Genomic DNA, 144,179 nt, shown 5'->3' on the forward strand with positions numbered 1-144,179 from the left:
GGATGGTATTTATGCCCCCTGGGGAGGCAGCCAGGGTCTCTGAGGCAAGGTTTGTGTGGCCATATACCATTGGCTAGGGCAGAGGTGTTGGAAAATGCTTTATGAACACACTCAGGGGCAGAGCATGTGTGTGTGTTTGTGTGTGTGTGTGTGTGTGTGTGTGTGTGTGTGTGTGTGTAAGAGCTTATGAGGTCAAACAGGCATGAAGCCTGATAGCTGTTATGGTAATAAATTCTTACTAGGGATGATGGGTTGGGAGGGGAGAGATAGCCAACTCCTGTGTCCTCATGTTTGAGGTATCTGGGGTTGAAGCTCCTATGACTCTTCCTCCTTAACCCTGGGCCATTATGGTCCCACACACGATGTGATGAGAGTTTTTGTAAGATTTTTAGATTAAAGGTTCACAGAGAAAGTAATGCTTGAGCACTACTTGCAAATATAACAACCTGTTTTAAAGGCAGAAAGATTTAAAAAAAAAAAAAAAAAGAACACCAAAGAGAAAGGAAATTACTGGGGGAAAAGATAGATGGCAATATAGAAGACAAATCTAAGAAGCCTTCTAGCTTCTGGTTTAGTTTTTGAATTAATTAATCTTAGACAGGGTATAACTATGTAGCCCCAACTGGCCTTGAACTCACAGAGATCCGTCTGTCGCTGAGTGCTGTGATTAAAGGATACATCATGGTGCCCAGCTACCTAGTTTAGATCTTATGTGCTTGCTTAAGGAATAGGTATTATACCCTTGTGCTATAGGTAGCTTCTGAAGCTATGAAAATCCTATAAGGATCTGAAGGGTCCAATAATCTATTTTATTGACCGGATAGCATGTCAGCCACCTCCCAGACTGATGAATCAAGGCATGAGATATCTATTTTTGTAGTATTGATGGTCCAGCTAGGAGATTTGTGGAATATAAGGAGGCACTAGGAAGAATGGTAATGACATTGATGGGGTCGAGGTGCAGAATCTAAATACAAAGTAATTGAGGGCTTTCAGTAGTTCATAAAGAAAATGGATACGGACAATGAAGAACTCTCCTTACCATTTTATGATGGGTGACAGACATATCATACGATACAATGATAACAAGTAAAACATAATCATCTACTATGGGTTGTGGTTTGAATGTGAAATGTCCCTTAGGCTCACGGGTGTGACCATTTAGTGCCCTACTGGTGGTGCCATTTGAGAAGGTCATGGGACCTTTAGGAGGTGGAGCTTTGCTGGAGGAAGTGGATCACTGTGGGAAGCTCGGGCCTACTTCCTTCACTGTGTGCTTCCTGGCCATGGATGCAGTGCGACTGGCTGCTTCCTGCTCCTGCTGCCGTGATGGAGTGCATCCCCTTCAACTGGAAGCTGCAATACACTCCTCCTCCCTTAACTGCTGCTTGTCAGACATTTTGTCATAGCAACCAGAAAAGTAACTAATGCACCAAGACAGTTGTTTAACCCTTGGTGAAATCCACAGCCAATCTGTAGACAGGAACAGGGGAAGAGCAATGGGAAGAGAAGATAGGCCAGAAAAAGAAGCATTAAGTCACCAATCTTGGATGTACTATGTACCAATGGCAGTTGGCATCTTCAAGAAAAATAAGCAGCAGCTCAGCGTATGGCGCATGGTTGTAGTCTGAACCCTTGGGAGGATGAGGCAGGAGAATTGCTACAAGTTCCACGTTAGCCTGAGCTGCACAGAAGGCCACCATGCACCATAGTGTGAGACCACGGCTCACAAACAAGTCAACGGCAAACCCCAGAGCCTTGGAGAATAGCTCTGATGGCAGGGCAGGCACCAGGTCCTTGCTTGGTTTGATTATGTGGTTAGCACCACATGAAAACAGGCCTGGGATCCCAGTCCTATAATCAAGGCACTGGGAAGTAGGATGTTCAGGAGTTCAAGGTCATTCTTACTGCAAAGTAAGTTCAAGCCAAGCCTGGGGAGCACTAGATTCCACTTCAAAACAACCAGCCGGAACCCATATTAAAAATGTCAGGTTCTCGCATGTAGGACCAACTTTTCCCCTGCAGGAAACCTGCCTGGAGAACTCAGGACACACAGAGGCAAAATTCCTCTAGGACCGGGCACTTCCTGTGTTTACCGGAAGTCCCACACCCTCGGATCCCGGCCCGCAGCAGCTCTCTGCTCCCAAACCCCGTGGGAGAGAGACCTCACCGCCTGATCAGGTGGGCACTCCTGAGGCTGCAGAGCAGAGGAGACCACCAACACTGCCCACCCCTGCCCACATCCCTGGCCCAAGAGGCAACTGTATAAGGCCTCTGGGTTCCCGTAGGGGAGGGCCCAGGAGCGGCAGGATCCCTGTGCCTGAGACACCGCCGGAACCTGAAGGAAACAGACCGGATAAACAGTTCTCTGCACCCAAATCCCGTGGGAGGGAGAGCTAAACCTTCAGAGAGGCAGACACGCCTGGGAAACCAGAAGAGACTGCACTCTGTGCAAATCCAGACGCCAGAGGAAAACACCAAACGTCATCTGGAACCCTGGTGCACGGAGGCTCCCGGAAAGAGCGGCGCAGATCTTCCCAGTTGCTGCTGCCGCGGAGAGGACTTAGGCAGTACCCCACGAGCAAACTTGAGCCTTGGAACCACAGGTAGGACCAACTTTTCCCCTGCAAGAAACCTGCCTGGTGAACTCAAGACACAGGCCCACAGGAACAGCTGAAGACCTGTAGAGAGGAAAAACTACACGCCCGAAAGCAGAACACTCTGTCCCCATAACTGGCTGAAAGAAAACAGGAAAACAGGTCTACAGCACTCCTGACACACAGGCTTATAGGACAGTCTAGCCACGGTCAGAAATAGCAGAACAAAGTAACACTAGAGATAATCTGATGGCGAGAGGCAAGCGCAGGAACCCAAGCAACAGAAACCAAGACTACATGGCATCATCGGAGCCCAATTCTCCCACCAAAGCAAACACGGAATATCCAAACACACCAGAAAAGCAAGATCTAGTTTCAAAATCATATTTGATCATGATGCTGGAGGACTTCAAGAAATACATAAAGAACTCCCTTAGAGAACAAGTAGAAGCCTACAGAGAGGAATCGCAAAAATCCCTGAAAGAATTCCAGGAAAACACAATCAAACAGTTGAAGGAATTAAAAATGGAAATAGAAGCAATCAAGAAAGAACACATGGAAACAACCCTGGACATAGAAAATCAAAAGAAAAGACAAGGAGCTGTAGATACAAGCTTCACCAACAGAATACAAGAGATGGAAGAGAGAATCTCGGGAGCAGAAGATTCCATAGAAATCATTGACTCAACTGTCAAAGATAATGTAAAGCAGAAAAAGCTACTGGTCCAAAACATACAGGAAATCCAGGACTCAATGAGAAGATCAAACCTAAGGATAATAGGTATAGAAGAGAGTGAAGACTCCCAGCTCAAAGGCCCAGTAAATATCTTCAACAAAATCATAGAAGAAAACTTCCCTAACCTAAAAAAAGAGATACCCATAGGCATACAAGAAGCCTACAGAACTCCAAATAGATTGGACCAGAAAAGAAACACCTCCCGTCACATAATAGTCAAAACACCAAACGCACAAAATAAAGAAAGAATATTAAAAGCAGTAAGGGAAAAAGGTCAAGTAACATATAAAGGCAGACCTATCAGAATCACACCAGACTTTTCGCCAGAAACTATGAAGGCCAGAAGATCCTGGACAGATGTCATACAGACCCTAAGAGAACACAAATGCCAGCCCAGGTTACTGTATCCTGCAAAACTCTCAATTAACATAGATGGAGAAACCAAGATATTCCATGACAAAACCAAATTTACACAATATCTTTCTACAAATCCAGCACTACAAAGGATAATAAAGGGTAAAGCCCAACATAAGGAGGCAAGCTATACCCTAGAAGAAGCAAGAAACTAATCGTCTTGGCAACAAAACAAAGAGAATGAAAGCACACAAACATAACCTCACATCCAAATATGAATATAACAGGAAGCAATAATCACTATTCCTTAATATCTCTCAACATCAATGGCCTCAACTCCCCAATAAAAAGACATAGATTAACAAACTGGATACGCAATGAGGACCCTGCATTCTGCTGCCTACAGGAAACACACCTCAGAGACAAAGACAGACACTACCTCAGAGTGAAAGACTGGAAAACAACTTTCCAAGCAAATGGTCAGAAGAAGCAAGCTGGAGTAGCCATTCTAATATCAAATAAAATCAATTTTCAATTAAAAGTCATCAAAAAAGATAAGGAAGGACACTTCATATTCATCAAAGGAAAAATCCACCAAGATGAACTCTCAATCCTCATCTTCCATTGGTTTATATACAAGTGTGCAATTTCTAGGCTTGAAAGTAAAATGATGCTATCTGGTGCTGGATAGAGGAGCCTTATTTTTTATTATGGCAGCTTGCTATTTTTGTAACATGGTGATTTGGTTGAACACAATAAAGTACAGTAGTAACTGATCTCCCCCTCTTCCTGGATGAGTGAGGAGATGATTAAATGTTGATGTCAGCATCCATGAGCATATTCAGATGAGTTTCTGCTTCTGTTGAAAAGGATGCTGTGTTTGATTGTGGTCCGAAGCTTTGAAGCACTACTTGGCATCTCCTTCCTTGGAGGTCTCACTGTTTAAACATAACAGATTTGATAGCTTGTTGGTAAGGTGAGGTCCAGCTTGTCTCCACTAGGTCATCTTCATGTGAATCCGGTGGTTATACGGTTTTGTTCTAGGGATATTTCATTTTTTTAATAACGGTTTTAGCTGACATTCATGGAGAGAATGAATCCTTAGAAGTGTGCCACTAGTGAAAGGAAATCCTGTCTAGAGTATGTTTCTTTACAAAGCTGTGTCACACCATCCTTTGGGCCCTCTGCTGGAAAAGTAGAATCAAGTCTCAAATAATGCCTTTTAAATTGTATCCTCTAGTATTATAGATGTAGGACAGTACTGTATCATACCTCTGTGGATGTAAAATAGCTTGTACCTGCTTTATGATACGTAGTAGTGACCGTGCTTTATCAGAGCTGTTTTTAATGATGTTGCTCAGAATGTTTTCTTTCCAGATGATGATTGAGAAGCTAATTTAAAAAAAAAAATGGTGCCAGGTACCACAAGAGTAACAGAACTGTGCTGTTTTCTCGGGTTTTGTTTTTTTACCTTTTTTTTTTAATGGAGTGTGCTAGATGTCTCTACAGTTTTGTTCAGATGACTGCAGAACCTGGAAAAGCTGTTGCTGCTGTTGATGCATAACACACTGCTATTATTGGTCTTTTTATATAAATATAAATATATATATACAGATATATAATTTGAATTTTTTGAAACTTTACCTGTGCTGTCAACTTTCGAAAAAAGTATCCCTGTTTACTGTGTTGAGTTGGCACTGTACAGAAATTAACAGCCATATTGGTCTAGAAATGTTGAACTTAAGTTTTTTCCATTTGTACAGGGGTAACACACTGTATTAAATATGTAAGGTCTTATATACGTGGGTTTGATTACAAAAACTAATAAAGTATTCTCTAAATTAAAAAAAAAAAGTCAGGTTCTGGGAACGGACTGGAAGGAGTTAGAGAAAGAGGAAACCATAATCGGGATATATTGTATGGGGAAGAAACGTTTATTTTTAATAAAAGAAAAAATATGTCAGCTGTTGTAGTGTGTTTTTGTTATCCTAGCACTTGGGAGGGGTAGATGGGTGTTATCTCTAGGGATTGCTTGTCTGTTAGTTTAGCCTACTTAGTAAGGTACAGTTCACAAAAACGCCACTCAACCCACCAACCCACCAACCAACCCACCACTAACAAAAAAACTCCTAGAAACCAAACTTTCCAAAATGATCAAACAAATTAGGAGAACAGCTATTGAGGAATGACATCTGCGTTGAGGGTGTACTTTAGCTTCCAAATACACATATACATACGCACCACAGACACGTGCAAGTTGGTTCTTGCAGGAAATGCACACACTTGAACAGACATAAAACCCACAATAAAAACAAAATAAATGTGTGTGTGTGTGTGAGAGAGAGAGAGAGAGAGAGAGAGAGAGGAACGACAAGAGCATAGAGAATGTACTTCAGTGAGATGTAGACTATGACACTTCACAGAAATGTAGTTTAGAGGTTCTATAAGGAGACCTGGATAATAAAACCAATGAAGATGATCTCAACGTGCATGTGTACATTTATGTGCCATGTTTGTACATGAGTGGGCGTAGCACATGTGTGACGCGCGTGTGGAGGCAAGAAGACACTTCAGCTGTCGTTTCTGAGGTTCTGGCTGCTTTGGTTTATTTGTTTTTGCTTGTTTTGTGTTTATTTTTGAGATAGGGTCTCTTACTGGCTCAGAACTCACCAAGGAGGCTAAGTTGGCTGGCCAAGGATTTTCAGGGATCTGCCTACCTTCCAGTCACCCCTGGCTCTATAAGGATATGTCCTGGGTTCTGCAGGATCAAACTTGAGCCTTCTTCTTTGCAAGGCGAGCACTTTACTGGCTGAGCTCTCATCAAGGACACTATTTCAGAGCTAAAGTTTTTTTTTTTTTGGTTCTTTTTTTCGGAGCTGGGGACCGAACCCAGGGCCTTGCGCTTCCTAGGTAAGCGCTCTACCACTGAGCAAAACCCCCAGCCCAGAGCTAAAGTTTTTTGTTCATTTATTTATGATGCTGGGGAACCAAAACTAGGGCCTCGTGTGTGCTACAGAATGATATGCCAATGAACTACATTTCCAGATCGTCATAGTTATTAATATTCATAAAATGGAGTAAAATGTATTGAACGGTATTACTAACTTTTTTCTAAGATTTATTTATTATGTGTTTGGTTCTGTATGTGTTTGCCATGTGTGTGCAGGTTCTTTTGGAGGCCAGAGAGAGTGTTGGATCTCTTGGAGCCTGAGTGTCAGGCATTTGTGAGATGCCTGATGTGGGTGCTGGGAACAAGGGTAGGCAGGGCTCTTAATGACTGAGCCATGGCTACAGCTCCAAGATACCTTATTTATTTATTTTTTTAAAAAAGATTTGTACATTTTAGTTATACCAGTACACTGTTGCTATCTTTACACACACCAGAAGAGGGCGTCAGATCTCATTACAGATGGTTATGAGCCACCATGTGGTTGCTGGGAATTGAACTCAGGACCTCTGGAAGAGCAATCAGTGCTCTTAACTGCTGAGCCATCTCTCCAGCCCCAAGTTACCTCTTTAAATGGATAACTTTTCTTTTCATTCATTGACATATAGCTATACTTCTTTACAGAATACATTTGTTTAAATGTGTACATTGTTATAATTATCAATTCTAGAAAGTTAGTGTATCCATCAAGATAGAAACACTAGATAGAGAAGCCATCAGGGAAATACAAACTAAACACAGGACCAACCAACTCAGTGTGTCACAGAAAGATCTGTTCTGCCATGGTCATTACAGTGCCGTTCCCAACCGTCAAGGTGGAGAGTTTCTACTTTATTCTAATTTATACTTTAAAAAGGGTGAAATCTGACAAATGAGAAAAATAGCCAGAAACAAGATATTAAAAATGCGTTTGGGCTCACTTGTTTTCCTTTCTTGAGACTGTCGTCACGGCAGGCCTAGAGCGTTAGCCAGGTTGGCCTTTGCCTTGCCCGCCTCTGCCTCCTGGGATCTGGGATGCTAAGCATGCAACGCCGTATCTCGTATCTCGTTCTATAATACTGATTTGTAGAAGTGTTCAGAGAGACGGATGGTGGTAAAAGCCTGTAATCCTAGCACTCGGTGGCAAGAGGGGAGTGTAAAGACAGCCTGGACTGTAGAGCGAGACACTCTCTCAAAAACAGCAACTCCCCAAACCAAACAGACAAAAACCTGTCTAGGGCTGGAGAGGTAGCTCAGTTGTATTAAGTAGTACTCAGGAGCACAGCACTTGTTAAAGACACTGGATGCCTTTGTAAATTGAACCCCCGGGTATAGTCCCCGATGTGCCGAGGGGGAAATTAGTGCAAATGAGTCCTTCACTTTTGTTTGGTAGCCAGTCAATATACTTGATATCCTACGGAAAATTTCTCTGTGAGTAGAGATTGTTTGAACGCTACTTGGATTCAACTGAGCCTTTAGGAATGATTGACTTTCATGTATGTGTTTTGCCTGCCTGTATGTCTGTGCACTACACATGTGCCTGGTGCCCAAGAAAGTCAGAAGAGGATATTAGATCCCCTAGTACTGGAGTTATGGAGGGTAGTGAGCCCCCATGTAGGTGCTGGGTATCAAACAGAGCCTCCATGAGAGCAGTTAGTACTCTTACCAGACCTATCTCTACAGCTTCGCCTTTTTTTTTTTAAAGTAAGCATCCACATTCTTAATTCTAAGTGCTATAATTACCTCCCCCCCCCATCTTCAATGACTGAAACATTTACTACTTAAAATTTAGACACCATCAGTGAACAAATCCAGGCCTCCAGACCAGTAATCCTCACCATTTATTAGTACTCTTCCTATTGCTCTCTCTTCCTGTTATTAGGCAGTGAATATTGGGGAGTATCAGACGGCTGAGGTAAAGACGCCAGCGATTTCAATCTGTCCTTCTAGGCATTGTTCATCTAATTTGTGTCACCTTTCACTTTTGGCTCCTTCTCTGAGAACTTCCTGTTTATGTGGCAGCTTCCTCTGCAGGGACTGTGCAGTACCTGGGCATAATAAGGACTGTACAGGTTTGACTGTCTTTCCAGTGCTGTGAGAGAGCAAAACACATCTGGCGGGTGTGTGTGCTTACTGTGTAAGAGCTAGAAATTTATCTGCAGGTATTTGAAGACATGTGAGACATGTATCACATTTATCTGACTTAAATTTTGAAGTGCTTATTTCCCCCTTTTCAACGTTTGCTAGTATTTCTTTCTATTTCAGGAGTGTGTGTCAAGAAATTCCCTAAATAAGGTGCCATGCAGGCAGGTTCACTCTCCTGGCCTCCTGAGGTGACTTGTTTGGCTTTGTTGTTTAGAAAGCCAACGATGACTAATTATTAGTATCTTGTCAGCCTAGACTAAAACAGTTGAGATTGAATAGAATTCTTCCACGATTAAGGCCATCTTAACAGCTTTTACAAAAAGTGGTGTGTGTGTGTGTGTGTGTGTGTGTGTGTGTGTGGAGTGGGTTGGGGGAAAGGTTTCTAGCAGGAAATAGAAACTGAACCTGGATGGAAAAACAGATAGCTGAAAGATTTTTTTTTTTTTTTTTTGACCCAGAGGGGCTTTTTCACTCATTCGCACTTCCTGGCAACAAGATGAAAGTGCAGTTCTGTTCTCCATAAATAATTTGCATCTTTAATTGCGCCCCCTCCCTCCCCTCTCAAGAGATAAGGGCTAGAAACACTCAGCAACAGGGCCTGATATAAAGGCAACCAACACGGTGCGGAAAACAACATATATTTGAGGATAAAACATATTGAACGGTGTAATCGACTCTGGACCAACGTCGGTAAATACCCGACACAGAGCCATGCACCGAGAGAGACCGAAAGTGCAAATCCAAGGCAGCGTTCTGCCTCTCAGAGCACATGCAATTTGCTTCCAGCTCTGTTGGTGGAAAAAGCTTCAGGTGGCAAAAATAAATCCTCCGGACTTAAAATAGCAAGCTCCATTCACACGGTAACCAATAATATTTCTAGTTTACACTTAAATGTTTTCATTCCGTAACCGCCGCAAACTGCCAAACACAATTTTATCGCGAGAAAGGAGAATTAAAAATAGGACGGGGTTATCGCAGAACGTCACAGGTTTTTTTAAACCCACCTCCCGCCACGCAACTTACACATGCTACCTGTTAAAAAAAAAAAAACCCACTGAGGATGTCCGAAAACATTTCCTTGGGTCATTTCACCTCACCTGAGGTCTCCTGAACCACCCAGAATGCCCTGAGCTCTGCTGTGGGCCTGCGTGGGCCAGCGGCAGGGGAACAGTGCAAGCACCCGCGTGTCCCTTCCCCATCCCCATAAGCGCGTGGGCTTTGCTAATCGTACAAGTCCTCTCGGCTCTACTCTCCGCTCAATCTAATAAAGCAGATTTTTTTTTTTTTCAAAACACCAGCGAGGGCGAGGAAGGAAGCCAGCCGGGAGCTTGGCCGCCCCACACGCACGCGCACCTCCCGAACCGCGGCGCCGGAGCCCCGCCCCTTCCCTCACCCCACCCCTCGGCGCGGGGGAGTGACTGACTCCCGCCAGCCCCTCCACGTCAATCAACTCTCCTCCTCCTCCTCCTCCTCCTCGCACTCTCTGCACCTTGTTATTAATCTCTAAAGCGATAGCGCCCGGACTCCTCTCCCCGGCCCTCGGGGTTGTGAGCGTGTGTGAATTAGAGCGAAGGCACCGAAAGCTCGCGTCTCTCTTCTCTCCCTGTCTTTCTCTCTCTGCTCGGCCCCGGCCTCGGCAACCACCCGGCTCGGCAGCAACCCCCGCAGCGGCGGCAGCCTCAGCGCCAGAAGGCCAAGGCCAAGGGCGGGCTCCGCGAGGCTCTCGCAGCAGCGGCAGCCGCGTCTCCGGCGACCGCGGGCCCTCTCCTGCGCGCCCGGGTCGCCCAGGTCCGGCGCGGCGCGGCCCGCGTTCCCCTTCCCCGCCCCCTGATCCGTCTGCTCTGCGCTCCCTTCGGCAGCCCTCCGCCGCCTCGGTGGTTCCTCAGGCGGCCCGGCCCGGCCCACCCGCCCCGCGTCCCCTCCGGCCGGTGCCTCTCCCCCCGGCGGGCTGCCTGCATGTCTTTACTGCCCTCAGCCCCGCCGCCACCGCCGCCGCCGCCTCCCCCGCCGCCGCAGCCCCAGCAGCAGCCGCCCCGCCGCCGCCGTCGTCGCCGCCGCCCGGACCCTGGCGCGCTGAATGCAGGTGAGGAGGGGGCGCGGGCCTCGGCTCCCGGCCCAGCGCGCTCGCCTTCGGAGGCCGGGCCTCCCGCCGCCACGGCCCCTCGGGGTGAGCAAGCGGGCGAGCGGGCGTGCGGGCGTGGGTGTTGGTGTTTGCGTCTGAGGTCTGGAGGGGAGCATCTCTGGGGGCCTGGTGCGCGCGCGCGTGTTTGTGTGTGTGTTTGTGTGTTTCCCCTGCCGCGGGGAAATGGCTGCTGGTGCTCGTTCTTGGCCCGCGGAGGAGAATGAGGTAGAGTGTTTCCGTGCTCCGGAGTCGGACCTGGAGTGGAGCGAGGGGGAGCGCGTCCCCCCGGGGAAGTGAGGTGGGCGAGGGACGAACGTGTGTGTGTGGGTGTGTGAGTTGGGACTTTGGCGGGCGGGAGGCGGCCCCGCGGCGAGTGGGTGTGCGTGTGTCGCCTAGGAGTGTGTGTTTGTGTGTGTGTGTCGGGCGGCGGGAGCCGGCCCGCGTCGCCTCAGGGGGCGCGGGTTCCCGGCCGTGTGTGTGTGTGTGTGTGTGTGTGTGTGTGTGGTGAGGGGGCCCGTGTCGGGGACCCCAGAGCGGCGTGGTCTTCCCGCTTCGAGGCCCGGGCTCGGGAGCCTCGCAGGTGAGAACTGCTCGGCGGGATCCACGCCGGGGACGAGGGAGGCGGTGCGGCCCCCACGGCGGCGGGCGGCGGGCGGCGGGGGCTCGGGCGGCGGGGGCTCGGGCCGCGGTTTCCGAGGCCCGGGCCGCGGCAGGAAGCGCGCCGGCCTGCAGCGCGGCCTAACCGTCTTCGCGCCCGCTCGCCCGCCTGCCCGCTGGCTCGCACACCCGCCCGCCCGCCTGCCCGCCCGCCTGCCTCCCCAGACGCTCCCGGGACTCCGTGCTCGCGCGGGCCCTGGGCGCTACCCCGGGCCTGGCCAGGTGAGGGTCGTGGGCGGGACACGCGGATCGCAGTCGCCTGTGCCGCCTCCGCGTCTCCCAAGGGGAGAGGAAGGCATATTTTGGCGTTCTAACTGCAGGCCTTCCCAGGCTGGCGTGGGGAATCCGAGGGAAAGTGAATCAAAACAGTAAATCTCGGAGTACGTGGTGTTCGGATCTCCTCTTTACGTCCTTTCTTTAAGGCTGTGCGAGGAAAGACTTGAGTAAATACGTTCTTTGTTGTTGTTGCTGCTGCTGCAGATACTTTATCGTTGGTAAGATATTCCCCACCCTGGAAATCACCGTGGAAAGGCAGAGGAGGAAAGGGAAAACTGGCCTTGTTGGCCTGTGGTGTCGGTGGGATTGGATCAATTTTGTGGATTTGAAATTGCTTATATCCTGCCTCCTAGAGGGAAAGGCGTGGACACGCAGAACTGAGGAGGTCAGTGGGGAAGAGGAAGTTACCGGAGCTGTCATCTTAACCCAACCGGCTTATTTAGCTTAGACTGTTTAGGAGGATTGTGTTCAGGAGTTTAGCTGAGCTGTTTGTACACAGTGAAAGCACACTACAGCAGTTTTAGATGCTACCTTACTGATTCTCCATGAAGATAGTCATGTACAGACAGCCAAACGTGTTTTCCTCAAGTCTCCCAAACCTAGATCATCAGCTTCTGTGGTCAGTGCATTGTGTGCTCCTGGAAAGCTATTTTAGAAGAGTCAAAACAGAAAGCGGAAATAAAGGTAAATCTGCCACTCAGTGTGTAGTGCATTTCGGAACTGTACGTAAATGGTATTTTAGTTGTTGACGCACCTCGCTTTTTACGTTTGGGTTTAGTTAGCCCGCACAGCTAGACCTTGACTGTGGGTGGAGTCACAATACAGTATCAGTTGGAGCTTTTAGGCCGTGTTCACTGTAATGGCCAGAGATTGCTCTCTTCTGAACCTGGTCTCACAGAGAAACAGTATGTTCTTCAACGGGAAGGTGGGGGCGGGGAGAGGAGAGGTAAAAAGCTGTTTTCTATTAACACTACTCCAGGAAAGAGTCCAGACGTGCAGTTGAATAGGAAAAGGGTCTTAACTTTTACAGACCCGTTAGAACCATGGCTATGCCATTTATATTCATTCTGATGTTTGTTCCAGGTCTAGAATTTGTGTATCTGTTTTCTTGTATCAAGAAGATGATACTCTTTCAGTAAGATTGTGAGAAGAGGATGGGAAACACATATGGCATATAGTAGATGCGATCGTTTACTACTGCCTGCTGCTGCTCTGATTATAAGTATCGAAAAGCGTTTTTAAGTACAAATACTCATTAATTACTTGTAGCAATATTGCCTAATTGTGAGTTAGGGATCGGGAAAATAGAACTGGGAATGTAGCTTTGTGTACAACTTTTATGGGCCCTGGGTTTGGTTTCCAACACTGAGGGGAAAAAGTATTTCAGAGGCCTTTGCTATACATAAAGTCTATGTAAGTATATGAGATGTTGTTTTTTTTTTTTTTAGAAATAAAATTATCAATGTAGCCTTGCATGTTTATAGAAAAGAGCCAAACTTGATACATTTATTATTTTTGGATAGTTTTAGTTTCATTACTTTTTAATGAATTTTATAATATAAGTCCCTGGGGGAGGATTCTAAGTTCTTCTGTACATTTGAATACAATCAAACATCAAAATGGATGAAAGAAGTAGATTTTATATACAGTCACAAACAGTAAGTGTTACAAAACTGTTACATAATTGATTTAGTTCAGGTTGACTGATTCTTGTAAATAAAACCTTTGGGAGCATCTTTATGAGATTTTTCTACCATCTTATAATAATTTGCTGTTTTTGTTTTGTGTAGAGTGAGTAATAAATTTGCTATTTATTGAATTTTAACTTTTTTTTAAAAATTGTTTTTGGAAAACCATAATGGTGAGGGGAGTAAAGTAAATGGAAAGGTTAAAAGAATTACAATTTTTAAAATTAGGTGTTTGTTTTTGAGAGTCTTGCCCTGTAGGGCAGGTTTACCACAGGTTTATAATCCTCTTGCTTCAGCCTCCTTACAGCAATTATAGGGAGTTGCTATTTCACTTGGTTCTAATTTAACAGGTTTGCTTGCTTGCTTGTTTTACGTTTTAGGGGGTGGGGATAAAGATAGCAGTGAGAATGTGGAAATAATTTCATTAAGTTTCTGTCCCTTTAAAAATACCAATTTTGGGGGTTGGAAAGGTAGCTGAGAGAACGTAGTAGTCTTTCAGAGGACCAGAGTTGGGTTCCCAGCACCGATGTTACGCAACTCACAACTGATAGTTCTAGGGGATCTGACACCCTCTTCTGGCTTCAGAGGGTACCTAAATTAAGTGCACATTAACCACATATAGATACATGAACAGATAACAAAAAAATTAAAAAAAATGAATCTTCACTCAGTTTCCCTGTTTAGTCTTATCTTTGTTTTAACAATGATTTTAGTATTTTCTAAATTTTATAAATTATACAATGAGATTTTCTAAAGTTTCAAAATATATGGTGAAAGTTATAAACATCTAGTGAAAAATTTTACACACGAGTGTAAAATTTACACACACACACACACACACACACACTCTTGTAGGGCAGCTTTCTTAGAAGGCAAATGTACTTTCATTTATCTAAGAAATTAACATACAAAGTTTTAGGTATCACTGTGGCATTTTCAAACAAGTTTTGTTGTGATTTTCCCCCATCTCTCCTACCCTTTAACCCCCTTTGTTTTTATCTTATCCCACTTTCTGGTTTCATATCACATGTGTTCTTTGTTGTCCTGTCCCTTTTCTCTCCTCATGGTTTCTTTACTTGTTCTTGGTGTCCATTATTATTCGTTATTAGTAGTATTTTAGACTTGACCCACGTTTATTCCCATTTACATACATACATCTCTACAAGCTAGGATCTGCATATAGAGAGAACATTGGTCTGTTGGTCTGCTTTTGGGTGACCTGGCTTAATACAATGCTTTCCTGCAGATTTCACTTTTCTTTACAGCTGAGTAAAATTCCACTCTGTGTGTGTGTGTGTGTGTGTGTGTGTGTGTGTGTGTGTATAAAATTTCACCGTGTATATATAGTAACTATGTTTTCATTGTAGGTATCTATGCTGATTCCATTTCCTTGCTATCAGGAATATAGCATCAGTAATCATGTTTATCACTGTTGTAGGATAGAGATTGAGTTATATATCCAAGGATGATATAGCTGGGTTGTATGATACTCCTGTTTTTATTTTTATGTTTTTGAGGTGGTTTCTATAATGGCTATACTGGTTTACAATCCTACCAGCAGTAAGTAGGGATTCTCCTTTCCCTACATCCTCAGTAGCCTGCTGGCACATGCCTATAATTCTTTTTGTTAAGAAATTATAACCAAGTCAAGATGGATTATTGTTTAGGACTTGAGATTTAATGTTACCTAAGGGAGCTTTAAGTAACCTTTCCAGAATATTCGTTATAAATACCTTTAAAAGGGATTGGAATATTAGGAAATTCTGTATTTATTGTTAATGATATGATAATAAATTTACTACAAAATTTTAGTGCCTTATTGGATAGAAACTTGCGTGTCCTTTTGGTTAGCATGGCTGTGTTTTATGTGGCAATCTACTTTAGAGCTCCTTAAATTTTGTGACTCCTCTGTTCCTAGGATCTTGGTGTTCTGCTTTTGCTCACAGACCATTTCTTTAGATCCAAAAGGGGCATCTTTCCAGAGTTCATGGCAAGAATTTTTCATAGAGCATTATTTAAATATGATGAGTGTGAGAAGGAGCCCTGGCTAGACAGTTTGTTCGAAGGGCTTCAGGGTATTAGTTTAGATGATAGTACATACTTATAAAATTATATCTGAAAGTTGAATTATGATACTTAAGAATTGCTTTCCATCTTTAATGTAAAGGTTTGAGGGAAAAGTTGGAGGAAAGGAGAGGGGAGGGGAGAGGAGAAATACAATAAATAGGGAACACAGCTCTAATATGTAAAAGTCTTGAATGGCAAATGAATGCTAGCAACTATTTAAATGTTTGCAATTTTATGAGAACTTAAAATTTTGTGAATTTGGTAGGCATGTCCTTTACTGTGCAATACCTGATAGTCATTGTGTTTTACTGGGTTCTGGCTGTTTGATTTATTTTCTGTATTTTGAAATTGATTGGGATCTGTGAGCCAGAATTCTGAATTTTAGTTTCTGGAGTTTAATTTCACAGAGAATATTTTTTAAAAGTTTCTTTTACTGTTACTATTTTACACTCTAAAGATTATTTAGGTGAACCTTGGCACGTTCTATTGTGTGCTTTTGCTATTTTGTAATTTTAAAGTCATTGAAATAATAAATGTGAATCTTAATATAGAAACAACAGTAAAATCATCAAATACCCCCCTAATTACTAGTTATGTGTTTCATGATAAAAATACTACACATCTTTTCTTGCACTAACATCTTCTACCTAGTACCTGAGATGGTTTTTATATCTGGACAACTCCAGTTTTAGTTGAATTATTGCTCATTCTTTCATTGTCCAGGAATCTTAATGTGAAGCCCTGACTTGTCTTTACTTTCCCTTTCCCTAAGAACTTGACTGCATCTTTGAGTATTACTTAGCTTGGTTATGGGTCTAATTTCTCCTTTCCCCTATTTTTCCCATTCCATTCCTATCTTTTTTCTGTCTTCATTTCCTCCTTCTCCTGCCCTTCCTTTCCCCTCCTTCTCTGCCTCCCTCTCCTCTGAGGAAGATTTTTGAGTAGTTTGGTTAACTTCTTCATGGTAAATATTTCTAATGTTTTTTGCATTTTGAAAATTAAAAGCCCTACTTAAGGACCCATTGTGTACCCATTAATATACCCAGTTCTAAAGAGAATGATGCAAGATGTAGAAGAGACATTGTAAAGCTTATTGAGATCTGTGCATGCATTTCTGTTATTGTCTAATAATAATAATGTTCATTATACTTAAGGAAAACAAAACCCCTAAAATTTCCTACAGTGTACATTCTGTAGGCACATATTTAATACAACATCTAAATTTATGAAAAATACATTCATGAAAAATAAATTTATGAAAAATAATGAATTCTGTACAGAATGGAAATTGCTAGTCATTTGGTTACTTTGACAAAATAGCAAGAGAAACAAAGGAGGGAAGATTCATTTTAGCGCATGATTTCAAAGGTTTCAGTTCATAGTTGGCTGGCTCCGTATTTTTGGACCATGGCAAGGCAGAGAAAAGCAGTTCACTTTATAGTATCTAGGAAGCTGAGATGAGGTGGTAACAAGACCTATCCTTCCAGGGATGCCCCAATGACCCACTTCCTCCACTTGGACCCATTTCCTAATTTCTACCACTTCCCATCCCAATAATGCCATCAAATTATTAGTAGATTAATCCACTGATGAGTTGAAAGGCCTCATGACACCTAGAGCCCATCAGCTCTAATTAAGCCTTTCATGCAGAGCCTGCAGAAAACATTTCAGATTCAGATCATAATAATAAACCTTGAAACAGGGTAAAATTGTTTCAGAGTTGAAAATTTTGAATCAGGAAAAGTATAGTATAGCTAGGTGTCTTAGTTTACGTTTCAATTGCTGTGAACTTCTCACATGACCAAGACAACTTAAAAAACAAAACAAAACAAAACAAAACAAAACAGGGCATGGTGGTGCATTCAGGTGGTAGAGACAGGTGGATCTCTGCCTTTAAGGTCAGCCTATTCTACAGAGTGAGTTCCAGGATAGCCATGGCTACACAGAGAAACCTGGTCTGGAAAAACCAAACCAAACCAAACCAAACCAACCAACTAACCAACCAAGCAACTAACCAACCAAGCAAACAAACAAAACCCATTGGATCTGGAAGCTGGAGGCAGAGAGAGAAAGCTAACTGGGAATGGTCAGGGTTTTGAAACTTCAAACAGTGACACACCTCCTCTAACAAGGCCACACCTCCTAGTTCTTCCCAAACAGTTCAACTAGGAGCCAAACATTAAAGTGTATTAGCCTCTGGGAGCCATTCTCATTTGAACCAGCACACCGGTATGGTGACATACCTGAAATTTTAGCATTTGAAGGACTTAGGCGTGATCAAACCTAGGGTACCAAGCATGTTCTCTGTCCTATCACCGAGTTACAATATTCAGCCTGCCTTTCCCTCCCTCCCTCCCTCCCTCCCTTCTTCCCTCCCTCCCTCCCTCCCTCTGTATTGGATTAAGTCTTTACTGTGGAATGGAACTAATGCTTTTTAGACTACTAAGTACTAACAAAAGTCAAACTCATAGCCCTTACACGTGTAATCTGAATTAATCTTTCTGAAAATACTGTGAGATAGTAAGGTTCATATTTTCTAACAGGTTAAGAATTTGAACCTTAGATCTTCCATTTTGTAGCTGTCAGGAATTAATTTAATTTCTCTTTCGGTTTCTCATCTGTGATAGGGAGATAGTAATAGCACTTATCTCAGAGTGGAGTAATGATTTAATGATCTGACTCTCAAAGTGTTTAGAATAGTACCTAACAGATCTGCAATAACAGCTTTAACTTCTGTACATGCTTGTTATTAGAGCTCCTTACTATTAGTATACTTATAAGATATTTGACATTTCCTGGTTACAGTGAGGCACGTTTGACTCCAGAGTGCTTACTTTATTAAGAGGGGATTTAAGTTTGGTTCTGTCAAATAAGTGAACATGCTAGCTGACAATAACATTTAGTGCTGCTACAGACAGAGTACAAAATAGGTTTTAACTTACAGGGATGAGAAAACAGAGGTAGATTTCTTTTTTCCTTTATGGTAAGAGAAAAGAAAGGCAAGAAAATAGGTTAAAGCAACATCTTTATCAATTTCCATCATTGTCCCATTTATTCCTTTATATATACTATTATTGGACAAATTTATATAAATTTCATTTCATCTTTTATTTCATATGTAGAAGCTTCAAATATAATAATAGTTACTATTTTCTTCTATATTACATGTAGGTTGACTCAATAAACTTTCAGTGAAGAGATGTGAATATTTTGATTTTGTGGATCATGTAAGATCTTTGTTTTTATTACCTTTTTTGTTCTTGTGATTTAATTCTTTCCTTTGAGGCAGGATTTGATGTTACAGTCTAGGCTAGCCTATAACTCAAGACATTCCTCCTGCCTCAGTCTATCTACTATTGCAAGAATAGATGTGAGCAACAATATCTAGCTTACAGTTTTTATTTTTAATTATTAGTTAAAGATATACATATTAATAACTACTATCAAGTCAAGGTGTAAGCAGTTTGATATCCCTATGCTAGATTTAAATGAAATAACAAATTTATATAGTATTGGAGAAATTGATACTACTAATTCGTATAATATATGTGAAAATACTAAAGTTTAACAGAGTTCATGAAGGCCTCAATTAAGTGGCAGTTTGACAATTATGTTGTTGGAATTCTTATACCTGTGTGATTCCCAGGATCTTTCTGTTGTATAGTCTTCCAGCAAAAGATGCACATTTCATGGCATTACAAGGAAGGCCCATTAAGATCTTGTCTTTCCTTACCTGTCCAGTTTTATTACTTATTGCTCTTTCCTCTCATATTCCCTAGACTAGCCAAAGTGAGTGACTTACAGTCTTGTCAGTGCTTTACATGTGCCTATAGGACCTTATGCTTTATGACCCCACTGACTTTTTAAATAATTCGCCTCAGGTGTTACTCTGGGAAACCTTATCTGACACTTCCAGGCTTTGCTTTATGACTTTTCTTGTATGCGTTTAACATCCTTTGTATTCCTCTTTGATAAAATTTGCCACAGGGTCTTCTAATTACCTGGTTTATGTCTTGGCTTTTCTAATAGAGTATGCCATTTTGAAGAGTGCAGATGATGTATATACTTCATTTTTATGGCTCAAGTGTTTGAAACATAACAGGGAACATGAAATGCTTGGTATATAGAAAGAACTTAAGAAATGTGTGTTAAATTAATAAGTGCCATTGTAAGCAGTGCAAGTTATATCAGCAAATATCTACTGCGGGTGTTAAGTTTTTAGAAAATCAGTTTAACTTCTGGTTAGATTCTAGAGCTTGAATAGGAATATTGAAGTTAATTGGGCAAATTAAAGCATGATTATAAGTGGGATATATGCCTAATAGGGAATTTTTGTCCTTACATCACTGATACAGATTTCAACAAAGCAAGCATATATAAATACATAAATTGAGGTCTCTTACTAATACTTAAACGTTGTAATGTTGCTTTAATTTAGAGGACATTCATTAATTAACCACACACTTACTTTTACTAGTAGATACTATATAGCTTTGAACTCTCATATTTACCTATACTATTAAAGACATTGGGAGTCATTGGATGATTTTGAGCAGGTTAGTAAAACGGTTTAAAGTTTACTCATTCTTTTGCTGGACACCTGAAGAGATCTTTACATGGGTTGTATAGCCTGATCACCAGCCCAGCCTGAGAGGCATAGCTTTCATTCCTCAGCAGAGAAGCTTAATTTTGTAGCACATGGAGGCCACTACAGAGATGCACAGCTGATCAAAATTCAGAAAATTGAGTGACTGAGAAGTGCCTAATCCCAATTGGTCTGTCTACAATACAGCCCCTACATTAAGGCTCAGGGGAAATCATAGATGAGGGGTCAGAAAGAGGATAAGAGCTCAGAGAACCAGATTGCCTGCTGCAAGGACATGACAGAGAAGCTGAACCATGACATCTCAACAATGTGATTACCTAAACAAGACCTGCATGGTGACACCATTCAACATGCCAGTATGGGTGGGTTAATCTTACAAGATCCCACTCCTATATGAGAAGCTTTAGGTAATCTGTGACTGCTGAGAGAGGGAGAGTGAGTTTTATCAAGTGTCAGGTCTCCTGATTGATCAGCCCTAATTACATGTTCATGTGAGTAACACTAAGTAATGGACCTAATTTTGTGTGTGTGTGTGTGTGTGTGTGTGTGTGAGTGTGTGAGTGTGTGTGTTTGAGTGCAGGTGCCTTCAGAGTCTAGATACATACATGCATATGACAGACAGACAGATATAAGTGATCAGTTTTGAATTTGGGAGTTGGAGTGGAGAGAAAGAGTAGAAAATTATGTAAATGCAGTCAGTACTTACGAAATTAAATTTCAGTAAATTAAAATTTTAAGTTAAAATATTAGTCTGATAGACAAATCAGTTTGGAATGAGAATGAGAAGAGAGTTTCTTTTAAAATTTAGAATTAAAATATAAATGGTTATGTCAAGAAATAGGTTTTAAAGGTATGGTGGTAGATATAATCAAAACATATGAAATTCTCAACTAATAAGATTTATGTTAGGATGAAAAAAAGAAACATTCAAAGCCTATTGGCTATTTTGTATGATGGAGGGAACTCAGAGCCAGGTCAGAACATGATGAGAGTCAGTTTTGTTTGTAACTTGAATTTTTTCAAAGCCTATGTTTAATGATAGTTCTTAAATACTTTAACTTCCCTGTTAGCCCACTACTCACCAGAGGTAGTGGGAAGAAAGGATAAGGGGGAAGTGGACCTGGTTAGAAACGTTCTTTGGAGCAACTCTTGTCTGTGCTGTCTGGAAACTGGCAGTTCAGTTCACCGGTCAGCAGTGGCAGCTCTATCCACTGGTAAACACTTCACGGGTAAACCAGCAGTCCAGTTTGGTAGAGTCAGGATAGCAACAGCAGTGATAAGGCCTAGCAGAGACAGCCAGGCCTCAGCCTCAGCACAAGTCAGCAGGAGGGACCAGCAGGAACAGTTCTCTGCTGTGCCTCTCTCAGGGAAGTGAAGATCAGTGAAGATTCGAGAACTAGCTCTGCGCAGCTAGCTATACCAGCAAGCCAAGCTCAGCCTCTGTCATGGTCCGTGAAGTTCTGTTCATACCCTCTAAACATCATGGATCGTTCTTCAGCCCTTGGATCTGTCTCAGCTGACATCACTCTGCCAATCAGCCCTATTCTTGGAAGTAGCAAGAAACTGCAGCATACCATCAGAACATTTTTGGTGCATTTCTCTCTGTGGAGTCTCAACAAATGCAGCTCAACTATACACTAGGGTGGACCAATACATGTGTGTTGTTAGCAAAGAATTCCTTATCACGTGTCTGCTTTAGCAGAACATCCTCTCTCCTGTATCTGCTTCAGTGAAACGTTTCTTCATGGGTTTTTTCATAGCAAAACTGACTTTCCAAAGAACACTTTCCACTTCATTTGTTAGTGGTGGCACATGTTTTTAACCTTAGCATTTGAGAAACAGACCATCCAGACCTGAGTTTGAGCCCAGCCTAGTTGCATTCAGGCCAGCCAGAGCTATATGGTGAGATCCTGCCTCAAAAGACAAAAAAAAAAAACCAAACAAACAAATAAGTAAGTGTCAGAGAAATAGGTTGGTGCATTCTCTTCTGGAATAACTTGTGTTTCCTGAGTTTAGGCCCTACATAATTCTTGACTGAATGCATCTTGACCTGTGGACTTCAGAGATTCTTCACTGTTGTAGGTTCTGAGAACTCCACTGATAGCCTGGAGAAGGCTGTGGTTCATTTATATAATTGAAGGTAAATAAAAGAAAATGGTTTAAAAAGAACCTATTGGGCTGAGTATTTAGCTGAATTTGGTAGAGTACAATTTAGCATTACCAGATCCTGGGTTGTATTGGCATACCCCTATAATCCCAGCACTTGAGAGGATCAGAAGTTCAAGGTTATCCTTGGCTACTTAGTGAGTTGCCCTTTGATGCATGAGACCTGGTTTCAAAACCAAAACCAAAATCAGTTCTTCCCTCTAAAAATCCCTAATGAAACAAAACTGTTAAAAAAATACATGTGGTAAAAAGTATATATAATTCTTGGTGTATTTAAGAAGATGTAGTGAGTCTAATAACAAATATAATTATGAAGTAGTGAAAATATTCTGAGATTTTTGTAACAACTATAATATGATACGGACATTAAATTCCGGTTTTTGACAAAAATCATAGTTATCAATACTACAAAAAAAGTATACTGTATTTTAGTGAAAACCGATACAATTTTTTCCTATAAAAATTCACAGATTCCCCGACATTCATGAGCCCAGATTAACACTCTATGCTTATTGTCTCCTAGGTTCTCTCAACTTTATGTATTTTGTCTTAGTTATGTACTTTTCTTTATAGATGAATCATATTGTATATGCTGTCTTTAATTGGAACACATCACATTAAGTTTTTATCTAGAGGTATGTTTTATGCTTTCAAATTTTATGTGCCACATTAAATGCTAAATTTCTATTTTAAAGTTTATCTTAATGATTTTAGTGCACTCACATTATCCTGAATCCATCACATATGCATAGAACATCCACCAGTCCTAAAGAAACCAGATAAGGAATACCAGCTCTATTTCCCCTTCTGCTGGCTACTATCAACTATGTGCTGATTGTTTTGTTGTTTAAAACTTTTTTTTTTTTTTTTTGAGACAGGGTTTTACCGTGTAGCTCTGGCTGGCATAGAGCTCACAGAGACCTGCCTGCATTTGCCCTCTGAGTGCTGGGATTTTTAATGGATTGCCTGTTCTAGGCATTTAGTGAAAGTAGAATCATATAAGTGTTCTTCGGTGCCCAACTTCTTTTTCATTTAGCATGTTTCAAGAATAAGCCATTTGATAACATATAATAAGTACTTCATTTTTTTGAGACAGTGTCTCCTGTATCATAAGCTAGTTCCCAACATGCCATGGATATATGTCCTATATAGCACAACCTTAAACTATGTATCCTCCTGTCTTCACTTTGTAAATGTTGCCAATACAGACATGTGCATCACCACACCAGTTTATGCAGTGCTAGGGATTAAATCCAGGGCTTTGTAGATAGGCAGTCTTTCTATGACTGAGCTATATTCCTAGTTCCCATGCTTTGTAATGATTAACATGTGGTTAACATGTTTTTTGCATATGTATATTTTTGGGCTAGTCTAAATATTTTTGCTATATATTAGTATGTTGAAATTTGTTGGGACATAAGTTTTAATTTTTCTTGAGTATATACTTAAGAATGGACTTGCTTAAATGGAAACTCTGCTTGAGTTTGGAAGTAATTAACACGTTTCTTTAAGTCATTTTTAATGGCTTCATTTTAATCTTTATTGGTATACCATTTATCTACTCTCCTACTAGTTGATAATTTATAATGATTATCAAAACAAAGTAAAAAATATGATTGTCTTTGAATACTCTTGTATGTGTGTGTATGTTGTTTGCTTGTGTCTGGGAATGCTTACTTGGTGTGTGTGTGTAGACCAGAATATTGGGATTTCTTCCTCAGTCATAACTCCTAGAGCCCACATGTGTTCTGGGGCTCTGAACTCAGACCCTCATGCTTTCCTAGCAAGCACTTTACACTAGTCACATCTGCACCTGCCATATTGAATGCTTTTTTTTTTAAATTACTTACTTATGTATAAATGTAGGAGGCCATCAGATTTCTTTATAGATGGTCATGAATCACCATGTGGTTGCTGTGAATTGAATTCAGTGTTATTAACTAATGAGCCATCTTACCAGTCCTTGAATGCTTTTTTAAAAGGATAAATTCCTACAAGTAGACTTGCAGAATCAAATAAGGATGCAGTTTTGATAAATCTTGTTAGATCACTCTTTAGAAATGCATAAAATTTTACTACTATGAGTGTTGGGGGCTGAAAAATAACAAAACTCAGTGGTAGAATGTTCTGTTCACAATACTCCCGAAAAAGTTTTATCACCAGTTTTTTAAATATGTTCTCTAAGCTGTCATTCACATTATTAATCATTGCCATTCTGAAACTAGGCATATATTTAAAAAAATTAGTTTTGGCTAGTGAGGATTTTTTTTGTCCTGTTTATATGTTCTTTTAATTATTTTACATTGTTTTGTGTCTTGCCTGGTCATAACCTTCACTCTAAATATTCCTATTGGAATGCCTACTTTTTTTTCTGATTTGTGAGCTTAGTAACAAGAAGAAGAACCCATTGTACTGCCACTTATAAATATTTTAGAGAGTTTTTGTTACTGTTTCTGTGATGTCTTTTGACCTTACTTTTTGCTTTATCAATATTAAATTCAACTTTTTGCTTCATTTATTTTTTTAAAGACAAGATCTTACTGTATATAGGCTTGGCTATCCTGAAACCCTGTATGTAGACCAGGCTAGGCTTGAACTAAGAGGTCTGTCTGCTTCTGTCTCCTGAGTACTGGAATTAAAGGTGTCTGTCACTAAGCCTCCTTTGTTTTTAATTCTACTGGTCTTTGCCTTGCTGAAAAGTTCTTTCTACATTAAGCCTGTTAAACTCATTTTTCTACATTTGTTTTCTAGGAATGTACAGAATTAAGCTTGGGATGGCCTAGTAAGAGCTTTTTATAGTTGGACTTATGTTTCAAAGTTTTGAGTTTATTTTTTTTTTCAAGTTAAGGATCAAATGCAAGGCAAGTATTATATTCCTGAGCCATATCTCCAGCACTTAACCTATGTTTAAATTCTAGTAACTGCTTTTTAGGCTTTTGGCCAAAATCAGGTGTAGCATCTGTTCTTAACAGTTTGCTATCTGATGTGCTCTCTCTGTTTTTGGAGTAAGGGGGGATGGATAGGAACATGCTATACACTGATCCCTATATAGACCGGGTATTGCAGGAATAGTGCTGCATCCTGATGGGGACTTAAAAGAAATTCTACTTATGTGGGATATTGGTTGTTTCACAACTTTTCTGTATTTCAGTTTCCTTATCTGTAAATTGTAGTTGGTGAGTTAATATATAATTCATAAGTTTAATGAAATTATGTAGTTCATATTTTCTTTTTCAAATTCACAATCTTTCTTTATCCTACTTAAAATTTGGTCTAGAAGGTAGGAGGAAGTTTCAAGATAATGTGATCCTTAGTTTTCAAAACTAGAAAAGTTGTCTGGGATTAATACTGATTCAAAAGGAGAGCAAATCTTCAATTAGTATTTAAGAAGTCATTTTAAAAGACACTTGTTCAGTAGCCACATTTTAATAGGATAAGGGCTAAACTAAGCGGTGTAATATCCATAAAGAATGTGCACATGTATACACATTTAAGAAATTTTTATTCATAAGTCCCTTTAATCATTAACCTGGTTAAGAATTATTCAGTCCAGGGCTGGAGAGATGGCTCAGCAGTTAAGAGCACTGACTGCTCTTCCAAAGGACCTGAGTTCAATTTCCAGCAACCACATGGTGGCTCACAACCATCTGTAATGGGATCCAATGCAGTCTTCTGGTCTGTCCAAAGACAGTGACAGTGTACTCACATACATACAATAAATAAATAAATCTTCAAAAAGAAAAGAATTATTCAATCCAGATTTAACTCTCTGTGGCTCCTTTTTGATATTTACATACGTTATTCATTATATTTCATTGATATTTGAAATGTTTTATTTTTTGTGGAAAGTAATAAAATATTTTGTAAAGAAATGAGAAATTTTGTCATAGTTCCAAAACAGCAAGAGTTTAAAATTTTATTTATAGTTTTGAGATTATAATTTAGTTGGCAACATCTCTTTCTTTTATCCTTCCAAACTCCCACATACCTTCCCCAGTTCTTCAAATTCATGGCTTTTTTTTCATTGTTACTACATACCTATATGTATTTGTATCTATACATATTCCTAAGCATAGCCTGTTGAGCTTACATAGTGTCACTTGTATGTATGTTTTCAGGACTGACTGACTGGCTCTGGAAAAATCAGTGGGTGTGCTCGTCCCTGGGGAGAGACATCTCTCTTGCTTTCAGCGTTACTCAGTTGCCTGTAGTTCTTTGTGTAGGGTCAAGGACTTGTGTGCTTTTTCTGGTCCAGTTTGAAATATTTGATGTTATCTTTTTGTTCAGCTCATGTTTGGGCAGTCATGTTGGTGAGACTTACCAAGTATAGCTTCTGATGTTACTAGGAGACCCAGTTTTACAGCAAAATGCTTTATCCTCTGGCTCTTAGGATCTTTTTGCCCGCTCTTCTCTTCAGTGTTTCCTGATCTTAGGTGTGGGAGTGTCTTGTAGATGTATCTTTTGGTACTAAGCTGCACAACTCTGCATACTGATTGGTTGTGGTTTTCTGTAGTGGTCTCTGTTGCAAGGAGAAGTTTCCTTGTTGAAGAAGCAAAGACCATACTTATCTGGGAGTGTAAGGACAATGGGTTATAGATTGTTGTTAGGGTTGTGCTGATTTAGTAAATTGATTGTAGATTCTCTTCCAGTAACCATAATTTCACTAGAACTGAGTAGTTAGCTAGGTTTTCAGTATTAGATTGTTGATGTGGTTCATATGCATCATAACTGGGTAGAGGCTTATGAAAGCTAGTTTACAGGGGGTGGAAATTCAAGTCATTTCCAGCTCAGGGTCTCTGGGCCCTGTTTCTGAAGTGTCTTCTGCAGTAGGACTTACCTTCTACCTCTGGGGGTTATCAAGGACAATAGCAGTAAGCTATAAGTTTTGGGAGTCTCTTAGAGACAGCCCTGGCAAACAACTAAGAAGAGGGCTTCTCATGGCTAGTATTGAGTTTTTTGGGTATTTTTAGGACAAGGGAAACAGTTCTGCCTTTGGTTTTATCTAAATGTTTCTACAATGTTACGTTCTTATGCCTTTTGTCAAAAATAACTTCAAAATAACGTTTAAGAAAAAAATGTAGCATTTTCTCAGCTATAGTAGATATGGATATTATGCAGTTAAGTTTCAAAAATTGTTAACCAATACTATTCTTTGACTCTATAGCTAATATTATTCCCAGTATGTTATATGTGTGTACTGTTACTATTTTGCATTGCCTAGTTAATGGAACAAAAAGTTTTTTTTAAGTAACAGAATTAGACATTTGCTCCCCTGTGTCCTTCCATGAGTTTTTTATGGGGGGCATTTCTACCCCAGGACTATAGTTTGGAAGGACATTCTATTTTGTGTGCTTTGTTGGTTCTGTAGAGTGCCAAGGAAACAGAAACTGAAGTCAGGTTCCTCGGCCGTTGTAGGAAAGAACAAATAAATAAATTTTCTTCTGATAATATACAGATTTCTCTTTCAGTGGCTGACTTTTGTTTTTACTTTGGGCTATAGCATGGGAACACTATTGACCTAGAGTCTTTGTGAGTTCTTATGTTGTTATTTTAACCATTTATTTTAGGAGCTATTTTAAAGTTAATACCCCTTCCTTTCAAACCTTGTTGGCGTGAGTTTTTTGTCTCCTATAACCCTTTCTCCCTCTCTTCTGCAGGATCCCAAGTTCTTCCTAATGTGTGGCTATGGGTTTCTGCAACTGTTAACATCAGTTGCTGGGTAAAGTATCTCTGATGACAATTGGGTTAGGCATCAGTCTATGAGTATAGCAGTATCATTAGGAATCATTTCATTGCCTTTTATTTTGAGGGGCAGGAGGCCCTTGTGCTTGGTTCTATCATAGGTCTCTGGGCTATCCAGCCTTGGTTCCTGGTCCTCTAGGTAGTGTCCTGGGTGAGCTCCAACTCATGGCATAAGTCTCAAGCTATACCAGTCGTTGTTTGGTCATTCCTACAATTTCTGTGTACCCTTTACCCTACACATCTTATAATCAGGGCAAACTGTAGGTCAAAGTTTTTGTGGCTGGGCTGGTGTCCCAACTCCACTGGAAGTCTTTCCTAGTTACAGAAGATGGCCAGTTCAAGTTCTGTATTCCCTCATTGCTAAAAGTCTTAGGTAGGGTCATCCTCATCAGTTTCTGGGAGATTTCATTGCCCTAGGTTTCTAAGCTTGTTCCAGAGATTGCCCCCTCCCCCACTTTTTCCAATTTTAGTTGTCTCTTCTAATACTCTCTACATCTTCCCCTCATTGATCCCTCCTGGTCCCATCCCCATCCCAATCCAGGCTCTTTACCCCCATTCACCAGTGATATCTGTTCTATTTTCCCTTTACAGTGAGATTCACGTGTCTACCCTTCAAATATAATTCTTTTAGTGAACTTGTCTATATGTGATCCCATCCATGTATTTTGCCTCATTTTGTCTATAGAAGCAGAGATGCTTTTGTTTCTAGGATTATCTGAAGAAAACCTTAGTGCTGTAGGATTGTTTGCCAATTTTCCTGATTGTACTACTGATGGATTTAGTGGGATTTTCTGTGTTCATAGCTTGTTGATTAGCTCTTTTATGAGAGAGTCTGCAGAGAGAGGGTGTGTGTGTGTGTGTGTGTGTGTGTGTGTGTGTGTGTGTGTGTGTGTGTGTGTAAAATCCATTCGTTCATCTGTCTGTCTATACAGGGTCTCCCTATGTAGCTCTGGCTGTCCCAGAATGTAGATCAGGCTGGCCTTGAACTCATGAATACTAGAATGCTGGGATTCAAAGAGAGCATCACAACACCACATTGTACTCTACTTATAAGTGTTACAGTTGGCCCTTTCTTCTTTTCTATTGTGTTTTATCTAGGTTTGTTTGCTTTTGTTGTCTACTATCTACAATTACTGATTCCTTGTCACTCAGATTTATCCCAGTGTCTTGTCCCTATCATATGTGAGCTTTAAAATTTAGTCATTCTAATACATGTTCAGTCAGTTATTTACATTTCCTTGATGCTTAATGTTTAACATCTTATATGCTGGTTTACTTTATTCTTAATACATGCTTAGTTTACATGTATTGTTTTTTAGTGAAGAATCTTTTAAAGTCTGTATGGGAGATCAAACTCCCATTCAAGGCATATATTCTACCCTGAGATATGCCTATAGTACCTTTAAAAAAATTAGATTGTTGTATTTTGTGAGTTTTTGGAGTGCTTTTTTTCTGATAGGTATTTTGAAAACATTTCTAATCTGATGATTTAATTTTTCAAGTACTAGATGCTTTGTTAATGGAATGTATTTACTTATTAGTAGTTTTCTTGTATAATTTTATTTCTTTAAAATCTTTGTTTAAATTAGGGCTCTTAGTTTCTTTTAGAACTTTTTTTTCCCCTTTTTAAAAAATTTTACATTGGTGTTCTGCCTCCATGTATATCTGTGTGAGGGTGTCAGATCCCCTAGAACTGGAATTATAGACAATCGCGAACTGCCATGTGGGTGCTGATTTGAACCCTGGTCCTTTGGAAGAACAGCCAGTTTTCTTAACCACTGAGTTATCTCTCCAGCCTCTCTTAGAACTTTTATACTGCTTGGTTTTTACATTTAAGTTCATGTCTTTTAAGTTTACTTTGATGAAAAGTGTGGGTCAATGTTTAGTTTTGCATGTGAGTATCTCATTTAGCATTTGTTGAAAATTCTATTTTTATTGAAATTCTCACATTTGTTGAAAATCTGTTGGCAATATATGTGTGAATATGTTTGGAATTTCTAGGTTCTGTTGTATTATTAGTATCAAACTATCTAGGAAACTGTAGCTTGTAGCTTCTGATAGATCTTGGTGGCGGTGTGCTCCTGTAAATTTATCTGATTTTTTTTTTTAAAGAAAAAGTCTTTGAGAAGAAATAGTTTTGACACCATATCCCTTTTCCATATATTTTACAATCACCTTTTTGTTTTTTAAAATATGATGAGGTATTAGTGGCAATTTATAAATATTGCTATTTTCTTTTTACCCAGCTAGCTCCCAAATAATTGAGACTGGACTATTCTATTTAATTAATAAGCTTTAAGGGCACAACAACTGAGCAGTATTACTCTATTTAATCCTTTAAACTAGTCTGACTAACTCCCAGTCAAAATCCCAGTAATACTTGTATTTTAGTACTGATCTGGTTTTCTGGACTACAGGTGTTTTCTCATGGTGTTTCCTGGATTCTCCCTGGGACAAATCTCCACTTTCTCTATTTCCTCTTGCCCTAGTTTCTCCCCTGCTCAGTCATTGGCTGATCAGCTTTTATTGATAAATCAGAGAATAATTGGGAAGCAATGTTTATACAACATTGAGGCAGGAGATTCTCAGAATAAGGGTTATAATCAGATATGCAAGCAGAGAAAACAGCATTTGAATAATATAAGGATAGTCTTTACACAGTGCACAGAAACTAGGAGGAGGTATGCTGTCAAGGTGAATAGATGAATTAAGCCAAGAAGAATGCTTATTTGAAACCCATGGAAAGAAGTAAGAGGTCTTAGGTCTAATGAAATAATAGAAAACATGCATGAAAAGAGAAGGCAGAAAGCCAGTATAGTAGTTGTTTTTCTTGTCATTGTGACCAAACACTTGCCACAAACAACTTAAGGGGGAACTATTTAGTTGATGTTTTCAAAGGATTCAGGCCATGGATTTTAATCCCATGAGTTTAGACAGACCATTATGGTGGAGAAAAAGTGTGATGGGGGAGTCTGTTAAAGGTGACAGGAAGCAGTTAAAGGAAGGCATCATAGGAATATGTAAAACTCCATGGACATGGCCTCTGTGTCCTTCTTCCTCCAAGTACATCCCAGCCCTCACAGTTCCACACACTTTTAGGAATCTGTTTAGATGTTGAATCCACCAGCAGAACAAAATATTTCTTAGGTCAGGTTCCATATGAATTCAGTCCTTTTGAAAAGCATCTTCACAGATACATCATGGGCATGCTTTATTAATGGAGATACTTCTCTGTTCAGCGAAGGTGACAATCAAAGGGAAATGTCAGAAGAAGTCATAATTCTGGAAGAATTGATTTCTGATGATTTTATTAACATTAGCTTTCTGGAGGATAATTGGAAAAAGTGAGAGACAGTGAAGGGTAATGGTTGTTAGGAGACTAAGATATATAAGAATGGTAGAAAAATCATAAGGTTTGGTTTTTCAAATTGATTCTTATCTGATAGGAGTGTTAAATTTTTACTGATGTGTAGAATTAGATAACTTTAGGTCTTGTGTTCATTCTTTTTTTACTATTTGTGTTTTTTTTTTGTTACTGCTATTTTCTATTACCCTAAATATAAGAGAAAGATTATAAACTAGAACCAAAGAAGTTGTGTCCTGAGTTTCTTTTTATAATTTATATTTTAAGTGTTAGTACATGGGCTGGAGAGATGGCTCAGTGGTTAAGAGCACTGACTGCTCTTCCAGAGGTCCTGAGTTAAAGTCCCAGCAACCACATGGTGGCTCACAACCATCTGTAATGGGATTCGATGCCCTCTTCTGGTGTGTCTGAAGACAGCTACAGTGTACTTATAATAAATAAATAAATAAATAAATAAATAAATAAATAAATAAATAAATCTTAAAAAAAAGAATATGTACTAGCATGTTCAGTCCCAAATTAATTATTAGTTAATTACTTAGAGACGGCTTCTATTTAGTCAGGATTGGCTTCAAACTTTTCAGTTTCCTGGGATTACAGATATGTACTTCTGTGTTCAGCAACTAAAAACCTCTTGAATAAATTAAATTGATTAGAAATATGGGACTTCAAATATTGAAAGGTTATTTTCTTCATAATGAGTGAATTATCATCATAAAACACAGGTTTTGCCTTGTTATTTAAAAGAGCTGGAGACATCAAAACTTGAATGCTTGTATCATGTAGACATTGTTAAATTTATCATAGTGACCAGGGCCATCCGTAGACCACAGGTTCAGGAGTGGATCACTGTCTGTCTAATTGATCCTACTATATGCAGTGTCATTTGCTAGGTACCTTTTTAAAAGTATCAGCAGGTCTAGAGATAATAGTTGTTATTGTGCCTTTTTTAGGTAAGGTGTAAATTTATTTTATATATTACATATATATGGTATAAAAATGACTAGTGGTCAAATACAGGTATTGATTAGGAAATAGAAACTTCAAAAATGTACTGCATATATTTTATTTAGATAAATAAGCATATACTTATTTTCTCAGAAAGAAGCCTTGTACTGTTTAAAACCAGATAGAAAGTATCAAAGTGAGAATCAAGCAAATAATAATTCATATGTTCACCCCCTTTCACTCCCCTTTGTTTTGGAGACAAGTCTTGTTATGTAGCAGAGGTTGACCTCGAACTTCTGATCCTCTATCAACCTAAGTACTGGGATTACAGTAATTTTTAGTGTTCTTGGTCTTTTGCCTTTTTTTAACCATTGAGAACAGATGCCATTATATGACAGCTTTAAGAAATGTATGCAATAATATAAGCCATTGAAATTTCTCTAAAATGTAAGCAGACATATCATACAGGCATATAGTTTTTGCTAGCTTTTCTGTCATCATTTAATATCTCTGTAGAAACAGTATAAGTTTAATGATTTATATTTTAGATTTGTATTGTTAGAAGTCTTTTCATTGTGAACTACTGTTTTGGTGATTTGTAGCACTTGCTATTAATCTCCAACAAAATTATGCTGAACTGCAGAGACAAAATAAATTTCAACTAGTGAGAAGGGTCACTGTGGTTTCATATCATAAGACCTAGATGTTTACATATACTTGAGGCTGGTCTCCTCCCACCTTCCCCTCTCCTTCTCTCTTTCCTTCTCCCCATCCCCGTGTGAATAGTGTTGTTTAATTAGCTAACTGTGATAGAGATTCAAACTTGTTTACTTTAGCATAGTTCACAAGAGAACTAAGAAGCAGTAATAAACTTTATTATTCAGCACAAATGACTAATTTCAGAGCTTTTACAGGGGGTGTCCGAAGCGTACACAGGTGGTGGTGTAATAAACAAAATAGGTGAAATTTAAAGCAGCTTATGTAGTTAATATTTAGAGAACCATAGGCAGTGTTTTTCCTAGTGCCTTATAAGGTTTAAATACTTGAGATAAGTTGTTAAGGGGTTTTTAGTTTATTTTGTTATATAATTAGGGCCTCCAGGTTGTCCTAAAGTTATTATCCATTGGAAATTGATGTAAGATATTGTAAAAATTGGAAACTTGGGAAAATCAACTTAACATCTTACCTCAAGAGGTAAAAGCTCTTGCCTAGCATGCATGAGACTGGGGGTTTGCTGTGTACACTGTAAGAACAAAGTATACAAAACAACAACAATAAATACAAACAAAGCAAAACCCTCTGCAGCTAGGTGCGATGGCAAGGTCCATGATCCCTGCATTTGGAAGGCTTAATCAGGTGATTATGAACACAAGGCTTCCAGGACTCTACTGTGAGATTGAGGCCAGCTTGGGAAAGTAAGAGCTTGTGTAAAACAGCTCCCCAGAACAACACTAGAAATAATTCCCCCTCATCTTGAAAAGAAAATATGAAGAAATGACTGTTAATGCTTCCTAATATAAACCTTTAGATGGAAGCTGCTCACCACTCAGTATTTAAACCCTAGACTGGCTCGTACGCCCAGTTACCAAAAAACAAAATCACCATCACATTTAGGGATTTAAATTATGTTTAAATGATTTTTTAATGCTTTTTAGTTATTTGTATTTTTGTTTAATAATATGTTACAAGATGAAATACTGATTTAAAGATCAAAAGCAACTTGGGAGGAAAAGTTTATTTGATTATATACTTCCACCTCACATTATAAAGGGAAGCCAGGGCTGGAGTTCAAAGAGAAACCTGAAGGCAGACCAGGGAGGAGTGTGGTTTACTGGCTGGCCCTCTTTGGCTTACTTAGCCTGCTTTCTCCTACCAGCTGGAGGGTGGCACGCTCCTATGAGTTGGTTCCACATCAATCATTAATCAAGACAATACCCACGATAGACTTACATATAGGCAATCTCATGAAGGGTGTTTTAGGGTTGCTACTGATGTGGTAAATACCACGAATGAAAAGCAGCTTGGAAGGGAAGGGGTTTATTTCATTTACACTTCCACATCACAGTCCATTATTGAAGGAAGTTGGGGCAGGAACTCTAGGAAGGAATCTGGGGGCAGGAACTGAAGTGTAAATCATAAGAGTAATACTGCTTACTGGCTTGTTCCTCCTGGCTTCCTCAGTTTGTTTTTTATATGCCCCAGAACCAGGAGTGATGGCACCATACACAATGGGCTGGACATTCCACATCAATCATTAATTAGGAAAATGCCCTACAAACTTGCCTATAGGGAGCACATTCTCAATTAAGATTTTCTCTTCCCAAATATGTCTAGGTTTGTGGCAAGTTCATAAAAACCAACAAGCACAGAAGCGTTTTCTCAACTGAAGTTTCTTCTTTTCAGATGACTCTAGCTTATGTCCAGTTGGTAAAAATGTAACCGACACAATATATAACTTTGATCCCATCCCCCTCCTGTTAAGTTTTATTACAATGATACAGCTTTAATGAACCATGCTTTTCATTCATCCTCACTGTAGAAAAGAATCCTGTACTGGATCTGGATCTGTTTGCTTTGCTTAAATTTACTTTTGGTTGATCTCAGAATGGAAAAAATGGCCACAGAACTCACTTGTGTTATAGTATATAGAAAATAAAGCTTTTTATTAACTGAGAAGTATTTAAGGCAAATGTGATAGTCAAGTTTTTCTCTTAGTGTAAAATGTTATTTTCTTGTGTTTTATAAATAATAATTTATTGAAAATAGGGTTTATTTTTATTGTTGTTCTTGTTACTACTACTACTACTACTACTACTACTACTACCACCACCACCACCACCACCACCACCACTACTACTACTACTACTACTACTACTACTACTACTACTATTATTACTACTAGAGTTTTGGGTTTGAACTGGGTTGCCAGATAGTACAAAGGAAATCAGGGGCCCCTTTTGAGTTCATGAATAAAAAAATTTAAGGATGAACTTAAATGGAAGCTCAAGGGCATTTTTATTAGAGTTTAAAGGAAAAACATTGAAGGCAGGCAAGTGGTAAATCCTCTGTAGTTGCCCACAGTAAGGAAGGAAAGGAGCCATGTCCTTAAAGCTGCCATACATGTCAAACACATGCCAAGCGGCCACATGGCAGAGAGGAGAGCTTTGGGGAAAAGAGTAAGGAAATTCAAAGTGGCAGAGAGGAGAGCTTTGGGGAAAAGAGTAAGGAAATTCAAAGTATCAGAAAGCATACTTACATTCTGGACAGCATCCTAGAGAAAGAAAATGGCAGTTACTCCTTCCTAAATCAGGCCTCAGAAAATTAGGCAAATTGGTCAAACCTATGATAGCTTATAGCAAGTGGTGGGGAGCAGGAACTGAAAAGAATAGTTTATTTTAATTTATACTTCAATTTATTCCATTCAGTTCTCCATCTCTTTAGAATAGCTTAAGTCAAGCCTGCCTTTGTAGGTGTGGTCCCTTGGCCAGGTGATTGACTTTGCTCAACTGGAAAGTTAGATTTCTACCTAGGCTGGAGATTCTTGACCAGAAAGAGTTTTTCTACTTTAACGTTGTAACATGATGAGATTAGAATTGAAGAGTTAACTTAGGAACTGGGGAAGTTTACTGTTAATAAATAAACAAATGAGGAAAACTTGCCCTCCTTTAAGTAAAGGGAAACTGACCTGAAAGATTTTGATGTTATCTTATAAACTAGCTTTGATTTCTTGGTACACGATGGAATACTACTTCATTTTATTTTTGATATGCAACAAGTTTAAGACCTCCTGAGAGTAGCTCTTATATTTGGAATATTATTTCTTAACTTAGAAATAGATACAGATTTGGAAACTTGGCTTAAGGGCATATGTGGGAAAGAATAAAGAAATATGAGCAGAGAATTAACTACAGGGCTGAGGATGCAGCCTAGTAGTAGAAATCTTACAAGGCATGTGCCAGGTTGCTGGATTGTTACTGACAAAATAAAATATTTAAGTCAACTATAACTATATATGTAATTTGTGAAAAGGATAACATGTAGACACTTAATTTGACACACATGACTTTGTCATTTGCTGTTTTATCTGAGTGATATGAAGTGGATTTTATCTTCTGTTTGCTATCAAAGCAGTAGTTTTAGACCCCTGGAATAAACATATTTAGGGCTTTTTTCATATTTATCACATTTGAGGTGGTTTTATGATTAATTTTATCACCATTGATTGTGGTCTGATTATGAAAACAGTCACATAATTTTTGTCTCATTTGGCATGGCTCTGTAATTTATCTAGTTAAGTACTTTTTTTTTTTTTGGAGCTGGGGACCGAACCCGCTCTACCACTGAGCTAAATCCCGAACCCCAAATTAGTTAAGTACTTTTGAGAGTAAAAAGGAGTGACAATAATTACCTCAGAACAACAGGTTTAAATAAAGACTGAGTATGGCAAATCAAGCTATGCATTTACCTGATTGGGATGTGTTAATGGCAAGTAACAGAAGACAAAATTCAGCTTGCTGTGTTGCATGTACTGCATGTGTGTTTACTGAGAAATAGGCCTTCTCTTTTGTCTTTGTAAACGGCCTTATGAGGCCGGCCTTCCTTGTACTTGGAAGGCTATGGGGGCGATCTGGACATGTTCACTTTGTTTATGAGTAGCAGGGATGAGGATCCTGCTTTGCCCATAGCAAAGAATGAATCTTGAACATTGTCTAAACTAATGTCAGTGTCAAGGGGAGAAATCATGTGTTGTTAGTTGTAGTAGTTTGAGTATTACTCAAATGGGAGGTTAGAATCACATGGTTCTCTTAGACTAGTTGGAGTTCCATTAAGGAAACTAGTTGTAAGATCAGCTTTTCTAGGAAAGTAGTGCTGTTTAGCACAGGGGAAAGAAATGGGGAGCAACACAATGTTCTCTGAAGAGTATGGTTGTTTATTTGCATTTTCCCTTAGGCATCTGTTAATAAAAGTTTCCAAAAACCTAGAATACTGCAGTGTTTTTCTTAAAGTGAGAATATGAAATGACTTAACTAGTCTAGTAGGGGGTTCAAGAGTACACCAAAACAGATACTGGGGAGTAAAGCTTTCTTAGAAGAGTTAGTTATTAATGCCATTGATAAAGGGGTAGCAGCATGGTGGAGGCTTTGAGTGAGTTCAGGTCACAGCAACAGAGACTCTGATGGGCTCTTTAAAGAGAATCAGTCACAGGAGGGAGAGTCGTACACCTTCTGTTCTGAGAATGGGGTTCAGCTGCAGCTAGGGTCTTGGATTCCCTGGCAGGGGGCAGGGAAGGGAGCGTGGAACAGGCTATGGCACCCTTTTGATAGAAGGCCTCTCTCCAGGTGAGAGGGCTTGGAAATGGCAAGTCTGCTTCCCCTGGACTCAGATGAAGTTCTAGTAGGCTACCTGTGAGTATTTGTGACATTGTTTTTACAGCAGAAGGACAGAACAAGAAAACTTAGCATGTTTTCTTTTCTTTTCTTTTTATACTATATTAATTTTAATTTGCTCATATTCTCCACACACACAATTCCCCGTTCCTCCAAAATGACTAGTTTCCTCAAATAACTATAATAGTAATAATTTTTAATAAAAAGCAGTGTGTGTGCGTGTGTGTGCGAGTGCGTGTGCGTGCGTGTGCGTGTGTGTGTTGGGGGGTGGTGTTTTAAGACAACTTTATAGAGTTGCTGATCTTTCACTGTGGTTCCTGGCCTTGAACTCAGATCATTAGAATTATACAACAGGCACTGTAACTGCCTGAGACGTCTTGCTGGCCATGACTGTAATAATAATTAATGATCCTTTTCCCCTACAGACTAATAGGGATGCCAAAGGAAAAATATGACCCTCCAGACCCTCGCAGAATTTACACCATCATGTCAGCAGAGGAGGTAGCCAATGGGAAAAAATCTCACTGGGCAGAATTAGAAATCTCGGGTGAGTGGAATCTGAAGCATCTCATCTGGAATATAGTAGATACAATTGTAAAGAGTATTTCTGTATTTATAGGCTCTTTGTTGTTGTGTTTTAACTGAAAGGACTAATTGGAAATATGTAAGAACCCTGAGGTACTTGTTTTTATATCTTTTAAAATATTTTCCTTTTCTTTTGAGATTGTCTTGAGCAATGGTAGCCATTTACATTTAAAGATATTCAGAGTTTGGTTTCTGAGTAAAATTAGGTTCTATAATACAGCAAGTCTTGTGTTGACTTTTCCAGAGTAATTTTTGCAAATGAAAGTCTTTTCTATCCTCCTTTTATCTCAGTGCTGGCAAAGAAGGAAACCTAGATGACTCTGTATAACAGATACCTGCTAAGCTATGAGTAGAGCATGTTCAGAATAAATATGATTTGAAAAATTTGGAACCCCTGTCTGAAAATGAAAAAAAAAGTCATCAAACTAAAACTGACATTGTATAAAATACCTAACTGATACACTTCAAAGTTATTAAGATTGTAAAAAAAAAAAAAAAAAGACAAGTGCCTTAAGTCAGAGGAATGCTAAGACATGCTAATTAAAAATCCTGATTTGAATTATAGAACAAAAAGATATAAAAACAGGTAAATTCTTAATGAAGCTTGGAATTTTGTTCCTATTACTATACCAATGTTGGCTTCTTACTTTTAACAAATATACCATGGAATATAAGAACACAATGTTAGGGAATTTAAGCAAAGTACATATAAGAACCCCACATTATCTTGGCAACTAGTATTATAAAATTATATTTATTAAAAATAGAAGATAACCATTTTTCTTTTATGAATTGCCACAGTACAGATTATATGTAGAATGTGGTTAGTACCCCGCCCCCCATTGGCATTACAGTATCAGCGGCTAGACTTAACACAACTGAAAGGAAACTGGATAGATGGCTGATTGCTCATCATTCTGATGGGAACAGTTAGCAACATCCTGTTAGTTTAAGATTTCTCAGCCTTGGCTTACTGACAGTTTCGGCCCTATATACAATTCCTTGTGGTGGAGGGTTTTTTGGGTATAGTATAGGATAGTTAATAGCTTAGTAGGCTACTCAGCAGATAATGCCAAAGACCTTCGAGGAAAAGTGTTAAGTCGTCCTAAGTAAATAGAAGTTTCTCTTTTACCCATAGTCTCATCATTGAATACTTTGTTTTCCTACTAAGATGCGAAATCCTAGTTGACACTTTGTATTTGATTACATACAGCAGGAAAGAGTCTGTGGTAGAAAGAACCCTGGATAGAAATAAACATTGAGTTTAGTTATGTAAACAAGATAACCTTGTCCCTTTGAAACTTTGTTTTCTTTAGTTTCCATTGCCATCTCTCATCTACATTTTTTTTTAAATAAAATGATATATACTTAAATAATTACTTTTTGGGTCTGGAGAGATGGCTCGGCTAAGAATACTGCTTCTATGAAGGACACAAGTTTGGTTCTTAGCACCCCCATCATCAGGTGGCTCACAAACACCTCTAACTTCAGCTCCTGAGAATCTTAACAGTTCAGGCCTCAGAAAGCACCTGCATTGGTGGGCACATACCCAACACAAAATTACATATAGACACTTATCTAAAAGTAAAATAAATCTTAAAATTATCACTTTGCTTTTATGCAGTTTTGTACAATGATCTTTATGTAAATTGTACATTATAATAAATAATTATAATCAGGCCTGGGATGTCTCTCAGTTGGTGGAATGCCTGTCTAATTTTCATAAAAACTTGACTTGGGGTTAATTCTCAGCACTAAATAAACTGGGTATAGGGGTGCATGCCTGTAATCCTATCACTTGGTAGGTAGAGGCAAGAAGAATTTCAAGGTTTATCCTCAGCTCTATAGCAAGTTTGGGGCCATTCAGGATTACATGAGATTCCATCACAAAACAAAACAAAAAAATACTAGCAACTTAGAAGATAACATCCCATTTTATAAAACCTGAGGCTAGCTGATTTGTCCAGACCAGTGATAAAAATTAGAACTCTGAAACAGGTTTTCTGATTTTGTACCTGCTGCTCACAGACCTTGGTGTGAAAACTGTTTCCTTGAGTTTGTTGCATTTAGTATAAAATCTTAAACTGCAGTTGTTAGTTTCTAACTCTAACATCAGAAATTTAGGAAAGATGTTTTCATTAGGGACACTTTTCTGGTGCCTAATCCAAGGTTGGTTTTAAATAATAATAATTTATTTTTTTATTTAAAGTTTGTTGGCCAGTCCAGGCTCTGGATATGGATACATCTTATATTTACAATTTTCGTGGAGTGTGAGGAATATTTTGTTATGACTTTAAAAAAGTAAAAGTCCAAGCCTGTTTTCAACCACCAAAGCTCAATTCAGCCTGCTGTTTATCCTTTGGATCAGGAGCTGACAGAGGTCCAGTAAGCCTAGGCAATCAACCAACCTCCCTCCCTCTCTCCCTCTCTCCCTCCCTCCCTCCAAAAGAGAGACTGTTCAAAATGAAGTGAGATTAAAGAAGGCTAGATATTTTAGCAGTCTCATAGCTTGGAATATAAAGTTAAAAATGTCAAAGATAAGATGATATCTTTGTGTATTTGCCACCTTTTCTAGGCACTTAGCAGTTCTTGAGATTCAAATTTTGTCTTGGGTCTAGAGTTTATGCTTTAGTGTTTTGCCTTCTAGGTAGAGTGCGGAGCTTAAGTACATCACTCTGGTCATTGACACACTTGACAGCACTGCACCTAAATGACAATAACCTTGCTCGCATTCCACCTGACATTGCCAAGCTTCATAATCTGGTTTACCTGGATCTGTCGTCCAATAAACTCAGAAGTTTACCAGCAGAACTAGGAAACATGGTGTCTCTCAGGTGAGGAAACATTAAAGGTATGATTCGTTATATAAAATTACAGATTTATCAAATAAGAAAGTATTGGGATGCTATTTTATGGTGAGATTTCTGTATCTGTGAAGATCAAAGATAGAAATGGTATTAAGCACACTGCGTGAGTTGGCCTTCATTTAATATTTCTTTTTCTTTGAGTTGTAGTTTCTTGCTGTGAGTTCTTTTAGTAGACTTGAGATAGGGGAAGTTAAGTCTTACTGTAGAATCAAATCTGATAAAATTAATCAGAAATACTCCAGAAAATATGATTGCTTATAAATGAAACATTTAGGAATAAACTTCTATTACAAAATGTATGTTTATATTTTTTATTACACTCTTTTTTTTTTTTTTTTCCAGAGCTGGGGACCGAACCCAGGGCCTTGCACTTGCTAGGCAAGCGCTCTACCACTGAGCTAAATCCCCAACCCCTATTACACTCTTTATTGAAGCCTAAATACTTGATTAAAATGGATTTATAGTTTAAAAAATTTTTAAGACATTCCTTCTTGAGACAGGATCTTGCCTGTGGCACTCTAGCTGGCCTCATCTTGTAGCAGTCTTGCTCTAGTTTCCCAAGTTTGGGGACAGCAGGCATATGCCACAACACTGGTGATATTCCCTATAGGAGAAAACATTTTATTGTTTCCAAAGCAAGAATTGCTTTTTTTTTTAATCTTACCTATTGAGTAATAGGGTTTTTTAAAAGTTGCTTTTACATGTTTACAATTAATAACGACTGTGTTACTTATTTGTTCTTTTACTAACCCCCCGACTGGTTATATGGATTCTTACCTTTTTGTCCTTTATTAATGAAGATGTTATTTTTTTTTTATAATTTGTTAAAAATTTCAGTTACAAACTTAGATCTTATCTGTTGTTTCTTTTCTGTTTTTGTTTGTCTTTGCTGATTTGTTACTATATTTTCTTTATTTTGTGCTTTAGGACATATATTTTGTGTTAGTGATTGTTCTCCAGAGAATGTTTTTATCTTTTCCTATTTTCCTTCTTTTTTTTTAATAACATTTATGTGTTTATGTGTGTGGGTGCGCGCTATCTGCTGTGGCAGTCAGAGGGCATCTCTGTGGCAGTTAATTCCTTCCACTGTGGGTCTTGATCAGGCTTAGATTGCTAGGCTTGGCATCAGATGTCTTTACTTACTGAACCCACTTTACCTCTTGCCAGCCCACTTCTTATGTTTTCTGTTTATCATTAGCTTCTGTGATATATTGTCTTGTTTTGAATTTCTCGTTGTGTTTTTAATTTTTTCTCATAGTGTTTTGATATGACTTAGTTATAGTAAATGACATATAGGCAATTGGCTGCTAATTGTAATTTAGTCCTCAAGTTTAAGAGTTTACTTTCTTTAGGCCCGGTGGTTATGGCACATGCTTTTAATGTCAGCACTCAAGAGGCAGCAGCAGGAAGATCTCTGTGAGTTCAAGGCCAACCTGATCGACTGAACAAGTTCCAGGATAACCAGGGCTACGCAGAGAAACCCTGTTTTGAAAAAAAAATTTTTTTTCTGCTATAAGTTAAGCTTGGTTGAAGGTCTTACAGGTTTTGAATACTAATAACACCTGCCACTCTGATTTGCATTATGTGCAATTCATATACCTCTGAATTTAATCTGCTATGGAATGAGAGTCATAGAAATATTTAGTAATGATACCACTTTAATAATAGTGTACAGGATTTGGGGATTAGTGTGAAGAAATGCCTTGAATATAAATATCACTAATCATGTGTTAGAAGAAAGACGAAGAATGGCAAATGCAGGTATTGATAAAGCATTCTATATTATACTCAAATCTTTAAAAAAATTTTTTTTAAAACAGGGAATTGCTTTTAAATGACAATTATTTACGGGTTTTGCCTTATGAACTTGGCCGGCTCTTCCAGCTACAAACTCTAGGTTTAACAGGTGAGTGACTTAAAAAAAAAGATAATTTATTACTCTGTATTAAAGTATTTATGCCTTGAAAGATCATTTTTGTTAAAAGTACAGGTTAGTTTTAGTGTGACTAAGAATGTGAGGAGGACTTGTTAAAGGTACTGGAAATGTAATAGTTGAGATAAATGCTGGGATTACAGATGTGAGCCACCCACTTCCAGCTTCGTTTTATTTTGTATATGATATGCTAAATCTTATATCGTTAAAAACATCTAGACAGAGGTAGGATGATATGGCAAATCTGTTCTTATTGAAATGTTATAGAATGTTTATCAGTTTTATAATCTTAGATTTTTAACCTATTTATAATTGTCTTTAATAAGAATAATTATTTATATAATTCATATATATATTTATATAGTAATTCTTTTTAATAAGAATAATTTTAATTGTAGAACAGCCATTTTCTGCATTCTGATTTATTGATAGAAATGATAAATTAGCAATTTAATATTGAACCTAGAAGACTTAATCTTTGAGCCAAGCAATATTCCTGAAATAACAAATGATAATATTATATGACTTTCCATGTTACCTTCACATCTCCAAAGATCTCTGCTATCTTACCAATGGAATGGGGTATTGTGATTATTGGTAAATTTTACTGTCCTTTATTTTATTGCAGTCTATAAAACTAGATATTAAAGTGAGTGGCTTTTGAGCTGAGCATTTAACTCAGTGGTGAAGTGCTTGCCCAGCATGTGCAAGGATCTGGGTTTGCTCTTCACCAACATCAAAAACAAAAAGAAAATCAAAGTAACTACCGTGTGGTTGTGGTTGTGGTTGACTTTGTTGTAGTTGCATTTTTCCTACTAACAAACTCACTCACTTCTCTTCTTTGACCAAGAAGATCAAGATTGTCAGACTAGATTAAAGAAAAACAACAATTAGTTTTGTGCTAATTATACAAAAAACAATTTGAATTAAGAAATTTAAAACATCTTTCTAGGAATCTAATCTGTTGTTGTTAGCTATTCATCACCAGCTGTAACTTAGCTTTGTGCTTGCCTATGGGAACATTCCTTCTACTAAATGTCAATTAGTTCTGTAATAAATTTAAATTAAATAGTGTTTCTTTTCTCTTTTGAGTTTTTAGTATTTATGCATGCATAACAAGTTTTTTTGAGGGTATAATTCATTTATGGTTTTTGCACTATACACATAGCCTGACAGAACAGTATGCATTTATTTCTTTATTCTTGTTTTAATGTAGCTATGGTTAACATTTCAAACTTAAGTACGTGTCACCATGTTTAGCTGCATTTCTGAATTCTCATTTTTAGTAGTAAAGTTCAACCTGTACTAGTAGTTTTCTCTTTTTTGAGGATCTGCATAGTTTTCATTCAGTTCCATTTTCTGTTCAACTGATTATATATAGAAGGGCAAGGAACTTTAGAAAAGAAAGCTAGAGCCTTTCCTGCCTTTAGAAAAAAAATTTTTTAAGCAGTTGTTGAAATGAAATGTCCTTAACAAATGGCAGCTTTATATACACAGGAACATAACATTTGAAATGATTTCTAAGTCAAGTTTTAGATACATTGTGGAATTTTACCCATAATGAAAGAAAGAGAAGTGGCCGTGGTATTTTAGTGGCCCTGTGAGATACAGTAGGAATGAGCAGCCCCTCTGATTGATGGCATTTGCAAACTGAAGAGAGAGCTGGCACAAGCCTTTAATTCCAGCACTCAGGCAGAGGGAGGTGCATTTCTGTGAGTTTCAGTTAAGTTTATGCTACTTAAGAGCTGCTTTTTTGTTTGCCTGTTTTCATGCAGAGTGACTGAAATAGTGCAGTTGAGTAATTGTTAGTCTTGGCTAGGGCTTACCATGTTTCAGGTAAGTCGCAAATACTATAGCAAGCTGCATAAAGCTAGTTATGTTTTCCTTGGTAAACAGTTACATGGTAGTTACACTGTGGTTGCCATGATCTATTTTGTCACCTACATAAACAGTTACAGGAATTTTCTAGTAGAAATAACTAGATAAAGGTCTAAACAAGGGCAGTGCACTAAGAAAGCATAGAACTTGGCTCCCAAAAACATCTTTAAGGATTTCAAACTTGTTCAGTTTGCTATTCTTACTTAAGGTATGGTGTTTTACAAATTTAATCTCCCAGCACTTGGAAAGCAGAAGCAGGCTGATCTAACTCAGTGAGTTCCGAGCCCCCCAGGTACCTCAACATAGCAAGTTGCAGGCCAGCCAGGGTTATATAGTGAGATTGTGTTTCAGAAAAACAGTAACAACAACAATAGCAAATAAACTAAACAACAGCAAAAGAAAACCAAAAACCATTGGGCAAATTCTGTATTTTTCATATAATTGTAATATGATTGAGTAGATTTGTTCCTTGAAAGTTCGGTAGAATAGTTTGGTAAAACTGTCATTATTCGTGTATAATCTTTTGGAAAATACTTTCTCAATATATTTATAGTAATAAAATAATTATTGGGAATTAAAAAATAGCTATATGTATTTGTGTGTGCCTGTGTGTGAGTTTGTGCTTATGGATGCAGTGTACATGGAGGCCAGAGGAGGGACTGAAGCCTCTGCATCTAGAGTCACTGGTGGTTGTCGAGTGGCCCATGTTGAACTGAACTGAACATGGGTCCTCTGCAAGAGTAGTAGATGTTCTCACAGCTTAGCCATCTGTCCAGCATCAAGATTGAGAGCTCTGATAGTAGTTAATGATTCAGTTTTGTTAGACCGTTTCATCACCACAAAGTGGAACCAAGCTGAACATGAGCTTTAAACTCTCCTGCTTTGTCCATTACAGTTGATTATATCAAGGGCACTAGGACATCCAGGTTTTGGTTTTTTTTAATTTTTACTTCTGTATTGAATAAAAAGAAAAAAAAGGTATATTTGTTAAAAGTGACTATAAATCGTGATATATTTTGAGTCTATTTGTACCTATATTACCTGTTGTTTTAAGCAGTTTTTAACTTTTTCTTCTATCTTATGTTGTATTATTCACATATAGACTTTATTATTTTTAAATATAATCATTTAAGGCCATATGTCTTATTTTTTCCTTTTGTTGCATCTTGTATCTACAATTGGAAATATTTTTCTTTCTCCTTTTTTCTTTCGAGATAGTATCTCTTGATGTTCTTAGCAGGCTTGCTTCAAATATTGCTCAAGCGATATTTTTGTTTAGATATTAATTCCTTATTGGATTAATAGTTTGCAGATCTTCCTTTGTAGGCTGCCTCTTTATTGTACTGATTGTTTTCATAAAGATGAATTTCTGTTTTTTTTCTTTTGATTTGTGATTTTGATGTCATATACAAAAGTCTTTGGTTATATTATTATTCCAAAGCAACTACCCTATATTTTCTCATACTATCATAGTTTTATATAGTAATTCTTTGGAATTGTTTTTCTGACTGGTGAAAGATAGCGATCTAGTCTCATTCTGAATCAGTTTTGTTGCTTGCTATCAGCTTATTCTGCCTGGGTTATGTGTGTTCAGGGGTTTTTCGTGCAGATTTGATAGTTTGTTTGCTTTGTGTTGCATATACAGGTTCATAAGATTTCCTAATGGTCTGCTAGGTATTGGTATAATACCACTTTTTTCATATCTTTTCATTTCCTGAGCTATTCTATTTCTTTAGTACACATAAAATTTATTCTATTTATAAAGTGTTTTGTGAATCTTTATTATTTTTAAAATTTTATTTTAAATCTCATCTTTATTCTTTCAATCTACTAAGTTTAAGCTCATTTGTTTTTTCTCGTTCATCAATCGGTTGCTTATGTAAAATGTTTTTACATTTTTGGTATAAGTTCTTAATACTACTTTTGCTGTATCAAGTTTTGGTAATGTTATAGTTTCATTTTATTACGAGAAACGCGTAAGTTTCACATAAGTTCTTAAAACTAGAAGGTTTGGGTGACATGTTATTTAATTCTTATATGTTCATAATTTTTGTAGTTCTTTTAAAAGTTTCATGTGGTCAGAGAATCTTTTTCAACTTTGTTGAGAAGTATTTTGTGATGTAATAAGTTATAGGCTATCCTGGTGAATGTTCTCTGTGCTGTTGAGCAGAATGTATTCTATGGTAGAGTGAAATACTATAAATGTCTATTAGGTGTATTTGGTCTACAGCATACTTCAACTCTGATGTTTCTGTTTTCTCTTTGGCTGTTCTGTTCATTAGTGAACATGGGATAATGAAGTTGGTGTTTGATACATGTGTATTTTATAATTGTTTCATATTCTTCATCTTTTTATCTTTATATGATGATTTCATTTTCTTATAATTTTTTTTAATTTAATGTTTTGATATAACTACAGCCAGGCACTCCTGGGTTCCGTTTCCATGGGACATTAGCTCTTACCCCCAATACTTTCATTTTAAAAAATTCTCTGACAGTTTCATACCTGGATACAATTGATTATATTTGCCTCCTCCCCCACCCCCCTTCCCCCCAGCTCCCTTTACATTTCTCCCTGCACTCCATCCCAGTGTGTTCTCGTCCTACATTCATGTTTGGGAGGGGGATTCACTGGTTTCTAATTAGTGGCCTTTGTTTTTTTTTTGGAATGTTGATTGATGCTGGCTTGATCTGTGTAGGTCTTATGTGGGTAACCATGGTTACATTGAGTTCACAAGTACAACCACGATATCATGTTTAGTTGACAACATTTCACAGTACTCCTTCTGGCTTCTAGCTGAAATTGTTTCTGCTCCCAGTTCTATCTTTCTGAACCTTGGGGGTCAGAGGATTGATAAAAATTTAAGGCCAAACACTCAATAGTCACTTATTCTCAGCCCTTTGACCAGTTATGAGTCTCTGTATAATAAACTGTTGCCCACTGCATGGAGTGTATTTTTTGTCCAAGGCTGCCAGCAGCACTAATATATGGGTACAAACAAAGTTTAGAAGGTAGATTGACAGAATGTCTGGGTAACAAAGCATAAGTCACATTTGACTAAGATTTACCATGCCTGGCACATCCTTCTGTGAGAGCCGACTTTGACCCAATCAGAAAGCAGTTGTTTACTCCCATAATCCTCATGCTTCCGTCGTACCAGTGGGCACGCTTCCTGGCAGGTATTGTAGCACTCTGGGTACTCTGTTGGGTAGTATATTTATGACTTTTTCTCCTCCAGTGGCACCATCCAGTACTCTGGACACCAGCCACCAGGGAGACTATTTTCAGGCCAGTTACAACTTGATTTTTCTTCGTTCTGCAAACAAAATGGTTTGTGTGTTTAGCAGTAGGTTCTTACTATCTAGTTATCTTTGGCAACCAAGAACAATGGCAATAGATTGTGTTGTTTTGGGACCTCTGGGTCCCCTGACCATTAACTTGTAGGGAGTTATTCCATGCCGGCCACTGAGATTTTATTTTAATAATCCATGTCTTCTGAGAAGCATTGTCCATCCAAGCAGGGTACCTGTGTTCAAACTTACTTTTTCTTTTGAATTATATCTTTTAATTAGCTTATAAAGTAGTAGGTTTCTTAAGGACTTTCCATCTTATCTGAGTTTGCTTAACCTACCTCTCAGCACTCCTTCCCTGTCCCCTTTCCCTATCCCCACTTAAACCTTAGCAAGTATATTTCATCCGTGAAGCCCGTAAGGTCTCTTCCCTTTTCACCTCTCACGAGCACTTTCTAGCTTCCTGAGCACTATGGACTCCGCATTCAGATATCAGCTCTAACAGTGCACAGCTGAGACCATGGATGAGAAGGAAGATGGGCTGTGCTTTCTTTCTGGGCACGGGTTGTCCCATTTACTATGTATTTCAGTTCCATCCGCTTCCCTGCAAATTCTATCATCTCCCCATCTCTAAACATATTCCACTGTGTATGTGTTCAACATTTTCATTATTCATTCATTAGTCGAGAGACATTAGTAAGCTTCATGAAGGGCAACAATGACGATGGACGTCGATGTATTTCTGTAGGCGTCTATGGAGTCCTTTGGGTATATATGCCCAGGAGTGCTGTATCTTTTTTCAGGTTTTTGAGAAACCACTTCATTGATTTCTGTAGTGGCTACACGGTTTTATGTTCTCACCACCAAAAAGAATTCCTCTTTCCCCACACTCTTGCCAGCATTTTTTTTTTTTTTTTGTCATTTATTTTGTTAATGAAAGCCATTCTGACTGGGGTGAAATGGAATTTTGAAGTACTGTAAATTTGCATTTTCCTGCTGTCTGATAGTATTGAACACTTAAAAATGTTATTAGCCATTTGTATTTTTTCCTTTAAGAACTTTGCTTAGTTCCATGGCCCATTTTTAAAAGTTTGTTTCCTTGATGTTTGCTACTTGAGTTCTTTGTATATTCTAACTACTAATCCTGTGTTGGATATATAGCTGGCAAAGATTTCCTCATTCTGAGGCTCTTGATTGATGGTTTCATTTGTTGTACAAAATGCTTTTTACATTTAATTTTATGAGCTCAGGTTTGTTGATTATTCTTGAGCGATTGGAGTCCTATTCAGAAAGTTCTTACCGATACCTATATCTTGACATGTGCTCCCTACTTTTTTTTCTAGCAGTTTCAGAGACCATTAATAATCACAGTTAATCTTAAAAGGTATGTATTGATTCCTGTTACTTTGTTGATTTTGTAGCATTTGGTTTTTTTACCCTTCTTCCTGTCTTGATTAACTATTATTCTAGTATTATTTATGTCCTGTGGCCTTACAGATAATTTTGTTTTTCTTTTAAGTCCAAAGGATTCTTTCAAGTTTTTTCTTTATATTTTAGTAGTCATAATTTTTTTTAGCCTTTTAAAAACATTTTATTACATAAAGTTTTACTTTTTTCTTCAATGATGACTGATTGTTTTATTAGTATGCCTGTCTGGATTGGCAGTTGTCTTTCATAACTTGAAATACACCTAAACAGGCTGCTTGGCTTTTAAATTTTAAATTCTAATGGGCCTCTCTATGTCTTGGATTTTTCCTTTGCTATTTTCAAACTTTATTTTGTATGTTTAGTGTTTTATTTATCACATGATCAAGGGAGGTTCTCTTTTCTTTGTCTCTTTGTCTCCCCACAACCCCCCATTGGTATTCTAAATGCCTCCTGTGTTTGAATTAGCACCTCTTCCCCTAATTCTGGGAAATTTTCCATCATGATCCATTTTAACAATGTTTTCTGTGCCTTTCAGACTTTTTTTTTTTTTTAAGATTTATTTATTCATTTATTATATATAAGTACACTGTAGCTGTCTTCAGATACACCAGAAGAGGGCATCGGATCTCTTTACAGATGGTTGTGAGCCACCATGTGGTTGCTGGGAATTGAACTCAGGACCTCTGGAAGAGCAGTCAGGTGCTCTTAACCGCTGAGCCATCTCTCCAGACTTTTCTATGTTCATTATTCATAGGTTTGGTCTGTTTAGTGTGTCAGTATGTAACTTCCCACTGACGTGCTTTCTATTTGTCCTTCCTTGTTCATTCCACAACCTCAACCTTGGCCTCAAGCTCTTCCTACATCTGGAGAAATTCTCTTAGGATTAGCAGTCTCTTAGAATTGCTTCCATATGCCTTTAGAATGAACTGGGTTCTCTTTTTTTATCCCTACCATGATAAGTTTGGTCCTTTCAGAATTTTTTTTATGTCTTATTTCCACTGTAACTTTCTTATTGTTAAAGCTTTGTCTCTGTCTAGTTGTCCTAGTTCTACTTTTTTTCATCCCCAGATATTGTGTCTCTTTGATCTGTGCTATTGGTTGAGACCTTCTAAGAGCTTTTTACTTGTCTTACTATGCTTTTTTAATATCTAGAATTTTGGCTTTTTTTTTTTTAAATCTGTGTTGAATTCTTTTGTATCTGGCTTTGCCCTGCTTATTTCATTCAGCTGTTTGTGTCCTCAGTAACTTTGTTTTTCTTTGATTTATTTTAACATACTTAGTTCTCTGGGATGAATCTCAACTTAGTATTACTAGGTACTATGACTGTAGGCTCAGTGATTTTGAAAAAACGTTATATTTTTTTCTTTTTCTTTTGCATCTGGTATAACTTTGTTTGGTTTTATTTGTCAGTTTTCATTCATTCAGTTGAAATGTTTGCTATATTCATACTCAGTCTAGGAGCTCAGGGTGTAAACTCTGTTATTCCCTGGGTAGGATATTAATTGCCAAAGCAAGCTTCTTGATATTACAGGTGTTACACTAGTCAGTTAAAGCCATAGCTTCATTTGAATTTAGTAACTGGGAGGATAAACAGCCAAGGGTGGTATAGAGAATTCTCATATTTTAGATAATAAAATAAGGAGTTGGAGGGTAAGGATAAAGATTAAATATTAATCTTGAAAAAGAAAACAAAATCTAGGTGGGTAAAGTAGCTGGGGTGTTGGTTTTACTCTTAGGGTTTACAGACTTTAGGGGTTGTTAAATCTATGAAGGTACAAAGAGGCTAAGAAGGAGAGAGAGAAGAAAAACTGTAGGAGTAAGGAGTATTTAAGAGGTGACTAACAGTGTAGTGAACAGTGGTTTATAGTAAACTGGGTAGAGAAACACAAAGGCAGTCCTGAAACCTAACTCAGCAATCAAGCAAAACCATCATTACTGTAAACACAAGAATGGAGATTAAATAATAGAAAGTAAAATAAAAAGGATGCGTGTGGAGTGAGTAAGAGGTGAAGTTCTGAAACGGTTCCAACAATCTCCGTATGGTGCGGTGTGCAGGAGTGAGGAGTTGAAGACCACTTTAATCTGTTTGTGTGGTAGGCCAGTTTCTTACGCAGTTCAGCTAGTAAGTCAATTGAGGATGTGTCCATGCTTTAATTTTCCTGCCTCGCTTGAAAATATCATTATATTGGATTTCTCATAGTTGTTCTAGAATTTATTTGTTTAAATTTTTATTTTGTTCTATTTGGAATTTGGTAAGGTCAATGAATGTGTATGCTAGTGGTTTTCATCATAGTTGAGATGGTTTTGGCCAATAACTCTTTTAACTTTTTTCTTCTGTTCTTCTGGGACTCTATTGTGTTAGTGTCTTTGATGGCATCTCCGTAAGGTGCCTTTCATCATTACCTTTTTTAAAGACTTCTATCGCGTATGTCTGTACCTTTGGTCCTTTGCTCCTAGCTGTCCAAGGTTTGTTGTTGAGCCATTTTGGAGAGTTTTACTGCTCGTTGTTTTCTCTCTCTCATTTTCTTTGGCTTCTTTCTATAGATTGTTTTTTGTTTGTTTGTTTTTGATATATCTGTTTTTCATGTGGTTTAAAAAATCAATTTGAAACTATCCTTTGATCTTTGTTTTTGAGACAGTTTCTCATTGTTTGGCTTATGATGGCCTTGGTTTTGTGATCCTCCTATCTCAACCTTCAGGGATTATATGTCCGAAATTTCAAAACTTCTAAGACAGTTTTTTAAAGCTCATTAATATGCAGCTAGTTCTCTTCTGATGATGGAATCACATCCTAATCAGTGCATTGTAATTGGAAAGTGGACACAGTACACTGAAGATCCCTGTGATCATGTGCCTACCTGGAACCTGGAACTTGTTGCAGCTGCCTGTCATGACAGCATAGTTTACTGCAGTTTCTTTAGCCTGATAAAACACTAGAATTGAAGTATGGTTTCTCCTAAGTACATACTGCTTTTGAACTGTTCTAAAGTTTAAGGACTGTTAAATCGAACCACCCAAGATCAGACTGTTGGTAATATAAGTAACTGATGGGCGAGTCTTTTTTTCTTTTGTAAATTCATTAGTTCCACCCTTAGTTTTGCTCATAGTGTTTTTTTTTTTGTTTTTGTTTTTTTTTTAATCTTTATAGGTTTTTATTTGTGTTTGTCTCTTAGAACTATACTTTTAAGTAAGGGTGATAATTCAGAAATCAGATTTTTACCTTATTCTTTGTTTATATGCATTAGTGTTATTTGCCGTTTTTTCTTCTTGCTTTAGTGAATTTTCAGAAGCAATACTGTATTGTGGCCACTGAAATCTTTACTCAGGGTACTAGTCAGCTAATGATTTGTTTGAGATTGTCTTAAAATGCTTGGAATGATAAATCTTTCCTCTTTGCTTTGTGGTTCTGTTTGGAACATACTTTCACTACTGAGCAGGAAACAACTTCTGTTATCTTTGTTTCCTGCCTGGGCATAGTTTCAAGGTCAGAGGTGAAGCTTGAGCTGTGCTTTATAGTCTTTCCCCTATATAACCCTTTGCATGTGGATAGTCAAGCCCCTGTGGATACAGAATTCCCAAGGTTTTTATTTGTTCAGCCTGTGGTTTGTTCTAACTCTTACTATCTTCCCTACTTCCACATAGTTAAAACTTGACAGTAGTAGGTTTCTGCACTCTATTACCTCTTATCAAGCATGTGGGGAATGTGGGGAATATCCTTCAGCTGTGGGCAACAGTCAGACAACACCATGCAGATCAGACAGTGACTGACTATAGTCTTTATGAGATGAAGCAGAAAGGGCCCAGCTGCACTGCTCTGAGAGTATGGATTACAAGTAAAAACTTAAGAAATCTTTCTTCTTAATCAAATTTGTCTTTGTCCTTAAATGAATCCTCTTTGGGCGTTGCAGTCACTTGGTAAAATTTTCAGGATCTCAAATAGAATAATGTGTTGCTTAAAAACAGGACCATAGTCTTAGAAATATGTTTTTAGGAACTTTATCTTTATGTGAATATTATAGAATATATTTATGTAAGTATAGACAATAAAGCTAGGAACCTTATCTCATCTCTTGATGCAATCCAGTCTATATGGTAAATATGAGATGGTGAAGTAACATGATGTAACAGGGCATGTAATTTACAATAATTTTGTTTAAATGTATGGGAATAACATGTTCTAGTATACTGTAATACATGAACAAGTAACAGTTTTATTGTCATTAAATACTATGTACCCTACATAATGGTATATTTTATAATCTTATACAGTGGGTAGCACTGCTCTGTTTAACACCAACATTACCACAAATACATGAATAATGTATCATGCTTCAGTGTTACAAAGGCCACACTGTTGCATGGGATGAAATGTTTCCAGCTCCATTGTAATCTTAGAGCAGGAACCACCATTACTTATGTCATCACTTACAGATAAAATGTCATTATAGACATTATATTTATATAACTAGTTCTTAGTTTTGTATCTAGATGGAATGAAGTAGTTGATTCTGAGCCAAATATGATTGTTCAGATTGCCACGAGCATGTTTGATGGTGCAGGAGGACAAATGAACGTCTATAGCTATAGAGCAAAAGGATCCATACATCAGTGCATTTACTGAATTGATTGGTAGAGGAATATCAGATAAGTGGAAATTCTCTTTATGGATTTTAGATGCTACCTTATTTTTAGCTTTAGGGCTAGTGGAAGCTGATAGTTTACAAAAAATAGTATATCCTAAAAATTTTGCTTAATAGTTGCAACCATGTTAGGTCTAATACAGGGTTTGGTAATAAATAATTATAAAAGGGCAATAAAGATAGCCTAGGATAATTTTCTCTGTCAATTTGTAACATTCTGTCTCTACAATTATGTTTTAATCAGTCACCCTCCTGAATCTTCAACACAGATGTAGCCATGTTACCGATCTCAGTTGACAGTAGAACCACGTTTGTTTTTATTAGTTGTGGTACTGTGTGTATGGAGTTGCAGGTCTATTTGAAGGCCTTTACTCTGCCACTTTTGACTACTTTTTTTAAAAAAAATTTTTTCTTGAATGAATGCTTAACATGGTTGTCCTCTGCGAGGTTTCATCCAGCAGCTGACTCAGAAGGGTACAGAGACCCACAGCCAAAGAGTGGATGGAGCTTGGGGACTCTTTACACAAGAGTTGGGGGAAGGATTGGGACCCGAATGGGATAAGAACTCCACTGGAAGACCAACAAAGCCAACTAGCCTGGGCCATTGCGGGTCTCAGAGACTGAACTACCAACCAAATAAGAATCTACTGACTGGATCTAGACCTCCCTGCCCATAGGTAGCAGATGTGTAGTTTGGTCATGGCTATTGAACAAGTGGAGCCAGGGCTATCCCAAAAGCTATTGCCTGTTTGTGAGATGCGTTGTTCTAGCTGGGCTCAGTGGGAGAGGACGTCCCTAGCCCTGCAGAGATCTGATGTGCAGGAGTGGGCAGGAGTACTCCTCAGAGGAGAGGGGGTGGAGAAGTATTGTTCGAGGGGTTGACCTGGAGGAAGGGTAGTGAGTAGGATGTAAAGTGAATAAGCAAAATGAGAAACAAAACAAAAAAGAAATCCATTTTTCAAAGTAATTTTCCGTTGAGTTCTACTTTAGCCAGGTTTTTTGTTTTGTTTGCTTTTCTGGTTTTGATTAGTGCTATATCCATAATTTTTTCGCAGGGATAAATTTTCTGTTGATAAATGAGAATAAGATTTGAACTCTCCAATATATTTTATATCACATCTTGGGAATATATTGTTTTTTTTTTGTTTTTTTTTTTTTTTGTTTTTAGCTTTTGAAAGATGTCCCCATTCTTGTTTATCTTCTGATGTGTTTGATCCTTTTATCTAAGGTCTTCTGTTTGTCATTTTCATGGTCTAGTTTATACTACAATGTATTCTGTTAAGTGATATTCTTTTGTAAACTTGGTTGTAAATATTGTGTGTCCTGGATCGGCTTAGTCTTTGTAGTTTTTTTCTTAAGTTAGTATACAAAGTTCCGGGATTGATTACAGCCTTTTCATATAGATGTACATATTTTTACTTGGTTCTTATTTAATCTTCTTCTTCCACAGTCTCTCCCTGATACACCCTAGGCGTGCTCTCACAATATCTGTGCCCTTCCTCCTCCCAGTACTCTCTCATGCAAATCATCCTCCCATTTGAGAAGGGGGAGCCCCACTTCTAGGTATCCATCACATATCACATCACTGCAGGATTATGCGCATCCTCTCCCACTACTGCAACCAAGAGAACAGGATTCACAGTCAGGGAGGCAGGCAGGCAGGCAGGCAGGCAGGCAGGCAGGCAGGCAGGCAGGCAGGCAGGCAGGCAGTGGATTCAGGGACAGCCTGTGTTTCTGTTGTGGGAGGACCCTCATCAAGACCAAGCTGCTCATCTGCTACATAGTGTGCAGGGGCCAAGGTCCAGACCCTGCTTGCTCTTTGGTTGGTGATTCAGTCTCTGGGAGTCCCAAGGGTCCAGGTTAGTTGACTCTGTTGGTCTTCCTGTGGAGTTCCTGCCGTCTTTGGGTTCCTCAAGTTTTCCTCCAACTCTCTTATGAGACTCCCCAAGTTCCGTCTAATGTTTGACTGTGCGTCTCTACATCTCTTTCCATTGACTGCTAAGTGGAGCCTCTCAGAGGACAGTTATGGTAGGCAAACATAACGGAGGATCATTAATAGTGCCAGGGATCCTTTCTTACCCATGGGATGGGTCTCAATTTGGGGCAGTCATTGGTTGTTCATTTCCTCATCTCTTTTCTGTCTTTGTCCCTGCACATCTCATAGGCAGGACACATTTTGGTTTGAAGGTTTTGCTGGTGGGTTGTTGTCCTTGTCCCTCCTCCCAGAGTCCTGCCTGGCTGCAGGAAGTATCTACTTCAGGATTGTATCCCTCATTGTTAGGAGTCTCAGCTAGAGTCGCCCCCAGTGTCCCCCTGGAGCCTCCCCATTCCAGGTCTCTGGCATGTCTTAGAGATTCGCCCCACCCTGCCAAATCCCCTTTTTTCTCTTCTGCTCTCCCTATATATGATCCCCCACACAACACCTTGTTCTCCTCTACATCCCCTTTCCTACCCAGTTTCCTCCCTCCATCCACCTTTGATATAAGTAATACATATTTTATTTTCCCTTCAGAGAAGTTATTTAGCTTCTTTGGGTCTGTAGAGTACAGTGTGGGTATCCTGTATTTTATGGCTAAAATCCACGTACAAGTGAGTACATACCGTCCATGTATGTTCTTTTTTGGGTTTTGGTTACTTCATTCAGGAAGGTATTTTCTAGGCTCATCTGTTTCCTACTGAATCCATGATGCTCTTGTTGTAACAGCTGAGTAGTATTCCATTACGTGATTGAACCGTTTTTTTAACCTATTTTTCAGTTAAGGGACATTTAGGTTGTTTCCAGTTTCTGGTTATGGATAAAGCTGACACTAACATAGTTGAGAAAGGGCCCTGTGGGAATGGTGGAACAGTTTTTGAGTATATGCCCCTTCTGTGCTCTTTTGCTGGTCTCTTACCTCCTGCTCCTCTCAAGTGATCTTTTTTTTAGGCCAATTTTTAAAAAACTGGTTTTCAATACTTTATAATTTTTCCTGTTTATAGATTGGCCAACCTCCTGTCTTTCTGTATAGGGTTGTTTATTACTTTATTTGTTATATCAGAGGCTAGAACTGCTTCCAGTAGCCTTCCCTTGTCTCTTTTGTTTTTGTGTTTGCCTAAAGCCTCATTAAACAATGTCTGCGGCCAAATGCTCTTTGAACAGTAATCTTCTGTTATTCTGAAGGTACACTGATGTAGTTATAAATGTGGAGGGAAAAGAGGTTTATCAGTTGATACCAAGGTTTAAGGGACCCTCAAACTAGAGGTGCCTATGTGGAATATTTTTTTTTCTCCTCTAGATCTGTTAAGACTTGATAAAATTATTATTTGGAGAAAATAGTTTTTCTTTTCTTTTTTTTTTTTTTTCTCAGAGCTGGGGACCGAACCCAGGTCCTTGCGCTTCCTAGGTAAGCGCTCTACCACTGAGCTAAATCCCCAACCCCCGAAAATAGTTTTTCTTAATGGTAGGACTTGTGGAAGGCATACTCAACAGTGTTTGGATTACCTGGTTTTGGTTATAAGGATAAGAGTAGTAACTTCAAGTTCTTTTACATTTTGGAGTAGAAGCAAAACTTAGAACCATTTTTTTTTCTAGAGCTCTAATGTATGAAATTTCTTATTTAAATTTTGTGTCTTTTCCTATTCAATATTAAGCATTTTGAGATCTCTTTGTGCTTTTTGGGTAATTTTCCTGAATCTATTTCCCCTGTTTACCGAGCTTTCTTTTCAGTATGTCTAGTCTACTGATCACCTCATTTGTCGGGAGTTTTCTTTACAACTGGGAAACTCCCACATCTAGACCTTTGATAAGTTTTGCTTTTCTGGATCTGATGCATTTTTACATCAATCATTTTTCTTCATTCATTAAGAAATAAAACAATTTGTTAGAGGTATATTGTTATTTAATATACTTGTTTTCTTAATACTCAAGATGTTTTTGATCACTGTCATAACAGTTTTCCTTTCACATTTTGTTGTTATCTTGACAACAAATTTTCTTCTCACTTGAAATATTTGAATTTTCCTCATGTATAATGTTAATACAAATATTCCTAGGAGACTTACCTCTGTAAAACAATTTGTTTTTATTTTACATTTATGTATTCGTGTGGGAGGTAGGCACATGTTTTAGTCACAGGACTAAAATATAGTAGTTGTTTCTCCTACCATGTGGTTCCTGGCAGTAAGATTCAGTCATCAGGTTTGGTGTCAAGCAACTTCACTCTCACTTGAGACCTGGCTTGAGACCTCTTTTTTATATGAAATTACTCATTCCCTTTTTTTCTATTAATGTTACTGTACTTTTATTAAAAATAAAGTTTTCCATGCAGTATATCAGTTTCTCCTCCCCATCTCCTCCCCACCTCCTCACTCACCCAATTCCATCCTTTTCCCTCTATTTAGCAAACAAATCAACAAACCAGAATATTTTTTAAAAAAGCAGCAACAAAGGAAAAGCATAACAACAGACAGGCAGTCAGGCACTTATAAATCCTATAAAAACACAAGTCAAAAACCATAGTATACAAGCAAAACATCAGTGATATTTAAAAAACAAACAAAAACAACAACAAAAAACAGTATAGGATACCCCCTCGCAAACACTGAATTTTCTTGTGTTGGCCGTCCACTGTGAGCCAGGGCACTTCAGTGTGGCTTGTATACCCGGTGGTACTTGATTAGAGAAAATGAGTTTTTCTTTGGAAGTGGTTGTGAATTGATTCTTGTTAGGAACTGGGACTTCTTCTGGGTTGAAGCTGTGCAGGCCTCTGTGAGTTCATATATAGGTCGTGTTGTGTCTGGAAGACACTGTTTCTTAGTGTCATCCATCCCCACTGGTCCTTATGATATTTCTTCCTCCTCTTCTGCATAGTTAAGATCCGAGGGGAGGAGTTTGATGAGTTCTTTTTTTTTAATTGAATTTGTTATTTACATTTTAAATGTTATCTCATTGCCTGGTTGCCCCTCCAAAAACCTGCTATCCCACCCCACACAGCTTCTATGAGGGTGCTCCCTCACCCACCCACTCCCTTCCACCTCCCCACCCTGACAGTCCCCTACACTGGGGCATCAAGTTTTGACAGGACCAAGGGCCTCTTCTCCCATTGATGCCCAACAAGGCCATCCTCTGCTACATATACAGATGGAGCCATAGGTCCATCCCCGTGTTCTCTTGGGATGGTGGTTTAGTCCCTGGGAGCTCTGGGTAGTCTTGTTGGTGGATATTGTATTCTTACGGGATTGCAAACCCCTACAGCTACTTCAGTCCTTTCTCTCCTCCACTGGGGACTCTATTTCAGTTCAATGGTTGGCTGTGAGCATCCACCTCTGTATTTGTCATGCCCTGACAGAACCTCTCAGGAGACAGCTAAATCAGGCTCCTATCAGCTTGTACTTCTTGGCATCAACAATATTGTCTGAGTTTGGTGTCTGTATATGGGCTGCATCCCCAGGTGGGACAGTCTCTGGATGGTCTTTCAGTGTCTGCTCCACACTTTGTCTCTGTATTCCCTACTGTGAGTATTTTTGTTCCTCCTTCTAAGAAGGTCCTTCTTGAGCTTCATGTGGTTTGTGAATTGTTTCCTGAGTATTCTGAGCTTTTGGGCTAATCTGCTTATTGGTGAGTGCATATCATACGTGTTTTTTTGTGATTGGGTTGCCTCACTCAGGATGATATTTTCTAGTTCCATCCATTTGCCTGAGAATTTCATGAAGTCATTGTTTTTAATAGCTGAGTAGTACAATATTGTGTAGATGTACCACATTTTCTGTATCCATTCCTCTGTCGTAGGACATCTGGGTTCCTTCCAGGTTCTGGCTTTTGTACATAAGGCTGCTATGAACACAGTAGAGCATGTGTCCTTGTTATGTGTTGGAGCCTCTTTTGGGTATATGCTCAGGAGTGATATAGCTGGGTACTTTTTTTCTGAGGAACTTCGAGACTGATTTCCAGAGTGGTTATACCAGCTTGCAATCCTACCAACAAGGAGTGTTCCTCTTTCTCTCCATCCTCACCAGCATCTGCTGTCACCTGAGTTTTTGATATTAGCCATTATGACTTGTGTGAGATGGTATATTATTATGGTTGTTTTGATTTGCATTTCCTTGATGACTAAGGATGTTGAACATTTCTTTATGTGCTTCTTTGCCATTTGATAATCCTTAGTTGAGAATTCTTTGTTTAGCTCTATAGCCCATCTTTTAAATAGAGTTATTTGGCTCTCTGGATTCTAATTTCTTGAGTTCTCTGTATATATTGGATATAAGCCCTCTATGGGATGTGGGATTGGTAAAGACCTTTCCCCAATCTGTTGGTTGCTGTTTTGTTGTCGTGACAGTGTCCTTTGCCTTACAGAAGCTTTGAAGTTTTATGAGGTCCCACTTGTCTATTCTTGATCTTAGAGCATAAGCCACTGATGTTCTATTTAGAAAAATTTCCCCTGTGCCCATGTATTTGAGGCTCTTGCCCACTTTCGCTTCTATTAGTTTCAGTGTATCTGGTTTTATGTGGAGGTCTTTGATCCACTTGGACTTGATCTTTTTACAAGGAGATAATGCTGATTTCCAGTTGAACCAGCACCATTTGTTGAAAACGCTGTCTTTTTTCCATTGGATGGTTTTAGCTTCTTTGTCAAAGATCAAGTGACCATAGGTGTGTGGGTTCATTTCTGGGTCTTCAATTCTATTCCACTGATCTACCTGCCTGTCTCTGTACTAATACTGGGCAATTTTTATCACTATGGCTCTGTAATACAGCTGGAGGTTAGTGATGTTGATTACCCTGGAATTTCTTTTATTGTTCTGGATAATTTTGGCTATCCTGGATTTTTTGTTATTCCAAATGAGTTTGCAAATCATTCTTTCTAACTCTGAAGAATTGAGTTGGGATTTTGATGGTTATTGCACTGAATCTGTAGATTGTTTTTGGCAAGATGACCATTTTTACTATATTGATCCTGTCAATCCATGATCTTTCAATCTTCTGAGATCTTCCCCAAGGTACTTTATATTATTTGTGGCTATTGTGAAGGGTGTCACTTTCCTAATTGCTTTTTTAGCCTGTTTATTCTTTGAGTAGAGGAAGGATATTGATTTGTTTGAGTTAATTTTATATCCAGCCACTTTGTTGATGTTGTTTATCAGTTCAGGAGTTCTCTGGTGAATTTTTAGGGTCAGTTAAGTATATATCATATCATCTGCAAATAGTATTTTGACTCCTTCTGTTCCAGTTTGTATCCCTTTGGCCTCTTTTTGTTGTCTAATTGCTCTGGCTAGGATTTCAAGTACTGTATGGATTAGGTAGGGAGAAAGAATGGACAACCTTGTCTAGTTCCTGATTTTGGTGTTATTCCATCAAGTTTCTCTCCATTTAACTTGATACTGGCTACAGGTTTGTTGTATATTGTTTTTACTATGTTTAGGTAAGGATCTTGAATTCCTGATCTTTCCAAGAATTTTAACATAACATGAAGGGTCATTGAATTTTGTCAAATGCTTTCTCAGCATCTAATGAGGTGACCATGTGGTTTTCATCTTTGAGTTTGTTTACATAGTGGATTTTGTTGATGGATTTCTGTATATTGAACCATCCCTGTGTCCCTGGGATGAAGCCTACTTAATCATGATGGATGATTGTTTTGATGTGTTCTTAGATTCAGTTCGCAAGAATTTTATTGACTATTTTTGCATGAACATTTATAAGAGAAATTGGTCTGAAGTTCTCTTTCTTTGTTGGGTCTTTGTGTCCTTTTTGGTTTAAGTGTAATTGTGGCTTTAAAGAATGAATTGGGTAGTGTTTCTTCTGTTTCTATTTTGTGGAATAGTTTGTAAGTATTGGTATTAGGTCTTCTTTGAAGGTCTGATAGAATTCTGCACTAAACCCATCTAGTCCTGGGCTTTTTTTGGTTGGGGGATTTTTAATGACTGCTTCTTTTTCTTTAGGGATTATGGGACTATTTATTTAGATGGTTTATCTGATCCTGATTTAAATTTGGTACCTGGTATCTGTCTAGAAAATTGTTCATTTCCTCCAGATTTTCCAGTTTTGTTGAGTACAGGCTTTTATTCTATGATCCGATTTTTTTTTTAATTTCATCAGTTTTTGTTGTTATGTCTCCCTTTTCAGTTTTGATTTTGTTAATTTGGATACTGTTTCTATGCCCCCTGCTCTGTCTGGCTAAGGGTTTGTCTATCTTTTTGATTTTCTTAAAGAACCATCTCCAGGTTTTGTTAATTCTTTGTATAATTCTTTTTGTTTCTACTTGGTTGATTTCAACCCAGAGTTTGACTATTTCCTGCCATCTACTCCTCTTGGGTAGATGCTTGTTTCTGTTCTAGAGCTTTTAGGTGTGCTGTCAAGTGTATGCGGTCTCCAGTTTCTTTTGGAGGCTCTCAGAGCTGTGAGTTTTCCGCGTAGCACAGCTCTCTTTGTGTCCCATGAGTTTGGGTATGTTGTGCCTTCATTTTTATTACATTATAAAATGTCTTTAATTTCTTTACTTCTTCCTTGACCAAGTTACCAGTGAGTAGAGTGTTTTCAGCTTCCATTTGTATGTGGGCTTCCTGTTGTTTTGGTTGTTATTGAAGACCAGCCTTAGTCTGTAGTGATCTGATAGGATGCATGGGATTATTTCAATATTCTTGTATTTGTTGAGGCCTCTTTTGTGACCAATAGTATGGCTAATTTTTGAGGAGGTACCATGAGGTGCTGAGAAGGTATATTCTTTTGTTTTAGGATGAAATGTTCTGTGGATACCTGTTAAATCTATTTGGTTCACAACTTCTGTTCATTTCACTGTGTCTCTGTTTAGATTCTGTTAACATGATCTGTTCATTGATGATAGTGTGGGGTATTGAAGTCTCCCAGTATTATTGTGTGAGGTGCAATGTGTGCTTTGAGTTTTAATAAAGTTTCTTTTATGAATGTGGGTGCCCTTGCATTTGGAGCACAGATAGTCAAGATTGAGAGTTCATCTTGGCAGATTTTTCCTTTGACGAGTATGAAGTGTCCTTTCTCATCTTTTTTGATAACTTTTGGTTGATAGTGGATTTTATTTGATATTAGAATGGCTACTCATTCCTTCTTAAATAGAATTGTTATGTTTTGGTTAGCAGTCAATTTTTCAAGGTGATGTAGAATACTATGTATGTTTTTATGAGTATGCATGTATGTATTTCTTTATGTCAGATTTTAGGATCATATGCTGAAATCTGGAAATAACTCTTTTGAAGTTACTATTTTTGGCTGTCTTAAAGTATTTTCTTTATATTCATATAATTTCTTAAGATATGTGTTAAGATAACCAGTAAAATTCAGTTTAGGAAATTAGTATGTTGTTCTATAATGTATGCTCTGAAATTGCAATTGTCGTGTTTTATTTTTGTTTTCTGTTTAAGGCAATCCTTTATCACAGGATATTATGAGCTTATACCAGGACCCAGATGGAACCCGAAAGCTACTGAACTTCATGCTTGACAATCTTGCAGGTAACTTTTAATGACAAAGCATTGAACTCTACAGATGCTGTCAGTAGCTGATGTGCCACACATTACTTTTATAGCTGCCTATAGGACTGGAATTTCTAGCTTACATAGTAGTTAATGAAATAGGTAGAAAGTCTGAAATTTGAGATTCTTTTTTTTTTTTTCATGTATGAGTACTTTGTGTTCATGAAGCAATGTGATGAGAGTTTTAGTTATTCTATCGTGTAGGAATTTTTACTACAACTGTGACTGCTGCTGCTGCTGCTGCTGCTGCTGCTGCCGCCGCCGCCGTCCCCGCCGCCGCTGCTGCTGCTGCTGCTGCTTCTAAGACAGAGTCTTTTTGTGTAGCCCTGGAGTGGTCTGGACGTTATAGTGCAGACCTGGCTGGCTTCAGACTCACCAGATATTTACTTGTCTCTGCCTCTGAGTGTTGGAATTAAAGATACAGGATCATTCATTGCATGCCACATAGGTAGAGGGTCAGGGAGGCCGGAAGACGTCAGTGTCTGGAGCTGGAGCTGTAGGGAGCGTGAGCTGTCTTCAGTGCTAGGAACCAAACTCCGGTCTCTTGAAAGAGCCAGACCAGAAGAGGGCATCAGGTCTCATTACAGAGGGTTGTGAGTCACCATGTGGTTGCTGGGAATTGAACTCAGGACCTCTGGAAGAGCAGTCAGTGCTCTTAACCACTGAGCCATCTCTCCAGTCCTGCTGAGCTGTTTTAATTACTCTCCCCCTTATTGATTACCTGGAGACAGGGTCAATCATTGAACCAGAATTAGCTTTTTACAGCTACGCTGACTGGCCAGCAGTCTCTTGAGATAGGACTGCTTTTGCCCCGTAATACCAGTATATACATATATAACACCAGTATATACATATATAACCTGGTGTTTGTGTGTTCCTAGTATATACATGTATAACCTGGTGTTTGTGTTACTGGGGGTTTGAGTTGAGGTCTTAGTAGTTGTAGAGCATACACTTTTTACCCAGTGAGCCAGCCATCTTCCTCGTCTACACACCCAGCCCCTTAAAAACTTAAAAACCCCATTTATTTAGTTATTTATTTGACAGATTTACTATAGCCTTAGCTGGCCTAGAGCATACTGTGTGCACTAGCTGGCCGCGAACTCACACAGATGTACTCATTTCTGCTGCCTCCCAGGTACTAGGTTACGTGAGTGAAGTTACATGATATTCCCATGTGTGTATTTTTTTTATTTTTACTCTGAACCATTTATTGATAATTTTATTCTTTCATTACTGTTCTTTAATGCTGCATAAGAAATCATGTCTGGAGTAACTGATGTAACTCAGTCAAGAGATTGCCTAGCATTCACAGAGCTCTATGTTGGATCCCTAGTGCCACATAATCTGGGTGTTGTGTCAGCATATACTTGTAATTTCAGCATGTGGGAGGTTGACAAGGGAGGAGCAGAAGCCTAAATTCATCCTCAATTACATTTGAAACTTAGACAGAAATATATAGAAACAAAAAGAAACAATATCTCTTATTTAAATTTTTTCATATAGTATATTTGGATCATGTTCTCCTTACTCAGCTCTTTCCAAACTACATAAATGGTTTTTCTATCTATCAAAAACAGAAACTAAAAAAGCAAACAAACAAATAGATAAAAAATAATCAAAGCTAAAAAAAAAAAAAAGGATATCCTTTTTTGTGTTGGCCAGCAGCTACTTCTGGGCATAAGACCTGCTCAGGGATGTAGTTGATAAACACCCAGTGACACTCCATTGGCAGGCATCAATTGGGAATGGATAGAAATTATGCAGAGTGAGAGAATTGCAGCACTCAGTTCTGTCAGGGGTGTCTTTATCAAATCCCTCCCCTTGAGACTCTTGGATCTATGCAGAAGAGGGAGTGGAAAGAAAGACTTTAAGAACCAGAGATGGTAGATGACTCCAAGGGGAAAAATATGCACGCATATATATGTGAATGACGGTGTGATGATATGTGGTCCTCCATGCTGGAGGTTTTCCAGGGAGATCTCTGGTCCGGCTAGAATGGTATGTCCAGGAGAAAGGACGAGAACCTGGGCAGGTGCTATTTTACCTCCATTTCCAGCTGGGCTTAGCCAGCAGGAGACAGACGAGCTGGCGAGGGGTGCAGGAGGGCTTCTGGCAGCGATTTTGGGAGAGCAGATCTCTTCCCCAAGTGGTGGTGTTCCAGCTCTTAGGACAGAAGCTCTTAGATGACAGAGTGATTCTTGCACACCTTTAATTCTGAACATGACCCTTAAATACAGTTTTTTTGGATGAGTCAGACCTCATCTACGCATTCTGGGACGTAGTCCTGTCTCTATGACTGATCTGTCTTGAGCCTAAGTGACCTACACATCCTCACCTGTAGAGGAGGGGCTTGGGGCATTGCTGTGAGTGACTGGTCTGTCTCCTTTGATCTGATTATATTTGACTGTATGGGTGTTTTTTTTTTTTTTTTTTTTAATCAATTTCAAATATCCTTTCACAATGCTGTGATAGAAACTGCAGAAGTGTCTTAAGCATTAAAAGCACTGGTTGATTTTTCGGAGGACCCAGGTTTAATTTCCTTACCTACATGGAAGCCTACAACCTTCCTCAACTATAGGTCCAGGGGATTCGACACCCTTTTCTGGCTTCCTGGCACCAGGCACACATGTGGTACATAGACGTACATATAGGCAAGAACACACATACATAAAATAATAAATCACTTTTTAAAAAATGTAGTGGGCACCAAATGTAAAAGTAAGGGCTGTTCTATTCCTGCCCTTGCTTGGCATGATGACACAGAGACCTTTCTATATATTAAAGACTGCAGGCACTGTAGCTGGGGAGGTTTTGAACTATTCTGACCTGACAGTTGTGGCTTGGCCTGTATCCCGGCCACATGGCATCTTGGTCTGCCCTGTCACCTCCTTTTCCTTCTTCATTCTGGCCTGATGGCAGCTCCTCTGCTCTCCACCTGATACCCCTTCTCTTTTTGTAGTTCTGGAAGCCCCGCCTTTTTCTCTCCTGCCCAGCTATAGACTGTTCAAGTCTTTATTTAACCAATAAGAAGATGGTAGAGGACAATGTTTTACCAAACACTGAATCAGGAGATGCTTCATAATGTTGACAGTATTGGAGTGCAACCAGATCCTGGGTATAGAAATCAGCATTTGAATACACAGTGCACAGATTGTCCTCCAACAGATACTGTTTGAGATTATATTGAATCCATGCAGTGCTTCAGAAGCATGGATAAGTTGACAACTATAACAACACCACAATACTGTACTTCATTACTTCATTAATTGGGGCCTTCTGGAATTTCAGTTTTGAATTTTAGGTTTCCTATAATCAGTCTTGTAAGCTTTATTTTTTAATCTTTTGGATATTTTTAGTTTCAAGGATAAAGCTTGATATTTTAATGATTATGGCTGATTTGCAGAATTGATTTTTTTTTAAAATACTTTTGATAGTCACTTTTTTTCTTTCTTTCTTTTTTTTTTTTTTTTTTTTTTTTTTTTTGGCTTTTCAAAACGGGGTGTCTGTGTAACAGAGCCCTGGTTGTCCTGGACGTGCTTTGTAGACCATGCTGGTCTCGAGTTATCAGAGAACCACCAACTCTGCCTCTGAGTACTAAGACTAAGACTAAAGGCATGCACACCCATGCCTGGGTATAGTCACACTTCTTAACACGATAACAGTGTTCTGATATATACTATACCACATAGTTTGGGCATTTAAAAATTTTCTAATATATTTTTATTTCAATTTGGACAATGTGTATATGCCAACCATTACAATTTCATTATATTTTCCTACTGTTTATATACTTTCTTTTTCTTTATTTATAGCCCTTACAAGGATTACCCAGTGGGGGGTGGAGGGTGGAGGGTGATACTTACTGTAACTTTTATAAAGATAACTTTTACTGATATTTTCTAGTTTTTCATTGAATAGATGTTAACTTTTGGTAAATACTGATACCTGAGATAGATTTCTTTATCCATTCTCTGAATTTTTTATTTGACTTTAATTGCTTTTTGTATGTCATATTTGTATCCCTTGATTACACTCAAGTATATTGTGTATATTGGAATTCTTTATTTATATCACTAGTTTAATTAATATTTTTCTTAGTTTACTTTTGTTTTTGTTTGAGTCAGAATAACCAGCAGCTTTTTCCTTGGTTGTTGTTGTCAAATTTTCTTTCTGAGAATAGTGATTTCATGAAATCTCTTGTGAATTGTATTCTTTGGTATATCGATCTATTTATCCATCCATCCATCCATCCATCCATCCATCCATCCATCCATCCATCCGTCTATCATCTATTTGATGACAGAATATATTTAGGTGTAACATTTCCTTGCAAGAAGTTTTAAACTACTGCTTTAATTTTTAACAAGCTTTATTTTATGTGCACACATGTTTACTACCTTTATGTATGTATGTGTGCAGTGCCTACAGAGGTCAGAAGAGGCCATTGGATCCCTTGTTGCAGATGTTTATGAGCTGCTGTATAGGTGCTGGGATCAAACGTGGTTTCTTTACCAAGAATAATAAGTGCTTTTAACTACTGAGCATCTCAGTCTAGCGACATGGTACTTATCTAAGATGCATACGCTGGCAGTGGTTATCATTCCATTGCTGCTTTAATTGTTAAAGTAATTATTGTACTATTCTGGCTTTCATTTCTCCTGTTCTGAAAGTCTTCTAAAATTAGCACGTCTTAGATAACTCTTCGATCTTTTTTTCACAAAAGAGTTCAGGGTATTTTTTATGATACATTTAATGTTTAGAAGATATATGATGACGTTTCTACTACTTGGCATTATTACCTCTTGCTGCTTAGTTTATGTTGTAGAAATTCTGAGTCCTGAGAACCTCTCAGTCTTTCCCTTGGGAAGAACTAACTGCTGACTCTGTAGGCCCTCTCTATTGTATGTTCATGTCCAGTATCATCATTTTCTTTATTTCTTCAGCTCTTTTTCTGATGTTTTATTTACTGTTTTTTCTTCTTCTAATAGCATGAAACCTAGGCCAACAATTGTGTCTCTCTTTAAATATGGCTTTTAAATGTATCCTGCAGGCTTTCATTCGTCCCATTTTATTATACATTTTAGCACTTTTTCTTACAGCTGTGTTTACTTTACCCTATGAATCAGTTACAATTTCTTAATTTTCATGAAAGTTCAAGCTAGATTTTTAGCTTATTGTATTGTGGTTAGAGAACATACTCATATTAAAAAAAATTTAACATCTTAAAAGCTAGCACATTCTTAGTTTTTGTGGGTGTTAAGCATGCACTTCAGAAGGATATGCCTCTGCAGTTGCTTGGTGGCTGTGCTCTCTGTGTACCGGTTTACGTTTGCTGCTGCTGTGCTGGTGTGATTAGTGTACATTTAACAATCACTTTGGCTTACTAATTGTTAGACTGCCTACAGTTGCAGATTGCTTGCATCTTACTCTCTGTTTCATCGGATCAGCTGTGTGTGCTAAGGATACATTTTAGGGTATTTCATCCATAATCCTTTTTTGTATCTTTTTAACTTAGTGCTTCTTTCTTCTGCTTGGTTTAAATTTTTTTGTTCCTTTTTGTAGTTAGAGGTAGTAACTTAAATTATTAATGGAAATCTACCCTCTTTTAACATAAATATATGGGTGTTATGTTTCATTTTCATTCAGGTCAGTATGTTTGATTTCCTTTGTGACTTCTTTGATGAGTGATGTATTTAAAAGTGTGTTGCTTAATATACAAATGTAAAGTTTTCCTGTTGATTCCTTGTCTGATTCTATATAGGAACAATTGGAAAGCATAGTTCGGATATTCTTCAGGTGTTTTTTTTTTTAAAAAAACATTTATTTCTCTATGATCTAAGAATTGGTTGTCATAGTGTGTATTCCAGGGGTTTTGAAATTTTTCTATAATCGGCCAACAGTGTAAAAGTGTAAATGAGATTATGTTGGTGGTGGTACTCAATTCCTCTGTTTTTTTTTTTTTTTTTTTTTCCTCTTCTAATTTCCATCTGGTAAATGTATCAAATGGTGACATGAAGGAGTTAAAAATCCTCAGGTGTAATTAATGCATGTTTTTCTCTAGTCTACTGTCAGCTTTTGCTTCTAGTTTTTATTTTTATTTATTTATTTATTTATTTATTTTTTCTTTTCTTTTTTTTGGAGCTGGGGACCGAACCCAGGGCCTTGCACTTGCTAGGCAAGCGCTCTACCACTGAGCTAAATCCCCAACCCTTATTTTTATTTTTAAGATTTATTTTTATTTTATGGATGTGGGAGTTTGCTTGCATGTATATATATGTATCACGGAACATTCCTGATGCCTGAGGAGGCTAGAGGAAGACATCTGATACCCAGAAACTACAGGTACAGAAGGCTGTGAGCCACTGTTTGGGTTTCAGTGCACTAAACGCTTCTGACTGCTGGGCTTTCTCTGCAGCCCCTGCCCTGGTACTGTAAGCTGCTGATTGTTGGAGCATGTTTAGGATTGTTACTGCTCTTTTCTTTTTAATTCTGAAAACTGCTTTATCACATTAACATACCATTCTTGACTGTTGGGAAGTTATCTTCTAATTTTCTATATTGTATTTGAAACTATGTAGCATAGTTGAGTTTTTTGTTAATTCACCTTACTAAGATTTTATTTTGCTTTTTAATTTAACTAAAGTCTAGGTATCCTTCTTGGTACCATAATAGTTTTTTATAATTTTTTCTTTGACCATCATATACTATTTAAGAGCTGATACCGAAGTGGTAATGTTAATGTTCCTAGTTTTTATCCATTTTTTTTGATATTTTTGTTTTTCTTCTCTTATATTTTTCTTTCTGTTTAGAGAACTTCCTTTAGCACTGGCTGTTCTTTAAAGATAGCTCTGTTAGTGTTCAATCTCTTAGTTTTTCACTACCTTCTGACTTTTATTTCCTCTTGATCCTCCTTCCTGCAAATCTCAGCTGCACAGTACTTTAGAGTCTCGAGGATTGCAAGCACCCATGGCCAGCTCCTTGATTTCTAAAGGGCAGTTCTTTTGATGTAGCCATTTAAAAATGTAGTGTCTCCTTAAGCTTCCAGTGTAATTTAAGTTGGTATTTTCCTATAGGTAATTCGTTAGGTTTTTTGATGTTTCTGAAGGTATTTCCCTAGTTCTCAGAAGTTTAGTTAGAATTGCATCAAATTTATTGGACTTAAATTTATTTAATTAACTTCTTTGCTTCCTAGTTGAATGGAAATTTGTATCCGTTATCTTTAGAAAAATTTTCAGTCTTATATTCTTTCTTCTAAACTATTAATGATAGGAATTTAGATAATTTTATCATTCCATAGGTATTTTCACAATTATTTTATTTTTCAGTTTTTCAAACAGGGTTTCTTTGTGTAACCCTTAACTGTCCTCAAATTCACAAAGATCTGCCTGCCTCTGCCTCCTGACTACTGGGATTAAAGGCATGTGTCGCCTCTGTCCAGTGTGTTTTCAAATACTTTTTTTACTGGTTTTTTTTATTATTTATTATTACTTTTAACTTATATTCGTTCATCCTAAAAGTCAATTTTTTTCTTTTTTAATCATTTCAGTGGTTTTAGTTCTGCTTGAACAAGGTGGGTTTGAAAAAGTTCTCACTGCTTTTTGGCATTGGATGCTTCTGAGGGACTGGCCCTGCTACAGATATAGCACAACATCATAGATAATTGCTTCATGGTGGGGGCAGGAGTATTCTGGAAAGCTGTATTTATTTTTCCCGAAATTCAAGGTGATGACAGGTTTGGGATAAATGTATGGAGACCTTTGGGACTCTGGGATAGGATATTACAGCAGGTTGCCAGCAAAGTACCTCAATTTCTGTCTTTGTTTCCTCAACTCTGAAGAGAATGAGCTAACTACTCTTGAGTGGAATTGACATTGTAAAACAGTGAAAGAAGTTGGGCGTTGGTGGTACACACCTCTAGTCTCAGCACTTACAGGAGGCAGAGGCAGGCACATGGGTGAGTTTAAGGCCAGCCTGCTCTGCTTTTAAGTCTTGAGTTCCAGGACAACCAGAGCTACACAGAGAAACTGTCTTAAAAAACAAACAAAAACAATGAAAGCCTCATTAGAGGCTTTTTTTGTTGTTGTTTTTGTAAATTCATTTTCTTTTTCTGTTTTAAGATAATTGATTTGCCAGGATGTTAAATTTTCATGTAGCATTAATTTTGCAGAAGGGAACAAAGATAAATCATGTAATTAAAACAAAAGGTTTTCTTAAGGTTTTAAATTTAAGTCACTTTTCAGAAAATCACACGTGGAAATAACAATGAGTTTCTTAATGTTCTTTTCTAATACTAGTTTTATCCTCTGCATAGCTCTTTTTAGAAATTTAATTAAGTGAATTTACTGATTGTGTTCTGCTTGGCAGTCAGAGGACAGCTTTCAGAAAACTGCTTTTACTTTGTTTTCTGTTGTGGTCATTGCACTGTGCACTCCATGCGAGCTGGCCTGAAACTTCCAGCTAATCCTCTGACCTCCTCTCATCTTAGAAGAGCGCTGGGTTATAGAAAAGAATAAGACTTTTTACATCGGTTACAAGGGTGTAGATTGAATTCATTCAAGGTGGAACAACAGGAATTGTTGTTCCATTGTTCTGCATTTTTTTTTTTTTAATTCTTTTACTTTTGAAGTCTGTGTTCAGTTCTAGGATTGGATTTTTAAGCCCACTTGTGGGCTTAAATAATAAATAGGTCGATTTGGTATTAGAAGCTAAATGATACTGATTTTACACACATATAGGATTATTTTGTTTTTAACTTTTTTCTTTCAGTTCATCCAGAGCAGCTTCCTCCGAGGCCATGGATTACATTAAAAGAACGAGACCAAATTCTGCCATCAGGTAGCTTTTCTCATCTTTGAGTTTTAAAATAAAGTCTTATTTGAGCTTGTGATTACAGGCTTTTATTTTATCTATCATGGGTATAGATGTGCCCTCAAGATAGGCCTATTATACAAGTACACACCTCTTGTCTTTCACATTGGTGCACTGGGCTAGAAAATTATTCCTTGTGGTGCAGTTTTTTAAAGCTCTTAGAAGATTCTTAAGTCATCTAATGAACTAATAAACTTGTTTCTGAAAGGTTGAGTTTCTTAGGTACTTCATCTTCCTTGAGGGAAAAACTGGTGAGGTACTTAGTGTTTAAGATAGCGTGTGGCAGGAAATGCCAGAAGAATTGATGGTAGCAATGGTTCACAGTATTTCACACCTCTAAGGACAGAACTTGGCATATCTAAAACAGTAATATATGAAATTTAAGCCATTATGTCTTTTTTGCAGATGAGTAACAGCTTGATATGTTTGTAGGACTTTTAACGGAATGTTAAGACATTTTAGGTTTGGAAATCCTACTTAAAATAAGTTGTGAAGGGCTGGAGAAATGGCTCAGTGGTTAAGAGCACCTGCTGCTCTGGAGAAGACCTGTGTTCAGTTTCTAGGGCCCACATGGCAGTACACAGTCATCCATAACTCCAGTTCCGGGGGATCTGGTTCTCCCTTCTGGCCTCCTCAGGATATAAAGCTGCTTTTGGGATACATACCTGCAGGAATTCATGCATACACATAAAGTCCTCTTTAACAAAATTGTGAATTATTGTTTAAGTGCCTTTTAAGTGACATCCATAAATATTTTTATGATATTCATTTCATTTTAAAATTGAATACAAATTTTAACGTTCATAGGTTAGACCAATTTCTGAATACTACTTTAATGGGTTTTAAGGGTTAGAAGTTATTATCAACTTTTTGAACAATATAGACCCTTCTGTTTCTGACTTGTTTGTTTTGTTTGGTTGTTTTTTTTTTTTTTTTTTGGTTCTTTTTTTCGGAGCTGGGGACCGAACCCAGGGCCTTGTGCTTCCTAGGTAAGCGCTCTACCACTGAGCTAAATCCCCAGCCCCTTGGTTGTTTTTTTATTGTTGTTGTTTTGTTTTGTTTTTAAAGACAGAGTATCTCTATTTAGGTCTGGCTGTCCTGAAACTTGCTGTGTAAAACAGGCTGGTCTCACAGAAATCTATCTTCTGCCTCCCAAGTGCTGATATTAAAATTGTACGCCACCACACCTAGCCTTTTGCTTTATTTTTACTTTTATTTTTATTGTTTTAGAACATTCAGAACAAAATATTTCAATATTATGTGGAATGTATAACTTCTTCGTGCTTTTTGTATTTTAATGATGCTAAGAAATAACTCTGTATGATACAGTTTTGTGTCTTTCATAGGCTTATGATTTTAAAATCACCATAATTATAGGAAAACATCAGCCTGTTAAATAGACATTGTTTCAAAATTACCACAAATAACACGTTTTAGCATGATACATATTAAATGATCTAAGTAAAGGAAACACTTAAGTTTTTTTAAGAATGCCTTAAATTTGATGGATTGGTTTTCAGTAGTGTGTTTTATATCCTTTCTACTTTATCCTCCTCCCTCTTTTTTAAATGGAAGTCTCTTTCTTTCTTGGTTAGATTTTCATCTTCTGTTAAGTGAAATTAAGCCAGATGCTACAATACAAATATATTGTCTTTTGTATTTGAAATTTATATTTGTGAAAAAAATTCACATAAGACATGAAGGTAGAAGGGGGAGGAACTATTTAGGAAGGGGGAGGGATTATAGAAGGGGGAGGAACTATAGAAGGGGGAGGAACTACAGAAGGGGGAGGGACTATAGAAGGGGGACTCAACAGGGGTTGGGGATAGTCAGGTGGTGGGTTAATAGGAACAAAATATCCGATGTACGAAAATCTCAGAATGAAACTTACTATTTATTTGTACAATGAACATATATTAATTAAAATTAAAGACAATGTAAAAGCGAGTTCTATACATTAAAGATGAACATATATTTGAGCTCTTTAATCCCTTCTTGAACACAAAGAAGCATAATTTGAAAGGCTTCTACTATTACACAGCCACATACCTATTAAGAAAAGCAACAGTACATACAGCTAAATATTAAGTAGTCAGTGACTCCTAAAGCAATCTATTCTTAGGGATAACTCTGATGGACAACCTAGTAAAGATCTTTCTTAGCTTGGTACTAACTGAATAGCCTCTGAGCGTCAACATCGGAAAATGCCTTCTTTTTTGCTTAATAGAGAGACTCATATAGTGAGTGAAGAGTGATGCATACTGAAATTATTACAGTCATTAACTATGCAATAATCAGACCCAGTTAGAGAAAAATCTTCCTGATAGAAATGGAAATTATACTGCAGCTTAATTAATTTCACTGTAAAACTTGTAAACATTGTATTAATGCAGAATTTAATCTTTGTTTGAGAAATTTTCACTCTTAGACTTTTCTAGAAAAATCGTACATCAAAAAGTCTCTGATATTAACAAAGCCAATAAACATAACAATCTGCTTAACTTCTTTGCCTTTTCAGAGTGGCACTCCACATCTGGAGAGGTAAACTCAGAGAGAAACTCACTTTCACAGCATCTGGGCTTAGGAATGGTTCAGGGTATCTTTAAAGTAAACACAAAGGATATAAATAACTCCAACTGAAAGGGAGCCTTCAGTGTACACAATGGCCATGAATCTGACTCTTTTCTGCCTTTCCTATTATTGAAAGTGAACCCAACTTCAACAAAGTTACTTCATCTTAAATTAGAAATGTATGAAATTGATGGTTTTTAACAATGTATGTTTATTATACCTAAGTGGTATCTTCTTGAAAATATGTATGCCAAAAACCTAGTACTCTGACTGTAGAGATACCCTTTGTATCAGGGTTTCGTTGTCATCGTTGTTTGACATCTCTTTGCTTTGTTTTGTTTTTGAAAACTATATAGTGACTAAAATGGGTCCCTACGATGGAGAGTTGTTGAGGAAAGTTAGGCCTTTTTATTGTTTAACATAATTGGTCATTGGAGTCAATTCAGAATTTTGTTAAACTTCAGTTTCTGTTTCATAGATACTTAGGGACCAGATATGGTAGGTTTCCAAGCATCAAGGTGATCATTAATGGTGCTGACTCTTAGAGCATATTTTAGAGTAGTGAGGAAATCTAGATTACTAGTTTGCTATAATGTTGTTTTAAAAAACTCAGAATCTTACAGAACGATAACTTTATTTCAGAAATGAATATTAGATTGGCAAAAAGAATTTTATGATGGTTAAATTTTGTTCATCCTTTTCTGGCTTAGATTAGTAGGAATAATAATAGGTCCCCAAAATGTTAATAATCAATATTTTGATTAAAAAGTAAGGAAATTAACCTAAATGAAATTAAAATTTGCATTGTTTTAATTAAACGACATCCTTTCTCCATAAATCACATGAAAATAATTAATACTCTGATTTTTAAAAATTGAATTTATTAAATTTTCATCAAAAATTTCAATATGGATAGTTAAATCTAGACTGTTAAACATTGGTGCATTGTACTCAATGTAATCATAAGGCATCATTGTAAATTAAATTGTCTTTAATTTGAAATGTGAATGTGAAAGTCATAGAAGATACAATTTTGAGAAATCTTGCATTCCAAGTGAAACAAAGAAAAATACACTTATAATTTGCTTCTCCTGGAATTTTGCCATAATAATATATGTTTTTGTGTGCTTATGCATGCATATTTTTGGAAGTAACAAAAGTTACCTAATTCCTCCTTGTTTTCTTTCTCCCTTTTTAGCATCGTTCACGGTCATGTGTTACAATGTGTTATGTGATAAATATGCTACCCGGCAGCTCTATGGCTATTGTCCGTCCTGGGCATTAAACTGGGAGTACAGGAAGAAGGGAATTATGGAAGAGATTGTTAACTGGGACGCAGATATCATTAGTCTTCAGGTAACACTGTAGACATTAAATTGTTGGACTTAAAGTAGATGAACTAGAATTAGTACAAAATCCTACCTCTGGGGAAAAGCCCTGTTCAAAGCAAAACTGAAAAAAGAGTAGTTTTTCCACATTTAAAAGGGTAATAATTTTAATTAAAATGAAATATTTTTATATGTAACTATATTGCTGACTGAGGACACGTGTGCATTTATTTTCATTGACTGTTTTCTGAAATTAATCTTGCCTCGAATCCATGTTAACAATTCCCCCTGTGAGCAATTTATTGGAATTACTGAAAGAGAAAATTGCAAAAAGAGTACTAGTCTTTCAGGAATATAAATTTAGAGTTGAGATCAGAAGGAAAAAAAATATTTCCTTTAAGATGTTTCTTAAAGGTAAACATTAAAAAGACTGCACAATTAATTCATAAAATTTATCGCACCTGATGAACTATTTCTAAAATTTAAACCTGTCTGAATTTATTTTTCCTTTTAAAACAGATCTATATTGGTAAATATTTTATATCTGTTTGGCTTCTCAAAAATAATTTTAAAATTCCTTTTCAGTTCTTTTAAATACTTGTTAAGGGCTCAGATCTTGCAGGAGGTGGACCACTCACAGAAGAAGGGCCCAGTTGTGGAAGTTACATAGCCTTGATTGGAGAGGGGGACTTTAGAGCCTTCCCTCAAACACTATATATTGGATTTGACTGAGGAACAAATGTGTATTCCTTGGAAATTGAAATTTCTTTACATCATTTAGCAATAATTAGCCGAAATTTTTGAATATATTTTTGTTTTGTTAGTAATTTTATTAATTTCAAAGCATATTAAATGTTTTTATTCAAAACATTTTAAATAGACAATTATATATTTAATTAAATTCAGCATGGTATTTTACACATTTTCAGTATATCTTGGGGAGAAAACTGATGACTTACCTTTTGTTTTTGTTTTTTTTTTTTGTCTTGTTTTGTTTTTTTGATTTTGAATACATAGTGAGACCCCATCCAACCCCCCCCCCCTCCAAAAAAAAAGAAACACAGAAAACTTTTTTTTAAAAGAAATAGCTTGGTAGTTGTTTTGTGTTTGACTGTTCTGAGACACAGTGAGTACAACCAGAACTGGGGAGAGGGGAGGCAAGTGAAGTGGGCCGTGGTTCCCTGTGCAGCTTGCATGCCAGTGTTTGTCGCAGCGACGTGCGCATGCCTTTTAAAGATAGATCCGAATTTAAGAAAGCTCTTCTTCTAAAAGCCAAATAATGTTATAGAGTACTCTGGAAAAGTTGAAAATTCGAAAGTATGATCAAGGAAAACATGAACTCCTCCTATGCATGAAAGACAGCCAGTATGCTAAGACCTGAAATACTTTTGCATACTTTTTTGTTCTTTTCATTTAGTTGGCTTGTAAATTTTTTTAATGAAAAGATATTCTAATATTGGCATATTTTCTTTAACCACTTAATACATTTTTTATGTTACTCAAACTCTTAAAATCAGCAGATGAATACAATTAAATGAATACAATTTTAAAATTGTAGAACAATTACACAGGTTTTCTTTATAAAATCATGATGTTGAGAGCACCTTTATTTGTAAATATCATTACTTCTCTATTTTTTGAAAGGTTTATTTAAAATATTCTATGGTTCAAAGAATAAAATCTCGAACTTATTAAATTAAGAGACCATTTTATGATCATTACTTCTGAAATTTTAGATTTTTTGTTACTGTTTAAAGAGTGTTTCTTGCACTCTTCAGGTATCGTTTCTTTGTACCACAATTTAAAAGAATTTAATAATTTTTCTTTTTACATGAGAGATTCACTGTTTCCTATCACCTAACCTATCATATAGGATTTGTTTAATTACTAGTCTGTAGGAAGTGAGATATATTGGACTGAACCCTAATTTGTAATCAGTACGATGAACACGAGAAAGTCATGCTGCCTCTCTTGTGCCTTCATGTTTAAAATACTGCACATGTCAGACAGAGCTGCTTGAGATAAGATTGCTGGATAATATATTAAGTCCTTTGTTGTAGTCACTCCTTACTCATTACGGAATGTTTTTATGTCAATTATTTTTACTCTGTCATGTAGATAACAATTTTTCTTTCACCTTAGGAAGTGGAAACAGAGCAATACTTTACTCTCTTTCTGCCAGCATTGAAGGATCGTGGATATGATGGATTTTTTTCTCCAAAGTCACGTGCCAAAATCATGTCTGAGCAGGAAAGAAAGCATGTGGATGGTTGTGCAATATTCTTCAAAACAGAAAAGTGAGTCAAGAAATAAAGCACAGCAGTGTACAGTTAATTACCTTTAACTTTCTTCTTTTTTTTAATTTTCCTTTTTATTGGTTATTTTATCTATTTACATTTAAAATGTTATTCCCCTTCTCGGTTTCCCCTCCACAAAACCCCTCCCTATCTCCCATCCCCACCCCCCTGCTTCTATGAGGGTGCTCCCACCACCACCCACCCACACATGCCTCACTGCCCTAGCATTCCTCCACATTGGGGCATAGAGCCTCCACAGGACCAAGGGTCTCCTCTCCCACTGATGCCAAATAAGGCCATCCTCTGCTACATATGCAGGTGGAGCCATGGATCCCTCTTTGGTTGGTGGTTTAGTCCCTGGGAACTCTAGGGGTGTCTGGTTATTTGGTAATGTTGTTCTTCCTAATGTTGTTGCAAACCCCTTTAGCTCCTTCAGTCCTTCCCCTTCTCCATTGAGGTCCAGTGGTTGTCTGTGAGCATCTGCATCTGAATTTATCAGGCTCTGGCTGAGCCTCTCAGGGTACAGCTATATCAAGCTCCTGTCAGCATGCACTTCTTGGCATCAGCAATAGTGTCTGGGTTTAGTGACTGCATGTGGGCTGGATCTCCAGGTGGGGCAGTCTCTGGATGGCCTTTCCTTCAGTCTCCACTCCACCCTTAGTCCCTGTATTTCCTTTAGACAGGAACAATTCTGGGTTAATATCTTTGAGATGGAGGTGGCCCCATATCTCAACCAGCAGCCTCTGGTTATGGTCTCCACAGGTTCTCGCTTCTCTTTGTTAAGTATTTCAACTAATATCATCCCAGTTAGGTCGTGGGAGCCTCTTGCTTTTCCTGTCATCTGGGACTTGCATTGAAAATAGCTTTTAGTTAGACTCTAAAAGTGTAAAGCTAGAAATTGCAATACTGTTTTTCTTAGGGAGTATACTAAAAATGAGGATGTTTATTGTATTATTGTTTTTATTGTTATTGGCAGATTACTCTGATAATTTGAGATGGATTTGAAGATAACAGTTTTTAATGTATGTGTTGTTGATTTCCTTCTGTGATTTTATTCATATGATCGATCTTTTATTGTTTGCAACTAATATTTCATATAACTAATAATTTATTTACTAAACGCCCATTGAACTCTTTTGTGATATGTCTGTGCTAAGCACGAATAAGTCCCAGTCTCATTAGAATTTTAAATATGGCAGGAATGATAGGAAGAACATGGAACAGTCAAACATATTAAGGCCTATACAAGGAAGGTCTAGGTAGAGGATAAGAAGAGGGCAGAAGTGAAGCATGGGGCTTAGGGAAGCAGGGAGTGAAAACATTCACACCACTTATTGAAAAACAAAATGCACAGAACTGTATGAGAAGTTGAATTTCAAGCTTAATACTTTCGACTTGATATACTAAACAGTTATTTACATACAGGATAGCTATATACATGTTTATGCCTTTTTCCTAATATTTCACTATTTAAACCCCATGTAAACAAAATCAGCTAGTTTTTTTCCTTATAGCATATCTTTCCATCATACCATACTACTTTATGTGAACAATAGCAGTGAATTTAAAAAACATTTGGCCTACTTCTCACTTGCATGGATCTAACTTCTTGTCTTTCACACAAATTTGTAATAAACATTTTACTTTAGATAATAGTGTAGAGCTGTATAACATTTAATAGGGAGTATACTCAGTTCCCCTTTTTTGCAAGTTTTATTAGATTAAAAAGCCCTTTCAATTAATTATATGATTTTCAAGTGACTCTTAGAGGTAGGTAGACAACCATTTTTTTCTTTTCTTTTTTTAAAATAAGATAATGAAATCTAGACATGGGCAGACAGGTTCCATGAAGAAGGCTACATGAGATCTCTATGTGGCCTTGAGCTCATTGTTCAGGTGAGGGGGTTGCAGGTGTGTGTACCACAGCATCTGGTCTACTTCCTCCTAATCCTTTCTGGATAATGTGGATGACTTTTTGTTTGGTCACTCTTCTTTAGAGTTTTTGAAAGGAGAAATTTAAATTCCTTGATAATTTACTAGAGGTGGTTAATATTTTGAAGAACAGTTATAACTGCAATATAGGAAACTTTAACCATTGTGTAGTTGCAGATTCATTCTTGGACTATTAAAGTGCTGTAAACTTTTTTTTTAAGATAAGTACATAGGAAATCGTTCGTTTCATTCTTTTTCTTTCCTTCCTTAGCTGTTTCTTTCCTAAATAGTATAGTATCCTGGATTCTATAACTATGGGGAATTTTGAGTGTGACATATTTCATTAAACTATTTGCTAACAATCCAAGGACCCCACTTTTGAAGACTGTTTCTCCTGCTCTTTTTTTTCTTTTTTTTTCTTTTTCTTTTTTCTTTTTTTCGGAGCTGGGGACCGAACCCAGGGCCTTGCACTTGCTAGGCAAGTGCTCTACTGCTGAGCTAAATCCCCAACCCCTCTCCTGCTCTTTAATCCCTTAGTTGACTATGGTTCTTCATATGGGGGTGAGGCTTCAGGGGCCTCACTTTTACTCTTTTCTTTCTTCATGGAAGAGGTAATAGTACAAAAACTAGGCAATCATAGCTTTAGTATTTAATTAGCTGTATGATCTTGAATAAGTTGTTTACACTTTCAGATCAGTTCCTTTACTTGACGTTTACAAAATTAACAAGGTAAAAATGATTGCTGTAGAAGGATATTTTGACTTCATACTCACTTTCAAAGTCTCTTAAGTCAGAATAGACAGTAACTTTTATAAAAAGCTAATCATATGCTGAAAAAATGGAGTATTTTTTGGTCAAAGCCTAGGACACATATTTAAAGACATGTAAAGAATTAGAATACAGTAAAATATTCTAGTGATTTCTTTTTAAGATGGGAGGGGGTGACTAATTGTTGAGGTTAAAGCCTCAAGCACTTCAAGCAGCCACTCTAACACTGTAACCTGCCAAGTTTTAATGTGGTGGGCTCGTTCGGACCTTTTAAGCATCAACATAACCATCATTTGTTCTTACCAGTTAAAGATACTGCAAAATCATATTTTGATCAAATGCCAGAAATGAGTTTTGCTTTGTCTTTTATGTCAAATATGATCTACAGTAGGCTAACATAAACACATACATGAATTTTATATATGTGGTATGTATAGAGAACTGCATTAAAGACAGATTTTTGTCTAGACAGGGTAGGAGAGAAAGAGTACTGAAGAGGAGGGGATGGGGGAGAGGGGAAGGTAAAGCACAGGTGGGACAACAGCACGCTGTCATTAGACACTTCACTGTCATCACATAGCTTTCAAACTTTCTATGAACATTGCTAGTAAATGATAAATTCAAGACATCTTTTTTTGAACATTCAGAAGTTGTAGTTCCATTTAAACTGTTACAGTTTTTTTTAAGTATATTGATACTCCTTTCTCATTGGCCTCTGGGTTATTGATTTATTTGATTGCATTTAGTAATTTGTGATTTTAATTCTTTAAAATGAGGTCTTGATTTCTGGCTTGTAATGGTATGTTACTGTCAGTTAAATGTGGGGCTGAAAGATTGCCTATGTTAAGGTGCCTTCTGCTGTTGCAGAGGCCTGGGTTGGCTTCCCAGCACCGTGTTGGCAGCTCACAACTGTCAGTTCTAGAGGACGATGTTGTCTAGTCTCTGTAGACAGTGTACACAGATGACACACACACTCCACAGGTACACACATGCATGCATATATATATATATATATATATATATATGTGAATCTTTAAAATAGTGTAAGGTTGACATGTAAAATGGCTTTATGCTAAAATTCTGCTTTTCAAATAGAATTAATGAAAATTGTTTACCACTCAAGGTTTATTATGGGGCTACAATGATAAAGAATGTAGAAGTGTTCTCAAGAGTTCTCAGCACTCAGGAGGCAAAGGCTGGCAGATCTCTTAGTTTGAGACCAACCTGCTCTACATAGTTCCTTGCCTTGCCTGGAACTTAGTGTTGGTATAATATAAAAAGATTTTGTTTGTTTGTTTGTTTGTTTGTTTGTTTGTTTGTTTGTTTTAAAGACTGTGTTTCACTATGTAGCATTGGCTGACCTGGAACTGGCTGTGTAGACCAGGCTAGCTTTGAACTTAGAGAAATCTACTTGTCTCTTAAGACTAGATTAAAGACATGTGCCACCAAACCTGTCTCTTCTTTTTACTTAGGTGTATGTGTGTACGTCTTGTATTTGTAGATGTCCATGGGGGCCAGAAGAGAATGTCAGGGCCTGTGGAGTTATAGTTGGTTGTGTCGTTGCCTGATGTGGATGCTGGGAACCAAATCGTCCATTTGAATTTGCAACAAGTACTCTTTACTTATAAGAGTACTTTACTTCACTGTCCCTGTTTATTTTCTCTCCAATAATATTTCATACTCTGCCATTCCCCCCTCCCTCCTCTCCCCCCCCCTTTTTTTTTTTAAAGAAAGCTATTTGCTATCTTGGAATTTTCTCCTAATTTTACCTGTAATGCTCTTAACTTTATTCACACTAACAGCTTTTTCAGCTTAAAGACCACCACTTTACCAGAATAGGGTGAAAACTGCTTTCTTTAAGGACTCTGGGTTTGAAATAGGCAATGTAACCAGACAAATTACAGTTTACATATTCTGATCACATCTGAGGCATTCAGAATTGGAATAAGAAGTTGATGGGAAAGATATTATTCCATCTAGCATGGCACACTACAGCACTCTGAGCTCTATAGTCAGTATTTTTCGGAGGCTTAATTTTCAACTCTAGAAATGATGTAAATTGGTAGATAGATTGTTATGAAAGCAAAATACGTCTTTTAAATTCTAGTGAAAATTAGTATGTTAATCCACGTCTGGCAGTGCATGTTATAATCTCATTTCTAAGGATCAAAGGTGGGAAGAGAGAATTTGCTACAAGTTTAAGTCCAGGGGCTCCCGTTTACCCTAAAGAACTATTTTGGCTCTCTGTAAATATTTCAAAAAGTTAATAAATTGGGTAAATGCAAAGACTATACATGGACTGACCCTGGGCTCCAACCTCATAGGTAGCAACGAATAGCCTAGTAAGGGCACCAGTGGAAGGGGAAGCCCTGGGTCCTGCCAAGACTGAACCCCCAGTGAACGTGATTGTTGGGGGGAGGGTGGTAATGGGGGGAGAATGGGGAGGGGAACACCCATATAGAAGGGGAGGGGGAGAGGTTAGGGGGATGTTGGCCCGGAAACTGGGAAAGGGAATAACATTTGAAATGTAAATAAGAAATACCCAATTTAATAAAGATGGAGAAAAAAATAAGTTGGGTAAATGTTGTAAAATAGTATCTTACTTTGGTCTCTAACACTCTTAAGATCATAATCAAAAGCAACTTGGAGGAAAGATTTAATTCATCTTAGACTTAGAAGTGATAGTTATCATTGAGGGAAGTCAGGGCAGGAACCTGGAGGCCGGAGCTGAAGCAGAGGCCATGGAGGAAGGCTGCTTACTGGTGTTTTCCATCTATACTTACCAAGTCTGCTTGTGTGTACCACTCAGTACCACCTGTCCAGCAGTGAGCTGTGCCTTCTCACATCAGCTGCCTACAGGCAGTCTGATAGAGGTCTGTTTTTAAAATTGAGGTTTCTTCTCTCAGATCATTCTTGCTTGTGTCAAGCTGACAGGTCACCAGACCGGGTGGCCTGACCAAGTTCACAGTTATTAAATGTTCGCATTAGATCAATTTTTATTGTATCCTTCAATCCTATAATTTGCCATCACAGAGATCCATTTTTTTTTGTGTGTAATATAATCTATTTCTCTGAACACTTATACCTAATTACAGTCTTTCTGTAAAAACTAGTCAAGAATGTGATAATTTTTAGCTAGGAAAAAGATTATATTCCTTTATTTTCTTGACTATTACCTTGATATGGTATTTACAAATCAGCAAGTAGACTTCATTCTTTCTCTTTTAAGCTGCTCACTAATTTAAGATTGTGTGTGGAAATCTGAACATAGCATAAGTAAATGGATTTTATACACAAGAAGCAGTCTAGATAGAACTGGATCAGCTGCTTCCCCATTCTTAGAAGACTGGCTTATACCCTTCTGCTTAGTTCACATTTGGTAATTAGTCCTTGAGGTACTAAATTTCCCCTACTAGGTAGCTAGAAGGAGTAAAGATATAAAAGGATGAAGAAGATATATATTTCATCTTTGTTAGATGGGCCTTCATAAATTGCTTACAGAAACCACATTTCTTATTTCTCACTGGTCAGAATTATATAATGTGACCATTTGTAGCTATAGGTTATCAATAGTGTTTCTACTTGTGCCCCCTCTACTTTGAATATCTTAGCATGACAGTATAACTACCCAAGTTAACTGAATGTGTGCCTTTTAGATTTACATTGGTGCAGAAGCATACAGTGGAATTCAACCAGGTAGCAATGGCAAATTCAGATGGATCCGAAGCAATGCTAAACAGAGTAATGACAAAAGATAACATTGGTGTTGCTGTGGTGTTAGAGGTCCACAAAGAACTCTTTGGAACAGGTGAGTGCCATCTAATTAGGTAGATTTCCTAAGAGAAGAGAATCTTACTGTTATTACAAGGTTATTTTCTTGTCTTGAGAACTGTTAAAGGGGATGGAAAAGAAAATAACATTAATTATAAAGTATTGCATATTTCTTGTGATTTGTTTTTATTTATTCTATAGATTCTGTCAGCATTTTTACTTAACAGCAAATATCTGTCCTTTAAACACTTAACACACCATTAATTAAAAAAATTCTTTGAAGTACGGTATGGCTTGGTTAGGCTGAATTAGAAGTTATACTTAGTCCTCTCTTACAGTGTTAGCCTCATGAGTGTGTACCCTTTGTTTTTGAAGGTTAAATAGTTGACATGTTTTCTTTAATTTCTTTGTTAAATCTCAAGTCTTTGTCAGGGTGAGAACAGTATCTTTTATCTGTGTGATACTTTTCAGGGTTTTTAGATTATTTATAGCTTCCCAGAGAGTCAGAAATTCATTGTGTACTTGGCATTATCAAGGTCTTTTGTTGGCTTCTCTCCTGCCTGCCTTGGAACACTATTACTTTTTAATGTCTCAAGCAGAACAAGGTGACAAGGCCACATCGGTACCCTTCTTTTCCTGTGCTGCTTTGTCTTGGGTACTAGTTTAAATTATTCAGACTATGCATAGTGTCAGATTTCTTTTTTTCTTACAGTTCTTCAGTTTATCATTAAACAGCCTATCATTAATGTGAGATATTTTGTTTGCTTCTTTTTTAGCCTTTTCAAATTTTTTGTCTTTTCACACTGTCTTCTGGTGGGTTTTGTTTTGTTTATTATTATGACCCCTTTTGGAGTTTTACCCCTTTTTAATTTGCAGAAGAGTAATTCTAAATTATTTAATACATACTTCTAGTTCCTAAAACATGTCCCTTTCCTTATAAAAGGGAAATTTAATAGGTTGGAGCAAATGGGTTTTTTGGGACACGTTTTTAATATTTAACATAGTGAACATGCATTTATAGACAGAAGTGACACTAAAACTTCTGGGAAATGGAGATAGTGTAGAAAAAGTTGTAAAGCATTCCTTCAGTTTCATATAGCACATTACTTTGGTAATTTATTTTTTTCATCATTGGAAAAAAATTACAATTTGGTAAGATAAGAAGAAAACATAATTTGACCTAAAAATTAGACTTAGAAATTAGGCCTTTTTCTTTAGAGTTTGTGTGTATTTTAGTAGAAAAATCTGAGCTATTTTTGTACACATTTCATTAGAAATTTTAATTTTGAGTGTTCACTTGATACTTTTGTACAAAAACTTAAAAAATATGAGAAATTCTTGATCACATTCTAGAAATAGCTTTTATTCATTCCTTTATATATCTGTATAGGTTTATGCTAAGTGGCATTGAGTTTTCTGTGTTTAACTTAATTTCTTACTCCTGCACAATATTTATCCATCTTGCATTTCACAAGCTTAATAGTAAAAGTCAAACAAAAATCAGTAACAGTGTATGAAATACAGAAGATAAAATAAGGAAACAAAGTTGCTATCCAAATAAAGTTAATTTTACAGTGAAAATTGTGAGACTAGATAGTTGTGTGTGTGTGTGTGTGTGTGCGCGCGAGAGAGGGAGAGGGAGAGGGAGAGGGAGAGAGAGAGAGAGAGAGAGAGAGAGAGAGAGAGAGAGAGATCTTTGTGCCAGTGTCTTTTAAGTTTACTTCTCACACTTTAGATTGGATTAATTACCATGTCCACCATTTGGAAAATATTATGTTAATGTTTATTTTAACATAATTTTAGTGGAAAAGAATTTAAAATTATCTAGCTGGTTTTCTTTTTCCATAAACCTGAGTATCAAAAACATAAGTGGCAAACTAGCCTGAGTCCATATAAAGTAATTAATAATAAAATGAGGTCTAAAATGAAAGTATCCAGAGTTTTGAAGCACCCAATTTCCTAATTTTTGTTTTAAGATTAGTGCCTGAGCACATGCCTGCTACCCATGGCAGTCTGAAAGTGTGTTGGATCCCTTGGAAGTAGTTACTAGGTAGTTGTGAGCAGTCTAATGTGAGTGCTGGAAATCGAACCCTTGTCCTCTTCAAGAGTAGGAAGTCCTCTTAACCACTGACCCATAATCCAGCCCCACAATTTTCATTATAAAATTAATTTTATTTGGGAATTTACTTGAGTAGCAATTTTGTTTCCTTATTTCATTTTCTGTCGATTCATACAGTTACTGATTTTTTGCTATTGACCTTTGCTCTTGAGCTTGTGAAATGCAAGATGAATAAGAATAAGTACTTATTGTGCAGTGGCAAGAAATTAAGTATTGGTTAATTCCGCTGGAACCATCTCCACTAGATCATATGCTATTTGAATAAGAGTCACTTAAAAGTGCTTGCTTCCTGTTAGAGAGGTACCTCAGCAGTTAAGAGCACGCACTGTTTTCCCAGAGGACTGGAATTTGGTTCTTAGCACCTACTTTGGGTGGCTCACAACCATCTTTAATTTAACTTCAGTTCCATGAGATCGAATGCCCTCTTTCCTGACCTCCACAGGCACTGCACTCAGGCACAAACCCATACTCTGACACACATACACATATCACTTAAAATTAAAAAAAAAAAAAAAAAAGCTTGCTTGCTTAAACAACACAGCAGATGAAAAGTGCTATAACCCAAAAATTGATTATATCATGTAATAATTTCTACCTTAAGCATGTACAGCAGGAATCAGCAACACTGTCTGTAATGGTCTACATACTAAATATTTTCGGCTCTATGGGGACACATAGTCTCTTTGAAAATGTAAAGCTAAACTTAGCTCACCAAGGCTGTAATAGAAGTGCATGGTAGGCCAGGTTTATTCCATATGCTACCATTTGTTAATATGATCAAGATGAGTAACTAACTAGAGTATCACGGTTTCCAGAATCGCCCTTTAGCTTCTCGGATAAGTTTGAGATGAAAATCAGTATAAATATATAGAAAAGAATAATGAAGTCGCTATGGATCACAGAAAAAAACTTAAAGTACTTTTTAAAAAAAGAAACATGAATATAACATTATACATCTTTTTATGCTGTTTAAATTTAGGTATGAAGCCTATTCATGCTGCAGACAAACAGCTGCTTATAGTGGCAAATGCCCACATGCATTGGGACCCAGAGTATTCTGATGTGAAGCTTATTCAGACCATGATGTTTGTCTCAGAGGTTAAAAACATTCTGGAGAAAGCCTCAAGTAGGCCTGGCAGCCCAACTGCAGATCCCAATTCCATCCCGCTGGTGCTATGTGCAGATCTTAACTCATTGCCAGATTCAGGTATTTACCAGGTCTTTTTTCCTTGCTTTCAATTTCATGTTTAGGCTTAATTGGAAGGGCACCCAGCTCCTAACGGGGCTCTTCTAAATTAAGGAACATACCAGTTGGAATTTGAGAGATGGGACAGTGACTAATTGACAAAAGCATTAATAAGGAAACTGCTTTCCAAGGAGGGTTTTGGCTTAAGTAAAGCAGAACAGTGAATGCTTCTGTACTTTAACCACTCCTACTCTTACTTTCAACTGGAAAAATGGTGGGAGCAATTAGCAGACTTTGGAAGTGTAGTTATAGGCAAGGGTCAATAATTGACGTGATGGCTTGGAATTGAATGGTACAATCAGTGCCTGCCAAATTATAAGAAGAGAGCTGGGGAAGAGATTCCCTCTTTCACTCTGCCTTCACCTTCCCATCTTCTGCCAGGGCTGCCCATTAACCTAGTACAGCTAAAAGCAATGAGGGTAGGAAAATGTTTGCTTCAGTGTGAGATCCACCTCCTGAGGCAGAGTTTAGCAAAGCTGGACACTCTTTAAGGACATTCATCACAGAGAGCGCTCTCATGTAGTAATATTGGCATGTTCTCGGTGATCTTTCTGTACTTACTACCAGGTATAGAGGAATGATCAGAATTCTAGCAAGGTGCTATATCACACCACTGGACCATTTTATGCCTGGATATCATCTTGGAAAACTTAGTTCTCCATTTTAAATCCTGAATTTCAAATCCAAAACAAAAGAGTGTAAGTCTGTACTATTAGCAAAACCATATTCCAAATATTACATATTATTTTTTCTTACTTTAAATTTGTTTTTTTATTTATTTTTACACTCCAGGTTTTACCTCCTCCTGGTCCATTCCCTCTCCCCCAGGGTTCTACATCCCGTAACACCGCCCCCCCTTCCACACACACACACTCTCCCCTATCTCCACAAGGATGTCTCCACCCCACCATGCCTCTAAACTTTCTGGGGCCTCCAGTTTCTTGAGGGTTAGGTGTATCTTCTCTGATTGAATCCAGACCCAGGAGTCCTCATATCAGCTAGTGTATGCTGCCTGGTTGGTGATCCAGTGTATGAGAGATCTCAGGGGTCCAGTTTAATTGAGACTGCTGGTCCTCCTACAGGGTTGCCCTCCTCCTTAGCTTCCTTTAGCTTTTCCCTAATTCAACAGAAGTTAGCCAGCTTCTGTTCGTTGGTTGGGTGCACATATCTGCATCTGACTCTTTCAGCTGCTTGTTAGATCTTTTGGAGAGCAGTCATGGTAGGTTCCTTTTTGTGAACGTCTCTTAGCTTCAGTAATGGTGTCAGGTCTTGGGGCCTCCCCTTGATCTGGGTCCCACTTTGGGCATGTTGCTGGACCTCCTTTTCCTCAGGTTCTTCTCCATTTCCATCCCTGCATTTCTTTCATACAGGAAGAATTATGGGTCAGAGCTTTGACTGTGGGATAGCAACTCCATCCCTCACTCTCTGCTGGAGGTGGATTCCTTGTCTTACTAGGGATCAAGTCTAAGGTTATTGCATGTTAGGCAAGCATTCCTAGCCATCATTAGACAAGTCAAAATAGTAGCAAATATAAAATAACTTAAATACTCATATTTGGAAATTGTAAATAGTCAGCAAATTTAGAAAATATATTGCCCATAGTAAGTAAATGAGATTTTTGCAAATATTTGGTTTTGACCCCTAGGCCAATTTGTCCTTTCCAACTTCCCATGTGTATGTGCATGTATACATTGTGTTATATGCATGTGTGTATACTCATCCATTCAACAGAAGTCAGTCTTGTGTGTTCCTCAGGTGCCATTTTTTGTTTGTCAGACTGGGTCCCTGCCAGCCTAAGGATCACCAAGTAGGCTAGGCCTGACTGGTTCGCCAGTGCGCCCCAGGGACTATCTGCCTGTACTCACAGTGCTGGTGTTACAAGAGCTCTCCACCAGTCAGCTCCTTTGTCACTGGTTCTGAGGCGTGACTTGCTTGCATGGCAATCACTTTACTGACGGAGTTGTCTCTCCATCCCACATCCCTCTTTCTCAGTTCTTCACAAAAAATAATTATTTAAGTTTCTCTAAAAGTGCAAGTTTTCTTAAATTTCACATGATTTCCTGAACCATTTATGATAGCTGTTAATATCACTGGCATAGCATAGTTCACTGGCTCAAATCCAACTGTCAGGGTTGGACCCTGACTCTATTTCTTATCAGCTATACATGTTATTCATTATGGATAAGGGAATAAGTGTATTATTGGCCTCATTAAATTGTTTGTATGCCTAGCATATCAGAAATGCTAGATAAATTGTAGTTCCTTTTGAGTTATTCACAACACTGATACTCATTTTACTTCATATTCATTTGTCATCCCTAATCATTAATAGATGAATTTAACATTATTGCTAAGTAATTATAAAAGGGTAAGAGACTTGTTTGCTCATTTAGTAGAAACTTTTTGAAGCTGATCCACTTTTTATACACATCTAATATTTTGGTCTCTGGCATATAATGTTACTTGGACATAGAATGTTTTTCGTAGGTGTCAGACTGAGACTACGTTCTCAAAATAGATGAGGCCTGGAGAGACGGCTCAGTGGTTACGAACTGGCTATTCTCCCAGAGGGCTGTGGTTTGACTTCTAGCACCCACATGGTGGCTCACAACCATCAGTAATCAGTAATTATAATTCTAGGCAACCTGATAGCCTCTTCTGGCCTTTAGAGACAGACATGCAACTAAAACACTCACATTCATAAAATAGTAAAATAATAATTTAAAAAGTAAAATGATTTTCTAAGCTAGCCTTGGACATTTCATTGTTGAGGATGAAAACCCTATTTTTATTACAAATAATTTTTTTATTATAAATGTTCTTTGTATATTTTCCTATGTTGTTGATTGGCTATTTTGATTACTGCTAAAGACATTGTAGTTTAGAGTAATATTACCAAAGCACTTAAGGTCAAGACCTTTCTGGTGAATGTTCTCTAGATTCTAGAAGTCATCTGAACCTATGGAACTACTAAGGTTGACAATATTTCTAGTGATCCTGATACTTACTTCTGAAGAAGGCAGATGCCTTTTAGTGAGGTTAAGTTATATGGAATTGCTAGTGTTTAAGAATTTAAACACCAGCAACAAGAACACATTTTTTTTTATTTTTTTATTTTATTTATTTTTTTGGTTTTGTTTTGTTTTGTTTTTGAGTCGGGATCTCATTATGCAGCCTTGGCTTGCCTGGAGCTTCCTGTGTAGACCAAGCTGTTCTGGACCTCAGAGAAAACAACCTGCCTTTCTGCCTCTTGGGTATTAGGATTAAAGATATGGACCACCAAGCCCAGCTAAGAGTTTCATAGAATTTAAGCATACTCTAACCCTGGTGTGTCTGTAGAATAAATAAGATTTAGTAATATAGCTTTGCTCCTAATGTTAAAGGGTAGCGTTCTTTCTTTATTCTGCTAGGTGTTGTGGAATATTTAAGCAACGGAGGAGTAGCAGACAACCACAAAGACTTCAAGGAACTAAGGTACAATGAGTGTCTTATGAACTTCAGCTGTAGTGGAAAGAACGGAAGCTCAGAAGGGAGAATCACACATGGCTTCCAACTTAAGAGCGCCTATGAAAATAACTTGATGCCTTATACCAATTACACCTTTGATTTCAAAGTAAGTAGCAGACTCTGGATTAGCATCTGACTATTTTAAGTAAAAGCATGTAAATAAAACACTATAAACTCTTATGATTAAGAGTTTTCAGGGCTGCTGGTTGTAGTGGCACATACCTGTAGGATTGATTTGCTTGAAGAGTCTGTAGGGCTCTGGCCTCTGCCAGCACCAGGCACGCAGATGTTTCACAGACATACATGCAGGCAAAGTACCCATAGACATAAAACAAAAGAAGAATTAGCACTGATTCAAAACCAAGGAAGCAAACAAAAATCAAAGTTTCAAAATGTCTGGCTTAAATATAAGCTAAACAAGGAATTTTGTTGAGTTTCATGATCATAATTGATGTCACTTAAATTTTTTTAAACTTTTGTTCACATTTCAGATAATAGTGATAATAGCTCATATTTCTAAAATTTTTTACTATGTATCAGGCACTGTTGAAATTCAGCTAATCTTCATCTGTTTATCACCTGCGCTTAGCAAGAATTTAAGCATCTGATATAGCTAAACTTTCCTGGAATGAACTCATACACTATTCTGTCCAAGTTTTCTTTGAATATCTTACTTATGATTTCCCAAGTTTCTTCTAGGGGTAATAGGTTTTACTTAATGTCGGTCTTATCTACGTAGTTGCATTAGTATATTCCCAAGTCATCTATGGAACACTTCACTTTTTAAGTTTTAAAAGAAAAGAAGTCTTAAAAATAGGAACCTGCTGTTCATGTTGAGGGCAAGATACTCCCTGATACACTGATGGCAACGGCTCACTGTGGCTGTGGTTGCTCCCCTTTTGCATTTTCTAATCATTTTGTCTGCTGGTAGCTGTTCTCTTTGCCTTTGTTTGACTTCCTCTCGTGTTCAGAATGAGTTGTACATCTTGTTTTACCCTAAAAATACATATATAGATATAGGAAGTTGTTAGTATACAAAGCTTAGAGAATTTATAATATAATACAAAAGGGAAATATTAAATAGGCTCATTCACATCCTTTTTTCTTTTTTGTTTTGTTTTATTTTTTGATACTGGGTTTCTCTGTATATCCCTGACTGACTTGGAACTGACTGTGTAGACTGGATGGCTTTGAAATCATAGAAATATGATTCTGCCTTTGCCTCCTGTGTGCCGGGATTAAAGATTAAAGCTTTATACCACCATGCCTAGCCTCCTTTTTTAAAAGTTTTTGATGTTTGTTTACTCCCTTCAAAACCAAAAAAAGGAGGAAGAAAAATCTATATATTGATACTAGCTTTCATAGAAATGAGACAAAAACTGCTTGGACGTTAATGTAGTTTTACTAGTACACAAATCTATTGATAGCTTGTATTGTTTTGATCACTTGTCCATGGCGACGGGCAGTTAAATATTTAAGAACTAGCTTTCTGAGGTTACTAAGCCTTGACTTGTAGTGTTTTCTGTGGATTATGTACTTTTCCAGTCTAATGTGATAACTTTTGTTGACATTGTTGCGAAAGGTACTGTTAAAGTTGGAAATCACTAGCTCTTGTATAATACTGTTTTTGCAGAAGTTGAAAGAAATACTTCTGTACTTAGTGATAGTTTAAATCCTATGTTTGTAATTATAATATATAATATATTTGCAAGCATACCCCAGAAGAACTAATAAAAGCCTCCTAAAAAAAAAGTGTTCAGTAATTAGCTGTAATCATTTTCTTAGTTATATGAGTAGATTAAGAGAAAATATTACTTTTTCCATTCTTTTTAGAATCTTTTTAAGTTGTCCATAAACTATAAAATAAACACAGTTTGGCATATTCATTTAAGCCATTTAGCTTGATCTTCCGAATATGTCTAAAATCACTTTCGATTTAGCTCAGTGGTAGAGCGCTTGCCTAGCAAGCACAAGGCCCTGGGTTCGGTCTCCAGCTCTGGAAAAAAAAGAAAAAAAAAAAAAGATTTTTCTTTAACATATCTTCAATGCGTCAGGTGTTGGGGCATATACCTGTAATCCCAAAGTGTGATAGGGTGAGGAAGGAGGGTCTTGAAGTCAAGCCCAGCTGGTTTATGTAGCAAGACCTTGTTCTATTAAATGAATAAATAAATGATTTTCACATGTAGAAATATTTCTTTCTACTTAAGTGTGGACTCTTTGCTGGGGGTAAATACTAGATTAACTGAAATTTATGCAGTTTGTGACAGTAAAGGCACATTAGTTTTGCTATTTACCAATCACATGAATTAAATCATCTAGCTTTGGGAAGTAGAACAAATGTTATATGTACAAGTATGTCTACATGTGCATGTGTCTTCTTGCTAATTGATATTTTTCTTCAGTCCAGAACTTGTAGAAATGAGTATCTTAAACTAAGCAAATTTAGACAGTTAACTGTATAGTATGTTAGACTTTACTAAACCAAGAAAGTCTGTTCTAGAAGTGCCTGTTTAGCATTTTTGCCTTATAATTTATGTACAAATGTAAAACCTTATGATACAGTCAACTGCTATGTTTCTCTATTGTTTTTCCATGTTTATTCATAATAGTAACCCATCAAAGATTAGAGCCTTGTCGAATCTACAGTTAGGGCAACAGGTACCAGGAATACGGGTTTCTTAGTTATTCAGCTTTTCCAAAGTAAGAATTGTTATTTTCATGGAGTTTTTCTCTTTTAAACATATTTTTCTTTCCCCTTTGTGCTATCCCTAATCTCTTTCCAGGGCGTGATTGACTACATTTTCTATTCCAAGACTCACATGAACGTGCTTGGTGTCCTGGGGCCTTTAGATCCTCAATGGCTGGTTGAGAACAACATCACTGGGTGTCCACACCCTCACATCCCTTCAGACCACTTCTCACTGTTAACACAACTTGAACTCCACCCTCCACTCCTGCCTCTAGTCAACGGTGTTCACTTGCCTAATCGGAGGTAGTGGAGTACAGTCCCGCAGAGACGGGGATCTGGCTATGGACCTGTACAGTTGTAAATCAAAGTATGTAGGAGTGAAGTATGGCCATCTTTAACGCTGCTTCTTCAGGTTCCTTTCACTATGTGTTTGCTGTAAGACTTTGTATATTTTTGTGCATACTGATATCATTTGGCACTAGGGCTGGAACCAAAGTATTACTGTCTGTCTCTATCCAAAAGCTTAATATACTTTAAAATTGGACTTATTTTCCTATTGTATTAGGAACCAACATTCACAACTGATAAATCACTAATTTGAGACCCCACACCAATGTTGTTCTCTAAAAACAAATACATTCTTTTGAATGTTTTCAAATAAGCCAATCATTTTTGTAAAAAGTGATTTTTAAAAACTCCAAATACAAGATTTTCAATTGAATGATGGTATGCCTTATAGGAAAAACTTTGAGTTTCTGTTTTGTTTCATAACAAGCTGATTTTTGGCTCTCAAGTCATTTGCACATTAACAAAGCACTTAAATTTGCTTGATTTGTACATTAAATATGATATAGCCACTAGCCCTAACAAGACAATTTGAGAAATGAAAGGTAATTGCATAACATGCTTTAAAATCAAGCATAGGATGTGACAGTTGGTTGGCCAGATGCTGGCTGTTTTGAGGAATCTTTCTTTTCTTTTCTCTAGTCTTTTCTTTTTTGTCTTACTATTAGTCCTAATCTTTTTAGAAGTATTAACTCCAAGCCCATCTCTCAAGTTCATTGATAAGGAAATAGCAGATAATACTGCCATACATCTTGAAACTAAAATTTGGTTTTTTTTTAGTATGCCCACAAAATTAGTGTCTGGTATTTTTCATTTTCGTGCCCACCCTTTTTTTTTTTTTTGGTCTGGTTGTACTGGAAAAATATGATCTATATCTTTACCACTACTGTTAAACATTTAAAGAAAATTGCTGAATGAAAAGCCCCTGGACAGAGTTTCAGAAAGGGAAAGCCAGATAATATTATATATGTTTTCCAAAGTAAGTAAATTTATTTGTTGTTTTGGGTTTTTTGTTTCATTTTAAGATAACAGTAGAAAGGATTTTGAGGAAAGAACAGATTTGGGGAAGTAATTGAAAACCTTGGATCATTTTTTTCTGACTCTAGCTGCCAAATGGCCATCATATGCTTTTAATCTTCGTTGCCATTTGTCTAGATCTGAATTAAGCTACTGTTTTATTCCCAAAGTTTGATGCCTCTAGATGTATTGGAAACCCCCCACCATTTGTTGTTGTTGGCCAGGAGGTGCCACTTGAAAATCTTAAGAGGCAGAGAGCATGAACACCATTTTGTGGGGAGAAAATTTGTTGGCAAAATTAGAAAATGTTAATTATGGCACAGTAACATTGGAAAAGGTTGTGTCTGTGTTTTTAAGTTTTTCTTTATTCTGCTTTTTTGCTGCTATAAGAGTTTTCTGAAATTTATATTTTAAACTTTTCATGCACTTTACTGTTTCTAGTATCAAAATGTGATATTTTTAATAAACAAGAAATTTTCCATTATGTGATGAAATTTTAAAAGAAAATAGCCTATATTTGTGTCTAATATATAAAGTACAAGTCAAATTTAAATTATTTAATTAGTTTTAAATATATACAAATTGTCTCCTCTTTCAAACGTGACAACTTAGGCTGTTTTATTAGTCTTAAACGATACATTTCCTGTGGTCATTTTATACTAATTTCTTCCATAGTTTACCGATCAGGCTATATAAAAGAATATTTCCCCGAAGGGTAATTTTAGTGGGGCGAGGGTGGTGGGATGATGTAGTATCACACAGGACTGCATCTGGAAGAGCTCTGTAAAGCCTAAACTCCCTTTTAAAAGTGCCTAGTGACAGAGGCGTCGTCATCTATTGTGATTGGAATGTCACTGTAGTTCAGCAAAGTTTGATGTAAATAAAATATTCTTTTAAAAATGTTAAAGCACCTGAATAAACAAACAAAAGAAACCCTTGATGACAGATTTTCCTCAGTGTTCAGGTATCCCTTCTTATATACCTCAAGCATCCAACATCTAGCCATGCAGATTGATTACCTGAAGCGCATAGTACTGGAAAGTGGAATAGCATGAAAAACTTAACTTTGTGGACATTACCTTTTTCTGTAATCAGCTACTGTATGTTTAGCTTTTGATCTTTTGTTTCGGGTGGGTTTTCTGCTCTGGAGGTAAATGCACTAACAGAACATTCTTCTTCTTTCATAGACGCATGTTAATTAGCAATGTGAGCAATATTTCCTACCATACTTCACTCCCAATATTTTTGAGATGTTTGTATAAAATGAAATTTAAAGTTCATTTATGATTGTATATGAACCACAGAGGAGCCCATTTATTAATACAAATCTTTTTTAATAGTTAAATGTGGAGGGGAAAATAAAAAAAAACATTGGGAAACATTGTAAACAGTTTAAGTTTATTTTGTGTATGATCAAGGCACTCTGTTGCAAGAAGGAAGGTGTGTACTTGGGTCTCTCTGCTTCCAAATGCACTCTTTCAAACCATCATTATCCTGTGTATTTTAATGTGGTTTTCGTAAATGTTGGTAGTAGCTCTGTTGAAGTAGGTGATTGTGTTTTGTTTTGGGTGGCACACACCTAGGGCATGGTATCCCAAATTTCATGTGCACGGTTTCCCTTTAGCCTCTTGCCCAAATCTCACACACTGTTTCCCCCTGTTCCCTTTGTAAAAGGAGTGGTATCTTGTTTTGAGCTGCCAGTTCAGATGATCAGAAATGCTGCTGTCCTCAGCATTGTCTTGTTAAATGCATGCCATTTGGAACTTTGGCAGTGAGAAGCCCAAAGGACAAGGTGAATGACATGGTATATATTCAATAAAAGTGAAATATATGTGCTCATATACTTTCTAGTTCTCAGAATAAGTTAATAAGCTTTACGCCTTTGGGCTGCTGCATATTTTATCTGATGAGAGAAAATTTGGGCATTTTTAGATTGCTATGTATTTTTTTAAATGTTAAATATGATTTCTGGTAATTGTCTTAAGAACTGGAATGTTAAGTTTATTAAAATGGTGTTGTTTGAAGAAGGGGAAACTGCACTGTTTGCCATTTCAAAAGTCATACAAGTGCATGTCAAGTCACCCACTGTCAAGCATCAGTATCCTCATAGCTTTACACACTTTGATGGGGAATATTGCAGCATCCTCAGGACTGACATCTGGAAAAGGCTCAAATCACTTACTGCTCCTTGCTTGTTGACTTTGTTTTACAATATTGTGCCTGGTGTCAACTTTTAAGCAACAGCACTGCCTAAAAGCAAGCAGAGAACAGAATCCCAGCACCATTCTATAGGCAACTTTTTAGAATTCAGATACAGTAAATCTGTTCAAGATTTATGATGTTTTATGTAAAAAATTTTGTACAACATAGCTGAATATTTTTGTTTTGATTTATTTGATGTAAGGCGTGTGAACATTCATTTGAATATCACATGTTAAAGTCAGGTATGGCACAATGGGTTCTGAGACCAGCTTCCCTACCCCCTCCCATTTGCCTCGTTCTAATCGCTTTCTTTTCAAATTACATTTCGGGTGTTCATAGGCAGATATTTAATTTTACTAATAAGCATCCTTTGTGAATGTACTTTAAAAGCCACTATGTTTTAATGTTAAAGTTTGTGAAATTATGACACTTATCCCCCTACCCCTTTTTTCTTTTTGTCTTAAAGTCACAAATCACTGAGAAGGAAGAAAGTTAAAATCTATCCAAGACTCATATCACTTGAATCTGTGGCAGATTATGTTAAAATTGAGGGTGTGGCAATTAAAGCTAGAACATGGACAATATTGTGCTGTTTAAAAATTCTGTCTTCTGAGTATGTCTTGTGAATAGGTGAAATTTTAAGTCTGTATTGTACTCCCAAGAATTCGTAAAAATCACAAACACCACCTGTATACTGAGTAACAAATCACAAAGGGAAGGGAGAACAAAGGGACAATAGGTTGAGTGTGCTCCTTCAAGGGGCCAGGAGCGTAGAATGCCATTTCTAACACAGGCTAAATCTAGTGTTAAAATTTCATGTCGGCCTAACACTGATTTAAAATTTCATCTTTCATATTCTTGAGTTTTTGAAATATTTTAATAGTTTTGAAAAGTATACTACTAACTGGTTTGTAGCTTCAGTCACAGAAAACAAATTGTATTTCAGTAAGGGTCCTGTAGCAAGCAAGAACTCTTTGTCACATGTTCAAAGTAACAAACCTTTTTACTGAAATGTGAGCTGTCATGTTTGTAAGGTTGTTTTCTTCTCTCCCCCATAAAACCCAAAGTAACACCTTTCTAATGTGTTAAAAATTTGTTTACCGCTTCCGTTTGGCTTGTGGTCTATTTGTATGACTTTTATGTATTAGAAGTAGATAAATTAGGTAGAGACGTTAGACTTATTTTTCTAAGTCAGGAACTTAAACTGAAGTTTTGAATTTGTAGACAGAAGAGAACATTTATGCTTACGATTGCTCTGGAAGATTTTAATTTCTGTAAATGCACCATGATTCCTAAATTTGAAACCCAAGTAAATGCTAGTCCATCTTTAGCCTGCTTATTACCAAAGTTTTAAGGACAGGGTGCCAAGAGCACCTTTCATAACTGTCACCCGAATGCTTAAAAATATAAAAGAAAAACCCATATGTGTTCTGAGCAAGAGCCGTAGAGAGAAAACCAGGAAGGGAAGCAGAAGGGCAGGACCCCGCTCAGGAAGATGAAAAGAAAGAGCATGCATGCTTGTTCTGACCAAATGCATTCATGTAAATGTCTCAGGTAAAAGGCCGTAGGAAGAAGCAGACTCCAGGGAACGTCTTATCAATATAGTAATTTTGACATAAGTTTGGTTAACTTGGTTTATGCTAGACTTGTTTTATTCTTGGATCCAAAGGACAGACTGAAAGTACTTTTTAGCAAGATAAGCTAACTTTCAAAGGATATGAATTAAGGGTATGTCTATTAAATGTTGATTTTTTTTTTTTTATGGTGCAGCCTATAAGATAAATAGCATTGAACTGAAATTCAAAGTGTGCCATCAGAAGCCATGACGCCTGGCATGGTGTACCTTTCAGAATGACACCCGTTAATTAACTGGTTATTTTCTTCAGCAGGATCCCCGCCTTTGTTTGATTTCCCTGTTTGTCTGTCCCTTGGAAAAGCATAGGAGTTGTGGTAGCAGCTCTCTGAAAACTGATCCCTGCTCATTATTCAGAGTACTCCCATATTTTCTTAGCTAGCCGTTGTTCTGTGTACCACATTTGTTTAATTTGTGTGTAGTTACTTGAACTCAGAATATTTGCTCAGTATTGGTGTGCCAAACAATGGCTCTGCTTCTTATGGTACAGACTGAGTGTTCTGCTTACTGTTTCAACTTTAATGCGGTAAGTGTTACAGTGTGTGGGTTGCTCTCTATTCAGAAACTACTGTCCTTTCTCTGTGCTTGGCTTGCTAAAAGTACATTTCCTTACCTGTGTAATTCCTGAGCGGTGCTTTGCTGACTTTTGAGGGAGGAGGGATTTGGATGACTGTTACTACACACTAGAACTGGAATTGTTCAGTGTTGTGAATGGCAGATTTCTTAAACACCAGCAGCACTGAGAAGTGCACTATGGGCATTCGTACAGTTGTCCAAACGTAAGCAGTACTTTTATCCAAAAGAAGCCGAGATGTGTTGGGGTCAATAGGAGTACTTTGAGTATCTCAAGGAGGGCAAATGATTAACTTTGTCGTATCTGAAGTGGAGTAGCCCTTTCTCTCTCTCTCTCTCTCTCTCTCTCTCTCTCTCTCTCTCTCTCTCTCTCTCTCTCTCTCCTTCCCTCTCTCCCTTCTTCCCTTCCCCCCTCCCTCCTCCTCCCTCTCTCTCCTCTCTTCTCTCTCCTTTCTCCTCTCCCCTCCCCCCTCTCTCTTCTCTCTTCTCTCTTTATTTTTCAGTTTTTAAAGAGAAGGAAATATATACATACTTTTTCTCAAAGACCAGGATGTTTGATTATATTGACCAGAGATTAAGTCGTATCTAGTTTTTAACTGTATAAGTGCCAAGTTATTGTCCATGGACTTTTTACCATTTGATTAGGAAAGAGATTATTTTTGTTTCCTGGCATTAAGTTGATTAATTTATTGTTTTGCATACATTTGAGTCATTCTGTGGCCTATATAGTGTTTTTATAACTATACAGTGGTCTAAAATCAAAGCACATGATCCTAAAACTAAGCAAGATGTTTTAGTAAATTTCCCCATGAGTACTTGCTAATTTCTATTAATATTGTTCTAAGCAGACACTACTGTTTTAGGTTGTGTATTTTTTTTTTTTTAATTTTTCCCCTAAGAAAAAGCCAAGCACTAAATCAGCTTGTGTTCTGGTAATCACTTGCAAGCTAAGCTTTTCTCTTTCTTCCTTTCTTAGAGGATTTAATGAAGTGCCATGTAATTGTAGCTTATTAATTAATGTTTGATAGACTGGTTCTGTGATATTCTAAACATTTAGCTCTTTCTTGTCATCTCTGGAGAAGATGGTTCTACTCTCATTCTCTGATAAAATCACCAGCTGCTTTATTTTTCTATTTATTAAACAGTTGATAAGGTCTGGATCATGACCAAACTGCTCAGCTGAGATGTTTTCATAGTGGACACTGTAGAAAATGTGTGTGCAAAAGGACACAGTTGAGTGATGGTATTCTTTTTCATTAATGTGAACATTGACTAAACAAAGCAGTCCTGCCTTTTAAATCTTGTGGCAGCTCAGAAGGGAGGTGCTTAAGAACCTTAACTATTATGTCAGATGACAAAATACTTTTTTTCCATTTTGGAGATTGGGTACTGCTCACACATGATGTATAGGGCTAAATATATGCTTGTTTCCTTGCACCTGTGTACTCTCCCCTTCTCTCCCACTTTTCCTTTCCCTGTAGGCAATAAATGGCCATTTTGCAACCGCATACTATTGTCTTGGGTTTTGATTATTTGTGCTTTGGGTTGGTACTTCTTTTGTAAACTAAAAAACCATGGTGATTTACATAAAACAATTACAAATTCGTACAACATGGATATTTTTTGTTTTGTTTTCTTGTTGGGTGAAAACTACTTAAGTATTTCATATAGAATACATCTTGAAGTGCTGTGAAGTGCTTTGTCAGAAGAAAGCCAAGCTGAGGAACTTGTGTCACCACGAGTGTGTAGAAGATGGAATGTCGTGTGCCGTTCTGCAGATTTTTACCTTGATTGACCGTGGGAGTTCATGTTGAGATGAAACTTCTCATCCTTGGGCCTGGAACGGGGTACAGAAGCCTCCTGCTGCACTTTGGGAATGTACTACAAATATGAAGCAACTGCTAGATCTTAGTATCATTAGTCTGACCTACAAGACAGCCATCAGACAGTTAGACAGCACTGAACAAGCTTGATAGGTTAGACCTGCCAGGGCCCAGAATACATTCATTCAGTGTTTGTTTTTGATGACCAAGATGCTCCACAGAAGATAAAGGTGATAGACTCCTTATCCTCCAAGAAATAGCTTCTCAAATACTCTATATGATGCAAGAAGATACTCAAATGTTTTAGTTAGTGTAAAGGTAATCTTAGGATCTAGGGAAGAAGGCAAGGAGAGGTCATACAGTCAAACAATTAGACATTCAAAGAACTGGATACATTAAGCTGAAAGCTGGTTTTGAGGTGTATGATTGATATTCAGAGAAGAAATTGGACTAACAAGCTCAGTATGTGAAAGAACACTTTAGATTATCTTGAACAGATTGCTAGCATCTCTGGTGATCCTTAGGCATCAGAGCTCAGTGCCTACTTTCTTGACATTTGATATAAGGGTTTGATAAGCCTGTGATTGACCCCAAGGTTCTTCCCAGAAACCATTACGTTGGACAGCCTTTAAGAAGTTTTTAAAAGCACTTGTGAGGTGGGTCTTAAAGTCCAGGTTTCAAAGTGTCTGCCTCATTAAGAAGTTCTTACGATAGGGCATTGAAGTCATTTGCTGCATGCTTGTGGACTTTATGACCCTGACAAAACAGGCTTATTGGTAAAGTTGAGGCAGTACTGATGGATTAGTTGATTCAGTCCTTGTTTCTGTATAGCAGGCACTTTAATAGCTTGAGCCATCTTTCCAGCATCTGAGCTACTTCTCTAAGAAAACAGACCAGGACAAACCTTTGAATGAAGTAATTACAGTGTATAAGTGTTCTTAGAAAAGAATAGAGTCCTGGGGAGAAATAGGAAAAATGAAGCAAAGCAGTGGGGCATTTTTGAGCTCATTTCTTGTGCAGCAGCAAAGCAAACCTTCCTATGACTCTGAAGAATGGAATAAAATGGTTTATGAGTAATAGGAACGAGTTTATTTGTCTTATTTACATGAGGCAAAAGATTAGCCTTGGTGTTCATTGCTCTACCCATGCTTATGCATATATCATTCCCTTGTCTCATGTGATGAGAAGGTAGTGGAGATGGGGTTACTGAAAATAGAATGGTGTAGTTGAGGCAGCACAAAGGATAAAATGATAGTGTGAGGCTGAGCTTTCAAGGGGATCTACCCCTGTGAAGTTTGGGTTCATTGTCCAGTGTTAGTCCAACTCAGATAGATTAGAACTGCCTCTGATACTCTGCTAAAACATTTGGTCCTGATTCCTCAAGACGGACCACCATATATCGGTTAAGGCAGTTGTTTGGGCCATCTACCAATGAAGGTCCGCTTCTACTTGTTTCTTCAGTTTCTAAAATGTTAACCCGAGTCTTACAATTTCTTGGGTGAGTCAGCTGGTTTCTTGTGGGGTAGATACTATTAATACATTGCTTTATTCCGACTGTATGTTGATGTCGCTATAATTGTGGGTCTTTGGTGAGAGGAGGTGAAGAAAAGCAAAACTCCTACGAGTAATCTGCTACCAGTGAGAACTTTTAGGTTACTTATGCCGTGGTTTCTTTTCTCTAGGAAGAGAGTGTGTTGAGCATTAGGGATAGTTAGGACATTCAGATTTCTCCACCTGGTACAACCAAATGTTCCCATCCTAGATTTCATGCAATACCTTGAAAGTGAAGGCAGTTTTTGTTGTGGGTGTTTTTAAATGTGTGATTTCTGAATCTAATCATTTAATGTTTGTGCTGAAATACCTACAGGAACAGTCCTTTATACTACCTTTGTATGCATCCTGACTTTCACAATATGCCCCACTACTCGGAGCCTCTTGAGGTTTTTCCCAAAGGTATCTGAAGTTAACTTTGAAAACTGGTCAGCCCCATTTTTTTCCCACTGCCCTTTACTATTTAAATGATAACTGCTTCACAAGCAAACTTTCCACTTCATTTCAAACCTATCACCACTGAAATCGTCTGCAGTCTTCAGCCAAATAAGCTGATGAGATCTAGGTCAAGAATTTCATCTTGAGCCTTTAGTATTTATCAGCTATTTCTGGTGGTATATTAGCTTAACTTTCTACAAATAACAGAGCCTGAGAGATCATCTTTTCAGATAGTATGCTTTGGCTTGTGATCTTAAAAATCCAGGCTGGGTGCTGCTGGGAAGTGTCACATAGCAAAGAAAGGAAAAAAGTCACAGAGTATTGAACTAATCAGCTATAAGCAACTGAGGTTTGAACCTACCTGGAACCTTCTGAGGAGTCACATGGAAGATAGACAATGGGTTCTGTACCCCATTAGTCAAAGATTACTTTTTTTAAAGATGTTAACTCCTACACATATAAAAGTTTTAATCTTTTCTAATTTTGAGTGAATAGGGACTTAAATTTTCTGTTGAAGCAAATCAAGAGAATAAACTCAATTACAACATGATAAAAGATTTTAGTGAAATCAAGCACAGCCCCATAATTTTTAAAGTATGTCATATATTCCCATTTGTTGATAATGGTGACTATAATGCAGTTTACTTTTAAAGAACTTACACTGTACCAGACACTTTACACTTATATACATTAGCTCATTCAATTCTCAACCCAGTTGATCTTCCAGATGAAACAGTTTTGATCTTAGGCACAGGTGAATGAAGGAAACAGGACTGTAAAGCATATGCAAACTATATAGTCAAGAGGCCTTATTGGGCCATGCAATTTGCAGAACTCTCGCATTAATGCTTCAGCTGAAGTAGTCCAGTGCTTTAATATAATAAAGCATTGGCTGTTGTGTTATGTTTGATACCCAAGGGTACGTAAGTACCCCTGTACCCTTGAGTAGCTTGATGTTGGATTGTATTATACTGTCTTGACTCCCTTCAAGACTAAAACACTAATTCTTTCCTCTGGGAGCTTATGAAGTTGAGGGAAGGAGGGAGAGCTGCCTTGCTCAAGAACATGATCAAATAGGGTGGTCACTTGCAACCAGTTCCTGGCAAAAGTGAAGTTAAGGCTTAGCTCACTTGTATCAGTTGGACAATTGTGAAAGCTTCAAGCTCCCTGTGCAAATATTTAAGACTTGTATGGCAATATCATTTAACTTCACAAATTTAATTCTGAGAATTATAATAAAAATTTCCGGATGTCAGTTTCCATCTCAAAAATTTGTTTACTGGAGATCCCATCATCTGTCAAGGAGAAAGACGTTTCATATATTAGGTCCTTGATATTTGGATTATGGAAAATCTTACTGTAGAAAGCCATAATGCTTAGTATGTAAGGCAAAAATCAGTGTTTAGTTAGTTGTCAAGTCTGTGATAAGACGCTGTGACCATGGAAACTTAAAGACTTCATTTGGGAGCTAACAGTTACAGAGGATTGGAGTCCATAACTATCATGGCAGAAAGCATGGTGACTGTAGGCAGGCATGATGCTGGAGCAAGAGTGAGAGGTGGGCTTTTAAAACCTCAGAGCTCACTTTTGACCATGCAACACCTAATCCTCAACTAGTTCCACCAACTATGAACTAAATATTCAAATATATGTCTATGAGGGCCATTTTTATTAAAATCACCACAGTGGTGTGCTCACTTTGAGGAAACATTAATGCATGGAGTCATAGTGGGTAAGAAGACAATTCAAATAGTGAGAGAAACATTAGTAACATTTAGAAGATATTACCATTTTTTTTAAAGCAATAAACTGGAAATTGGGAAGAGGTTTATCAGATCTAAGAAGTTGAATTTACCATGCAGCTAGAACCATGAAAGAACTTTGCCAGAGGAGGCTGTGGCTGAGAGGGAGAACTCTTTGGGGGTTTATTTTAGAGAAGACCCAGAGCTGACTGGAAGTGAACCAGAGGCACTAAAGAACAACAAAAATCCTCATTCCTGTCAGCACCTGTGCCAGGACAGACCAGTGTATCTGTCCTTCTCTCTCAATACCACAAGTCTACAGTTCTCCCACTCTCTCAATACGACAAGTCTACAGGTCTCCCATGAATGCTCTCCTAAGTCCACATGTGAGACCACTTTCACTCTAGTAAGCCTCCAGGAACTAAGGCCTTCCCACAGCCCTCAGTACCCAAATCCCACCCACAGAGAACTGGTCTCTCAGGAGTGTCTCCTAAGATCACAGGCTCACAGGCCCACAGGAGGGACAATCTCCAGTCAGAGACAGCAAGGCCAACTAACACCAGAGATAACCAGATGGCAAGAGGAAAGCTCAAGATCCTAAGCAACAAAAAACAAGGCTACTTGATGTCATCAGAACCCAGTTATCCCACCACAGCAAGTCCTGGATATGCCAACACACTGGAAAACCAAGATTTGGATTTAAAATTACATCTCATGATGATGATAGAGGACTTTAAGAAGGACATAAATAACTCCCTTAAAGAAATAAAGGACAGACAACACAGGTAAACAAGTAGAAGCCTTTGAAGAGGAAACACAAAAATCTCTTAAAGAGTCACAGGAAAACACAACCAAACAGGTGAAGGAATTGAACAAAACCATCCAGGATCTAAAAATGGAAATAGAAACAATAAAGAAAAAAAAACGCTGGAGATAGATATCCTAGGAAAAATATCAGTAGTCATAGATGTAAGCATCACCAACAGAAGAGATTGAAGAGAGAATCTCGGGGGCAGAAGATACCATAGAAAACATTGACAAAATGGTCAAAGAAATTGCAAAATGCAAAAAAATTCAACTTCTTAGATCTGATAGTCCTCTTCCCAATTTCCAGTTTATTGCTTTAACCCAAAACATCCAGGAAACACAGGACACAATAATATCAAACCTAAAGATAATAGGTATAAGAGAGAGTGAAGATTCCCAAATTAAAGAGCCAGTAAATATCTTCAACAAAATTATAAAAGAAAACTTCTCTAACCTAAAGGAAGAGATGATTATGAACATACAAGAAGCCTACACAACTCCAAATAGATAGGACAAGGAAAGAAATTCCATCACATAATAGTCAAAACACCAAATGCACAAAACAAAGAATATTGAAATCAGTAAAAGAAAAAGGTCAAGTAACAAAGACAGACCTATGAGAACTTCTCAACAGAGACTATGAAAGCTAGAAGATCCTAGGCAGATAAAATACAGACTCTAAGAGAACACAAATGCCAAGCTTAGGCTACTATATCCAGCAAATCTCTCAATTACCATAGATGGAGAAACCAAGATATACCATGACAAAATCAAATTTACACAATATCTTTATACAAATTCAGCCCTATAAAAAGGATAGTAGATAGAAAACTCAAACACGAGGAAGGAAATTACACCCTAGAAAAAGCAAGAAAGTAATCTTTCAACAAACCCAAAAGAAGATAGTCACACAAACACAATTCTAACACTAACAAGTAAAGTACTAGGAAACATCATTGGTCCCTAATATCTCTCAACACAATGGATTCAATTCCACCATAAAAAGACATAAACTAACACATTGGATACATAGACAAGACTCAGGATTTTGCTGTGTACAGGAAACACACCTCAGAGACAACAACAGACACTTGCTCAGAGTAAAAGGCTGGAAGACAATTTTCTAAGCAAATGGTACCAAGAAACAATCTTGTAGCCATTCTAATATCAAATAAAATTGACTTCCAACCAAAAGTTATCAAAAAACATAAGGGAGCACACTTCATACTCATCAAAGGAAAAATCTACAAAGATGAACTCTGAATTCTGGACATCTATGCTACAAATGTAAGGGCACCCACATTCATAAAAGAAACTTTACTAAGAGCTTGAAACACACATTGCACCACACACAATCATAGTGGGAGACTTCAACACTTCACTCTCATCAATGGACAGATCATGGAAATAGAAATTAAACACAGACACAGTGAAACTAACAGAAGTTCTGAACCAAATGGATTCAGAACAGAGATCTATAGAACATTTCATCCTAAGACAAAAGAATATACCTTCTTCTCAGCACCTCATGGTACTTTCTCCAAATTGAACATATAATTGGTCATAAAACAGGCCTCAATAGATATAAGAAGATTGAAATAATCCTGTGCATCCTATCAGATCACCACAGACAAACTGTTTATTACTAACAACATGAACAAGAGAAATGGAATACATACACATGGAATCTGAACAATGCTTTACTCAATGATAATTTGAGGAAAAAATAAAGAAATTAAAGACTTTTTAGAATTTAATGCAAATGATCAGATAAGCAATCTAAACAGTCCCATAACTACTAAAGAAATAGAAGCAGTCATTAAATTCTCTGAACGAAAACTGCCCAGGACGAGATGGGTTTAGTGCAAAATTCTATCAGACCTTCATAGAAGACCTAATACCAATACTGTCCAAACTATTCCACAAAATATAAACAGAGGGAACATTACCCAATTCCGTCTATGAAGCCACAATTATGCTTATACATAAACCACACAAGAGCCCAAAGAAAGAAAGAGAACTTCAGACCAATCTCCCTTATGAATATTGTTGCAAAAATACTCAATAAAATTGTTGCAAACTGAATTCAAGACATCAAAATGATAATTCACCATCAAGTATTCTTCATTCAGGGATGCAGGGATGGTTCAATTTATGGAAATCCATCAACGTAGTCTACTATATAAACAAACTCAAGGAAAACAATCACATGATCATCTCATTAGATGCTGAGAAAGCATTTGACAAAATTCAACACCCCTTTATGATAAAAGTCCTGGAAAGATCAGGAATTCGAGGCCGATACCTAAACATAGTAAAAGCAATATATGACAAACCAGTAGCTAACATCAAACTAAATGGAGAGAAACTTAAAGCAATCTCACTAGAATCAGGGACTATACAAGGTTGCCCACTCTCTCCCTACTTACTCAATATAGTATTGGAAGTTTTAGCCAGAGCAATCAGAAAACAAAAGGAGGTCAAAGGGATACAAATTGAAAAGGAAGAAGTCAAAATATCACTATTTGCAGATGATATTATAGTATACTTAAGTGACCCCAAAAATTCTACCAGACAACTCCTACAGCTGATAAACACCTTCAGCAAGTGGCTAGGTATAAAACTAACTGAAACAAATCAGTAGCCTTTCTCTACTTAAAGAATAAACAGGCTGAAAAAGAAATTAGGGAAACAACACCTTTTAGAATAGTCACAAATAAAACCAGATACAGTGAATCAAATAAAAGAGAAAATTGGAATGAGCCAAGAACTCATTGGCACAGGGTGAAATTTTCTATAGCACTCTAATGGCTCAGACTCTTAAGATCAAGAATTGATAAATGGGACCTTATGAAACTGAAAAGTTTCTTTAAGGCAAAACACACAGGACAAATTGGCAACCTACAGATTGGGGGGGAAAAAACCTTCACTAACACCACATCTGATAGAGGGCTAATATCCAAAATATATAAATAATTCAAGAAGTGCACCTCCAAAAACCAAACTAACCCAATTAAAATTGGGTTGCAGAGTTAAACAGAGTTTATAGCAGAAGAGTCTCCAATAGCCAAGAAGCACTTAAAGAAATGTTCATCAAAATCCCTAGTCATGAGGGAAATGCAAATCAAAACAACCCTCAGGGGGTTGGGGATTTAGCTCAGTGGTAGAGCGCTTGCCTAGCAAGCGCAAGGCCCTGGGTTCGGTCCCCAGCTCCGGAAAAAAAAAGAAAAGAAAAGAAAAAAAACTCTCAGATTCCACCTTACACCAATCAGAAGAGCTTAGATAAAAAACTCAGGTGACAGCACATGCTGGTGAGGATGTGGAGAAAGGAATACTCTTACATTGTTGGTGGGATTGCAATCTAGTACAACCACTCTGGAAAACAATCTGGTTGTTCCTCAGAAAATTGGAAATAGTTCTACCTTTTGGGCATACACCCAAAAGACACCCCACCCTGCCACAAGGACACACGCTCCATGATATTCATAGTGGCCTTATTTGTAATAGCCAGAAGCTAGAAACAACCCAGACGTCCCTCAAACAAAGAATGGACACAGAAAATGTGATTCACTTACTAAAGGAATTCTATTCAGCTATTAAGAACGGGGACATCGTGAGTTTTGCAGGCAAATGGATGGAGCTAGAAAATATCGTCCTGAGTGAGATAACCCATACCCCAAAGGATATATATGATATTAACTCACTAATAAGTGGATATTATTCGTGAGGTACAGAATATCTAGGATATACCCCCACAGAATTTAAGAAGTTTCACAAGCAGTAATGCCAAGTAAGGATGCTTCAATCGCACTTAGAAGGGGGAAGCAAATAATCACAGGCAGCAGAGGGAGGGAGGGCCTTGGATGGGAGACAGGAGGAGGAAGTGAAAAGGGGAACAGAATCAGGCATGGAATGGAAGACAGGAGAAAGTCCAGAGGACCAGAAGAATGAATGGAAATATGTAGCCTCAGAAGGCGGGAGGTAGGGACACCCTCTAGAAAGTCACAGAGACCTGGGAGTTGAGAGACTCTCAGGACTCAATGGGAGTGACTTTAGGTGAAATGCCTAACAGTGGGGAGTGGGAACTTGAAGAGTTCACCTCCAGGAGATAGACAGGGCCATAAAAGGAGGGATGGTGTTACCAGCCCACAGTCAAAATTTCTGATCCAGAAGGGTTCCTGTCTAAAACAACTGCAGTGTCAAATATGGGGATGAGAGTAAGGGAAATGTGGTCCAGTGACCAGCCCAATTGGAGATCCATCTTATGGGGAGACACCAAGACCTGACACAATTATTGATGCTATGGTATGATTACAGATAGGAGCCTAGCGACTGTCCTCTAAGAGGCCCAACCGGTAGCTGATTGAGGCAGGCACAGATACTTACACCCAACAATTTGGACTGAAGTTGGGGACCCCTATGATTGAATTAAGGGAAGGTTGGAAGAATCAGAAGAGGAAGTTGACACCATAGGTAGACCAGCAGTCTCAGCTAACCCCTGGGAGGGCCCAGACACTGAGCCACCAACCAGGCAGCACACATGAGCTGGTCTAAGGCCCTTAGTACAAATATAGCAGAGGTCTGCCTGGTCAGGCCTCAGTGGGAAAAGATTCACTTAATCCTCTAGAGACTTAAGGTCTGGAGGTGGGGAAGCATCCTCTTGGAGATGGAGCAGGGGAGAAATGGAATGAGGAACTGTGGGAGTGGGGGATTGGGAGTGGGGTAATGGCTGGGTTGTAAATAAATAAAGCAATAATAAAAAAGAAAAGAAAAAAGAAAAATTCCTTAGCTTTCCTCCTGTTTAGCTTTCTTCCGTGTTTGCCAGTGGCTGGTCTTAACCAGACTTATTTGTAAAGAAACCTGAAAAACACTGTGTCCTTGATTCTTTGAGAGGAAAGGAATGGTGGGATATGCATGTGACAGCCAGCAAACAAATGAGGGCACACATGACTGTTTTTACTACTTAACATCCATTCTCACAATCCAATCATTGTTAGTTCAGTCATAATCTAATGCTGTAGTATAATAAGATACAATTATCCTTTCAGTGAACATGCTTTCCTTGCTGATACTTTAATAGAGCCATCTGTCGCTTAATGAGTTAACTTCTAAGAAATGTGTCATTCGCTGAATTTATCACTATGTGGCTTCATATAATGTAGTTGCATAAGCATAGCTCACTAGTGAGTACTGTCCAATGGGTATAGTAATATAAAGTCCTGGAGTTGGCTGAAATCTTGTTCTGTGGTGTATGACTGCATGTTCTTCAGTCCTCTCGAGTGAGCTTGTATTTGGAGTAACTAAACAGATCACGACTCTACAGTAAACTGTCCTATCTTAAGGTTCACCAAAGTCCTTTGTGCTGTGCTACCCAATACAGTTCCTCTTGTGTATGTGGCAATTATATATCTAACTTGACAATTTCTGATGGAGGAAACCCTTAAAAACATTGATATAGGTCGTGATGATTTTAGAGAGTATATCAAAGGCACAGGCAACAAATGTAAAACAGACACGTGGTTCTGATAAGCTAAGAAGCTTTTCACAGTACAAGAAAGAATTAAACAATTTCACAGGCTGTTGAGATGGCTCAGATTAGCTCAGCAGATAAAGGTACTTGCTCTTTGTACCTAGTAATATGAATCCATCCCACCTTCATACAGATGAAAAGAGAGAACTGAATTTATAATAAGTACACACACACACACACACACACACACACACACACCCATGCACACACATAATACATTTTTAAAAACCAAAAACCTACACAATGAGACATTTTAAGTTATTCATCAAACTAGATGAATATCCAAAATCTATATGAACTCAAAAAAGTCAGCCCTCAAGAACCAATTAAAAATGGGTTAATGATGCTAAGACTGAACCCCCAGTGAACTAGACTATGGGGGGAGGGCGGCAATGGGGGGAGGGTTGGGAGGGGAACACCCATAAGGAAGGGGAGGGGGGAGGGGGATTTTGCCCGGAAACCGGGAAAGGGAATAACACTTGAAATGTATATAAGAAATACTCAAGTTAATAAAAAAAAATAAATAAATAAAAAAAATGAAAAAAAAATGGGTTAATGAACTAGATAGTTTTTGAAGTCATACAAATTGATTAAAAAAATACATGAAAATGCAAAATCTTACCAGTTGTGAAACCATTAGGAAATATGGGTACTAAGGAAATGCAAATCAAATCTGAAATGAAATATTTCACCACAGACTAGCTGTCAGTGAAAGGAAAATAGAGCTAGGGAGATGACTCGGTTGGTCAAGCACCGGCTGCATGAACATGAGGACCTGAGATCAGATCCCCAGTACCCACGTAAGAAGCTACATACAGTGATGTGTCCCTGACATCTCACTACTGGGCAGGTAGAAATGAGAACTGGGAGGGGGCATTCATTGGACAGTCAGTCTAGCTACTTGATGAACTCCAGGTCAACCAATGAGCGATCCCGTCTCAAAATGTAAAGTGGAAGCAATCAGACACCCAGTGTCAACCTCTGACCTCCACAGGCACTTGTGTGGGCATGCGTACACACAAAGGAAAGATTTCTCTGCTAAGATGCAGAGAAAGGAAATTCCTGTACACTGTAGAAATGTAAATTAGTGTAACAATTATGGAAAACAGTGTTAAGGTCCCTTTTAAAAACTAAAAGCTATTTATTATATCAGTCTCCTGGATATGTCTAAAAGATGAAATTATGGCAAAAATCTTAATGACTATGTGCAAAAATGTTAATGTGGTTTTTTTTGTTAGTTTTTGAGATTGTATTTTAATTATGTTTCCTCCTTACCTTCCTTTCCTCCAAACTCTCCCACATACCTCTCCTTGGTCTCTTTCAAATTCATGGCCTCCTTTTCCCCAACATTTGGTATTGCATGCATACACACACACACACACACACACACACACACACACACACACACACATTCCTAAATATAACCTGCCGAGTTCATATAATATTATTGTATGTTTGTTTTCATGGCTGTTTGTTAGGCATTGGGAAGCCAATTGGTGAGTTCTTCTCACGGAAGGAAGATGCTCCAGCTTCCAGCCTTACACAGTTGCCTTTAGTTCTTTGTACAGGGCTGAGACCTTGTGGGCGTTTCCCTGTGCAGTTTGGAATTTTCATTGGTGTCCTTGTTTAGCTCACTTTTGGGCAGTCATATTGGAGAGACTTAACAGGTGTAGCTTCTGGTGTTAACTAGGAGATACAATCCCACAGCAAAGTGGGATTGCCTGGTTCTTTCTGTCTCCTCTTTTGAAATGTTTCCTCAGCCATAGATGTGGGAGTACTTTGTAGATGTATTCACTGGTACTAGGCTGTATATCTCTGCATATTGATTGGCTGTAGTTCTCTGGAGTGATCTCTGTTGCAAAGAGAAGATCCCCCAGTGAGGAGTGAAGATTACCCTTATCTGTGGGTATAAAGACAGTTGTTTAGAGAGTGTTGTTAGGGATTATGTTGGTTTAGTAAATTATAATTGTATATTCTCCTCCAGTGATCCTGATTTCACTAGCCCTGCTTAGTTAAGTAGGTTTTCAGTACCTTCTTGTTAAGTGTTAAAGAACCGTTGGTTACCTCTAAGACATTTGTGCCACTACTGTACCCAGAGGGCTCACGATGGTCATTCATATAGCTTTAAACATTGTAACTCAGTAGAACTATCAGCTGCCTCTCACCTTTGGAAGTTTATATGGCCCCTGCTAGTCTTATTATAGACAGTCCTCAAAGAAGAAGAATTTGGTTCAGTTCCAGTTCAGGGGTCTTTGGGCCTTGTTTCTGAGGTGCATGGTGTCTTCACCATGGATCTTGCCTTCTATCTCTGGGGAGTTACCTAAAACAACAGAAATGGGCTGTATGTTTCAAAAGTCTCTTAGACTGCCATTGCCAACAACTCAAAGATGACTTCTCATGTCTGGTATAGGGAGTTTTGCTAGGTGGTCTTTGGCCCTTGGACAGAGCACTGTCAGCCTAATTGAGAAAAGTTCATTAAAACTATGCATATTAGTATACAGAATTATGTGTTATAGAATTTGGGGGATGGTTAATATAATTCTTTGCATCTTTCAGCTATATGTACCGTTATTTTACTTACCTCTCTCGTCAGTGTTTACCTCCATCTACCTCCCTAAGGACTCCCCCTTTCCTCCTCTGTCCTGGCAGTGGTCCTGTTTTGTCTTCATGATTTCTGTAGTTACTTCAAGCCACATACCCATATTTGAGGATTTGGAGTTAGGAGCCTCCAATAATAGTGTAAGGGTGATATTTGTGTTTCTGGGTCAGCTTACATCACCCAGGATGACCTTTATGAGTTCCATCCATTCACCTGCAAAGTTCATGATTTCATTTTCCCCCACTGAACAATATTCCATAGTATATGTGTACCACATTTTCATTATCGATTTATCAGTTGAAGAACATTTAAGTTGTTTCTACTGCCTAGCTATTGTGAATAGAGCAGCCATGAACATGACTGAGCAAGTAAAGATCAGAGGTGGGATGAGTCCTTTGGGCACGTGGCTAGGAGTATGTAGGAGTATGTACCTGTGTAGGTATTTGGTAGGTCTAGGTTCAGCTTTTAAAGAATTCTTCACATTGATTTCCATAGTGGCTATACTAGTTTGCAGTCCCACCAACAGTGAATAAGGGCTCCCATTTCCCCTAACCCCTCTAGCATTTGTTGTTGGCTGTTTTGTTGATTTTTACCATTCTGATTACTGTAAGATAAAATTGCAAAGTTGTTTTGATTTCCCTAATTGATGGAGATGATGGACATTTTTTTTAAAAAGTATTTGTGTTTTAGTCCAATGTTCGAGTGGGTCCTTTTTCTTTCTTCTCCTCCCCCTTTCACTCCCTCCCCCCCTCCTTTTCCCTCATCCTCCTGTTGTTGTCTATGCCTGTACATCAGTGCTGCTGTTGACTTCTAAGAAGCTTCTCATTCCAGTGGTCATTGATTATTGTATAGACTCATAAGAAATCAAAATGCTGAGAATAAATGTTTATGATCAGACCTAAAGAAGACATCTGCATCATCTTCTTCAAGGCTTGGGAAGAGGGTCCAAAAGGAATTTAAGAACCTGAGAAATGTAAGAACCAATGTTATGGGATGTTGTCTTCCGGGCATGACATGGTCGCCACATTTTTTAACTCAAGGCAGCTGTGATTTTCTCCACAAGATTAGGGCTCAGAACCATCTGTCATGGGTAAGGAAGGGGCTTACTAGGCCCCACACATCCTAAGAAGCTACTGACTGTTAATTCTTGCTAGGCAAAGGAGTGACATTTTCTGCAGTGTGGCATGGCCACTGGTAAACTGGCCAACCCTTTGTAAATAACCCTTGTTCACATGAGCAAACCTAATTGGATTCATTGGATCACACAAAGACATGAATGTAGAACGGAGACTGGTTGAGAAGAGGAAGATCAGTGGGAGTTGAAGGGGGACAAGAACTGGGAGTGAACAAGATCATCTGTATGAAGATGCCACAGTGCAAACAATTATTTATAATTAAGATATGTTCATAAAAACAAAAAATTATTTTTTGAAGAGGCAGAAATACTTCACTCACTTGATTATTACAATCTATCCATATATCAAATTCCCATATCCTACCCCATAAAGATCACAAATGTATATCAATTAAGAATGTTTAAGTATATGTACTAGGAAGTTTGGCATCACACGCGTGTATCATATTTCTGTCTTTTCCAGGCCAGTTCTGCGCACTCTAGATGTTTCTGTCCTTATTTTACTGACCAGTGATGATTAACACGATGACTGCTGAGTCATGATTAACATGATGAATGCTGAGTCATGATTAACACAAAGACTGCTGCTGAGCTAACACCTTAAACTCCGAATCCCAGATGAGATTAACCATTTTTAATCTGTTTTGTCCTTCCAAACTGTCTTAGAAAACACGTGGGTCCAGATTTTTTTTTTTTTTTTTTTACAAAATTCTGCACCTCCTTTGACGTGTTTATGGTCTCGTACTGGAGCAGGCCTTGCACTTTTCTCAAGTTTGGGCTGTGCTTGTGTTCAGATTCCTGCTACTGGGATAGAAACAATGCTGTAGTATTTAAGTGGATTCTGGGAGAAGGAGCATCCTCTTCTAAGACACTTGCCACAAATGGTTCGGGTCTTTCAAGAAATGAAGATGGGGAAGTAAATTGACAAAGAAAACCAAACAATCAAACAAACAAAAAAACAAAACAAAAAACTCAAAAAAAAAAATCTGGTTCCTTAGTAAGGAAGGTTCTAGAGAACTGGGTAGCTCAATTCTGGTAGCTTCAATTCTGTCTTATAGAGTTATTCAAATCCTCCTAATCTGGGTGCTAAATTTAGCATAACATGGCCAATGCACTGAACTGCGGTAGCCACTTTTAAGCCTGTATTGCCAATCTTTGGGCCTAATTGTCAGCCTGTCTGCTTTGTGGCTATGGAGCTTTGGAATGTAGCCGCACAGTTTCACTCTATGTTAAAGGCTCATGTCCTGGTCTGTTATGGGCTAAACAGCTGTTTTCTGACCAGAGGCCTGCTCCACAGGAGAACAAATCATGTCTGATACTGTAAACACGATCAAACGCTGAGGAGTTCACAGGTCCTAGGGGAGAAACTACAGTTCTTGTTTTGCTAAAAGTGCATGACGTGCATGGTGTGCTTGTCAAATTGCTTTCTATGTAGCTATGTGTATGCCAGAGATGAGTGCTGTGGTCAGCTTTGGCTAGAGAGCCTTTTCTCTGAAGCAGTTGGCAGCAACATAACATATCAGTGTTTTAAGAATAGATTACTTCTGAATTCCAAGCTATTAAAGGGATATCTCTATCCCTCCTTCCACGCCTAAGGGACAGAACCCAGGGACAAGGAAAAGGAAGTGTTACACACTGACGTGGCTGTTGTTCGCTTGAACTCACAGCAGCTGTGACTGACCTGTGCGCAGTCTGCACAAGTTTAGATTCTTCAACAGTCAACATCCTGTCATGGAGGTAGGGGATGGGGCTCTTGGGGCCTCCACTTCTCTTCGAGAATTTATAAACACTTAATGGTTATTGAGGGGCAGGGTGAGAGACATTTTTTTCCGCAGCATAGCTACTGGTAGGGTGCTCATGGTCCCATAAACAACAGTAATAAACTCATAGGTTGCACACCCACACAAAGACTCAAAAGTCAGAGAGCTATTTGAAAACAGGAATGGAATTCATAGATGTTAGAGGGGGATGAAGAAAGGTAATGGGGCTTAAATGTGATTGAAATACAATTATATACATATAATAATTAATAATTAATGTATGCTAATTAAAACACTTCAAGAAACTCATGGTCTTAAACTTGCCTTTTTCTTTGTGGAGACTCAAGAGCTGTTGGAAGGGGTTACCTTATGTGGTCGGTCATTCATCCTTATCGAGCATAACTACTGTCATCACGGAGCAGTATCTTCACCAAAGCCTTGCCTTCTTGGACATGTACCATGACTCAGGGATACACAGCTTATGGGTTCAACAGCTAAGACACCCCCACACCCCATGAGTTCCTGTCCCACTTCATGCCTTTAAGGAGGTCTTACTACATTCAAAAGGATGATAGTACGACCTTAGGGGTCCATGATGAATACCTGTTCCTGGGACTATGCCTGGAGTGAAGAGCTGTAGTAGTAAGAAGCCCTTCAGAAAACAAAAAAGCCTGGGGCAGCAATAGACATCTGGTGCAGGGGACTGTTTATGGAGGCAATGCTGAGAGGCCATGTAAGGAGATACTGGGGGTGATTTGAAATTAGGAAAACTTGGAAACTACTACCATCGTTTTAGCTTGTGGGTGAAGGAACAAGACATAGTGTTACCAGAGTTCAAAAATGTAGTCATCTAGTAAGAGCTAGAAGCCTATCAGCCATTGTTTTGTGATATACAGGAATATACTGAATTATCTTGGGGGATCTGGAATTACAGAGTAAGTAGCTATGTCCTGTATGTCACCAAAGCAAAAAACAAAAAATACCCTGACCTTTTGTCTTCTCCTACCCCTCTCACCCCCATCCTCCATCCCACCCAGGAAAGCTTCACAGCTGCCAGATCTGCTCACGAGTCATTTGTTAAGGTAGCTTGGGGATGGTAGATGCTGGGATACAGTCCAAACTAGGAAAGAATGGGATGGAATAAAGGCCAGCAGGTAAATGACCAGCACAAGAAAGGAACCCACTTCTTAACACTTACTGTCTGTATTTCTGAAATGTATGCTAGCCATTTGTCATAACATGAATTTTTGATCTTGTCTAATAATTAGTTTATTTCTGTAACACACCTGCATATTATATATATTTATAACAGATAATCTTTTATGAGCCCTGAAGTTAAAATAGCAAATTTTTAAAAATAAAATTAGCTCTAAGTACTCTTTTGTTCTGGGATTTAAGGCATGAACACTTTCCCTACTATTAGCTTGCTTCTTATTAGTAATGTGAAACTATAGAGCCAAGATAATTTGTCTGCACTTAGTAGACTAGAGACAATTGTGAACATGAGCTCCTAAATATATCCCCATATGTTTAGGAAAGAGGATAGTGAATCTTCCTTTGAGATACTTATTTCTGCTAAAAATCATGATTTTAAAAATTTTTAATCCTTTCACGTTTATAAATATTCTGTCTGTGTATGAAGGGAACCTCTTTGTAAGGGTTACATAGTTGAGCCAAAAATAGTCCTGTTAAACTTTTTCTTATGCCGGTAATCATTTGTGAAAAATGATTTACATATAAAACGAAGATAAATTTGGAAACTTTGGGTTTATAAAAAAAAAGGACTTTAAGTTCTGAATATGTGAATTTGTTACTTTGTGGCCAGAAAATTATGCTCAGGTATGAACCTATGAATGAGCAGTGGGACTTGAAAACTTGCACCTTTCTCTTCCTTTCTACTGAGTAGAGATCCAATGTTACTCTGATCAAGAGTCACACTTACTGTTTGTAAGGGGCTTCTCTAAGCTTGATGTTAGATTCAAGCTCAGTCAACCCATGTGTCCACCCTGTTTATAACTTAAGGTTTCCAGTTTCTCAGACTCAACTTCTTCTATCTTATGGATACTTAGCAACTTAATCCATAGTTGGGAGATAGGAGGGGGAGCATATGTGTGTCTGTTAGAATAGACTGAGGAGGGTTATATATAATCAACGGTGAGAACTCATAAAAGTAGAACTTATTAAAGAAACTGGGCATGGTGGTGTATGCCTGTAATCTCCGTGCCCAAGAGGCAGAAAAACATGAGGGTTACTCGGAGGCCAGTTTGGTTTACATAGTGAGTTCTAGGCCAGTCTGGTCTACCTACCAAGACTTCTCAAATGTACTCATTCTACATGTAGAAAACCTCCTCTCAAATATCCTGTCCTGACACCAAACACTACACAAAACAGAATACTTACTGTGCATGTATAGTTAGTTTTATGCCTCCTCAATTCATGGACTCAAATTCCATGTCACAGCATATGGGCTTAGCTACCACCTACAATGACCCTCCTATTTTCTCCATTACTCAAGGTTGTTCTTTAATTGAAATCCCAATGGGATGACTAGAAATGAATGGCTCTTTGTCTGCCAGGATTGAATGCTTTGGACACCTGCGGTCTAAGTACACACCAAGGAAGCTCTTCCAAGTAGGTGGCATGATCTTCCACAGACATACTCAGCTGTCTGTAGGAACAAATGCTGGGTCATGTGGTCACTTGGTGACTTTTGCCACATCACAAAAAAACAAATGCCAAAGAGAGGAATAAGGAATCCTTTCAGCATATGTGCCGTAGACTGGAGAGAGCCTTGTGCTGTGGGTTTTAAAAGCAATCACAAGATTTTACCCATTTTTCAGAATGACACAAGCACTACACCACGTTTTCAGAACTGTAGTATTGCAACTGTTATTCTCCAAGGAATCCAGTCCCAGACCACCAGCGGCCTGTGTCTTTTGTGGCCTTTCGTTTCCTTAGAAAAGCCTTGAGGAACACAGAAGAAGGTGGGATCATCAGCTCTGTTCTACTCCTCAACTCTCCTCTTTGTGACTCAGAGAGGTAGCAAGAGAGGGGGTCCTGGGAAACAAAAAGGGGAGGGGGAGAGATAAGAAAGGAGCAAGATCCATACACAAACACACACATGCACACACACACACACACACACAAACACTCACACACACACACACACATGTACAACACATACAGGCATGCACACACATGCACACTATAGTAGATCAAGGGAATCAGAAACAGTAGAAGAAAAGGTTCTAAGAACTGGAATGACATGGTTTGTTTCTCCCACTGGCTGCAGGTCTTTGCTTTTAGCATGCTGTATGTATCCACGGCAGAGCTAGAATGTTGATATTTTTATTACTTGTATTAATATATCAGCTTGTTTTTTTTAATTTAATTTTGTTATCGTGTGTGCATATGGTGTGTGTATCAGGTGCATGTGGGCATGCACATGCCAGGGTGCATTCCTGTGGGGGTCAGAGAACAACTGTGGGTGGTTCTTCTCCTTTATGGTAGTCCCAGGGTTTGAACTCAGGTCCCTGGGTGTGCTTGGCAAGAGCTTTACTAGCTGAGTCATCTTGTTCGCTTTCACCATGCCTTCTCATACTAATACTTCCTTTAATGTTTTAAAAGCATTTTAAAATTAACTTTATTATTAAAAAGTAGAAGTAAAATTTCACACACTCAAATTAACCAGACCCAACTCAATCCATGCTTTTCAATACAGGTGTAGAGAATAGGCCGTTCCTTTCCCAATGGACATTAGTACATCTCTGGGTTAATAAACACGTTTAAAAACAACAGGACTACATGGAGCCTTGTAAAACATTTCATCACGCTGTAATACTACCCGGTTTTTTATTCATTGATATTTAAATGCATTCTGGTGCTTTCCTGTCGTGAGCGAAAATAACGTGTGCTAAAACATCTGCGCTCTGATATCGAAATTTACTTTGCTAGTATGGCTGCACGTGGAAACTTGGTTTCTAATCTGCTTTCTCCATGACTGCTCTGTGAGCCGGGGCTTAAACTCCTGACAGATGGCGTGGCCTTGAATGCTGCCGCTAACTGAGCATGCCAGGAATTTAGAGTTGCCTAAACAGGGTTAATACATGGCCTGTGGGAAGACAGCTGAGCTGGGACAGAATTAGAGGTGAGGAGGTTAGTCACATTTCCCTAAAACAGACAGCATTCCTGAGTCCAGATCAGTAGGAGCCGTTTCAAAAAAGGAAACGACAGGAGGAGTCTACTGGAGGGGGCGGTTTCATGAGGGTGGATGGAGCCAGGGTTCAACAGAGCCTGCCAAACATGGGAAAGGGGATGGGGAAGTGAAAGAGACAGCCGTACCCCTGGAAGTGGAGAATGCTGGCCCCACAGAGACTGTTCTTCCCTGCTTCCCAGAAACATGGTTTGGTGTCTCATGCTTTGAGCATTGTGAGGCTATGAATTGGAGAGCTCCGGCCCTACCAGGTATTAGGCACTTAACACGGGTAGTCTACCTGTGTAAAGTTACAGTTGGAAAAGACTAGCTTCTTGAAATGACAACATCTAATAGCCATCCTGCTCCAAAAGCCTGGTTTGCCTATGGTTAGCGTAGCCCCGTAGTCTCCATTTGCCTATTACTTTCTCAGTGTGGGCAGTCAAAGCCAGAACCTCATGCATTCTAGGCAAGCCCTCTGTGGCTGAGCTCTGTGCCCAACCTTTAGATTCCAGGAAGGAAACCAGCTGGGGACTGTCGCAGTCCAATTTCTTCCTGTGCCTCCAGGGTGGAGCTCTGTGGGAAGAGCCCTGGAAGGTTGGAGATGATAAAAAGAAAGACAGCCTCAGCTCTCAGGTAGTCTGAGTCTTGTCTCAGTCTTGTCTCAGGAGGCAGTCAGGAATTGGACAGACGAACCTATTTGTAATTCAAGGTAACCAAGAAAACGGTCCCAAGCTGTCGGGAAGATTAAAAGAGACGTGCAGGGATCAGTGAAGAAAATGGTTTTTACAAACAATTTAGGAAAAGTTAGTGAAGGGTGTGTGAGGTCACTACTGGTAAAGGAAATCACATAAACACATGAACCAAGGTCTGCCTGTCCCCTTCTGGTGCATACACACCAGTGTACATATACACATACACTCAGGTCTCTTGAGTTAAAAACAAAAACAAAAACAAAAACAAAACTACCTTCACGTTTAATTTCTGGCTTAAATTTGTGACTAGTAAATATGTTTTGAACATTTGAAGACTTACAGAAGCTTACAGAACAATACAAAAAAAAAGTCATGGGCTTTTGACAACTGGGTAGATTTTAATTTGGAGCAGACACGATGGTTCATCAAGTAAAGGTGCCTGCTATGAAGCCAGATGACCCTGGCTAATCCCCGAGAGCCATATAAATATTTGAAAGAGAGATCTGATTTCAGTATCTACACACACACACACACACACACACACACACACACACACACACGAATGCAAGTAAATGGAAACAAACAAAAAAAGGATTTAAGTTAAAAATTCTACCTACTTCCTTGTTATATGATCATAAATGAACGATCAACCTCTCTGAGTACTTACCTATAAAAGTGAGGAGTTTAAGAGTGTGCTCTCCAAAACTCAAAGGGTTAATTAGGAAGACACAAAACAGTTGCATGCTAATATGTCTGCCTTTTCTGTCTTTACCCTTGCTCTTTCCGGCTGTGCGGATGCTCATTGCTTTCTAGGTAACAGCAGAGGGCAACATCACCCTGTTCTTCTACCCAAGGTTTCCTGGAAACAGCCATGTCCTTGCAGACAGGAGTTTTAGAAATTCTTGAGCAAGGGCGGGAATAGGAACTCCGAGTTACAGAAGGTAAAGAGGGCAGACAGTAAGGGGCAAACTGTGGGATAAACTGGGAACAGCTGTGTCTGCTGTGTGTGTGTGTGAATCTCCCATTTGAGCAATCTTTCTGTGCCAACTGTGTCAGGGAGGCTTTGTGCTAATAGAACACGGAACCTCACTGAGAATCTTAACGAATGTCCCTGACCTGGGCGGCCAGCTCTGAAGTCTGCTTGCCTTTGCTCTATGGAGCCTCACCTTGCCTGAGACCATTATGGGTTCGGCTTATGGCCCTAGAGCAACCTTTAATAGCATCATTTTTACTTTCAGAATCCTTTGAGTCCCAGGATATATTGTACTCAGCATGTCTGGGTGGATAGATACCGTCTCGGGGACCGCACTGTGCTTCTCAGCATCAACCAGGGCTCACATCAGCTACTGGTCTTGGGCTTCTCTCTTCTTCCTGGGATCTGGTCCCTGTTGATCTCTTCAAAGGAATGTGGGGGACTAGCAGGCTGGGTAAGAGGGAGTGAGGCACCTGGTACTCTTTTTCTGCAAGCAGGGTGGAGCTAATTAGGACCTCTGAATTCCTAGCCTGTTAGCAGTCAGGTCTTGCAGCTACTAGAGAATGACTACTCTGAAGGGGCCAAGATAGATGAGAGAAACACAAGGTTCCTCATGTCTGGTTCTAGTGGTGAAGAGAACCCCCCACCCCACACATGCATACACACACTGTGGTTTTCTGACTTTATGTGTCTGATAAGTGAATGAAGTTAAACAAAAGGTTGAGGGGGAAACTGGCCTAGCAGAAGTCTTTGGGTCTTTGTTAAGACCACGTGTGGGCTTAGTGATTAGGAAGTGAGTTCGAATCTCGGATCTACTTACCTTCCTTCATCCCTAGTTTCTGGATCCATAGATTAGAAACAGTAACAAACCCTTGCTCTGTCCCATGCACCCTTCCAGGTTAGTCTGCTCCCAAGAACTCTGGTGCATAGCCATTCCACAGTTGCCGAGCCCGGTTACCGTTTTTAAAGCGGTCTCTAGGATACTGGCTGCCATCTAAGCTGTGTTGACTGGTTCACAGCAGGTGGAAGATTTGAAACCCGTAATAAAATAATCCACCCACGATTACACGAACATGTTCAAGGGGGCCAGGAAAATGGCGCAACACTTAGGAGAGCACTGGTTGCTCTTTCAGAAAGACCTGGATTCAGTTCCCAGCCTCTACAGGACGGCTCACTCCAGAGAACCCAGTGAGGTCCCGTGCTCTCTTTAGCCTCCATGGGCGTTGCACATACACGGTGCCCATATACACATGCAGCAAGCGTGCACATAAAATCTTTAAAGAATAAGTTTGAGACCAAAACAAGCATTCACTGTGCAGAACCATCTGCCCAGGGCATCAAGGCAGTAGGTTCCTGTACCTGAGTTCACTCGGATTAAAGACGTAGTTTAGCCTCTGCTTATGGTGAATGGAGGGCGACGGGTTGGTCGACGGTTCTTATTACAAAGTACTTCCACTCATCAGAATACATTTATGACAAGCAGCAGGGTATGCATGTTTATCAAATTCTAACGTAATTCCATGCTTTTCTGAGAAAATAAATGCCATAAATATGGGCAAGAGGGCCTATGTGCCTATTAACTGAAGCTCCTTGCATAGTTTCTAACTTAATTCACCTAATCAAGGCTCAAGACTGAGTAATAGTAGCTAGCATGATAAAAAGTATATATGGGTATATGTGGCTTTATTTGTTAGGGAACATTTGTTTTATTTTGTTGGCAGCTCTACAGAGTAGCTCCAGTTATAAACTATTTGTAGGGGTGGCAGTGGAGGAGGCAAGACAGAGCAAAATACAATGACCTACGTACAAAAGCCAAAACACCACAGCGAAAGCCAATCCTTGGTATGCTGCTGCAAATTTAGTAAAGTCTATTTTTAAACCAAACCTTATAGGATTGTATGCATTAAACCAAGAAAGTGGCATAGTCACCAGAGCCAAGGAAATTTATCCCCACTGTGGGAATTAAACTGAGTATCTCAATAGGACTCGCCGTGATGAGAGCTGTCTTGCTTTTGTCAGAATGAACTTCCAACCTTGATCCCCTGCAGATGAGTACGATGAGCTGTTATTGGACTTACCCTAGCTTTCTCTTTGAAACATCTGAAAGCTTTCATACACGATTGTTATCATTTAGCATGTTGGGACATTCCTCTGCTAATAGAGCTAATGCATGGCGACCTCTTGTTTCAAGCAATAAATGTAATTTGATATATAAATAGACTTAAGGATAGAAATCATGTGGTCATCGCAACAGATGTGCTTGACGAAGTTCAGCGTCTCTTCAAAATAAAAGCTCCAGGGGGAAAAATAGGAACATATCTCGACTAAGACAAGGTATGTTGTGCATACGACAGATCATCGCCAACGTTATATTAAACTATTTGGTGGGGGAAGGTATTGAAAGAACATCCTCTGAAATCAGGAATGATACGAGGCTTCTTGCTCTCACTGAGTGTAATGCTTTAAGGTGCAGCGAGGGGACATGGGGGTGGGAGGAAGAATTCAAAGAACTCACATTTTCAGGCAACATGATCCTGTACTCTCAACACCGGAAAGATTCCACTAGAAAACTCCCAAACCTGATACACATGTTCAGAAAAGTAGCAGAATACAAAGTCAATATACAAAATCCAGAAACTTTTTTTTTTCATCTTTATTAACTTGAGTATTTCTTATTTATATTTCGATTGTCATTCCCTTTCCCAGTTACCGGGCCAACATCTCCCTAACTCCTCCCCCTCCCCCTCTATTTGGGTGTACCCCTCCCCGTCCTCCCCCCATTACCGCCTGCCCCCCACAATCACGTTCACTGGGGGTTCAGTCTTGGCAGGACCAAGGGCTTCCCCTTCCACTGGTGCTCTTACTAGGCTATTCATTGCTACCTATGAGGTCAGAGTCCAGGGTCAGTCTATGTATAGTCTTTGGGTAGTGACTTAGGCCCTGGAAGCTCTGGTTGCTTGGCATTGTTGTTCATATGGGGTCTCGAGCCCCTTCAAGCTCTTCCAGTTCTTTCTCTGATTCCTTCAATGGGGGTCCTGTTCTCAGTTCAGTGGTTTGCTGCTGGCATTCGCCTATGTATTTGCTGTATTCTGGCTGTGTCTCTCAGGAGAGATCTACATCCAGTTCCTGTCGGCCTGTACTTCTTTGCTTCATCCATCTTATCTAATTGGGTGACTGTATATGTATGGGCCACATGTGGGGCAGGCTCTGAATGGGTGTTCCTTCTGCCTCTGTTCTAAACTTTGCCTCCCTATTCCCTCCCAAGGGTATTCTTGCTCCCCTTTTAAAGAAGGAGTGAAGCATTCACATTTTGGTCATCCTTCTTGAGTTTCATGTGCAGAAACTTTTTTATATACCAATAATAAACTTGCCGAGAGAGCACCCATATGTACACACACACATGCACACCACACACATGCACATCACACACATATGCATACCACATGCACACGCATTATCACACACATACACATGCCTGCACGCCACACACACATGCATAGCACACACACATACATGCACATGCATATCACACATGCACACACACATCCACCTCACACACATGCATATCACATACCTATGCACATCACACACACACACATACACACACACACACACACACACACACACACACACACGTTGGCAACAAGTTTAAAGAAGACAGGTCTGTTTGGGTAAAGAGATGGCTCTTTATTTCAGAGCGCCTGTTTCTCTTTGACAGGACTGGCACTTGGTTCTCAGTACCTACCTTGGGCAGTTCACAAACGCTTGTAACTACAGACCGGGAGATATGACGCCCTCTTCAGACTTCCTTGGGCAACCATATGCATGTGTAACACCCACACTGAAATTAAAACAAACGAAACCAAAAACAACGGCAAAAAAACCCAAACAAACAAACAAAAACCTTTCTGGATCAGGGAAAACAAATCACAATATAGACACACATGTATCGAAATGCTAAAATGAAACCTATTACTTTATATCCTAACTTTAAAAGTTAATATAAAATACATGCTCCAAATGTGAAAGTTTTGTAAATGAAAATGGAAAACTATAAAATTAATAAAAGGAAGTTTCCGAATGCGTGGAATGAAAGCAGCAATGTAACTTGGCAGTTTGCTCTGTAAGCGAGGCTTCCGGGTCAGCACTGACAAGACTGTTGGCTCACGTGAAATTGCTTTCTTTGGGCACAGAGTCTCTATAATAGCCGCTCACTGTTTGGTGTTAGGAACACCTAATATTTTCATTTTTGGTAAACATTTTATTAGAATATAAATCATCAACCTTATGGAAAATGTGCAGATAATACATGAAGTTGAATGAATTGCCCCTGCCCAGTAGCAGAAGAGCATTTGCATCCCATGTGCTTAATCTGCAGCACACCTCCCCCCACAGCAGTCCTGCTGTGCTGCTGACCCAAGGCACCAATTTTCAGCAGTACCTGTTTTCAGCTTCCTTTACATAGCATCGAATTATGCCTTTTTTTTTTTTTCGATTTTGGCTCCTTTCCACTGATAATACATCTGTGGAATTCAGCCATGCTGCTTGAATCAGGGGCTTCTCTCTTGGCTGCAAAGTATTCCTTTGTGATATTGTAATTGATTCAGTCAGTCTACAGTGTTCCTACTATTGCTTTCCAGCTTTGGGCTATCATGGAGATGTTTACTGTGTGTGCTAGTGTACATGTATGTGTGTGTGTGTGTGTGTGCATTTGTGATGTGTGTGTTATATGCCTAGGACTGCCATTGCTGACACATCATGAAGGTGTTTACTGTGTATGTGGATGTGTGTGTGTGTGTGTGCACATGTGTGTGCATGTGCGTGTATGTATGTGTGCATGTGTGTTATATTCCTAGGATTGCAGTTGCTGACACAGAGGGTAGTCATGAGTTCAGGTTTAGTAGACACTACAAACTGCATACTCTTTCTGTATCGCTCAGGCTCTGTTCCTGCACACTTTTATACTTAACCTGCCGTTTTCCATACTTCCTTTCTACAGGCCTCATCTTTTGTTTTTTTATTATTCTTTCCTTTTTTCTTTAAATTTTATTTTAAAAATTACGTGTCTCCATGTGTGCCTGTTGGAAGGAATGTGCATATGGATGAACGTGCCTTCGGCAGCCAGAAGGCATCAGATGCCCTGGATCTGGAATTTTAGCAGTTGTCTGTTGCCCAAGGTCAGCCCTGGGGACGAAACTTAGATCCTCTGCTGGAGCAGTACTGGCTCTTAAGTGCTGAGTCATCTTTCCAGCTCCTCAGGCATCTTCCAGGCTCTAGGGCCTTGGCTTAATTAGCTGAGTGGAGGCAGGAGCCTGAAATACCTCTGCCCTCTTTACTGTGTAGAGTTGGGGTTTGCTTGTTTTATTCTCCCTGAAGTCCAGTGGTCATGACCTTGTCTATAGGCTGTTCACTGCTTACGAGCGAGGTGTGCTCTCTGACACTGGGCTCATTGACCTGAACACCTTCTGATGTACTTATATGCCCATTCCCTCCTACAGGTACACGCTGAGACATATAATTTTAAAAATAAAGTTTAATAAAGAAAGAAAGAACAGAAAAGGAAAAGAGAAAGAGATGAGCTGTCTTAGAAGAGACAGTGTGGGTTGTGTCAGGCTGGGTAGGGAGTGTCTCTTTCCAGATAAGTACAGAAGACAGGTATGGATCATACTCATAAATCCAGCATTGGGACTATGGAGTGTAGTCAGAATCTGGGGATGACTATTCTAGTTTGGGGCTAAGAGGCATGCATGTCAAGAGAATATGGCGAAGGAGTGCTAGATAGAAGGTGTGTCTGAGTTCTTCAGAGACCACCGAAGTCTCCACCAAAGTTGGGGAAGCTACTTGCAATACATTCCCCATCAATAAGCATGCCAGAGCACTGGCTCCCCGCCAGTCTGCTGGTGTCTGCTATGGCTGCAAGAGAAACGAAATATTAGCATTGCCTGGGATGTCAGCAGACTTCTATGTTCTGGGTCAGAGGTAGGAAGAGTAAACCTACAGAAGAGTGGATGTGGTGAGAAAGATCTTCATCTATACTTCTCTAGCTGTAGATCTAGTTTCATGAGATGGAAGCCTTGAGCAAGTAAATCATTGAAGTCTTGAATAAATGGAACCGAGTACTAAGCAAAACCATTCTGTTTTAATAGCTTGAAAGGATAGCATATGATGGCCTAGGATTAAGATCTAGGATGAAGGGTCCTGCAACCCACTAACAAGAAAGAGCCACAGAGCAGACTCAAAAACATTTACTGGAAAAATAAAATGGTTGTGTTTATACTCAAGTCATTGAAGCTGCTTAGGCAAGTTTGTTATACAACCCGACACAAACTCCCTTGATTAATGTTATTCTGCACCAGGAGGACAGAGCTCACATCTGTTGTGCTCAGCATAGGGCCCGGGACATAGTACATACATGCTGGCTGAGAATTTTCATCTCATAGCAGGAATGATGTATTTTTCTTGTAACTACAGTTTTGTACTCCACTGGAAAAAAATTGCATGCCGCCCTAGTAATACTTAAACTCTTCTGAAGGCAACCATTTGCAGAATTATATTAGTATCATATTCAATTTGTAAAATATTTGAAACAAAATCTGGTTTTTGCATTCTGAAGTTTAAGAAATAACTGAGATGAAAGATATAGTGGCCACTTTCTTATTAGAGATTGGTGTTAGCCCACTTATGGCCTATGTAAGGTGAGAGAAAGCAGAGACAATATGGTTAGTTTATTAAACAATTTATTTTGCATATTAAGGGCTCCTTTACAAGTTGTTCACTTTGTAATTAGGAGTCAATTAACTAATTAAGAATTGGCTATTAGGCCTTTGCTTTAGTCACCAATACTCTGAGGCACTCTGTAGTGGGAACCTACTTAACAGTCAGCCTGAGAATTAATTAAGCAATCTTTGCTCCCCTTCCTGTCCTCCATTGCAAAGCCCTCAGTGTAATCACCTGCAGGGATCCATCCTTCTTCTCTGACTCAACTTCTAGGGAATCTGCAGCTCCTTCAGGCAGATCTAGATGTCCTCCTTCCTATGGACAATCTTAGCCCTTTTTCCATCTAGCCCACCCCCATTCATTCTTCTTTCAGCCTCAAAAACCTAGAAACAAATCATAGCTGAGGAACCACAGTGGCCTCACCTGGCCAAGACTTAGAAACACTCCCTACCAGGCAACTGACAGGCACCACACTCTCCTAAGATCCAGAGAGGGCGACGGAAGCCAAGGAATGGAATGGAACACCCACTCAACAAAGACAAGACCAGATATCAGCACCTACAATTACAGTCATGTCAAATCCAGATGGCTAGACACCAGCATGAAAACAAAATAGCAACCAGGACAACGTTTCTTCACCAGAACTTAGCAACCCTACCATAGCAGAGCCTGAGAAATGCAACAGAGCTGAGGCATAAGACAAGGATGTCAAAATAGCGATTATGAGTATGTCCAGGGAAGTAGCAAGGATATAAATAAATCTATTAGTGAATACTTTGAAAACACCACCAGACAGTGAAATGGACTAAAGAAACCTGTTCAGGACAGGAAAGTGAAAATGGTATTACAAAAGCAAACCCAAACTGAAGTAAAACTGGAAATGAAAAATTTAGAAGCCAAACCAAAACACGAGAGGGAAGGCTGGTCAACAGAATACCAGAGAAGAAAGAGCAAATATCAGGCATTGGAGAGATAAGACAGAAGAAATGGATATCTCAGTCAATGAAAGTGTTAAATCCAACAACAACAACAACAACAACAACAGCAGCAACAACAACACCACCTCCAGGCACAAATGTCCAAGAAATCTAGTATACTATGACAAAAACCAACCAAACAAACAAAAATCTGTTGATTGCAGAAATAGAGGAAAGGAAGAAACCCAAGTGAAAGGCACAGAGAATATTCTTAACAAAATTTCCCTTACCTAAGGAAGAAGGTACCTATCAAAGTACAAGAAACATACAGAACACCAAATAGACTAGAGCAGAGAAGAAATCCCCCATGACACATAATTAAAAGACTAAGTATACACAACAACAACAACAACAACAACAACAAGACTATTAAAATTTGCAAGGGAAAAAGATCAAGTAAAATATAAATGCAGACCCATTAGAATACCACCTGGCTTCTCAGTGGAGACTCTAAAAACCAGAAAGACTTGGATAGATGTTCTATAAACTCTAAATGACCACATATGCCATCCAAAACTACTTAATCCAGCAAAAATTTTCAATCATGGTACATGGAGAAAGAAAAACATTCCACAGTAAAAACAAATTTAAACATTAGACCTACAAGTGCCTTCTGTGGACCTACAAATCTAGGTCTCCAGAAAAACACTAGAAGGAAAATTCGATTTGAAGACGTTAGCCACAACCAAGAAAGTGTAAGGATTAAAGAATTACAGACTAGCAAAAAGGAGAGGGGGAAAGAAAACACACAAGAACAGCACTGCTCCTTGATATCTTTCAACATCAGTGATCTCAATTCCTCAATAAAAAGACATAGACTAACAGGTAAGATTCAAAGCAAGATCCATCCTGCTACATTCAAGGAATACACCTTTAAAAAAAATTGGATATATTTCTTTATTTACATTTCAAATATTATTCCCATTCCCGGTTTCCTGTCCATAAGCCCTTTATCCACTCCCTCCCCTTCTTCTATAAGGGTGTTCCCCTCCCCATCCATCCCATTTAGAGCCCCCCAACATTCCCTTGCACTGGGGATCCAATCTTGGCAGGACCAAGGGCTTCTCCTTCTACTGGTGTCCAACAAGGCCATCCTCTGCTACATATGCAGTTGGAGCCCTGGGTCTATCCATGTGTATTCTTTGGGTAGTGGTTTAGTCCCTGGAAGCTCTGATTGGTTGGCATTGTTGTTCTTCTGGGGTTGCAAGTCCCTTCAGCTCTTTCAATCCTTTCTCCAATTCCTCTAACAGGGGTCCCGTTCTCAGTTCAATGGTTTGCTGCTAGCATTCGCCTCTGTATTTGACATTCTCTGGCTGTGTCTCTCAGGAGAGATCTATATCTGGTTCCTGTCAGCATGCACTTCATAGCTTCATCAATCTTATCTAGTTAGGTGGCTGTATATGTATGGGCCACATGTGGGGCAGGCTCTGAATGGCTGTTCCTTCAGTCTCTGCTCTAAACTTTGACTCCATATCCCCTCCTATCGATATTTTTGTTCTCCCTTTTAAGAATGAATGAAGCATCCGCATTTTGGTCATCCTTCTTCTTGAGCTTCATGTGGTCTGTGGATTGCTTCTTGGGTAATTTGAGCTTTTGGGCTAATATCCACTTATTAATGAGTGCATACCATGTGTGCTTTTCTGTGATTGGGTTACCTCACTCAGGATGATATTTTCCAGTTCTATCCATTTGCCTATGAATTTCATAAAGTCATTGGTTTTGATAGCTGAGTAGTATTCCATTGTGTAGATGTACCACATTTTCTGTATCCATTCCTCTGTTGAAGGGCATCTGGGTTCTTTCCAGCTTCTGGATATTATAAATAAGGCTGCTATGAACATAGTGGAGCATGTGTCTTTGTTGTATATTGGAGCATCTTTGGGTATATGCCCAGGAGAGGTATAGCTGGGTCCTCAGGTAGTGAAATGTCCAATTTCAAGAAATATACCTTAACATCAAGGATACATATCACCTCAGGGCAAAAGGATGGGAAAGATGTTCCAAGCAATGGATTCAAGGGTATAGCAATTTTCATGTGCGACAAAATATAATTCAAACCAAAACTAATCAGAAGAGGTAGGGAAAAATACTGTTAGGCCTCAAGCCTGGGACAAATCTCACATTGATATTTATGCTCTTCCCAGCACTCCTCACCCTTATGAACACAGGTACAAAAATGCTTAGTAAAACTTGCAAACTTTACTGGCTGGTTTTATGTGTCAACTTGAACAAATTGGAGATATCACAGAAAAAGGAGCCTCCCTTAAGGAAATGCCTCCATGAGACCCAGCTGTAAGGCATTTTCTCAATTAGTGACCAAAGTGGGGAGGGCCTGTTTTGGGTGGTGTCATCCCTGGGCTGGTAGCCTTAGGTTCTATAGGAAAGCAAGCTGAGCAAGCCAGGGGAAGCAAGCCAGTAAGTGACATCCCTCCATGGCCTCTGCATCAGCTCCTGCTTCCTGACCTGCTTGAGTTCCTGTCCTGATTTCCTCTGGTGATGAACAGCAATGTGGAAGTGTAAGCTGAGTAAACCCTTTCCTCCCCAACTTGCTTCTTGGTCATGATGTTTTGTGTAGGAATAGAAACCCTGCCAGAGACACAAACCAAGTCTGAGAACACATAATAAGATCATCCACCACAATCAAGTTTGCTTCATCCCAGGAATGTAGGGATGGTTCAACATACACAAATCAATAGATATACTCCACCATATAAACAAACTGAAAGATAAAATCCATGTGATTATCTCATTAGATGCAGAAAAGGCTCTTGATAAAATTCAGCATCGCTTGCGATGAAAGTTCTGGAATTATCAGGGATAAAGGACATATATAAACAATAATGGTGATTTACAGCAAGCCTATAACCAACATCAACCTCAGTGGAGAGAAACTCAAAGCATTTTCACTAAAGTTAGGCACACGACAAGGCTGCCCACTCTCTTCATACCTATGCAAAATAGCACTTAGCTAAGGCAATAAGATAACTGAAGGAGATCAATAGGACAAAAATAAGAAAGGAAAAAAAATCAAAGTATCTATATGATATGATTGAATACATAAGTGGACCTAAAAATTCCACTGGGGCATTCTTACAGCTGATAAACAGTTTCAGCAAAGTAGCAGGATACAAATTTAACACACACATACACACACACACACACATACACACACACACACACAGAGAGAGAGAGAGAGAGAGAGAGAGAGAGAGAGAGAGAGAGAGAGAGAGAGAAATCAATAGCCTTCTTATATACAAATGACAAAGTGTAGAAGAATACCATTTACAATATCCTCAAAAAAATATCCTGGAGTAACTCTAACCAAACAAGTGAAAGACTTATATAATTAAAAAAAAGTTAATACATTGAAGAAATAAATTTAACGAGATAGCAGAAGATGGGAAGATTTTTCATGCTCATGAGTTAGTAGGATTAATGTAGTGAAATTGCAATCCACAGATTCAGTGCAATCCATATAAAAATCTTAACACAATTCTTCAAAGAAATTGAAAGGACAATTGCACCTTCATATGGAAACATAAAACCCAGGGTGACTAAAGCATCACTAAACGATAAAAGAACTGTTGGGCACATCATCGTCTCCAATCTAAACGTATATTGCAGAGCTACAGTAATAAAAACAGGATGGTGTTGGTGTAAAAACAGACACATTGATCAGTAGATTAGAATTGAAGACCCAGACATGGTTCACATACAGATGAACAGAAAAAGAAGCCAGCAATACACACTGGAAAATAGACAGCATCTTTAACTCATGGTGCTGGTCAAGCTGGATGGTTATATATGTAAGAATTCAAATAGATCTATCCTTATCACCTTGAACAAGACTCAGATCCAAATATGTCAAAGACCTCATCTTAAGGCCAGACATCCTGAATATGATAGAAGAGAAGGTAGGGAATAGTCTTGACTTCACTGAAACAGGAGAGGACTTTCTAAACAGGGCACCGAGAGCACAGGTATTGTGTCCAACAATTAATAAATGAGACCTCATGAAGCTGGAAAGCTTCTGTATGGCCCAGGACATCATTCCAGCTAAGTGTCAGTGTATCACATTGGAAGAGATCTTAACCAATTATACATCTGACAGAAGGTTAGCATCTAGAACTTATAAAGAACTAAAAACAGTCTGAACATCAATAATAAAAGCAACCCAGTTAAACAATCGGGTACATGACTAAGCAGAGAGTTCTCAAAAGAAGAAACACTAATGGCTATGAAACTCTTAAAGAAATATCCAATACCCTTAGTCATCAGAGCAATGCCAATCAAAACTACTCTGAGGTTTCAGAATGACCAAGATCAATGAAACAAGTGATCACTCATGCCGTTGAGGATGTAGAGAGAAGGCAACACTCATTCATTGCTGGTAGAAGTGCAAACTTTGTAGCCACTGTGGACAGAGAAGGATCTCCCTAGGAAGGGGAAGTAGAAGAGATAGTTATGGATGGATGTATATGATTGGTGGTGGTAGGGGGCTGGAGTTGGAGGATCAAACAGGATCAAACAGGGAGATAGAGGAAAAAGGAAGATAAGGAAGGGAATACAAAGAGGAATGCACAGGTGTGCACGCACATACACATGAAAGAATTGGACTCGCCACATAATGGAGAAGACAAAACCCCAGCTAGATATCTCTCACCATCAAACAAAACGTCCAGTGCTGGAAATGGATTATATCTAATCAAGTGGTTGGCCAAAGAAGCCTCATTGAAATGCTCAACCAACCCAGACTATTACCAAGGCTATTGGTTGCGCTGCACCAACTGATGTTAAGGCCCTATTTGCTGAAGACAACACCTACGTAACTCACTGAATACAGAGAAGTTGAGTTTGGACCTCCCTAGAACCTTCCGACCTACTGACCAGTGTTCATGATACTAGAAGGTACTTTACATATGACCAAAAGAGAAAGGTAAGCACCAATCTAAACACGAGCTGTGATCCTCAATGGTGGCCTGCCTGCAAGATACGCTGGTACAATAGTGGCTCAAGAGTTGTGGGAGTAACCAACTATCTGATTGGAGTTAAGGCCCAGTCCATGCGATGGAATGCATGCATGACACTGCGTGGGTGGTCAAGAACCTGAAACTAGATAGGCCTTGGTCTTGGGGGGAAAACAAAATCTACTGCTCTGCTAAAGGAATGTAGCAATAAAATGAGTCCTAATAACATTCTGCTATACTCATAGATCAGTGTCTTTCTCAGCCATAATCAGAGAAGCTTCTTCCTGCCATAGACGGGAACATATACACCAGCCCACAACCTGATACTGTGAAGAGAATGGGATCCCTAAATGGGATGTCACCAGCAAATCCCTCCCCCGAGGACCCAGGAAACTCTGTGGAAGAGAAGGCAGAAAAATGGTAAGAACTAGTGGGGATGGAGGACACCAAAGGAAACAAGGCATTCTAGATGCAGTACATATGAACTCATGTATCACACATTCGAACTCCCAGAGACTGTAGCAGCATGCACAAGCATAAGCCATGGAATTCCAGTTCTGAGAGGAAAAGTGGACAGAAGCCCTCATTCCTACCCGGAAAGCTATCTCCGACTGATAACTGCCTGCAAAGGAAAAGTTAGCTTTCTCCAAAGGAGTTTCACTGGGTACCCAGACCATGCTTAAGGGCAGGCCCCATGTCTAGTAGATGGCCAACACAAAATGAACTCAGTAATATTTTTGAAATATTTTAGTCTAATAATGCTTCAGGTATTCTTCTTCTTCTTCTTCTTCTTCTTCTTCTTCTTCTTCTTCTTCTTCTTCTTCTTCTTCTTCTTCTTCTTCTTCTTCTTCTTTTTCTTCCTCTCCTCCTCTTCCCTCTCCTCCTCTTCCTCCTCCTCCCCCTCCTCTTCCTCCTCTTTATAGATCTTTTGTTTGTATATTATGATTTCTGATTTTGTTTCTATGGTTTTCTTTGTGTGCATATCTCAGTGTCTGTGTTCCTTGAGTTTTTTTTGTCTTGTTTTCTTCTGTTTGTTTGTTTTGTCCTACTCTGGCTTCTTTGTTTCTATTTTATCTAATTTGATTTAATTTTTATTATTTTTGGTGCCTATTTGATTCCTAATGAGAAAGAGAAAGAGAGGGTTTGGATTTTAGAGAAAGTGGGGAGGATCTGGGAGGCATTGAGGGAAGGGAGACTGTGATGAGATTATATTGTATGAAAAAAAATCTATTTTCAGTTAAAAAAAACTTACTGTTTATATCCAGAATTTAAGGTTTGGTGACATTTTTATTATACAAAATTAGTTTTTTTCTAACTATGAAAATATCATGTTGATGGCATTAAATAGATAGTGGGTTGAGCATCCTGATGCAAACATACCTGTGATCTCAGCACGTGAGAGTTGGGTGTGAAATGATTGGGATCTTAAGGCTTTTCTGGGGTGTGTAGTGAGACCATAGTTCACAAAAACAATGTTAAGTCATCATAGATCAGTTTCTCAAAAAACCCTTCTCTCACTTTACTAGTGACATCTAATAGTAGCAATGTCTTTTTTTTACATTAAGTAAACAAAATCGATACATCATCCATAAATTATTCATATTTCTTTATTTTTTTACTCTTCTCTATGTTCTTTTCCTGTTTCAAGATCCCATTCACGATACCGCATTGCTTACGTTGTATATCAGCACAGCCTCTCCTTGTCTCTGATTTTTTTTTGTCCCTTACCCCTTTAATGCTCCTGATGGTTTGAGACCTACTGGTTCAGAGTTTTGCAGACTATTTCTCATGGATGATACTTTTCATACTTAGGCTGGGTTTATGGATATTTGTGAAGACATCGCAGACATAAAAAAACAAGGAACTATAAACACGAGTTGTCCTTGCTCATAACTAACTGAATACCTGTTAGTTTTCTCTACTGCAAAGCCCCTTTATCCAAAGCTCTCTGGAAGTAAGTCCAGATCACCTGTTTTTAGGGTCAACTCAAATTGCTTGGAAGTTCCACTTTCATTGTATTCTGGCAAAGTTTTCTTTACCAGTGTCATACACAGATGTGCATAGGTGACTGAATGTTCACACCCAAACTCCATCCTCTCATTGTAGACTATCGTGGTCTACACTGAGACTGCAAAGTGACCCTGACCACCTAGCTGAGATGAGCAGGGTGGATCAATGTTTATAGCTGTTTGTTCTTTATGTCTGTGATGTTTTCACACATTTCTCCATAGTGAGTTTCCTTTCCTTCCCTTTTCATCTCCCATGAATAAGCCAGGCTCACCTCCAAATCCAAAACCCAAGCTCCCATCCACAAGACCTTCTCCCTATAACTCAGACCTATCAGCTGTTGTAAATTAAAATAGTATCCTCCCCAGCTCTCCGCACCCCATTCAGGTGTGTTCAAAGATGCCACTCAGAGATAAAAGCAAGAGATGTAACATGCTACTAGCACTGTCTTTGACAAAGTAGAGTTAAGCAATACAGAAGTCCCTCTTTGTGGAAACCCTAGAGGACTCACAGTTACCAGGACCTCGCCTTGCCCCCTGAAATGGGTTGGATTTTTTTCCCCCTAGAAATGTCAGCAGTTTGGCTTCTGACTCTATTTCAACCTGAAAACTGGAGTTAGCATCCAGTGGATTCCAGAAGGAGAGAAAAACAGCTCCTTTCCACTCTACCTCTTTGAAAGAAGGCACACATTTACTCACATTTTTTCTCTCGTTTTTATTGCTAATAACTATACAGTCTTTGAAAATACTATTAAAAACAGTAGATATCAGTAAAATTCTCCCCAAACTCTAAGCTACCGGGTGTAGGCATGCTATTTCATAGCCCCATTGCCCACAGTCCAATAGACTAATTTATTTTAGAAGCCCCTTCTATAGGAGAGTTGAGAACCAGATCTCCATCATCCAGCTCTCAATATAGCCACAGGACTAATGGGAATCTACTGAGGGTTAAATGTTCATAGCTGCTGCAATGAAAAGAAAAAGGAGCCTGCAAGATGGCTTAGTGTGTGAAGATGCCTCCTGCCCCCCTATTAAACCAACATAACCCTTAAAATACTTAAACTCCCCTCACCTGATCTAGAACAACTAAAAAGATCTCATGGACAAAAATCTCATCATTCTCCTGTTTTTGACATTAAATCTTTATCAAAACACAGCTGTACTCATTTGTTTATATCCTCTGTGCGATTTCATTTGTTCATGCTACAAGTACAGCATCACACTCCATGGAGAACATACAGAGCATGAGGCTACAGTCACCAGCTACCTCTATCCAAAATGTTAATGCCTGGGTTAGCAAAGGCACTGCTGTCTACCCACGAAGGGTTTCAAGTCTAATTTCCCTACCATTAGCTCATCACCCGCTTCTCAGGAGAAGAGCCATAGTTTCTAAGGCACCAAGAATTCTTGGAGGTAGGTCACATCGACATTGGAGAGGGATGTCCTTATACCTGATCTTAGTGTGAAGCCACGTGAGGGCAGTTAGGGAAGAATCGTGTTAAGAGCTTGACATGTGCTCCTTGACATATGGATGATACAGCGATCTGAGATGCTCCTGATAGATGCAAGTCTTATTAGATGGTTGCTGCTTAGTGTGCAAGGACCAATTACCAGTGCCTGTGACATGGACCTGATGTAGCAACTGCTCTTCTGTCTCCCCTCTTGCTGGATTTCCCCTCTTACATCATTATTTCTTACAGCTTTATTGATATAGAACTCACACTGCATAAAAATCACCCTCTGAAAGTTTACAAGCTTCAAAAGAACTGAGTGTACTCACAGCTGTGGATCCACCACTACGATGCACTTGTAGCACATGTTCATCTTTCCCTAAAATGACCCCTGTATCCATTAATCAGCCCCCTCCCCCTGCAGTCGCCTCCTCTTGTGTTCTGTCTCTGTGTTTACCTCTTCTGAGCACTTCACAGAAATGGAATTGTAAAATACACTGCCTTTGTTTGGCCTGGATTCTTTACCTTAGCATAATGCTTTATGTGTTTATCCATGTTAGAGAAGGAATCAGTGCTTGGTTACTTTTATGACAACGTAGCAAAACCCTTCAGTATAGATCTGTGTGGACATAATCCAGTTGAGGTAGGTGCTTTTGGAATGTGTGCTTCAAGTTTTGTTTTGAACATCTGTTTCCTGTTCTCTTCAGAGTCTACCTGAGAGAACAACTGCAGGGTCAGCGTAACAGTCAACTCAGGGTTCTTCCTTTTAGGAGATGCCAGACTGTTACAAAGTTGTGTACTCTTGTTATACCTGCCTACCAGCCATGCACAAGTAGCCTCTGAGACTACAGTTGCTTTGTGTCTTTGCCAACACTTGTTACTTTGTCTTTATTTATACATATAGAATGTATTTGTCTTTATTTATACATATATAATGTATCCATCCTAGTCCTTGGATGTACCTGGTTGTACTTTTGACTTCTATTACCCTTTAAATGTCAGAGTTGAGCATCTGCCTCTGTACTTACTCTCCAGTTGTAGATCTCTGGTTCTAGAAGTAGTTATGCAAACCCTTTGTCAATTTCATTCATTTATCTGAAGATTATCATATGGGCTGATTAGGAATGATGAGAAAGTTAGAGGGAGAGGAGCAGAATTCTGGCACTGAGACTCACGTTCTGTGTGCCCATCAGGTAGATGCAGCCAGGTCTTCTAAAAAATCTCAAAAAATACTAATACAGAAAATAGCCAGAATTTGAACAAACACAGGGATTTTATGGTAGAAAGGTAATGGCACTTGAATTTTCTATGTTGCTCTCTCACTTTCCCTAAAAGTGCTAGTTAATCAGTTGAAGGCAGAGGTAGAGGGAAATGTCTGAAATATGTGTGGGTACAGAGAGTTAAGTTTTTATTTATTAAGACTTAACTGAAATATTTAATGAATCAAAGATAAAAGTATTCATTAATACCTGGATGTAACTAAAAGTAAAACAAATAAACAAAAAGACCAGAGATCGGGGCTGGAGAGATGGCTCAGTCAAATGCCTCTTGTACAAACATGAGATCAGATTCCCATATCCAAATAAAAAGCCAGACATGGTGGTGGTGGTGCTTGCCTATTGTCCTAAAACTGGGGACGTGGAGACGGGTGGATCCCTGAAGCTTTGTGACCAGCTAGCATTGTACTTTGGGGCCTCCAGGTTCAGCAAGACAGTCTGTTTTAAAAAAATGAAGAATAAGCTGCAGAGTGCTAGAGGAAGATATTTGTAATTGATCTCTGGACTGCACATGTACATGTGCACCCCTGCCTTGCAACACACCTGAGATAAGCCTGAAATTGGATCCAAGAATGAAAAAAACTGGGTAAACATTATGGAATCAGAGGCCTTTGTATAAAAATACGCATTAAACTGCTTTATGTCACTCCTATAAAATATAATGAGTTTAGCCAAGTACAGTACTTAGTCTACACATAATATAAACCTGTAAGACATGCCCCCCCCACCCTGTGTGCATGGGTGTGTGTATGCTCAACATCAAGGAAGGTGTGTGTGTGTGTGTGTGTGTGTGTGTGTGTGTGTGCACTTTGACATCAAAGGTGAGTGCTGTGATGGAGACCATGGGATTGTTGGGAGCTTTGGAATGGCTGTCTGGAACTTCAGTAAGAATCATGCCAATCATACTTCTTGGTTGGTCGTTTTCATTGGTGGTAGGGTAGAGAAAAAAGAGGAAGTATGTGTGTAGTTATAGAGTTAAAAAAAATCCCCACAAAACACAATGAAAGAAGCCCACCAGAGACATGGATAAGTAGAAGCAAGGAGAAGCTAAAAGTTGCAGGACATAAATAAGGCTGAGGGAACCATAAGAGCAATGTCTGGGGAGGATGGCGGAGAAGACAGGAGCAGGCAAGGAGCAGAAACAATAGAGCTATTGACAGGACCACTTAGTCCTGATGTTTTTGTTGTAAATTTGATGTATTGGCGCCTTCAATTTGGCCCTGCAAATAACAGTCTTATTATTTAGTTCGAAAACCCCAGAACCATGATAGGAAGAACTTGGGATTTCTATGATCCATAACTTTTTTTTTTCCTGAGAAATTCTTCAATTTGAAAAAGGGACTTTCCAGTGGAAATAATAGAATGTAAATTGTTTACTTGGCAAAATACCACTGGACTAAGCTAAGGTCCTTCATATATGAGTGTGATAAGGGTTTACCTTCCCAGCAATTTTAGAATGGGGTAGCAGGGAAATTTTTCTTAGCTTGTAAAAACCAAAGACGTCTGGAAAATGTTGTATTTAAGAAAAATGTAGCAGCAAAACTGGAGCTGTAGAAATCTTGGCTAATTAATGAACACAGGGAGCAAGAACAAAACACCAGACTAGTTAAGGCCTGCTTAAGTTGTTAGCCGATGATGAAATTAGCCTTTTAGTTGGCACAAACAGGAAAACACTTCATGACTGCTTTGCTTAGATACATTGCCCTGTTGTCCTTCCAGGAAATATTTACTCCTGGAAAAAGTACAGAGGAAAATGGTGAATGTGTGTTTAGGGAAATGGTAATAAAAGCACAAAATCACCTAGTGTCAAACACATTGCAATGTACGGGTCATTCTGCTGCATTCTTCCTGTGAATACATGCACTGAACCTTGCTTTCTCCATCTCAGCTTGTACCCTGTATGTGCTTTGCATGATGGGTAAAGAAATAGGAAGTCCTATCCTCATGGAGGACTCATGCGTTTAGGACGATGGGTCCAAGCACATGAAGTACTTCTAAAGAGGGACAGAATCAAGCAGTGTTGGAATAAATTCCTTAACTAAATATTATTATGTATTTTGACACATATGACAATTAACAGCTTCATGGTCAAATCAGTTGCTTCTAGACTGTGATGTGGTAAAGAATACATCTAGAATATGCCGCTTGATTACAACCGAAAAAAAAATGCCTCTGAACTTGGGCATTAAGATCCTATTCTAATACAAAGCCAGGCAATGCATCCAAATATTTCCCAGCATTTGTCCAACGGGACATCAGTATCCCTAGATGCTTAAAAAAAAAGGATCCTGTGGTCAGATTTGAGTAACGTGACAAGTCACACCCTCTTGAGAATTCCTAGTACACATTTGCATAGTGAACCCTCCAAGAAATTTTGCAGCAAGGCATTCATATTAAAAGCTATGATGGCCCTGACCTACACAAACATATTTGACTACAGAGCCCCATCTACTTATGGTGTTTAACTTGCTGTTTTAAATGGTACACATGAGGTACTCAGGACCTAGTGCCAGGATTTGATGACTTGGAAAAGCAAATGAGAGACTGAAATTAATTTGCATCTGGACAAAGTGTTTATTCACCAGTATTCTGAACAGGTGCCAGGCCCTGGTGGTCGAGCTTCTGCACAGAGTCCTAGTAAATAAAACATAACTGTGGCTCCAGGTGCATGCTTTGGGGAATGCTACAGACTTTTACTTAGAGAGCTTACATAGCCTACTGTATAGAGGTTTTCACATTTCTTTTCTGTAAATCTTCTTTCCAATGCTGAAAGTCTATATTCAT

The 144,179-nt window shown here is 38.5% G+C and overlaps 1 protein-coding gene and 1 pseudogene across 8 annotated transcripts; both read left to right on the forward strand.

The window, feature by feature from the left end:
- The first annotated feature begins 10,256 nt into the window (after window positions 1-10,256).
- On the forward strand, window positions 10,257-102,263 carry Cnot6l (CCR4-NOT transcription complex, subunit 6-like). 8 transcript variants are annotated; one of them, NM_001415094.1, is given in 12 exon segments: window positions 10,257-10,841; window positions 38,207-38,328; window positions 41,014-41,200; window positions 43,054-43,139; window positions 63,776-63,865; window positions 72,656-72,724; window positions 76,527-76,684; window positions 78,799-78,953; window positions 85,310-85,461; window positions 88,523-88,750; window positions 92,200-92,402; window positions 95,080-102,263. In NM_001415094.1, coding segments are annotated over 11 exon segments (1,653 nt in total). In that variant the 5' UTR covers window positions 10,257-10,841; window positions 38,207-38,216; the 3' UTR covers window positions 95,293-102,263.
- LOC120096853 (U2 spliceosomal RNA) lies at window positions 25,261-25,387 on the forward strand (annotated as a pseudogene).
- Window positions 102,264-144,179: the final 41,916 nt, after the last annotated feature.

This window comes from Rattus norvegicus, chromosome 14 (genome assembly GCF_036323735.1).
Source record: "Rattus norvegicus strain BN/NHsdMcwi chromosome 14, GRCr8, whole genome shotgun sequence".
In the NCBI taxonomy this organism is placed as follows: domain Eukaryota; kingdom Metazoa; phylum Chordata; class Mammalia; order Rodentia; family Muridae; genus Rattus; species Rattus norvegicus.

Bases quoted from the DNA above. Each gene is read 5' to 3' on its own strand.
- Cnot6l (XM_006250708.5), top strand. The intron at 63,866-72,655 runs GTAACTTTTAAT...TTTTTCTTTCAG, and splicing joins CATGCTTGACAATCTTGCAG to TTCATCCAGAGCAGCTTCCT. The intron at 88,751-92,199 runs GTATTTACCAGG...TTATTCTGCTAG, and splicing joins TAACTCATTGCCAGATTCAG to GTGTTGTGGAATATTTAAGC.